General features: G+C 41.3%; 1 protein-coding gene across 5 annotated transcripts; it reads right to left on the bottom strand.

Annotated features, from left to right (window-relative positions):
• Positions 1-80,439: 80,439 nt before the first annotated feature.
• On the bottom strand, positions 80,440-140,940 carry MPPED1 (metallophosphoesterase domain containing 1). Of its 5 annotated transcripts, none has more exons than XM_032688522.1 (7): positions 140,920-140,940; positions 127,311-127,573; positions 122,066-122,247; positions 109,258-109,483; positions 92,923-93,038; positions 88,374-88,487; positions 80,440-84,953 (listed from the first exon to the last, which is right to left on the bottom strand). In XM_032688522.1, the coding sequence occupies exons 2-7, from the start codon at positions 127,460-127,462 to the stop codon at positions 84,835-84,837; spliced, it is 909 nt and encodes a 302-aa protein (XP_032544413.1). In that variant the 5' UTR covers positions 127,463-127,573; positions 140,920-140,940; the 3' UTR covers positions 80,440-84,834. The 5 variants fall into 5 exon arrangements, with proteins under 5 accessions (XP_032544413.1, XP_032544410.1, XP_032544409.1 ...); XM_032688519.1 differs by lacking the exon at positions 140,920-140,940 and adding an exon at positions 140,805-140,880; XM_032688518.1 differs by lacking the exon at positions 140,920-140,940 and adding an exon at positions 140,304-140,415.
• Between the last annotated feature and the right edge of the window lie 3,239 nt (positions 140,941-144,179).

Genomic DNA, 144,179 nt, shown 5'->3' with positions numbered 1-144,179 from the left:
AACAAGCTGTTCCTTTTTTAAGTATTAAGCTGTATTTAAACAGGAAGGAAAGTCTGTGTTCAGCAGGCCACTGAGAGGTCAGGGGAAGAGTGGAGAGCATGCCCTAAGCATAGAATAGCCACACTTTGGGATCCTTTTCCATTTGGAACAGCAATTTTTTTCCTGTGTAGCCCCACTGGAGTGACCTTTGCAAGAGAAGGAGCAGAGGTAGAAAAGACTTTTTCTACAGTCCCCACCAGGTGACTGTTCTGTGCCAGAGTTCAGCCTGGTTAACCCTGAGAGGACATTCAGAGGAGAGGTAGGGGAGTGCCATTAATACTTTGCAATACTTTGACAGGTGGCAGAGCTGAGCCAGGAAAAGAAAACTGCCAAGCTTTGAGGCCTGTTAATTATACCAACTTCTTTTATGAACCAATTCCATGCACAGGGTTTCTTGTTTGCTTTTACAGCCCCTTAGCAGAGCAGCAGTTCTGTTTTACTTTGTGTTTCAATCTTGCTTAGATTCACAGCATTAAAACATGTGTGTTAGAACTCCAGATTCCTTGGGCTAAAACAAAATGGGAGTGCGTGGAATCTTGATGGCTGAGGTGTTTCCCAACGTGAATTGCTGGATCCCTCTGTCAGCCCAAATTAAGTAATGACTTACACTGAGTAATGACTAGCTGTCATGGTCTGACAATTATTTTCTGACCTGCACAAAGTAAATTACCAGCAGAGAGGTGCTACTGCAGAAACTCATTTTTAATACGTGGTGGCAGGCTTAGAATAGAGAGTGGAGCTGGAGCAGACGTGGGAAATGATGTCTCCACAGGCCCTCAGATGTGAACTGAGCTGAAGGTGGTTGGGGAGCGGGGTGGTGGAACATACCTGTGTTCCACCTGCTTCATTGGGAAGGTGAAAACAACCAAAATGTTCCAAAATTCAATCTTTTGCCTTTATGTCGTGAAAATTCTGACTGTCTGAAAACAGAGAAGCTGATAGTCTGCATCAGGACTGGATATTGGACTAGAATGTCAGTTATACAGATCTGTAACTCTGCTTTCTCAATCTTAAACATACAAGAGAGGAGGGGAAAACAGGGCTACATGGACATTCAGCATCTTGACCCTTTTTCTTCTCCTATATCTTGGTGTTTATAGGGTGTTAATAACACCAAGGTTGTGGGTTTGATCCCCATTCACTTAAGAATTGGACTCTAATCCTTGTGGGTCCCTTCCAGCTCAGAATATTCTGTGATATCTTTGATAGGGAGGTCAGGGCCTGGACTGGAAACACAGTGTATCTCACTTTACAAGCCCGCTCAGTCCTGGATGTTTATTTTGGGCTTCCTGAAGTCTCTCTGTCCCGTGCCTTTACCCTGTGATTTCAGCAGGTTTGAGTGAACAATAATCAGCTTAGAAGCAGATGGGGTACTTGTCAAAAACTGGTGTGGGGAGAAAAGCCTCAGGGATGCTCTCAGCTTCAGAAAAACAAACCAGTATTCCTATTGTTTCATGAACCTTATCAAAATCTGCAGTAAGTCAACTTTCAGGCATTTTATGAGTCCCATAAGCAAAAACACATCCAATAGCTCCTTTGCAACAGCCCATGAATTAAAAAAGAAAAAAAAAACCACAAAAAACCCCGCAAAGAAATGAGTGATATGTTTACACAACAGCTAAATTAACTATTCCACATCTTCTGATGTTCTCCAGTATTCATTGTGCAAATGACCCAATTTAACAGGGGGAACTTTGATCCAAGGTTATGCCATGGATGGTTTTAAAGTTACACTAAGACAGGTGTTATCCAGCAGGCTGATCCACAAAGTATTTTTAGCAGTGAATTTTGAGGCAGAGTTATTATTTGAGAAACTTGCCTGGCTTGTCATGTGAGAGCGTGTGATTGGGAATAGTGTTTTGTAGTGAGCTTATTAATTAAACATCTGACCATCAGAGCACGCCAGGGTAACCTATTTGATCAGTTCACAGAGAAGAGCATGTGAAAAGGTCTCGTAAAAAATGCATTATTGTTTTAAAAGCTTCATGAACTTGGTTTTTCTGAGCAAAACACTATAAAATGCATTCATTACAGCTGTGCTCAGCCTATCAGGACATTGAAAAAGCCTTCAGAGCAATTGATGTCAGTTGGAGTGGATTTGTGTCTTTGGATTGCTTGAAGTCAGTCCTAAATGGCTTTATATTTCCTTTGCCAAATGAAACTTTTCAAGAGCTAATGAATAGGTAAGAATCACGTTATTTTCTTAGGGGACATTTTTTAGCACTGCTGTCTTATAACTTTATTATTGCTTCCTGTGACTGCCATCATTAATTCATCTTCCTCGTGCCTGTGCTGCAGTGTGGAGGCACAGGATGCAAAGGCTGATATAGCTGGGTAAAAAAAAACCCATTTTTTTTTGTGCAGGGAGGTATATAGGTTTAATGGAGTAGAAGCTTTGAGTTACTGCTTTCTTAATTCTGTCTGCTCGCTAATTTGTGTTTAATTCCCTAAGGGAAGCATTACTTTCTTGCATTCAAGTGACTGGTGATGTGGGATGGTGTGAATTTGCTGGAAGAGCTTCACAACTGTTAGCACCATATTTGCATGGTGACAGCCTCCCCATTTTAAATATGATGGTGTGGCAAGGAGAAGAAAGGAAGAATTGAAACTAAAGTCAGTGAATGAACTAATGGTGTAAATTTTCACTCTGCACTGCTCCTTGTCAGTCACTGAAAAGATACCTGAAGGGGCACGTCTGTGCTGCATCATAAAGCAATTTTGTCCCTGGAAATTTAGATTTAAACCAAAATGGGGCAAAAATCTTTTGACCTTAGGGGTTGAAGTTGTCAATACTTTTTATTGGGACTTCTGTGAAGACTGAGAAATCATGCCAACTACCGAATTCAAGTCAATGTGCTATTTTATTTTAGCCAGGCAGCTTTGTGGTATGATGACTAAAACTCAAATCATCTTGTGGACACTGTAGTGTACCGAATATAAAGGGATAGAAAACACTTCCCAGCCCAGCCTCAAGTTTCTCAACAGACAGATTTTAGACCACAGGACATGTTCCATAATGTGATTTCCTGAACAGGATCACTTCAGCATACTCTGACTAGCTTCCTATATCCATTTTTCCTTTTTAAAGCCAAAATGTCATAGGAATGAAGTTTTTCTGTGGCTTTTGGTTAAATCCAGTCCAGGATCTCTCATGATTAATCTTTTTGTATTCAGAAACCAAAATCTGTGAGGAGAAAACTGACAGAGAATATACTTGTTGGCAACAGTGCTGAGGGCATATGGCCAGTCAAGGAGAAAGAGAGAACAACTTAACTCTTACACAGCATTTTTAGTCCAAAATGTTGCTTAAGACTGCACAGCAGACAAGGCACCCAAATCATGCAGTGTGAGGGGGTCAGTAACCAGATCGTGAATTGCTGGTTAATGGTTCCATAATTCAGAGTTTATCCATTTAAAGTGTTGGGGAGAACAGAATCAGCCATTTAAATAATCAGCTGAGTTATTTTTTCTTTAGTTAGATGTGAAGAGCTCAGTGCAATATACATTTTGCAGCAGCAGGTGCTGCAGGAGGGTGTCATCTGCAGTAACCATATTGCTTTGTGAATTCAGCAGATTAATCTGATTTGCTTCTAATCATTCACAGTGTGATATAACAATGATCAACGATTGCTTTGTCAAGAAATTGCTATTATAATTTTTTTTCTATTAATGTCCCTTGTTAGTTTAAATCTTAAATCTTGCTCTCAAGGGCAGTTGCATAATGGGAAGATTCTGCATATATTTTTCCACTGGAGCTGTTTCTAACATTTGGAAAATATAGTGACATTTTAATGATGCTGTAAACAGAAATGTTCAAGCCTATGCATTCCATATCTATTAGGTGATATTTCTCAGATAATGCAATTCAAAAGCTCCACCAGGTGAATGGAACAACAGCAAAAGCTCCTGGTAGTCATCTCATTCTAATAATGAAGTAACTTCATTGTGGTCGATAATAAATATAATAGTAATTGATGGGCAAGGGACATGATTTCAAGGTTTTTCAGATTTTATTTAAATAATATGATGTGATGTTCCAGGAACCTTGTTTATAAGAAATAATACACGACAGAATTTTATGGTTTATATCATATTATTTATGATAAAAAAATGACATAAAATTCAGGGCCTGTTGAATTTGATGCAGTTTTTCCTGGAGAATTCAGCTAGAATTTTATCCTTGTCTGGTTTAGGACCAGATTACCCACACATTTATCTCTCAGTGTCTGTCCCCACTGCAGCATGATCAAGTACATCAGAGGCAGACCATCATTCAAAGAACATCAGCCATCCGAGTCCTGAATTCTGTCACTTCTACTCTTGAAATTCTTTTATTTCAACTTGTTTTCACTGAAATATCTTTCATTTAGAAATAAAACAGTCACTGGAGGTTATGTAAAGAGCTGCATAAATTGAAGAAATTAATTTCAGCATTCCCAGGTGAGAGATATTTTGGTTCTGTTTTAGAGCTTTGCTGTGGATTTTGTCCCTTCACAGGAGAAGGGTGGGAGTGAAGAGTGTCCTTGTTGATGGTTGGGAGCAAATCCTACATGATCAGTGTGAAGAATTTGCCTGTAGAGGGTCTCATTTCTAAGACTCTTTTCTGGTGGCTGCCAGGATTTGTGACTGGTGATTTTTATTTGTGATATGAGGTAAATATTTATGCTCAGTTGGTCAGGACTGCAGTGCACACAATATCAGTCAAAACCACAAGGATGGTTTTCAGGTTCAGAGTTAGTTTTAAACTTTTTGTGTTGCCCTCGTGCTTCATTTCTTTGATTTATGATTTGTATAAAAGTATCAGATGCTAAGGCACTGATTATTAAACATTTCTTAACGCATGGTATTTTGTGAAGGACCAGGGTGAGATGATGTATCACAGGGTTTTACCAGCTATCTGTGCTGTTCTGCCTCTAATCAGTCAATTCTTTTAGAAATACACTCTCCTGAACTTGGACATATCCATAAGCATATTTCCCAAAAGCCATACCACGCAGAATTACTTTTTCATTACTTTAACAATTTAGTAGATAAAATGCTGGATTATCCCTTACGAAAGATGCACATTTTCTTCTGTCCCTACAGTGGGACAACTTTTCTATTCCACGGTTACTCCACTTATGGCATCTAAATATTGTACTTACTGCCTTTCTAGCAGAGCTCGAAATCTGAGGGCCAGCTTTATAACTGTGAAAAGGGAATGTCTTGAAATTAAAAAGAAATGCTCTGAAGTCCTCTCTCAGTTTTTATTCTAACTGCTTTAGAACAGTTCCTCCTGTGTCCCCCACCCTGGCCCTGGTAAGGGCTGGATTCATCCCTTTCCATGACAAAACCTGGAGGAGAAAAGTCCTGTGTGGGCCAGACACAGGCAGAGCTGGAAGAGCTCCACAACCCACTGCTCAACCTGCAGAACAGGGGAAGCCACTGGGCTGATCAAGGGCACCACAAAGCACAGTGAGCGGTGCCAGACCTTCACACCCCCATGTCAGTGCTGCTTCCCAAGTTCCCTTCAGCTCCCAGGATCTTGGAAATCTTCGCTGCTGAAGCCTGAGAGGCAACTGTAGAGCCAGGAGGTGGAAGTGGAGAGGCCTGACTGACACAGCTCTGGCTGTGGTCGCTCATTTTCGGTGCAGGATTGCTCTCTGCTGTGTGATCTGAGTGATTTAGGAGACCGTAGACATTTGTGTGTGAAGAGATCTCAGCTGGGGGCTCAAAATAACAGTTGTCTTGGCCTTAGTTTTAAAAATAATCTGTTATTTCATACTGTTTGTTTCATTCCAAGACAATAATCAGATATGAAATATCTATCCTTCCCACAGCTTTTTTTTTTTTTTTAATACCCCGTTCCTCAGTAGTATTGTTGGCAAAGCCCTTCCCTGCAGGGAGCAAAACGACTCCCCTGGTGAGATTTGAATGCCAACACTGCCTCTGTCTTCCTTTATCTTGAGTCTTTGGTGCTTCTCAGCCCCTCTCCTGGGCTCAGGTGCAGTTGTGCTGTTTGGGCAGTGGGGGATGCTCAGCCTTGATGTGTGTGAGCTGCTCACAGGCAGGATCACTGCAGAAAATCAAGTTCCCTCCCCACCCCATGACATCAGATTGCAGTTGAGCAAAGCCTGAATGCTCTGATTCTTGCAACTTATGCTGTTCAGCTTTATTGGCTGAGCTTAAGTGACTGGGTAGTCCAAAAACTGTAAAAGATCCTGGAAGCTTTGCATCCCTCTGACTGCATTTGGTAATTTTTTAGCTTTGTCCTCTTCATCCTGCATTAGCAAATGCTCTAAACACCATCTGCCACCGTTTTAAGGAGCATTAGGAGTTTTAAAGGCTTTTCTGAGGTGTCTGTTGCAGCAACTCAGCAGATTCCTGATAATACAAGAGGGATGTAGTTGCCTGCGAAGCACCATGTGAAGTAGGAGTGCATTTAACCACTGGAGCTTTCTGTAGTACCATTGAAACTACACAGGTTTATCAGTGGTTTGGGGAGGCCATGGGGTCAGCTCCTTACTGATTTTAAAGTAATTAGTCATGGAATACAATACTAGCTAACTTCCCAGAATTTTTAACGTAGTTTAACATTTCCAGCACTTTTGAAGTTTTCAAATTTGGATACAATGAACATCATAACATTAAAAAAATAGCACAATATACTATTCCCCTTCGTTAGCTTCTGTACTGTTATGTGTAAATAATGAGAAGGGATGCATTAAATACTATCTCATTGTAGACATCTGTAATGTGAGTGTCTGTGCCTGAACTGCTCCTCTTGGACTCAGTTTTATAGTCACTGGAGAGAAACAACGGGCAGGATTCATCTAATCCTTTATAGATGTCTACTTTAGGATGAGATGAATCCTGTCCTGGAAGTGGCTGTTTCTCCCCAATGACTCTAAAGGGAACTCACAGTGACTCACTCAGGTGCAGGCATGTGCATTTTGGTGACATGAATTCCACAGCCAGACATTTGGAATGCAGAAAAGAAGTTGGCTCAGTTTATGTGCTTAGCAACAAAGAAAAGCTATGCAAGCTTCCTCTAATTATGAGAGTTGCACACATTGGCATTATAATGATGATGTGAGGTTCTAATTCAAATTTTTTCTTGGAATGTGGCGTGCTTTTATAAGGAAGTCTTTAAAAAAGACTTTTCTAAAAACCAGGTTTGGACTGGAAGCCACAGGTAAAATTGCTTGGTGACAATTTTGAGAAAAATTTGAGGATCCTGTGAGCACCTTTGAAAACAATCAGACAACTCCTATGAGAAAAAAACCCAAAAACATAAGTAGTAAGTTCTCTTTTTTTTTTTTTATTTAATGTATGTGACCTGTGGTTACATGTTTATTGAAAAAAAAGGGTATCCAGTCAATGGTCACCCTTGTTTAAATTCACTTAAAAAAACTCTCTTGGCAATGCTTTCTCCAAGTGCACTCTTATTTTGAATCCTATCAAACCCTAAGCCTTAATGAGGTGATTTATTCTTCCTGCTCCCCAAAGAACATAGTGAGCAGAAAAGGGTGAGACATGAAAGCACTGCAGACTGTCTTTTTTCCTCTTGCAGAGTAAATCCAGCTAAAGGAGATGAAGCTTTCTCCAGTGACACTTTTCTTCGGAAGCTGCACAGATGCACCCAAGATGTTTATCCCTCTTTAAAGCATCTTTATGCTTGATGAAGTAGGAGTAATTATTTTTGGGTGCTGCCTCAGTTAATTACTATTAAAATTAAGCATTTGTCTCATATCTTCTTCAAAGTAATCTGGTGGTTGCCAGTCTTTGGTTTTTGTTACAGCAGCACACAGAAGGTGTTTGTCAAGTTTCTTTAACATAGATATATGCAACTGGGGACTAAATAATCTGTAACAAACCTCCCTGATAACCAAAAATTATTGACCTCCTAGAATTTCACTTCAAGTCATGTTGGCCAGTTCTTTAATCAGCCCTGTGGCTGCCTTTGAACTCCTGGTAGTTTTTCGTTGTATTTCATGAAATGTTATGACAGAAATGAGAATTGGTGCTTCCGGGGTAGTTGCACTGGTACCAGAAAAATAAATAATATAACTTCTCAGATACTGCTAAGTGTTCCCCTGTCTCTACAGCCGAGGACTGCCTGAGTCCCTTGTGCCTCCCATCATACAGGCAATTTATTTACGCTTTGATTATATATTATGAGCTGCAAATCTTTCAGAGTAACTGCTCCTTATAATTAAGCTTCCTCTTCTACTCTAGATTATTTTCTCCATTTCTCATTGTAGGACTTCATTAGAAAGCTTATTCTTTCCTTGTGCTTGTTCTTCCCACTCGGGCTGTGCCAGTGGTTTGTTCTCACCATCATTTTGCAATTCCATTCATTTTTCAGTCATCTGATGTTTTGAAGTTTTGGAGAGGGTTTTCTCCAGGCTATTTGTAGATGTGTATGTATATATTTACATAGACACAGAGAAGGAGATGTGTTTACTCTGTTTCTACACACTCACACACACACACAGACACATATATATGTGTGCATAAGAAGTATGTATAGCACGGGGACAAAAATCAGCCCCTGCAAGACCTCAATAGAAACAAACCTACTTGAGAATGGGTTATTATCTACAGTTCTTTTTAAGGGTTTGTTGTCTGGTTCTGTTACCTGTCACACTTGTTTCATATCTGCCACGTGCATATATTGTAGTGTTGTCATTTCTTAGCCAAAATCACAGAATATAAGCGGGTTGTCAGGCAGCAGATTGTCCCAGGACAGCACAGGCAAGGTCCCTGTGCTGGTTTTGGCTGGGCTAAAGTTCATTTTCTTCCCAGTAGCTGGTAGGGGCTGTGTTTTGAGTTGTGCTGAAATCATCATTGATAATTCAGGGATGTTTTAGTTCTTGCTGAGCCAAGGCCTTTTCTGCTCCCCACCCACCCCACCAGTGAGGGGCTGGGGGGCACAAGACTTGGGAGGGGACAGGACAGGACAGCTGATCCCAGCTGGCAACAGGGACATCCTAGACCATGTGGGGTCATGCTCAGCACATAGAGCTGAGGGAGAAGGAGGAAAAGGGCATGTTTGGAGAGGTGGTGTCTTTCCAAGCTGCTCTTACACACGATGTGGCCCAGCTTTCTTGGGGATGGCTGAGCCCTTGGGAAGTGGGCGATGAATCCCTTGTTCTGCTTTCCATGTGTGCATGGCTTTTCCTTCACCTATTATCTTAACCACGAGTTTTCTCACTTTCACCCTCCTGATTCTCTCCTCCATCCCATCAGGGGAAGGAGTAAGTGAGGGGCTGTGTGGAGCTGAGTTGCTGGTTAAACTGGGACCATCCCAAATCCTGTTTTGCATCTGCCACAGTCCTGGACGTGTCCAACAGAGGGATCCAGCTGTGTTAATTTGCAGCTGTTGGCATCCCTATGATGACTGGCACCACTGATTTTCTCAGTGTAACTTGGTTATACAGGGTTCACCTCCGAGCCTGTCTCTGTGTTCCCTCTCCCCACTCTTTTGCTTCTCAGAAAAGATTCTGGGACCAAGTGGATCAGCTCCTCTCATTGTCTACCTCAGTCCACCACAAAGTGTGGCAGCTCCCAGAAAAGCTGATTATTTTGTTGGTAAAAGGACATGTGATACCTAGTGCTTTGACACTTAATGAAGAGGGAATGCTATGAAAAGCATTCAGACCCATGTGAGCAACACAAGGAAAGTCTTCTTGGATCTCGTGTTCTCACGCTGAGATCTGCACAGTAACATTTAGCAAACATTAAGATACACTGATTTCTTAGCAAATACTGTTCTCCTGCTCAGCTGCTGGATGTGATCGTTCAACAGAGCCCCAGTGAACACATTATTGATGTCTAAACATGTGTGAATTTGTAACATTATTAAATATTTATGTAGCTCTGAGTGGGTTTTCAGCTATTGTGGAAAACCCATGTAAACCAAGACATTTTAAGTTCCTTGCTCTTTTTTTTTTTTTTCAGGAGATAGAAGTAGAATTGAACATGAATATCTTCTGTTCCAGGACTTAAATCCACTCATGTTCTTATCTAGAAGTTTTTAATAGGTTCATGCAGCATCATTCTTATTTTTCATCACATCACTGCCCAACCCACAAGGAATGGTTTTCTCCCTTTTTCTTCCAACTGATGTTTTTTTTTCTAAATGGTTCTCGGTGTGTTGGAGTCCAAAATGCTCCTGGTCCCTACCTTTCTAATCCATATTCCGAAAGCAAAATTCCAACCTTTCTAACGTGCAAGCTAGAAATATAATGTTCCTTTCAACCATACTGCAAATTTGACTTTAAAATGTTGAATTAGATTGATGTTTTATAAAAGGATGAGTGAAGCACCCTTTGATATTCTGTTGTGAGTCTTGTGAGATTGTGATTTACTTTAAAGCTCAGATCCTAGTAAAAAAATTGTTATGCAAGTGTTTCAACACCAAAGAAATAGCAATAAACAACCTCTCTAATCTCCTGTAATATTCTCAGGAAGTTTCTCCTTATATAGACATGAACAAAAATTAAAATTTTAAAATAAAATTAAAAAATTAGGATAACTTGAGTGGGCAGTATTTGGTATAAATGAGTTGTGTTTTTTAAAATTAAAAATATTATTGCTCTATCTGTTATTTTTATACATTCCATTATATGAAGTTAATTTTTGATAGTTCTTGTGTTGATAATATATGGTGTCCTGGTCATTGGTGTTTGTGTCATTTGAAGATGAGACATCATTATTTTATGATTTTCAGAGCCATATTGTTGCATCTCCTGCAAATTTAGAAACTTAGAATTGCAGTATCAAGTTTGTAACCTTTCAGCTGCATTATTAGGGTTTTTTTTAAATTATCTTTTAGGAGGAGATACTTCACCTAAGGACAAGGAATTTAAGTGGTGTTGGAAAGTCTCCTACCTCTAGTTCTTAAATGGATCAGGTTCATAAGAAGAACAAAACTGGTTTATCTCCTGTGCTCAAATATAGCACCAGGTAGACTTAAGAGTGTTCAGAGAGTTCTAAAATGTTTCAAGGAACACGGTGGGTTTAATATTATATCTTAATGCCACAGAGCATGAATTCCTATTTAATGTTACACACTGAAAGAGCCCAATTGGTTGTGATTGACATTTAAATGAAAGATAGGCATTAACATGTGCAGGATAAAGCTACACCTTGATAGGAGACATTCTGGAAAAGAAGGGGAGGTGTCACAAGTGTGTGCATCCCAGCCCAAGTGCTTAGTGAAGAATGCACATCCCCGTGGTCCCTGGGCACACAGGAGAAATTACAGACATGGTGAGTCTCTTTTGATGGAGAGATAAAATCAGTGTGAGAAATGAAGTTAATGGGAGTCAGAACTGCATGGTAATTATGGTAAGATGATATTATATGATATAAACACAGTCCTGTTGTGTATTTGTAAAAGGTTTATGTTTGCAATTTGCCACCTGATTTCAAAGTACCTTCATCTGACTCTTTTTCAAGACTTTGGATTCCTTTTTGTGTTTAGCTCTTTGGATAATCATAGAATCATAGAAGCACTTGGGTTGGAAGGACCTCTGAGATCATCAAGTCCAACCCTTGATCCACTACTGCTGTGGTTCCCAGCCCATGGCACTGATGCCACATCCAGTCTCATCTTAAAAACCTCCAGGGACAGAGAATCCACCACTTCTCTGGGCAGCCCATTCCAATGGCTGAGCACCCTCTCTGGAAAGAATTTCTTCCTAATATCCAACCTAAACCTCCTCTGGCACAGCTTAAGACCATGTCCTCTTGTCTTGCTGATGGTTGCCTGGGAAAAGAGACCAAACCCCCTGGCTCCCCCCTCCTGTCAGGGAGTTGCAGAGAGTGAGGAGGTCTCCCCTGAGCCTCCTCTTCTCCAGGCTGAACAGCCCCAGCTCCCTCAGCCTCTCCTCCCAGCACTTGTGCTCCAGTCCCTTCCCCAGCCTCGTTGCTCTCCTCTGGACCTGCTCCAGCCCCTCAATGTCCTTCCTGAGCTGAGGGCCCAGAGCTGGACACAGCACTCCAGGGGTGGCCTCACCAGCGCTGAGTCCAGGGCAAGAATCACTTCCTTGGACCTGTTGCCACACTGTTCCTGACACAGGCCAGGATCCATTGGCCTTCTTGTCCCCTTGGGCACACTCTGGCTCCTGTTCAGCTCCCTGTCCATCCCCACTCCCAGGTCCCTTCCTGCCTGGCTGCTCTCCAGCCCCTCTGTCCCAGCCTGGAGCTGCAGGGGGTTGTTGTGGCCAAAGTGCAGGACCCGGCCCTTGGCCTGGTTGAACCTCATCCCCTTGGAATCAGCCCAACTCTCCAGCCTGTGCAGGTCCCTCTGCAGAGCCCTCCTGCCTTCCAGCTGGTCAACTCCCCCCCAGCTTGGTGTCATCTGCAGATTTGCTGATGGTGGACTCAATCCCCTCATCTTAATCATTAATCTTTGGATAAGAACTGTCCTTCCCAGTTCCACGGCCCTCACCATGCACAGGGCTGTACCAAGATACCTTCCTGTCAGCTTTGATGGAATGCCATGATATGTATGTCCCACACACTGGACTGTGGGATCATCCTTTCAGTGGACAAGCTGGATTTTTTTTTGTTTTTTATTACTTTGATTTGCTACATATTGCTCTCCTTAACTTGGAGGCTCTGTGTTTCTAAATTGAGCGAGCAAATAATAGACTGAAAAAAAATTAAAGCTCTCAGTCTGGTTGACACAAGCAAAAGAAGCACTGGGTATATCTTCAGAAGTACTATCGGCATTTTTTATTGGATCATTTTATATAGATGATATATCACAATTCCTTTCTAATATAATTGCATTAAAACTGGTCTTTTTAGCTGTGCAGTATTTCATCTGTATACACATATATATGACCACAGAAAGAAAGAATTCACTTAGCAATTTATAGGAAAAGAAATCAGTTTCCTACATTGCAGTAGATAATAATAATGCTTGCAACATTCAGGCCATGATTCAGTAAGGCACTTTACTACATGATTTTAATTCATTTACTGATCTGCAGCATTACTGAATGCAATTGTTAACAAAGGCAAAGATATTGGAGATGGTGGAAAGACAGGCTGAAGAAAGAGCTATTTAATCCCCAGCATCTGGAGTCTCCCACTGCGAAAGAAATATATGTAAAATGGTTTATATTTATACATAACATTATGATTTTTTTTTGTTGGAATAGATCAGTACATCCCTAGTCACAGCACTGATGCTGGATTGGGTTAGATAATGATCTGGGCAATAGAATTAAATCCTTTTGACTAAATAAAGTTGAACTTGCAAGGCAGCCAAATACCAAATGTTTAATAAAACCTGAAGTAGTAGGCCTTAATGTTCCCATGTTATATAAGGTTTGAACAAAATGTGATTTACTTTTATCATAAGAGATATTTCATCTTCATGGGTAAGACCCAGTCATTGTGTACAATTGTTTCTTGGGAAGTACAAGCTGGTTTTGTAGCTTCAGCACCAGATTCCCTCAGTTATTTACTGGGGGAGGTAGGTATATTATCAGGTTCTGCTTCCATATGATTTAATGCAGTGACAACAGTCTCTAAAGAAAATTCAAATACCAGATAGTAGTTTCACAAGACCATTATCTTTTGATTGCCAAACTTTAAAGTATTTCCCAGACCAACTGATGAAGTAAATAATTGCTCATCCTCTATATTATTACTGCCACCCTGGATCTCTGTGGAGGACTAAAGGGAAACAGAATTTTCTTGGGGTGAATTTTATGAACAGAAAGATATTTGTCTAGTGCTTAGCAAGGAAAACTGAATCATTGAAGGAACTATTTACTCCTAATTTTTCTGTTATTGTTCCAAAGCCTTTCTTCTTCTTTTTTCTTCTTTCCGCCCATTATCTTTTCTCAGGTTTCTTTAGAGAAAATAAAGAAACAATTAAAAAAAAAAAAGGGAAAGTTCAGGAACAAATTAAAAACTATAAAACGCAATAGGCAGTCATAGAAAAGAGTTGTAACAAACCCATATGTAAAACTCACCTACATAAATTATGGATATTGCTTGCCATGGGAATTGAGATAAACACTATTCCTTAAGTGTAGCACAATAACAATATCTTGGTTCTTCTGCATGAAGTTATCCATTGCCTATTACCTTGCAGTCCAAATGAATATCCACTGGCATGAGAATGCAACTGGGCATCACACTCTGGGTAAACATCCTCCCTGAGAGCTGGTTCACCCTCAGCAGCCGGGTCAGCAGTGCATTTAGACCCAGCCTGGCAGCACAGCTGGCTTAAAGGATGCATAAAAACATGCAAAGGAAGAGTGAGAAAAGAAAGAGGGGGTTCAACAACAGCAGGTCTCAGGTGTTTCAGATCAACACACCACTGTCAACAGCCAAAATTCCTCAAGGCTTACCATGTTACATCTTTAACTGAATTCTCTATTTGCATTTGCTCTGGTCTTTTGGACTGTCATGGGCAACATCTGAAAACTGCAGCCTTAGACAAAGATGTGTTCAAACATGGAACGTTTAGTTGAGTTTTTGGTTCCTGTTCTGAAGTTGCTCATGAAGCAAATCCCACCAGAGATGAATTGAGCACTGATAAATTTAGGCTCGTGTGCTACCTGTGAACGTGCTGAGAGTTCTATTAGGAACTAATGACAGATGGATTTTTGTGTGAACTTAAGGCAACAGCTGATAGCAATTTAAACTCAGCTTGGCTCAACTGAGTCAAGTTCACTCAGATCCAGCAACATTCAGTCAGACACAATTTTGTGTGAATGCCAAACTTTAAAGTATTTCCCAGACCAACTGATGAAGTAAATAATTGCTCATCCTCTATATTATTATTGCCACCCTGGATCTCTGTGGAGGACTAAAGGGAAACAGAATTTTCTTAGGGTGAATTTTATGAACAGAAAGATATTTGTCTAGTGCTTAGCCAGGAAAACCTGTTTCCTGATTCCAGACCAGGTGAGGAGTGAAATGCTGTTGACAAACTACTCCAAATGTGAGCTGGTTTGTGCAAAGCAAGTTCGCCTGTCCGTCAATCTGTGGCACAGCAAACTAAATAATCTACCCCAAGGTAATGGAAAGGGCATTGTAGCTTCATTCCCATAGTTTTAGTCTTCCATCCAGTGAATATTCCAACTGTGTGTTCACTGGTGACTGGAGTATATGCAGGCTATTGAAACATCTGCAGTTATTGTAGGTCAGGATGATCTGGCAGTGTAAAACGACATGTTGAAATCAGCATCACTTTAGTAAATGTTTGTTCTTTTTTTATGCTTGTGATGCAAAGATCACAAGAAATTGCTTTTGTCAGGTTTTGCATAACCTAGTATTTCAAATGAAAGATAAAGACTTCCAGGAATTAACTGAGATAACTTAACCAAAACAGAGTGGATACCTTGACTACCATGAGTTTTATGACTTTTTGAAGAAAAAGATTCAGTAGTGTTTATTTTTAATTCTGTAATTATCTCCCCTTTTATAATGACTGTGGCAAAATGCTGGATTGTGTTTTGGTAAAATGTTACGTTCTGCACATATTTTGTAGCTAAGTTAATATGTTCCCGTTCATTCCAGCAATGGAATAATCACAAGCAACACGTCTGGATTCTATTTTGGAGACATCAATTTGCAGATGTCTTACAATGTTTTCCTTTAGCACCATTCACTGAAGGTACAGAGAGGTTCTATGCTGAAACAATCAATATTTAGTGTCTTATGCCTGTTTCCATTGTCAGAAACAAGTCAATAATTTTCCTTACTGAATTATTTGAAGAAATAACCTAAACCTCAGTTTTCAAATCTACTTCTTAATATTAGGAAGCTGCTCATAATTTTCAATATCAACCCTCTTTTAGGTTTGCATTAATATGTCCACTGACTAATTCTATATTTATCACTTAAAATAAGCATCCCAAGTGAAGTAAATGCTACTGTGAGAAAAGGCAGGTAAAGGAAATGTTGAACATCACAGACCATTGCCACCTTGGGATGAAACACCACCAGGGATGGCACAGTAGCCACTCATTACCCTGGCAGCTGTGGTTTCACAGTTAGAAAGTGGTTGTGCCTGGAGGAGAAGGTTGTTCTGGACTATGTTTGTACCCAGCTCTTGGTGAGAAGCAGCTGCCAGGAAGCCTCAGTGTCTGGGAATCCTTTTGGTTTGTGCCTTGAGTGGTGATGCCAACTCCACCAGTATGGCTCACCCCGTACCGAAGGCAGGTTACAGGTGGTACCAATAAAAAAGGACAACTTCCTCAAGAAAGTTCTTCAGTTTTACCATTCTAATGGGAAATAATCCAGTCAGAGGAATCTTAAAAGCAGTAGTGGGCAGAACCAGAACCTGGAACCAAACTAGGCCCCAAGCCAGCTGAGACAATCCAAAGGACATCTCGACCTCCTCCCTTTCACCTGAAACTTTGCATAGCACAGGTTTTGGTCAGATCTGCCATTATGCTCAGACTTTTTTTCAGTCAAAATGTGATCCTGGTTTTGTTTCTTCTCAGAACCTTCTGTTTTTAATACACTCAATTCACGAAAGAAAAGCGCTTTTAAGTGTTGGTGCTACAGACAGATCCTGAAGCAGGTTCAGTGAGCCAGATTGTCATTATTTTCCCTTGTGCAAACCCATTGTCTTCAAATTATGCCTTTTGTTGTTCTAGCTTGTAACACTGTAAGTGATAACACAGTTTCAGTAAGTGTTAGGGTTGTCATTTTAGTACATTTTTCCATGTGGTAACACTATCATAATTTAACCACAGTAATGCCTTCTTTTTTTTTTCTTTCCAGCACTGCTAATTAATTCAATTGTTAAGTGGAGGAGATCCATTCAGATAAAATCATGGAAAATTGGAAAGATTTTCATAAGGCTTTGCATTCCTAAGGTTCTGAGTGTACTGGCACTGTCAACAGAAATCCTACAGCTGTCTTGCCCCTCTTTGTCAGATCAATAATTCATGATGATGGTGAGTTGTAACACATTTGATGCAATTTTTTTTCTTATTGTAACTTTATTCTTGTCTTTTAATGTGACATCTGTGGCTGGAGGCATTAAATATTTTGGTTTGCCTTAAGCATATAGAAAAATCAGTGGAAGAGAGATGCCCCATTCCTCATGTGATCAGCTTTTAAATGCCTTATTTAGTTTCAGAATGTTGGAAACTCTTGTGAGTTTGACATTATTTTAGTATTTCAAAGGTGAGACAAGCCTTTTCAACAAAGGAGATTGTGCTGCAGATCCAAGACATTATTGAGCATTGTTTAGTATTTCCAAACACAATAAAATCAAAACTAATTAATGTCTTTCTTCAGTAGACAGTTGTTGTAAAGAACAAGGAATTGAAATTTAATGCTGTCAACATGAAATCTATTTTTCAATATGAGCAGGCTCCCCAAAGTGAGGAGTCAAAAGAGCTACAAGCATGGAGAGCAAGGGGTCAAAATATCTATGCCCCAAGAACAGGGAATTGTGTTAAACATTTTATTGCAATAACATTTCAGTCAGTTTATAATCAGGTATAATCTACTCTCTCAGGAGTTCCTGTTTTCTCTGCTTACAGCCAGTGACTTTCAGAAAGACGTGGAATTCTTTGCTGCCTTTGAAAACATAATAGGAAAATCAAAGAAATCATTTCCAACCTACCCCCCACACCCCAGTGTCCTGCAGATCATTGTGTGTGAGGGGCAAACACAACAGCATCAATGGGAAATGGCTTTTGGAAAATAATCTTTGATCCTGAAATACGAATGAGCACGAGTGTGATCAGTGAAACCAATTCTACCGTGTGCATTTTTCCTCTCTATGAATGTCTTAAGAGCAAACTTTGGGTGTTATGCACTGGGTTCATGAAAGTCATGTTCCCAGCACAGTGTGCTATAACTGTATGCTTTCACCATTTGTCAGTTTTATGGCTCTGTGTTGTGTGGTATATAATTAGTCATTGATCATGAACAAGTAATTATCCTTTGAATTACCTGGGACTCGACAGTTATACAATTTTCTAAATAATGTTTCTACCATTATTTGTGTCAATGAGAGATCTGTACTATAAGAGAAGTCAGGAATTACAGCCACTTTGAATTGAAAAGTGGCCTTTACTTGAAATTCTAAACACTGCCTATAAGAAAATAACATAGAGTAAGGTATAGAGAGGCAAAGTGTTATGGTTCAATTCATTCATCACTGTGGCTGTTTAGCTTTTGTTTTAAAAGGAAGCAAGATCAAAACACTGAACACGGAGGTTGTGTTCTAGCAAAGCACAGGAAGATGTGGGTACAATAATTGTAGGATTCTTTTAGAGAATGGAGTCTTTTAGAGAATGGAATCTTGGAGAGATTCTTTCAGAACATGGAGCCCACCTGCATTAGTGAACTGTAGCATTGGTGAAAAGTTCAGGTGCCTGTGTTTAGCAAATCAAGATGTGCAACACCACTGCTGGGATGAGTTTGTCACCTTTTGTAGGAAGAACATCATCTGAAATATACATCTGAAAGACAAGGTTGGCATTCTATTGTCAAAGACATTCAGGGATATGTTTAGAAAACAGGGTCTCATTTACACCATGTTAATTCTTCTGTAACAAATATTTCTTAAGGCACCTGTTCTTAGCAATATCACTCATCAGGGTCATGGTCTGGGTAGTTGATGACCCCACTGGAGAAGAAATGTAATTCATACAATAATTTAAAGAAAGAATCTATACTCAACAGTGCAGTAGATGGCCTATTTGATTGGAGAAATATTTGGCACAGGTAATTAGGTTAGAATGGCTTAACCATGGGAGACATTCCCTAAAATCTCCTTTGCTGTAATCTACTTCTAGAGTTGTCACTCTGTGGTTTAGCCTGACTGTGATTGTGCCTTTTATCAATCTATATTTCTTTGTTACAAATGTGGCATTAATTTTTATATTAAATCCTATTTAAGACCATCCCAGGAAAACGTTGTGGATGATGTAGAGAAACAGTGGATGGCACTGTTCATTCGCTGCTCTAAAGTGGTAAGAAATGCCAGGTTTAAAGAGGCTGTATTTTAAAATAATAAGAAGAAAAAAAAAAAGGAAAGAAAAAGGTAATTGACTCCTCTAAATGCACACACACTGGCTTAGGACTCTCACATCTGTGCTGGGAGTGTCATAACCAGATTGGGGATTTAGCACAGGGGCTTTAAGGGATGCAGGGCTTTTGAGCAAAAGGTGATGAAGAGACTGAATTACACTCTGAATTCCAGTGGTTCAGCTACATCAGTCTTATTTATTTGAAATGATACTTCTGCTTTGGGGGGCTTCTACTGTAATTGGACTTTTGCATTGATGTGACTCATCCGGAGGCACTCGAGGACAATACTGCTGTCGCTGCAGCAGAATAGCTGGCATGCCTGTCCCAGATGGCTTCCTGGGAGATGACATTCAGGCTGGGGAAAAGAGGGAACAATTTTTAAGGGCATTTGGAAGCCTTTTATGGATTAGGCTCGCAAAGCAGATGTTGCTCTGTAGCATTCACAGCCATTTTCTCTGCGAAGGCTACACTTGTTTTAGCAAAGCAGAGCTTCACAATCACTAGAAAATGGAGACTCTTTCCCCTCCCTCTCACCCCCCTGACACTTTCTCCCCTGCAGTATATATGGTGTGGGTTGGATTTCTCAAAAGAAGTGAAAGCTTTGATTTCTTTTCTCCTCTCATAGGCATGGGAGGCACTGGATACGTTCAGTTACAAGTGGTTTTTTACCACAGGTATTTTTTTTTGTGTCTTCTAAATAGAAGTGGAGTATTCCACTTGGAATCAGTGGAGTGCAGAGAATGCCATGTGTCCCCAGCATGGAGGGACAGGAGCCTTCTGCTTTCAACCAGGAACGCTCCAAAGCTTTATGAGCATGAAGGAAATCCTGGAAGGTTAAACAGCTCAGGAAAGCAGTGACAGTGATGGCAACAGCTCTGATTCCAGAGTGCTCCTAATTTACACAGGAATGATTTAAGAGGGTAATTTAAGAGGCCCAGGGAACTACCAGCTGGAAGTTACCCTCAGAATAACACAAGGGGATGAAGAAACAGTGTGACTGCTCCTGGGCTGCTGAGGTTAGGCAGCCAGTGATTTCAATTTATATTCATATGCCAGGCATCAAGCTAAGGTAAACAAGGGCTTTCATTCATGATTTCTGACAGATTTAGTTGTACAGTGGCTGTGATTTTAGCTCCTTCTTCCACCAATGCAGCTGAATTTGACAGGTCACTGTGGGGTGAGCCAAGTTTCTTCCAAGTGTCCACCGTATAATTCAAGTGTTAATTATGCAGGGTATTCCAAAGGGTAACTGTGGGTAGGGGAGGCTCTTGTATTCTAGGATCCTTCTAGAGTCAGTGGAGCTCTTCAAGGTAATGATACAGTGCTTAAATTAGACTCCTGTTTTCTCTTTAGGCAGCAGAAGGAGCCTGCAAAGGCTAATTTCCAGTGCATAAGGAAAGCCTTTTTAATAATGCCCTTAACTGTGTACAGAAAAGAAATGTATTACTTTGATCGTCTTTGCCTCAAGACATTTGTATTATGTGTTGTTCTCACCCTCCCAAATTATTTTAAATTCTTATTTTATCCAGGTTATGCAATAAATACACGGGTAACTCTTCTGATGGAATCTTTTACAAGATGCTTTTGGATAACTTAAAAGATGCTGTTCTTTCTTTCTGGTGACTTTAAATGGTATCAGCTCACATATATCAAAGGAAAAACAACAAAGAGAAAAGAAAAAAGGCAAACAGACCTTTCAAAAAGGTACTGTTATTAGAGACAATTTTCTGTTTAATATAAAGAAAAAATATGTATAGAAAGGAGACTTTTTCAAATAGACTGTGGATACATGCTGTTTTTCTAATGGTGAGTGCTGTCCTCGGCTGATCTCTCATTTTGCAGAGATATATTCAAAATTTTACAACGCTCAAAGCCCTGCATCAGGAGAGCAAACACACATGGATCATTCATCAAAGGCTCCAGGCTTCAGGTAAAAATGGTTGAGCTCACTTTACAAGGACTATGTATCTCACTGCATCGTTCATAAATTGGGGTTTTGCCCTCTAGATGACACCTGAGGAGTAAGCTTGTGATCCTCTGTAGAATCAGTGCAGCTCATTATTCAGGGACTGGATTTGAACGTTCTTAGAGGATCAGGAACTGATGGCTGTGACCACTGCAGGCCATAGCTCCAGCCTCCACGGAACCTGAGTCATTGGTATTGGCACCCAGGTTACAAAGGGCAGGGAACAGTGACACAACAGACACCAACAAACTTTCCCTTGTAATGGGATGAGCTTCTCTTAATAATATTTTTCTTGTATTTGCAGGATAATGTGCACATGGAGTTAGACCCAGGACACAGGTATTTCCTTCCACTTGAACCAGACAATGCTTTACTCTGATGTCTGTGGAAATATATTCACTGCCTGTCTTCCCTCATTTTCTGGCTGGTATTCCATAGTACAGAATGCCCCATGCAAAGCTCACATTTCTGTCAACAGCTCTCAAGGCAGGAGTATGCCCTGCCTTGCCCCAGATTCTCCTCACACTTCCTTGTTTCCTCTTAAATGATGTGACCTTTTTGTGTTTCTTTGTGCACCCACACATCAGGACTGGCAGCTCATTCCTATGGCTCAAAAGGCCCACGTGCCTGTTCTGTTGTCCCCCAGCCTTGCCACAGGTTCCCTCTTCCTGCTCCATCTCTTTCCATGCTCAAAACTGCTCAGTGATAACCACGCTTCTGATTCAGGCAAAGAAACTGCAGCATTCCAGGCAAGGGAGGAAAACCCACCTCCAGCTCCAGTACTAATGAAAATTGTCTTAAAACAGAAGATTTGAACTTTTCCAACCCATTTGTATTGCGCATTTGCAGATGAATTAGTCACTAACATCCTATTTCTTGGCACGGTTTTCATCTTTTATCCATCTTCTGAGGGCCTCTCAGGCACTGGGAATCCTCCTGTCTCTCCCAGTGAGGTCTTGGGATGACACAAGCCTTCTGGGATATTTTTACAAGGATTACAATCTCCTCTATCGTGAGGAACACATTCAGCGCAGGTAACTCGGGGTGCAGCTGCAGGTTGAGCTCTGGGGGTCAGGAGCTCCAAACCCAAGGAAAGAGGCCCCAAACAAAGATTTAGGCTTTCTGACAAGTTTAAAACAGAATCTTTGAGTGTTCAGTTCCTAACTGGTCAGTGTCTGGGAGGTATGTCAGATGAACTACTCCTTCTCTAAGTATAATCAGTCATTTACACCTTCTATTCAGCTCCTCTTGTCCCAGTGGTGATCTGTGGCCAAGTTGATTCTGGCACCAACACGTTCCAAACCTACAAGGCTTCTGGCCCTCCTCCTGGAACTGCTGAAATTCAACTCCAGTATCCTTATGAATCTTAGTGTTACCTCTTTCCTTATTATATAGTGGGTGCTGTGTAGCTCTCATTTGCCAAATTATGTCTGCTTCTCTCTTTAGGGAGAATTTGTGACCAGTAATGGAAAAGTAATATTACATGAAGCCTCTAGAAGAGCAAACCTGGCATCTACTACTGCTTGAAGTGGTGATTTCAGACCAATGGTCTGGAAAGGGTGGAATCTTGGTATTCCCACATCTTTGCACCTCTAAGGTCTTTAATAGGTTGGAGTTATTAAGGTGTCCCTACCTGTGAAAGATCCTGTTCCACAATGGCCTTCATCTTAATCCTCAGAACGTGCAGCAGGCTGATCTGTCTCTGAAATTCTTTCTAAATTTGCTTTTGCAAGACACCAGGAAATGTCCGAGACCTTATGGTTGGCTCTTTCTCTGTGGTATTTTTTTGGGTACTGAGTGTTCCTGCAGATGCATTCCAAGACTGGCTGCAGAGCAGAATATGAGCTGTACTTCAGTCAAGAAATCAGCCTGCTTGTTTTCTGCAGACTGAGTTTGTCCTTCCTGTTCTTGAGGTCAAAAGATCTTTCAGAAATTCCACAAAGTTATTTTTACTGAGGCCTAATGCCGCTTCTACTGAAAGACTGTCAAAGCAGAGAGCTGGCAAGACACAACAAATGCAGATGACTCAGCAGTGAGGCATAGAGCTCTGTCCATAGGACACAGTACGTTAAATTCAGGATTAATCAGCAACCTCACTAATAAATATCTCTGTCCCTAATTTCTGCTGAGCCACCATCTGGAGCTTTATCCACACCTTCAGCCAGCATCCTGGCACCCAGGACTGGTGTGTCAGAGCAGATGGGTGGGTTAGGTTTGTCAGGCCTGCATGAAGAACTCTGCAACCCAGCCCCAGTTGTGCAGGGAGTAGAGTTTGGTGTCTCACTCAGCTGGGAAATGTGCCTGTGGAGGTAGAAGGAAAACATCTCTCTGTGTGCACTTCAAGGCAGCAGCTGGGCAGGAGACAGTACATGGCCAGCCCAGAGAATCACATATGCTGACTGCTTGGCTGGCTGCTAACAAATGGAAAAAATAATGTCTCTGCCTTCCCAACCAGAAGAGTGAAGAGTCTCTCTCCGTTTCGTGACTGTCATGTTCACAAAACTTGTGATAACTGTATCTGAAGAGCCCCACCCCTCTCCAGTTTGACTGAAATTGGTAGATGGACACCAAATTTAGGGGAAAGACTGACACATGTGGATGAAAAAGCTGGTGGCATTATTCTTATTTCCCTAGGAAAGCAAGGTGAAAGTGGTGTGGGTTGGAGTGCAATATAATTTAAAATATAAGCTTGCCCGAAATCAGGGTAGATCTCAAGGATCCCTGGTGACTCTTGTGTCTCTTAACAGGCTTTGAACTCTTTGTGACTCTGTAATTACTGCCTGAAAGCAGGAATAGATTTCTTAGAAATATGTATGTAACTCTCCAGTTCTTCTTCCCTCTTTTTGAAGCAAGGTAGTGTCTTTGCATTTCTGCATAAATTTAGGAGACAGTTTTAGCTAGTTCCTTAAGAACTGATATGAACACACAGCAATATTCAGTAATTTGTTCTTTCCTTATTTATTATTGGTATTCACTGTTCAAGCAGCCTGCTGATATTTGACTCTTTATCAAAGACAGATACAAAAAGAGACTTTAAGTGTTTCATTCCCTTAATGCAATCTGTTGGTAGTGTCTTTTCTTTGTTAAATAGAAAGCCAAATTTTTTTCTTGATCCCTCTCATTAAGTAATATGAATTCTCATTACTCTGGGTGGTTTTTTTTAATATTGAATTCCCCATTGTGTTTTGGCCTTTCCTGTTTTGATCGTATATGCTGTGATGATATGTTACACTGATGCATCTCCAGCTCTCATTTTCCCTTTTGACTCATGTCCCATGAGACCATAGTTCCCTGAGAAGGCAGAAATCTACTTTTCCCCCCTGTTCTGCCTTCCTTTTGTAAGTGTCACAAACTCTGTCATTCCGTCATCATTCCTGCCTCAGCTGTGTTTCTCCGTTTCAAGCAGTTGCTCTGTGTTAATCAGGATAAAATTTAGAAAGACTTTCCCTTCACTAGATTTTTTGGCATCAACAGAATGTCACTGACACAATCTGATAACCTCCTGAACAACCTGTGTTCTGCTGCAATCATTACTCAACCAGTTACAACCAGCTCTTTTACCCTCAGGAAAAGAAGATCTCAAAATCTCCAAGAGCTTCACATCTCAATCCTATTATCCCTGTTGTTGATGTCTAGTAGTCATCCTACCACTGCAGCACTGATGTTCTCATAGGTTTTTATCAGTAGAACTCTAAATAAGGAGTAATTTATTGAAGTGTCATATTCCTGGATGTTCCAAGAACCGTAAGAACCTCCAGGTCCCCTTCTTTAGACCACATTTCTTATGCTCATGTACTGACAGCCCACATGCTTGGTCCATTCTGCCTGGTTTTCTCTCTTCTATGGTCCTGTGATGTATAGCTCTATTCCAAGTAATTTTAGGTCCTCAACTAAGTGGTTAATACCTTCCTGTGAGCTTTTATGGCAGCTCCTTTCTTCAGTCTAATCTGAGGCTTCTAGGTTATAAAGCCAGTAGATAAAGAGAGTTTTTGTGTGAATTCCTGACAGGGAAGATGGTATTTTAGATAACACTCTGCATGTAATCCTCCATTTAATTCCAGGGCACATCCAGCCTTTGCCTCAGTCAGTATATAAAGAACACTTGGGTTTTCCTGCATCACTTCTCCTGTAATTCCTTGTTCCTTTTCTCAGGGACGTCCCTGGCAAGGCCTGTGTTGATAGGCAGGAGCAGCTGGTAATGTTTTGGCAACCCCTTGCATTCAACAGTGGTAGCAGATATCTGGGAAGAGCAGGTGCCTTCAGCAGATGAGTCCATCCGAGACCCTGGGGAGGGAGCCACCAGTCACTGTCATCTCCTGATCCCTTCTGGGATGCTCAGAGTTAATCTGCTGTGTGCTGCTCTGATCAAAGCAAAACCCTTCTCCTTAGCATATTTTTAGAGTAAGAGTTAAAATGTTAAGATTATCTTCAAGTTTAGGGAATAGTATAAAACACACTTCATAAATCTATAAAACGAGGCTGGCGGAATATTTCTGCATTTTGCTTATCTGGAAACGCATGCTCTAAAATTTAACAAGAATAATTGTTCTAACTTTCCTTTTCATGTGCTACAGTAAATCCATAATGGATGTAAAATAGATACAAGTGGGACACATTACACATGTTTTCATTTAATTTCTTTCTGTGTTTAAAATTATTAAATATTTAATTGTTATTTATTTTAATGACTTACTGATGAAGCTTGTGGTATTTCAGTCAGAAGGGTATGTGGTCCATATCTGTGGACTTTATAGAGTTTGAGAAAGAAAGGTGTTATGGCCATTCCTCCAAAAGAAAAAAGCATGGAAGTTGATTTACTCAGGATCCAGGAAGAGAGAAAATGTCACAAGATAGATTTTTTTTTTTTCCTTATAAATTCAATGGTAATACTTTCATTAACTTCTTTCATGTTAGCTTAGCCATCTCATGTTAACTGAGGAGGTATTAAAGGATCAAGGTGGCTCCATAGCTGATGTAGAAACTGGGGCTCATTAGAAACTAAGCCTGTGATTTGCAGGTCTGGGATCTCCATTTGCAAAAGAAATAATTCAGAACAGTATCAGTCAATTTTTATTTATTTATTTATATTCTCTAAAGGAAATGTTTGCACAACGTAGGCCTTGGAAATCAATACGTGCTCTAACTTGACCAACCTATCATTTTGGTTTGCATCTAAGAAGTTTCTTCCATATCTTGCATGTCATTAAAGCAGTCCTGCTCATTATTGCTGAATCAAATGTTTGAAACTACGAAATAAGTGACTTGTCTTCAAGCACAATCTTTCAATTTTAGAATCAAACAGATTGAAGATCAAGCTAACAAATATGCCCAGAATAGAACTGTTGATGAGGTAATTAAAAGGCTGAAGGACAGAGTGATACAGCAGGCAGCAATTATTAAAGACAGCTTTTTTTCCCCCCTACAACAAGCAGTCACATGGGAAAATCAATGAAGGGGGTAGGAAAAATTTTAGTTATTTTTCCCCTCTCATATGCTTTTCCCAGAAAGATTCATGTTGTCTTAGTGGTGTGCCTGCTTACAGAACTGGAGTTAAACCCTCCAGAACTGTTCCAGTTACTGAGGAGTTAAACAGATCTCATGCAGGTTATTGTAGGAGAGAGAATCTCAACTTGTCTTTAAAGACATAATGAAACCTCCAACTCTTCCCAGTTGTCTAAAGACCCTCAGGTGAATATCTCTCTACAGTTTTATGCAGGAAGGGAAATTGCTTTGAAATGAGGGAGAGGAAAAGAGAGGGCACAAAACACATATTTTTCTTAATATTTCTTGTTAACAGTACACTCACTAAGAGCACGTGGGCTGCAAGCCCTCCTCCCATCCAGATCTGACACCTGTGGCACACACCTTTGGGACCTCAGCTTTGGTTGCTGCTGTTTACACTGCAGTGTGATAATCTAGAAGGCTGAAATGTTGCTGGGAGCTAATGCAGCAACGTGTGTTTTGTCACTGTTAGGCTGAACAAACTCATTCTACCGGCTGCTTTTTCTCCTGCGTTGGCTGCCTGTGTACAACTCACATCTGAGGCATTTGTACAGCACCAGGAGCTATTGAACAGTTAGTCCTTGTGATTTCATTGTTCTTTTATTACTCTGCAGATGATGCATTCCTCGGGTTTTGGCAATGCACTGAGGATAAAAAACCCCACGATGTACGTGCAGCCAGGTTTGTGCACCACTGGGCTGGGATGTTCTTGGACCCTGCGAGCTCAGCAGAGTCTGGTGGAAGATTTGTGAGGTTTAATAAGTACTGCACCAGGGTTGGGGCAACCTCTGGTGTCAAGCCAGGATGGGGATGAACTGATGGAGAGCAGCCCTGGGAGAAGGACTTGGGGGTGCTGAACACAGTCTCGTGCCATGTGCTCTGGGATGGCCCTGCTCGAGCAGAGAGGTTGGAACAGATGAGCTGCTGTGGTCCCTCCCAGCCTCACCCAGGCTGTGATTCTGTGTGATTTTTCTTTACAGCTGACAGCACGAGGACACCTTTTAGCTGCTTGCCTGTGGAGCACCAAAGGTGTGAGGCATGTCAGTGAAGGAGGATGCCAAACTCCACCTCCTTTACCAAAGAGCACAGTAGGAACTCTGGCTTCACTGTCCTGGCTCTTCAAGGAACTGGGCAGGTAACACAGACCTTTGCACCTTGGGACTCCTCTGATGTTTGATCTGGTTCAAGGTCAGGAGGATGGTAACTGCAGCTGTGTCAGGGATCACAGTTTGTGTGTGTGACTCACTTTGGTGCAGGATTACAATACCCCCTCCCTGCAAGGTTCTCAACAATCCTCTGCCTTTAAATGAGACAGACACTTTGCCTTTTGTGAGCCACTCAGCACAGGACAACAACCTAGTCATACAATTTAATATGACTTAATCTGCTATGCAGTTTTGGCAGAGTTTTATCACTTTTTTTTTTTCTCTAGATAAAAGTGCTAATAGTTGAGACTGTAGTCACCAACATTACTATTGTGACTGATTCTTTCCAGCTTTGACTGGATTTGTGCAGCCAGATTTCCTTATCTCTACTATTAAGCATTTGATCTGATGGTAAATACTTGTTCAACAGAACATAAAATGTGCCTGCTTATCCAGAAGCTTTACATTCATAGAAAGGAATGATAATTTGCTAATTATTCTCAAATTTTTAGCACTCCTTATGCTGTTCAGTTATTTAATGAATTTTTTCTTTTAATCTGTACAATTAACTCAAACATAATGGCAAGAGCAATCGCTGTAGGAACACTTGGAAAGTCCAGGACAAAGCTGTGCAGGATAGTTGTAAAGAAATACATCCAAATCAGGCCTTCCAAACCTGTTGAAGGAAATGAAAAGCTTTGGAGAAAACCCTCAGCAGCAGCAAGGGCTGCAACTACAACTTTTCAGGGAAGCAGGAGGTGGAAAAGTACAAGAAAAGCAGGGACCTCTCCACAGTCAACTCAGGTAACACTAAGAGAGACACAATAGGAAAGGTAGAGGGGCTGCAAATAAAAAAAAAAAAAAAGAGAAGGGGACATGGGAGGAGGATCAAAATGCTCCTTGCCAAAATAGATTCCCTAAAATGGATGCCCAAACTTGCTCTGAAGAGCAGCAATGCAGAAGGAATGGTGCCTTCCACCTCCCTGCAGCTATGTGGGGTTCAGGGCTCAGAATCCATCCTGAATCCATCCTCTCTTGTCCAGGAGGCTTGTGGGGAAGGGTGGAAGCAGCAAATTCTACAAATGGCACTTTACCTCCAGTTTGCTGAATGAGCTGCTGTCATTTCTTCTGGCACGTTTTACTTTCCAGGTGAAGTTTAATCTTAGCCTGTCACTCGGTGCTTTTGCTTAAATAGTCTCAGAAAATACAGTCAAATTTTGCTCTCTGACTCTTTCTGTACAGAACTGAAGATGTACAGAATAGAACTATATTTAAATGGCTTACTGTCAATGTAAGGAAGAGAGATAATTTTCAGTGTAATTTCAAATTCAGCCATAGGATAAAATGCCCAGATATTTAGTATTCAAAATGGCATGTTAAACAAACAAACAAACAAAGGCCATTATATAACTTATTTTATTATCTAACATGTGTTGGAAGGTCATGGCATGTCAATGGATGACACTCAATTTGATCTACTGTGAGTAGATTGAAGTTAGGGTTACCAGGTAGAGGGTTGAATTACCTGGGTTTTGTGGCAATACTGGAAGGTAAAAAAAAAAATAAAATTTACAGCAATAAAGCATAAAAAAAATCTTTCCTGGGAGACCCAGAACTTTTCTATTTCAAGTAAAGGCTACTGGTGAAATGAGGAGGAGATCAGTGATATGATTTTTAGCACATGGGTGACCTTCCTATCTGTAGCTCTTTGGCTCCAGACCCAGCTAAGCCAAGAGGGAAAATGAAACGTGGGATGTGAACTAAAAAAGGATCCAAAGGTAGCTGCTGTGGATTGCAAAAAGCAGCTGACTGATTGCTCTGCCTTGAGTTTACCCTTGTCCTCAGCACGTCCAAATCCTTACAGTCTTGGAATTATATTGTATCCTAAATTATAGTTGATGATTTTACAGTAGTGATGTCCAGCAGCTTCTTCTATTCTGTGTAGAAAGCCAGCAGACAGCAACCAGTCCTTTCAGGGAAAAAAGGACATTAGTGACAAGTTTTTGTGGAATGTTGCTACTAGGGAATGCTGAAATGCTGTTGTCTATAATGTAATTGCTGGTTTTATTAGAGTATCAAGAGTCCCAGTGAGACAGCAAGGTTTACTGTTGGTGTAGATATAGATGTATTGTCCACCCATATAATGAGGATCTGGTCCTCACTGGTTTACTGTTGCTCAGGAATGAATACCAGTGGTATATATTCATAATTTGGGAGCACATTTTTTCCCCTCAGCTACTTGCCTTGCCCCCTAAGTCATTTTCCCTGATTTCAAGGCACTGCAAGTAAAGGTTTTAATTTTCAACTCTTAAAAAATTAAGCTCGTGGAATCTGAGCCAATTGCTCAGGGTGGAAGCCTGAGTGCAGACTAAAGCTAGTAAGTAATTATTCATTTCTCATTCCTTTTATATTTATGATTTAAATTTAGATTTTTTGGGGGTAAAATTCTGATGCCTCTGAAGTCAACAGCAGTTTTACCACTGGTTTCAAGGTCTGTTTTAACTTCTGTGTTGTGCCTCCAATTTTTCTCAGAGGTACTTTATTCATTATGTTACTATTATTTTCTGCTGTCTTTATTTCTTTCAGAAGTAAGACAAGGAGAAGAGATGATTTGTGGCTGGCTGTCATAATATTCAGGTTTTTCTTCACTCAGGTCTAGAAGTTTAGAAGTTTGTGAGTACAGCCAGCTAATCATGTATCCACCAAAATAAGTGCACCTTTACATCCAGTAGCTTCACAAAAGATGTTTGAAACAGGTTAATCTCAGGGAAAATGAGTGTGTCAGCTCTTTCATTTAAATCAAGAATCAAAACAGTGTTTTGTCTGTATTTAAAGCTTTTGCCAATTTTGAGAATCACAGCTTTTCTTTCCATATGTTACTATATCTCAGAGTTGTAAAAGGAAGTGTGACCCACATTTAACATAAAGTAAGTCTCAGAAACCAAAAGGCAAAGAAAAAAACCCTCCTAACTTTTATTTCTCAGTGATTTGTCATTCACTGGGTTAGAGTCTGTAGTTACAGAAAAAGAGACCTGATTTTCTTCCTATAACCTTTAGTGGGAAGATAATATGAGTACAGATGTTCTTGACTATACTTCAATAGAAACTGGAATTGAAAAAAGGGGAGGATATTGGATGTCTGTAATGGGGAATAGGATTTAAAGGGTAAAATTAGAAGTTAAAATGATGCAGAGAGAACTTTTTTGTGATGCTTTGCAGCAGTTGTACAGGCTCGTGTATGCAAATCTTGTAGAAATAAAAGAAATATTCCTTTACAGGAATGTTTCTGGAAAGAAACAGACCATTACCTTGGTGTTTTTCTTATCAGTCAGGAGGAGGGTGTAGTGGATTGTCAGTGTGTACATTTCTCCTTGCAAGTTTTTCCCATTTTAAAATCTGTCATGAATTACTTCACTCCTCCACATGACTCATGTGTTGTAGGAGAGTTCTAAAACACTCCAGGGGCTACACAAGGTGCTTTTTCTCTTTTTCCCCGGAAGGAAGGCAAAATAGATTCTTAAAGTATCACTGCACAATGAGCAGGAGGAATCAGATCTCTAACAGAGACCAAAATAGCTTTTCTATGGCCTAAAAAGTACCTCAGCCCTTCAGGACTGGAAGTACACGGGTGCCCTGCTGGGAAGCTGCTGATCCTGCTGGGCTGTGGGATGATAAACTTGTGGCAGTAGGAAGCTGCTGTTTGTGTGAGAATGAGTCTTTCCAAAACACAACATCAGGCAAAAGAGTTTTGGGGATGATTCTCTGTTAATCAGGGATCTTTTGATCCCTGATTCCAGATCTCCTGGAATAGCTCAGGCTTAGCCAGGAGAGGATTGCTGTTGTAATGAGTACAGGGTTTCTTGGTTTGTTTGGGTCATATGACTGTGCTATCTATTAGATATATTTAATATATTTTTGACATTTGCTACACTCTGATGTCATTCTTGCAGGTGGGAGGTTGAATGGGGCAGGAGCTACGTTGTGGAACAGCCCAAACCCTGGAGTCAATGATGCTGAACATCACTCCATGACTGCTGGGGAATATCCCAGTCAATGATGAGCTGATGGGGGTCTGTGGGATAAAGACATGGAGCCATGGTTTGCTTTTGGCTCTGCAGTTAGGAGTTATTTTGCTACAAATGTTTGTTTTAAACGTTGATCTGGAGGAGCTGGTGGGGAAGTGACTCTAAAAATCATGCTGGATTTCAAGTCTTCTGTGTTCTCAGAAACACAATCAGTTCTCAAGGCAAAAATGTGGGGTTTTTGTCTTAATTGCCTCCTCTGCAGCCTCTGCCAGGAAAATAAGCTCTGAGTTATTTTTTCCCCTCCTTTTGTGAGCGTAGCTATTAAAGATTCTGCAATGAGAAAAGAATATCTCTGTTCTGCTCATTCATGGAACAGTCCACCTATTCATGAGAATGATCTTTCAGAAGATGTTCTTAGTCCCTAAAGTTTGCACCACAGTGATCTTAGTCAAGGTTTTTCCAGCTTTTCTACATTTGTTTATTATTTTCTGTAATTACTGTTAGAATGTGCTCCTTGAGTTCTCACTGTGGATATGCGCAGAGAAAAAAAAATCACATTTTACAGAGGAGGGAAGGTGCAGTTGTTACACTTTTGCTCACTTCATCCCATCCCTGTTCCCTGGGAGTATTCAGGAAGGAAGTCCTCTTTTAAAGCAACTTGGACACCCCTATTAAAGCTGATCAGTGCTGAAGTTTTCTGAAGAATTGCATAATTTTAAATTGTTTAAATATTTTGTGTCTGTTTGAATGTAAGTTCTCTCCTCATTACAGGGTTTCTAATGATTCATGGGTAGAAATGAGGTACCTCTTAGTACTGTTGGGAAGTGGAAGTTAATCTGTGAATTTATATGGGGGTGGCTTTTTTATGCTCCCTACTTTTGCTCAGTTCTATACAAGCTTGGGGTGAAAGCAATAAGGCTGCACTTTACTCTCCCAAGTGCTGTAAATGCCTTATATCCTTAAACTGCATTAAAATATTTGCCTGTTGCCAAAACAAGCCTAGAGCAAACCTTTGTTGTTTATCTTTAGAAAATATGCAGCTGTCATGTTAAATATATAAAGTTAAATAATTAAGTTAAAATTAATTTAAATGTTCTTATTTAAATTTAGATTCCTATAAAATTAAGTTAAATATTCCTTGTTAGGACACCTATTCTGCCTTCTGTGAAGGCATCAACGTGCTTGAATTTGGCAGTTCTTGGAGAGCTTTCTGCTCCATCTGAGGAATTCCTGCACACACTTGGTTTGTTGGGAAGGAACCTGACCTCCATGTAAAGTTAGCAGGAATTCTGTCTGATGTTCCACACCCAAGAAATTAAGGAGGTTCTTCCTTGGCTTATGCCATCTCACAGGTAAGAAAGAAAAGGTTGTGCAGCACCTACAGTAACCTGAATGAATATACTCTGTGAATATTTGTATTGGGGATAAATTAAAAAATACAGTATTAACATAAATCTCTATCAAGCTGAATCTGGATGGCTTTACCAAGTTCCCAGTGGTTTATGACTCCATTAAATTAGACCTTGAATCCACTGAATCTAGGTTAAAATGCCAGAACTACCAGAATCTCTGAGGTCAAACACAGGGCAGACAAGGGCAGGTGAGATGTGCAGAAGAGCTGAGGCACAGTGGAGGACAGAGAGAAAAACTCTGCAGTTTCCCATCTTGGGAGAAGTGATGCAGCTCAAAATGCCTGGAATTTTAAACTCTGAGCTTAAATTTAACGATAAACGACATCTAAGCAATAAAAAATTCATCCTAAACGCTCAATGTGGAACTCTGTTTAACTATGCAAGCAGAGACAAATTCATAAAAATAATGACAAGATACACCAGGACTGAAAAAGCTCCTGATCAGCAGCTCCTCTCTGCTGTGGCAGGGCCGATGTGATATGTACACATAGGCTTATTTCCCAGTTTTTATTTGTCTCTGACAGCATTGCTGGTAGTAATATTTGTCTGCCTGGTTTGTTTTCCTTTTTTCCCTGAGTGAATCGAGGACAACAGTCTAAAGCAAGAAGGGAAAGTGGTGATCACAGAATCACTGAGGCTGGAAAAGGCTTCCACGGTCACTGAGCCCAGCCTTTGACCAAACACCACCAAACCGTATCACAGAGAGCCACATCTACTCATTGTTTGAACATTCCCAGGGATGGTGACTCCACCACTTCCCTGGATAGCCTGTCCCAATGCTTAACCACTTTTTCAGTTAAGAAGTCTTTCCCATATCCAACCTCAACCTCCCAAATGATGATTGAGTCTTGCTACCAGTTGGAATCTGAGACCAACTGTGCTCTCGCCTCTGTTTCAGGTTGGACTGAGCTAGAAATTGAAACATTTTGAATTTTGCTCCAGAATTTCCTCATTTCAAGTATTTCTTGCTGTCCAACAAAGAAAATACAGTGATTGAATGCCTTAAGAGCACTTGCATTTTCACATTTAAGGTTTTAGACTATTTTGTGGGCCAATTGCTTGTTTATGGAATCTTCTCTCAAGAAGTGGGAGTGGGGAAAATTCGGAATGTTCTCAAGCACCTAAAGTAGAGGAATGTGCTAAAATTTAGGCAACAAAATTTAGCCACAAAATGGTGGCTGAATTTTCAAATGTAAGTCTTACTCCCCATTTCTAGCCATGCCTTGGTGACTCACAAAGTTAGTTTTGCTCTTTGCTGTTGATGTAAATCAAGGATAATCTTCCTGGAGTCACTCCAGGATATAATTGTTTCTAAGATAATTAACATTTCCTTCTATGTGTGTAAATGATCCTTGCTGGCTCTTGAGTTTGAGGGAGAATTGAACAGCATTGATTTGAAAATAAATAGGGAATTACAGAATTTAAAGCATCATTGCTAACCTGCAGCTAGGGAAATAAGGCAATGTTTAAGGAATTAAGTTTACACAGATGCAAAGTAACAATCTTTAATGGGTATCTTAGAAACTAGAAAACAAAACCACCACTCCCATGAAGAACAACAAAAGGGAAGGAAACTTGTGGAGATTAAAGCTCCCACTAAGGTAAAACATAGTTAGTTATTTTATTTTTTTTTCCTTTTCTGTGAAAAACCCCAGACGATAAGGGATGCAGAGCTAGCTTGTGATCACGCTCATTACTATCTTGTTATCAAAGCAAGAACCAGATGGCACGACCTAGGAAGGGTAAGAAGAATGTTTTCTTTAAATAAATAAGCAGCACTAATAGATTTCAGAACATCGTGCAATGTTGATCTTCAGATCCATAAATATTCAAAGAGACCCTTGCAAAATAGCTCATTAATGATAAAAATTTACTGCGTGATTAAAAAAAATTCCACCCTTTGAATAATATACAATTTTTGTGGTGTTGATTACATGTTGGTTATTTCTAAAACTTTCTTCTTATTTTAATATTGTTAGTTTTATTGAATGTTTTTGTTGTAAATGGGCTCCATCTGAGGCCTGTTTGACCATGTGCTGTACACAAAGACCTTCTCCTATGCTGGCACTCAGTGTTGCCCAGCACAGGGAAACACTGACATGCAAAAAGATCCTCACAAAACTGTCCTATAAGAACATTCCCACCTTTTTAAACTTCTCCGATAGTTGCAATATTTGGGCAGCAAATTAGCACAGGGAAAAAAATGAATGTAATTTTTTCATTAACTGTGCACATCAGGCAGCAGTGCTGGTCATCTCAGTTTACCAGACGAGTGGTAAAAACACCAGCAAACCCAAGAACCAAAACCCAACCCAAAATCTAATTCCTGTTAGATACAGAATGAATTGGAGAGAAAATCTGCAGGTCCTGATGTAGTAGAGATGTCCCTGCTCACTGCAGGGGACTGGACTACATGACTTTTAAAGGCCCCTTCCAACCCAACCCATTCTGTGATTCTATCATTTCCAGTTTCTTTCTCAATTCCCATTATTTATTAAGCTTATAGAGAGATCAAACACTTTGTCAGACTTGTTGGTTCTTGTTAGTTATGATTTCTTCTACATTCCAGAGTTTCCAAGGATTTGACAGTGAGGGAAATGGCACTATACAGCCAAGGGACTTGAAGAAATTCTAGTTCACATTTGGCATTCCAATCACCCTGGAAGAATCTGAGCAGCTTTGGGCAAGGTATGACAACTCTAAATGATTAGTTCTTGCAGTAATGCATCTTTTATGGGATTACAGAGCCTTTGGTGGTGCAGTGAATGGCAATAGATTGCACTGCTCAAGAAATCTTTTATTTTGTTATGATTGTGACCTCAGATCATGACACTGTGTTACAGGAAGATGTGTCTTATCGTGCTAAGCTCATTTAGATCCACCAGGCTCCAGTGAATTAGAAGACAGGACTTTCTCCTGGCTTCAGTATTACTGATCCCTTTAATTTAACATGCATTTTTGTCTTGGGCAGCACTTCAGGTCACTGGTTAAATTATCTTCTTTTTCATCTTTTTTTTTTGTTTTATACACACAAATGCCCCACCTCAATTTGTCATTTCCAGATGTCTCAGGTGAGGTGGGAACTGCAGACAGATCTCCCATGGAGGAGATCTGTGGACAGTCCACACTGCACAGCTGGTTGAAGGCAGAGCTGCCAGCCTCTCCTTCTCTGAGAACTGAATTAACTTACAGTATTTGCAGCCCAAATAAATGGGATTCAGTCAAAAGAAAAATGCTGCATCCCAAATACATAACAAAAGAAAGCAAGGCAATTTCATGCTGTGTAAAGATTTCAAGTAATACCATGAAGCGTTTTTATAGACGAGTAATTTGTTGTGAAGTGGGGAAAACTTGTCTGCCTTCAACAAAGAGGAGCTGTGCTATCATCTGTGTTTGCAGTGGCATAGATGTCAGCTGTGTGTGACATTATATAAAAAAACTGCCTTCGTTACAGGTCTATTTAAAAAAACCCCACACTAATACATAGAATCTGATTGTATTGCATTTTGGTTTCAAACTGCATTGACTGTATAGATTTTTCTTAGCACCGATTCATCTCTGAATTATTTTCTAGTCCATTAGATTTTACTTTCTATTCTTATTCCTTATGGATGCCATGGTACACAGGAGAGTGTCCTTTTCATGTAGCTATGTGCTGCATAACTTCACTCCCATCAGCCACTCCTTTCACAGAATAGCTAAAATCTCTTACGTGCCTGATATGTCTGTAACTTGAATAAAGGAATTAGAGTGAAGCTGAGGCTAAATTAGGCATTACCATGCATCAGAGCACTAGCAGGGGAAGAAACTGCAGAGGAAAAAGCCCATGGAAGGATTTATACCTAAGAAAACATGAAAACTATGAAGCTAAGCCTGTGTTTCTGAAGGGTGATTACGACTCTGAGCATCTCAGACTTGTGTGACCAGTCTGAGACACTCGAGACTGGATTTTTAGGAGGCCAGTGCTCTGCACCTCCATCCAGACACTGAAAGGCTGCAGTACTGAGAGCTGGGGAACACTCCTCAGGGTAATATTTTTAGAAGTGACTCTGTGATTACAATGTGTAAGCCCTATCTTTTGAGCCTCATATAAAGCCACTCATTCATTTTCACTGTGCTGTGGCACCTCTGTAAGGAAGGGAAGTCAGTGAGATTTAAGCTGTTAAGTCACTTAAGGACATCTGTACTGCCTTTCTTTGGGGAACACATGAATATTTAAAGAGAGCATTTCTGTTTCAAGGTATGATGCAGATGAAAAAGGATATCTTACTCACCAAGAATTGTTAAGGAACTGGGGATGGAGTTTGCATCCACTGCCACAGGCTCAGCCAATTCATGGCAGAAGGCAGCTCTACACATTTACAAGCATATTACAATAATCAACAAAAGAAGCATTCAAAGCTGGAAGAGCAGCAGAAACAGCAAACTAGAGCTTTGCATGTGGAAGAAATGAAAAATCAGATCGAGTAAGTTATTTATGAGCTTAGCATATAACTTTCAGTGTTTGTGCTTAGGTTATGACAACGCTGTGTGCAATACAAATATAATTTTACCAAAAATAGATGCTGAAAAGGAGTCTTGGAAGGTATCAGACCAAACTTATCCATAGTGTTAAGGTTGGACTCAAGCTCAGAGGTCTTTTCCAGCCTAGCTGATTCCATGATTCTGTTATTCCCTTGATTTCCTGGAGGTAAGTCTGGCTCAGTGTGCACAGTGAGACTTCTCTTACAGATATTCTCCATAGCTTACATTTCTTACTTTACAGGCCTTGTGGCAGCACCTATGCTGACAAACCAGAATGTCCAGAGCCATTCCCAGAATGTCACCTCTGCTGCTGAGCTGCCAAAACTGTCATTGCCTTGCTTCAGCCTGTGTCAGCTAATGTTTTCCCTGATCACTCCCAGCACTGTTTGGGAGCAAGAATCCTTGCAGGGCAGTTCCTCACAGGCAGTTTGCAGGCAGCTGCTCCCCTCTGGGGGCTAAGAAGGTTCACTGGCACAGATGTGCCAGCTGGGCCCTGTGCCTGGAGCACTCCCTACCCTGGTTATTGGTATCAGCTCATACTGAGGGAGAAGAGCAAGTGCAGTTTCATCACCCCGCAGGTCTGTTCCCCTCTGCTTCAGGCAACTTTGAATCTGATCCATCCTGGTCCTTGAACACGAGTCAGCAGTGCCCTGGCAGCCAGGAGGGCCAACTGTGTCCTGGGGGGCATCAGGGAAAGCACCCCAGGGTGAGAGAGGGGATTGTCCCGCTCTGCTCTGACCTGGTGTGACCTCACCTGCAATACTGGGGCAGTTTGGGGCACCACAATGTAAGGAAGAAAGATGTGAAGCCATTAGAGAGCATCGAAAGGAGGCAAAAAAGGTGGGGAAGGGCCTTGATGGGAAGCCGTGTGAGGACACTGAGGGCACTTGGTGTGTTCAGCTGGAGCAGAGGAGACTGAGGGGAGACCTCAGTGCAGTTCCAACTGCCTGGGCAGGGGCAGAGGAGGGGCAGGGACTGAGCTCTGCTGTGGGGGGACCAGGGACAGCACCCAGGGAATGGCTGGAGCTGTGTCAGGGCAGGCTCAGGTTGGATCTCAGCAAAAGGTTCTTCCCCCAGAGGCTGGTTGGGCACTGACCAGGCTCCTCAGGGCAGTGGGCACAGCACCAAGGCTGCCAGAGCTCCAGGAGTGTTTGGCTGATCCTCTGGGGCACAAGGTGTGACTCTGGGGATGGTCCTGTGCAGGGCCAGGAGTTGGACTGGATGATCCTTGTGGGTCCCTTCCAACTCGGCATATTCTGGGATTATGCTGGACAGGGGCTTTTCCTGCAGCTGGACTGGGTGTGCATGTAGGACACTGTGGTCCTGTATCATATCCTGTCCCCTGGCAGCAATCCCAGTCAGCTTCACACCCCTCCAGCAGCAAGTTAAACTGCTGGTCAAGGGCTCTGTAGATGCAGCAAAACCAGCCCTGACAAGGATGGACCCTGGCTCCACACGACAGGAACAAGCATCCTGTCTCCAAAACCTGTCTGAAACCAAATCCACACACAGAGTTAACAGGTCATTGCTTCTGAGAAGAGTGTTTGACAAACAAATGACAAAATGATGTCCTGCTTAGAGTGGAGTCTAATGATCCGGGCCTGCTCTAGTGAGTCAGCAGTGATTAGCCTGCTGCTCTTGCTGTTGTTACAAGATTCCTGCACCTGCCAGCAGATTGAGGCAGCAGGAGTATCCTCTGCCCCAGTACAGCTCTGTTAAGATCTCCAGGCTGTGGATACACACCACCTGGATGCTTATTATGTCTTGTGCTTTCACTCTTCTCCTGCAGTGTTTCATATTTTTTTATATTTATTTAGGAGTGTAAACCCTCAGGAGCAAAACCCGTGTAAAAATACACCCCCAAGAGCACAGATTTGCTTTCTTTTGTGCCTGGAAAGTGTCTGGAAGTTGTAGAAACTGATAAATTATTATTGATAAGAATCATAACTCCCCATGACATTGCTGGTAAAGTTGATACACTCATAAACAGAGAGGAGCAGCCTTGTCTTGCAGCTGAAGGGGCAGCTTGGGAAATCAGCAGACAAAACCCCTCCACAAAACAGAGAGAGAAGCCTGTAAGCTCAGGCTTTTGCCTTTTTACCCTGCTTTTTTAAATTCTGGGTTTTTTTTTTTCAGTATCCCAAACAGGCTGAAGGAATAAGAGCAAAACTGCCCTTTCTTTTCAGCATCACGTCTCTCCCACCTGCATCGCAGCTCTCTGGCATAAATTGCACTTATGACACCCACAGGTATCACCGAGTGTTCCACCTGTAAAAAATTGTATAATATAAAGCAAAGATGGTGAGGCAGCCACTGTATTGTAGGCATTGCTTATTACTGGATTTGTAACTGCCTGATGTGAAACTTGGGCCCTGACTGCCTCAGACTGGGCTTTTCCACTCTGATTTTTGTACCAACCTGTTGTCTTACTAGGATGAAGAACTCTTTTGGTCAGGAACCTTCTATTTCTTTTCCTGTTAGTACAATGCTAAGTGCAAGGCAGCCCTGCCTCCAATGCTATAAATAAGAAGCAGCTCTGCAAGTCAGGAGGATGCTGTGCTGCAAGCAGAAATTATGCAGTGTGTCTCAAAGATGCAAATACTCGTCCTGAAGCAGCTGGAGAGTAATTAAATCAATGGAGAAGACGGATAAAAATAAAATAGTCATGATGTGACATGCTGGCAGGTCCACATCCTTCAGAATTATTTACTTTCGAGAGCCTACTGTAACAACAACTATGTATAGAACGATGCATATGGCAATGGTACACACAAATACATATATATGAGTGCATAGTGATTGCTTAACTGTAATTTGGAGGAAAAAAAGTGGACACTGGGTCACACACAACTGAATGCAGTTACCTGCTACAAACTGGAGCCAGATTCTTCTGGTTGAGGTAGAGCAGCCTTCTGATAGGTGGATAAGGAATATTCTGCCCTCCTGCACTGGGGCTCTCTCATCCTGAGCAACGACAGAGTTTGGTTTAAACCTGCAGAAGAAACTTTCACAATTCTTATTCCCAAAATTACGTTCTAATTGTTTGTTAGATTCTGGTTTTCTTGATTTATATGTATAGGACAGCCAGTTCTGATTTTAATCTTTTGACATTTCTGGCATCTGCAGCTTCATCTGGGAATGAGTTCACAGCTTAATCGCTCGTGGTCTGCAAAAGCACTTCTTGTTATTGATTATTGCCACCTTTCTGTTCCACTGAGTGTTCTCCTTTTGCCTCCCACACTTCCTCACCCACCTCCTGCATAGTGGGAGCAGTCCTGTGCTAGCAGTTCCTGGCTGGTTTTCTCTCTCAGAAAGCTGGATGTGCAAGAGGAGTTGAACCCAGACCTCTGAACTTCTCAGGTTCCTCGGAAGGCCCTGGAAAGCTGTAAATGACTCCTCAGCCGGAGCCGTTGTCCGAGGGATGGAATCCATCGGCGTGGTGGCTGTGAAGGCACAGATCCAGCTGGGTGTCATCCTTCTGCTCCAGGGCCACCTCAGGCAGCTGAGACACAAGGAGCACAGGTGGACCATGCCCTCCTGTTGTACAGGAGATCAGCTCCTGGTCAGGAACACGGATGCCAAACCTACCCATGGTGTTCCACGTGGGCCTCAGCCCACACTTCCTTCTCAAAGAGCTGGAAAACTGATTCCTTTCACCTGTCACATTGGGACTGGGAGGAGGTGTGAATTTGCTGTTTATAGGGCCCACTTCAGCAGCACTGGGAGCAACACTCACTCCCCCTCCTGTGATCTTGTATGAGCCCTCCCCTTTTTCCTTGCCCAGAGGTTGCATCCAGCCATGTCCTTACATCTGCAAGGGCTGTGAACCTCACCCTACCAGCTTTGGAGCATTTTCATTGCCCTGTGATTACACTCTGGGAGGCAGACAAAAGCTTCTGGACATCTTACAATTCAAAACATACTGCTGTGCACATTTTTTTTTCCCCCTCTTGCTTTTGTTATAACTCACAGGAACAAATCGCCCAAATTAGAAACAGGCATTGAACAGTGGCTCTGCAGCTCTTCAAGAAAAATACAAAAAATTTGCAAGAAAAAAATACATTTTTTTTTTGGCATTTCAGCTTTATCTATGGTTTTAATCCTCATTTTCTCCATGCACATATTTACTGCTGTGAGTGGAATAATTACCACCTGGGAATCTTTTATTAGACCGAAAAATGTCGAATACTCCAATTTTTCCAAAAATATGGCTCTCAAAATCTCTTACTTTTACTGGGAAGATTTAAGTGGGAGATGACAGAAGTGATGAAGAGTGGCACTGAAAGTTGAAAAGGGCTCCAGAATTTTTCTGCAATGAGGGTACAACACTGACCACATCATCCCACCTTTGCAAGATGGAAGGAGCAGTGCTAAATAGATTTGCAGGGCTGGCAGAGACCAACCTCTCACTGAAATCACAAACTGCCCTTAGGGCTGTCAGCTGGTTTTGGCTTTTAGGTTGCTGTGTTCTGTTCTTAGGAGTGACTCTCTTGGTCTCTTGCTGGGCCTCATCCCCATCTTCCTGCCCCGCTGCCCCTTTGCTGTAAAGCTGTGGGGTTTGAGCTGTGGTACCTTAACTCAAAAAAAAAAAAAAGAAAAAAATCCCAAACCCTCTGACAGGAGATTTTAGATTTGTGTCTCTGCTGGAAAGTCTGTGGACCTCTGAACATAATAAAAGTTAAAACTCAGAGATGTAATTAGCAGATGTTGGATCTCTAGGGCCTCATATCTAAGAGGAGGCTGAAGGAGTCTAAGCTGGTCAGTCAGTAATTAGATACATGGAGATTGAAGAGAGTAAAGCCAGATTGAGTGCAGTGCAAGTGCTCTCTGGCTGCTCACACCCTCTGCACCACAATTCCAACACAAGTCTTGCTGTGAGTGTAAACCAAGTGCCACATGGTAACAGGAGTAGAATATGAAAGAGGGGAAGGAATTAAGTGGGGAAAAAAAGAGATTTGAAAGTGAGAGGAAAAAGTGATAGCCCTTCAGGGGCTTTTAGAGACTCTAAAACACACTGGCAATATTGCAGTTCCCTTGAAAGGACTCACACCGTGCTTTGAAACACATATACAGTGCCTGGATTAATCATAAGGAAGCTCACAAGTATTTTCTGGAATATTGCAGGAGTAGGAGCTATCAAAGTTTTTAATGGTATGAAACCAAGCCAGGGTGAGAGGGCAATCCATGCAGCTACAGAAAGTGAGTTTGAAGGAATATTGCACTCCCAAGGAACCTTGAACTTTTGAAAGACATGGGTTTCATATAAGAATGCTGAAGGAGGAATCCTTTGAAGAATTTTTAGCTGATCTTAAAATACCAGAGCAGTCAAGTAACTCTGACATTTCAGAGATTCCATTTTAAGGGATCAGATCAAAGATCCAAAGATACAGAAAAGATCCCAGGAAGATAAGATAGAAAAATCTGTTTAGTCAAGCTAGGACAGTCATAAGGGACAATATGGAATTACCAGAAGGGGGGAAGGATGTGCTGTCAGGAAAGGAAACTAGGAAAGAAGAAAGTTTTAAAGAGACTCTTCAGAGCTCTCTGCAAGTAGCCAATGTGAAGTATGTGAAGATTTGTAGGTTCACATTATGTTCAGGAGTTTGGAAATGCTGCAGCAGCTGTAGGAAATACAGTTGTTTTGCAAGACCTTGCAACTGGAAAAGCAGAAGAAAGAGAGAATACCTTCCACACGCCCAGATCTGTGTGATGGTGCCCAAAAATGCAACACAAGACATCACAGAGAGATGCTGTGCAAAAGCTGCACAAGTGGGCTGAAGGCTAAGTATGAAAATCTCTAAATTAAAAGCTGATGCTCAGTCAGTGTTACCCCCAAACCCACTGTAAAATATCTGGCTCAGGAATCTCTCCCCGTGAAGACAGACTATTGAAACTGAGGGTGTCTGCTGAGAATCTGATTTGTACTAAAGGACTGTATGAAATTAAAATGAAAATCGAAGCTAAACAGGGTAGTTTAAATTTATAGGCAGAAAGAGCTTATGTTTTGTTTAAAATACACTTGGTTGAAGCACTGAGTCTGATGAAGGATCCATAAACACAGGAGGTCACTACCCAGAAATGTTTAGTGTCAGAAATGAAGTAGACACAGAATATAGAGCTGTGTTTCCAGAGCAATGTGTGCTGCCAGGAGCATTCCTCTGGTTGGGAGAGAGAAGCTGGAAAAGGAACTGGATTATGTAGGAGTAATGGTGGGAAGTTTAAAAAAGAGCCAATTAGCAACAGCAAGATCAAAAGACAAGTCACTGAGACTGTTCTTGCATCCTGTGGGACCAAGTTTATGTTTCAGGACAGCCACTGTCCTCCTGTAAATGATAATTTCAGGTAAAAGGGCTGCCTACATTTTTACAAATCTCACTAATTTTTTACAAAAATTACAAATTCCGATTGTTCTACTGGATCTCAGCAAACTTCCTTGTGTGACAGGGGTTTAACACTGTCCATTTTTAGACCACTGCACAAGAGATTCTGCTTTCAGAGGCTTCCTTGAGTCCTTGAGTATCCACTAAAGGAAAAGCCATTCACTTGAAGCACCTCTGGCTACTTAAGCTGAAGATGTCAAGGGGAGAGAAAACCAGTGGGGAATCTAAAAAAGGAATCTGAGGGCCTGAGAAGTAGGATTAGACAGAAATGCAGATGGAAGGGCAGAGAAATATCATAAAAGATGAACTGTCAGCAAGATAAAACTGAGTCATTACAAATATTTCATCCACAAAGGTAACGAGGGTGTCCATGTGAATGTTACATGAGAGTTCATTTCACACGAGGAAATTAGTGCAAGTAGCTTTTGAGTTACTACACAAAAAGGACACACCCAGCTGGAAATCTGGGAGAAGAATTCCCAGATTGAGGGCATTAATAAAGACAACTCCTGGCTCACATATATTGGCACTAGGAGAGAGATGAAGTCTTGAAAAGATGGGTTACAGGCAGTATTATTAAAAAGAAATAGTCAGGGGAAATGTGTGGCCTGTGTTTTCAGAACACTTGCCAAAACCACGGCAGGGGCACAGAGCAAGAGGGCAAAGCTCTGGCTCTCACAAATATGCCATGTTTATGTCCCAAATATGTGACGTTTCTGTAATCAGCTGATGGTAACAAATGTCACATATTTGTTTATGGATCTGTAAGGTCAGGCCTGAGACAAACCATTTTGTGGCAAAAAAAAGAGACTAGTTTCCAGAATATAAAAATAGTGACTTTGTGTTTTGGTTTTTTGTTTCTTTGTTTTTGGTTTGGTTTTTTTTTTAGGTAAAATCATTAAGTTTGATAATTAAGTTGGAGAAATAATTACTGATCAAAGAAAGATATACTTTCAAGAGCATTCCAGGAGTCTGCTCTTGAAAGATAATGGCATAATAACACCTGGAAATACAATTTTAAAAAAGTATAATCCTCTTTCAGAAGAAAGTGGGCTAGGCTTGGTGAAGATGGCACAATGCCTTAAGACCTGAAGCTGAGAAGTGATCTCACACTTGAGAAAAATATCCAAAAATGGTTTCTTGCCAGCTGAAACTTGGTTAAGCAGAGTTAGTCCACATAACAGCAGAAGGTACAATGCATCTGAAGCACGTGATAAATTGTTAACACATAAGTCCTATCATAACTCAGATTTTTTTTTTAAGGTGGGTGATGCTGTTGACCTCAGGGTGTTTCCTGGACCCTGAGGGCTGTGGGGAAATTGCTCTTTGTTCATATAAATTGCAAATTCCAAAAGGATGGGTTCTTGGGAGAAGGGATTGGCAAGGAAAATGTGTTGTCCTTGCAAAAGCTGTTCTGAACTTACAGTGAGTTTGTGCCTGCCTTGTCCTCTTGAACCAAATTGTGGGGAGGCTTTTGACTGATGCAGAGAATCACATTGCTTGGGGTTTCCACAGTTTGATCAAAGTCCTTGATGGGAGTGAAACATAAGTGACAAAACCAAGTAGGAGGAAAAGTCAAGGCTTTGAGGCCTGAGTTTGATCCTATGTAAGAAAAGAAATCTCACAGGGGTTTTAAGGTGCTGCTCTGACTCAGGAGAAGCTCTGCACATCTTCTCCTGGGCGTAGATCAGGCCTTGCACTACTCCAGGTCTTGGTCAGGTCTAACTGTTATTGTTCAGTAATTGTCTTACCATGTCAAAGCTTCAGGAGCCTCAAACTGCAGAGAGTTCCACTGCCAAACCTTTATCATTTCAATGGCTGCATTAAACCTCTTGTAACTCTGCTCAGGACAGACTTTAAAAGAGAGAACTACATTTTGCATCAGTTCTGAGTGGAGAGAGAAATCAGTGAATCTCCCAAGTGACATTTCTTTACAACAGGGGGCTTGAGCCATGCAATTCCATGAACAAATTAAATGTGTGAAGCCTGTTGGGTTTGAGGTGTATTTGTGAACAATTTGGCTGTATTTGCATAAATTTTATGAATGTACCAGCCACATATAAGCTCAAAATCTTTCCCTGTCCCTCCACCCCTGTTTTATATATTTGTTTGTATTCTTTTAGCTGCTTTAACAGAGGAGCTAAAAAAACATCTACTGTCTTTTGGGGATCAGTTTAGGGATTACTCCCAAGATTTCAATAATGCCTTTCATAAAGTGGATAAGAATAGAGATGGCTATGTAAAAATATGTGGCCTGCACAGGACACTACAGGAATTCAACCATTACTTGGATGACCATCAGTTCAACAGTCTTCTAAACAGGTTTGTATGATTATTCCCCAAGGACCTTTTCGGTCCCACCCACCACAGCCTATAAGCTTCTACTGAGTGTTAAGTATATAAGAAACTCTTAAATTATTAGTTGAAATTAATGGAGATGCCCACATGCTTAAAATTCCATATGAGTGAAAAATATTTTTACATAATGGATTGATTTTGCAGGCGACAAGAGTGCAATGACTCTTACATTAAAGAAAATGTGCTTTATGTGTATTTGTTTGCTAGGCGGGGTTATTTATTTAATTTCAGTTTAATAGAGCAAGTGCGTGAAACAGATCTTGTTCAAAAGAGAAACACAATTAAATCAGGTTATAAAATAGCATTAGCTTTCAAATTATCCAGAGCTGCTGCCATGACAAGCTCTGCTTTTAATTCATTGTCTTAATCTGAGTAAGAAGAAAAATCTCTATTGCAGAGGCTGAAGAACACAAAGGACTTGCTCCAGCATTAGGTACTGCAGTTCTCTGCACCAAACAGTCCCCCAAAGGTCATGTGCCTGGCAGCACTGGGTTTTGTTCTCCAGAGCCTGCCAGACCAGACTCCTTTTTGAAATAAAATTAACAAACTCTTTTCACAGTTCACCTTTAATTGGGTGATCAACTTTCTATGAAATGAAACCTTAATAAGGAATCTGCTGCTTGTTTCTTTCTCAAAGACCTCTTGATGATAAACACCTCCATTCATTGTAATTTTGTGCAGATTATTCCTTTCTTGATCCAAACCAGTCTTTTCTAAATAATACAGAGTAGATTAGCATATGCATTTAGTTTTATTACTAAAATTTTAATGCCCACTTGGCAATTTATTTCTCCACTGAAATGGTGTTGATTATTTCCTTTTCCACACACTGTCTCCAATATTGGAGCCAGCTTGACACGGGTAGGATGTGGGAGTGCTGTGCAGCTGCAAGATGCAAAATCAGGGCTCTTGAATGGTTTTTTTTTTTCTTACTAGCAGATATGGGGTCTATAGTTAATTTCTTTTCCAGCCTGTTTTATAAAGCTTCCTCTTTGTTTTACTGGCTCTCCCCATTAATTAGACATTCTTGTAACTGGATATTCTGGTGATTGGTAGCTGAGGCATTGGCCCCCAGTGATTTACTGTGGAAACAGATGATAAAAGTGTGTTACAGTAATTCAGTTTTAAACAAGAAAATCAGGGTTGTGTGGTGGGGCCATCTCTGTCAAGTCTTGGCTCTCCAGGACTTGCCAGGACCATGGTTCTAATAAAAAACCTTATGCAAGACTGGAAAAAAAAAGTCCCCTTCAACATAGGAATTGTCTACTTAATACCTGTGTGTAAAGAATCTATAGTCTGGTAATTAGCTATGAAATTATTAAAGCCTATTAATAAATGGTAACTCTAAGGTCAATCTGGAATAGTTCCATGGGAGCCAATGGATCTGTGCCAAAAACACCTGGTGTATAGTGTAATCTGGAGACTCTGGTGGTCTTTCAGCAGTGGGAAATCCCACAGACTCACTGCACTGGCTCAGTGCTGGGTAAGTGAGGGCAGAGCCAGCCCCTGCTGCTGTGTCCTTTGTGGGGATGAACTTAGACTTGTTTGGAGTCCTTGCTCAAAACACATCAGGTGTCTTTTCACTATGTGGTCACAAGTCACAGGGTGTTGGAGGAAAGCAGCTTTTCGTGTAAAGTGCTATTCATCTTAATTTTTCGTGCTAAAGAACTTTAATAGTCACATGTTTTCCGTATGCTTGCCTTAATCCCACTCTTTCTACAGTAAAACATCTTTGAATAAAAATTAATTTAGTTTGGTAACAAAGTCCTCTGCAAAAAAAAAAAAAAGAAAAAACAACAAAACCCCAGCAAAACAAAACATTCCCCAATCAAGAGCTCGCGATTCCCCACACTGATATTTGATGCAAAAGTATATTCACTGTTGTTACCTGGAGCTATCTGTAGTCAGCTCTGTAACTCACTCCATTTCTAGTGTGACAGAACACAAAATTCTCCAGGGTCTGTGATGCAGCAGATGTTTCAGCTGGCAGAAATTTAGGAAGTTGTGAGTGCAGCCTGCAGAGCCCGTGGGCTCCCAGGTGCGGTCTAGGATGACAGGTATGGACTGGGGTCCCAAGTACAGGCTGGCCAAAAATGAACAGAATAAAAACCCTTACTGGACACCACACCAGGAGGATTAAAGCAGCACTTTGACTCTGTGAGTCAAAGGTGTTTTTGTAAAGCTGAAAGTCAAGGGAAAGCACCAGCACTTAGGACAATGAACATCTCTTCCTCAACAGAGTCCAGAAGGTTGTGTTTACACTGCGGTGTGAAAAAGAGCTTCAAGGAAAAGGTTGGGAGCCTACTTGTCCTCTGGCCATTTTGATGGTGATCAAAACACTGGACTGTGTTTAAAAAGCACAGAGTTAATGCTGATGGGCTCAAAGGTTGTGCACTTGGGCCCAGGCTAAAGCAGGTCTCCTCCTGAGATTGGCCTGGATCTGCATTTGAGAGTGTGATTGCATTTAAATGACAGGATGAGTAGCTTAGACCTGACAAAGATCTTGTTAGTTCCAGCCTAAGCCCTGTAGACTGACACCACAAGCTTATCCTGAAGTGCTGCTGCAGTACAAATAATACATCATAATAATTAATCAGCTCAGACAACAGTGAGATAATGATTTAAAATCATTGATATCTCATTCTGTGTTTTTCCCTTAGCTTGGGAATCAGCATTCATGAGAGCAAGCTCTCTTATTCTGATTTCCTGAGAGCAATTGAGGATGGCAGAGCATCTGAATACCAGCAGAAACAAAAGCAGTCTGCACCACCTGCAAGCTTTGCAGTGCTCAGCTTAGAGCAAACCCTAGCAAAGATAAAGGAAATGGTTACATCACCTTGTGATCTGTTGTACAAGGCAAGTTTCATGTGGTCACCACATCTTAATATCTATTTTTTTTTCTGCCTGGCTGGGGACTACCCCAAAGCCTTCAAAACTTTTCTGCTATCAACAACCTTGGCCTATGCAGAAATAGCATCTTCTGCCAATTGCTTGTATTCTAGGAATTCCACAAAACAGGCATATCAGCTCAAGCCTAGAGGTTTTGTGAAGGTAAGGTTTGGAAAGCAAAAAGCAAATAGCAAATTATCAGGACCTTCCTCTCTCCCCCAGACCCCTTCTCCTCCTCCAGTTGTCTGTAAATTGCATCCCAAGCATGTAAATATCTTGTCTTTCCAATAGCTCTGAGTTTCCTAAGCTGAGACTTGTTATAACTGGATATAGTGCACTACTGCAGGCAGACATTATGGTTTTATCAGATGAAAGGAGCATGTAGCATCTGAGGGGAAAGACATCTGATCTGATGTGAGCAGGTTGTAGTGGCTGCAGAAGTTAACACCTGTCACCTGGGGCTCTGCAAGTATCTGCATTTATGCTCTTGGCAGCTTCTGATTCTGACACAGGCAGATAAGGTGCATTAGCTGTCAAGCAGCAAGTGTCCTGGTTTTCCCAGCTGTAAAATGGGAACAATAAATAAATAAAATAAAATTAAAAAAAAAAACCACGCTTCTCTCTAGAATTTTAAAGCTCTGAATGAAAAAAAAAAAAAGCTGTATGTTAAGTAGTCTCAGGCTGTTGTGTCGGAGTCTGCTGAAATGCAGCAGCCTCTGGAGTAAATAATCCTGCCTGCCACAGTAAGATGGTTTTCAATCAAAAACAATCAAAAAGACCTGGAAGGAAACACTGCTGTTGCAAAGAACTCTAGAGCCACGTCATCTGCACCTGCAGTTTCAGGCCCAGTTGAAGCTCGTGGCTTTGGAGGCAGGATTGTCCCTGCAGGAGTGGTCTCACTATCCCTGGATCCCCAGCAGTGTAGTCCCTCCCTCCTGCCCTGTGTTTAACCAGTACTTGTCTTCCAGCCCAGCGACCTGGCCAAGAACATCAACCTCATAAAAGCCTCCTCAGTCTGGAGACAGTCTTTGGAGACTCCTGGGATGTTTTAAACTTATTGGCATCACGTTGGCACAACTTTGATCCTCAACAAATCGCCCCACAGCTTCTCTAGGCTTTGGGATTTCTGCCACTGGTTTGAACTGCTCTCTCACAGGTCTGCTGCTGCAACTGTCTCCTGATCCCTTTCCCCTGGGAAACCTGTGGAAAACTCCCATAAGGCTTAGGCTGGGAATTTTGTGCAAGGGAGGAGGAGAAGAGAGCAAGTAGACTTTCAGGATGAGCTGAAAGTAATGAGGGTGAAGGACTATAGAGTCCTTTACAGAGTAGAAAATGAACTTGCTCCACCAAGGATGAGTGGGGGGGGGTGTGGAACAAAAGGCAAATTAAATATGTGCAGGTGAGTTTGGTTAAAAATATTTTAATGTAAATCATTTAAGGCAGCCCTCTAATATTTTTATTTGTTTTCTTTCTTGTCTTAACCACTACTTTTTCTGGAGTGTTTGGATACTTGTTAAAATGTCTTTTGTTTTTACTGCAGGTTGTTGTTTATTTCCACACTTATATTTACATGTTGAACACAACTACAGGCTATTTTTGGCTCATTTTAACAACTGCATCTCATTTTTAAAAGAAAGGAAAGATTTCAGCTAAGTATGGCTCTGAGAAATGAGTTTTGTTTCTTCATGTATAAAATACCTACAATTAAAAGGCACGTGGCTCTCAGGTATTTCCATGTGCACTGCTAAATGGCTGCTAAAAAAGACTTCTCCTTTGGAATGTCTAGGTTTGCTTAAACAATTCCAATTCCTGCTTCTCAGGCAGTTTCTCTCTTTGATACAGAAGACACTGAAGTAAATAAAGCACTGGAATTTTGACCATTTCTCCTGGAAATTACCAGACGAGGAGTTCAGGCGCCTCCTCAAGAACCTTAACCTTTGTGAGTACTTCCCAGTACACTGGAAAGTTTTCCTGGGAAATATAAACCACCTCATAGATATCAGAAGAGCTACCAAGCTATAACATATTTCTTTAAAAGATCTGACGTGCTAGCAATGACTGACTGACCAAGCATGCAAAATTCACATGTATTTCTGTTGACTTGTTTAACTCCATGAAGGCCTTATCTTCTCACAAAGGGGTGGGAAGACTTACCAGGTTTGCAAATGACAGGAACATTATCAAAAGGTGTAAATAAAAGAAGTCTCTGTCCTATTTATTTTCACAGTCCTTTTCTCTGGCTTCTCCCCTCTTAGCCTGCCTTGCCCAGCAGGAATCAGGAGATCTGAGTGTTCAGGAGTCCAAAGGACATTACCTTACAGCTCATTTCTGAACTTGGGTAAGGATGTGAAAGTTGGTTAAAAAGAAGATCTAGGGGAAAAAAAAAAAAAAGTAGGTATTAACTTGCAGCTTATGTTCCTTGCAGCTTATGTTCCTTGAAGCTTACGTTCTAAGAAGGAACCATGTCTCATTTTCAAAAGTGTGTTCTTGAAGCACAAATAAAATGAGACAACTAATAATCATCATCCAGTGGCAAACTGTATAAAAAGCCTTCTGCTCTATTGCCATGGCAATGACAGGATGTTGTGCTAAACAAACCTGTATAAAGCTGTACAGTGATTAAGTCTTCTGTCATAAAGTAGGAGCTGGAAAACCAGTGAGATCTGTCTCAGGCTCTTCAAGTCCCGAGTCAAAGTCTGTTAGGCATCAAATAATTGCAGGGCTGGAGGAGGAGGAGGAGGAGGGACCACAGGTTTTGAAGGAAGGAGGACCCATAAACAGCTCCAACCGTTTGTAATGTGTTTCCAAACGTTTATAATGTGTTACAGGCTTTTGTAGCTGGTTAAAGGCTTTGTCTGTGCGTGTCAGGCAGCAGCAGGAAAGTTTTACCAAAGTGCTCATTGTAAATGTAGCTTTCTTAAAAATTTTATGAGGTTGCTTCAACGCATTTTATTCTCTGTAAATTTAGCATTAATATTTATAGTAGTGCAACTGTTACTTTGTCCTTAGTGGCAAGACTACATTTAATAATAGCTATTTAAAAAATAGTTGGGGACTTTAAAAAGTTCATATTTTCAGCTTATTGAAATTAAAATTCAATCTTAACAGCTATAATAGATCACATGTTTCTCATGTGTGAAACAGTGGAATACTTTGTGTAGGTTAGAAATTGCCACATTTCTCTCTTTCTTGCTTTTATGCTGCTATAAATTCAGTCATATCAACACAAAGACCAATTGTCTGAGCTATAAAATAGCTGTATAATTATTTGAAGAATGTATTTGTGTGCTGTAATATTGACCCACCAGCAACCTTTAGAATAGGTGGCTGCTTTTGTTAGGGAAGGGTTTACTGTAACATCTTCTCCCCCTCCAAGTGGGTGCTAAGCATCCTTAAGAACCTGTCAAGCTGCACAATTGCCGGGGTCAAGCTCTACAACAGTGTCTGTTTTAGCATGAGGTCTCTTTAACCCCGAATACTTTCTACCTCACCTTAGAAAAAAATAAGATGCCTCCGCATCTTTCAAAGTCCACGACAGGACTGGAGCTGTGCTGGTTGTTAAAATACTGAGCGTTCACCTTGAACAGTTTGTTGCGGTGTGTTAGGGGTAGAAAGGATAAATCCATCGTTAAAATCAAAATTAACCCTCCAGGGAACATTTTTGAGAAGACAAAGCAAATACAAACCAGGCTTGCAGTGCTGGTTCAGCTTTCCAGATGCTCTCAAACCTTTTGTTTTCGTTTGGGGTTCAGCCCGAGATTTCCCACACCTTTACAATTCCATCCCACCCTGGTTCACACATATTCCTGGACTCCCCTCCTTGGGAGGAGGGGCTGGTTGTTAAATTATTCACTTCATCCAAACACACTAGAGTTTTGGCCTGTGAAGTGTGTATCTAAATTAATGAGGTATGCAACTCATTCAGGCACGTTAGGAAAACTGATCATTACACTATACAATTTGATCACTGAAGTATATTAAAAAGTAACAAGTAAAGTATGCAGCTTGATCATTAAAGTATGGAAAATTTACTGAACTAGTAAAGTATGAGCCTGGGATGACTGTTGTCTCAAATGGCACCTCATAAATAAAACCCACAACCACAAAGGCAAACATTCACAAGCCCAAAAGCCATACTGGTTTAAGTTGTGGGGTTTTTCCTAGAAAACAGCTGAACAAGGAGAGATGGAAAAAAACCCACGTGGAAATGATTTCTAGATGTTTCATGTGTCACGTGGATCTTTTGATGGCTTTGACATATGTTGATGAGCTTTACATTCTGATTAACTCTCTAGAATAGACACTGTGGCATCTGTATCTGAGCACTGAAGAGCTGTAGGGCTGTACTGTGCAAAAATAGAATTAAAGAGATGTAAAGTTGCTTAAGAAGTATGGGTGCAGCTAAATATTCTAATAGGAAAGAACCATGGTTATAACTTACCTGGGATGTCAAGTCCAGCAGTGAGGATGGAAGAGGGCAGGTCAGGCTGGGGAGATGACAGAGAGAAGTGACAGATTACCTGCCTGTTTAAGGGCAGGGACCGAGCTAACCAGGGGTCTGTGGGCACGTGTGTCTTTCAGCTGACAAAGGGAATTACTAAAATAAGTACAAACACATTAAGCAATGTTTGTTTGTTTTCAATGTGATTTCATCTAAAATGATGATGTTTGGAAATCAGATTGAAGTCCAGGACTTCTTTGCAGAAAAATTTGCAGAGCATTTCAGTATCAAAGCAGGCATTTGGTTCAGCTTTGTCCCGAACTTTCTGTTTCCACACTAAAGTCTCCATTGTTCAGCTCCCTGTTGTGCAGACTGCAGTCCCTCTGCAGTCTGTCTCACGCTGCCAAGTGCCTTCTTCACCAGCTGAGTGCCTTTTGTTTCCAGCCAGTGCCATCCAACCAACCTGCCTGCACAACTGAAGGCTTGTTTGTTCATCTGGGATGCTCTTCCTGCCAGAGAGAACATCCTGTTTCTCCTTGGACAGGACCTGTGAGAGGATTCCCCCCACACAGTGAGTTTGCCTCTCTTTTTGAAGTCTGGCACTGTGCCTCCAGGTCCAAGGACTGAAGTCCTTGGTGCTCTGACACCACGTTGCTCTCAGCAGTGGCTGCTACAACCCTTGCCTGTAAAATGCAAACCGAGCAGCTTCCTTGTGGTCTTGGAAACTATTCCTGAACCACCAGAGGGGACAGCACTGACATAAGTTACCAGCTCCACAGATGGAGGGTGGCTGTGTTGTGACTCCCCAACCACCGATCTGCCTGTACAGAATTCAACTCTTCAACATCTTCAGGCTGAGACATGTTAAAGCTTTCCTAAGGCAATGATCTAACTCCATGTTTCTATTCTCAAAACTAGTTTGAGAATTCCCCTTCCTTGTCCCTGCTCTCCTGTGCATTGCCCTCCCCATCACTGCCATGTGCTGTCCTGTCCCTCATTGTGTCAGGAGATCTGTTTTGGAATCTTTCCCCATTTATGAGTCTGCCAAAGCTGCACTTTCCTTTCCTTCTCTGTTCTGAGTGATGGAGAAAAGGGTCTAATGGAATTTCAGCATGTTAAGTTGTTCTGTGAGATGGGAGCATTTCACTCTCTATTTACTGAGAGTAGAGGAAAAGGTGAAAATAAGGAACACAGTAAAAGACCATCAGGTGTGCTGTTGATGGGTTAGACACTGCTGGGGAAACAGGGGCAGTGGCTTCTGCTTCTTTGCCCAGTTCTACCTAGGCTTAATATTTCAGAGTTATTTAATACAATAAAAATTAAACACAATTTTATTGCATTTAGAAGAATGTGGTGGGGTTTTTTACCAGACAAGACAGAGGCATGTGGGCCACCTTTGACTCATTGTGTCAAATCATTTTGTCAAACCATCATATACCATTAAATGCTCCAAACACTCCCAGGAGTATTTTATCCTCCAAATGTGACCTCGAAACGTGAATGTCTGTTGCAAGCAGTTGGTCAAAAGGAAAGTGGTACAATACAAAATGACCCTCGCTGGAGTTTTCATCTTTTATTTATAATTGGGTTTATTATTGCAGGCTCCTGTTGTACACCAGCTATCAAATCCTCGAGAGGTGTAAGTCAGCACTCAGGTTAATGGAGCAAGACTGATCACTGCCAGATGAGGACACAGCTCTGCTTATAACCCAGGGATAAAACACAACCTTCTCTGCAGTGCTGAGACCCTGAGAGCCAGAACAGGCTGGCTGGTGAATTCCTAGTTATCTGAACATGAGAAGAAAATGCATTTCCACCCCAATCCATGCTCAGGCAACTAAGCTTGCTGCTTCCACATCTTTAGGGAAGAGCATTTATGGAAAACAGCTTGTAGTTATGTGTTGTTAGGGTACAGGAGGGTCCCTGGGCTGAGTACAGAAGCCTCTAAAACTGTGTCAAAAGGCTGATTGTTTCTGGCCAAGATAATTCTCATGTACAAAGAAGAAAATGCCTCCTATTTCAGGGGAGGCCACAAGGGTCTCCCTGTGTAGGCTGTTCCCTTTGCTTTCTGAGCTTCCCCAGAGAGGGAAGGTCAGACTTGTGACAGGGCAGTGAACAGGCCCAGAGAAACTGTGATTTATCTTGATGTACTGATTTACTTTCTAATTAAGAATTCCTCTTCCAGAAACAGGAAGGAGCTGCAGGAATGGAGCAGGTGTGGGTGGTGGAGCCTTCTTTTATTACTAATCAGCACAGTTATGCCATTTATAGAAAAGGACATGAGGCTGTGCAAGGAGCTTTCTCAAGAAGAAAAATACAGCCCTGTTTTGAACAGCAAGAGAGATACATAAGGTGGCCATGAGAAAAGCCTCATAATAATCCCTCCCCTCTCAGTGAAAGCAGGAGGTGAAAGTGGATTTATACCTCCAGCCAAGGTGCTCTCAGATTCTACCAGGAAAGATGAGAGAGACTGTGAATTGCTGAGCAGGGCAGTCAGGTAATCTGGATTTCACCCCCTCCCTGTAAGTTTGTGTTTAAGATTGGTTTCAAATGCAGAAATGCCTCTTAAATGTCCAGGCGCCCAGTCCAGACTCTGAGATTTTCAGCTCCAGCTCCACTATTTCAGCTAAATGTGATTATTTTAGCTGCTGCTGACAGAGTCGGGGATACACTCTGAATGTATGAACATGTGGTAAAGGAATATTCAATCTGCGGTTTGCAAGAACAAGTGATTTATTTCTTTATTGGCTCTCCAACCATTTTAAGATCAAAGTGCATTAGGTCTCCTGAAATAAACTAAAAGCTCTTGAAATTAAAGAAATTAGGGAGGTTTACACCTACAAAATACTGTTTCTTTAAAAGGTGGAGGGGAGTAACACTTTCCCTAAGCCTTTGGCTTCATTAGAATAATTAAGAACAGCAGTACAGTGCTTTTTAGCTGCAGTAATGTCAGTCAGGCAGAAGGTGCACAGCAATTTCCACTTCCTGACTATGGCACAGCCCAGCTTGTGTGTGTGCATGGACAATTCCACCTCTTCTGTTCCCTCTCTCCACGATAACTCAGCTGTAATGCCCACCCTGCACACATGTTTCACGTAAAGCACAGTTAATCCTGAACAGTGCTATCTGCATCTCAAGATAGTGGAGTTTTTCTGATTAGGAGGCAGGTTTCTTGCAGTTCTGTAAGAAACATATTTTCTTTTCCATCCAGTTATAATGATCATGTGAGATGTGACAAGGAAACAGGAACACAGGACCAAGAGCCATCTGTTTCTTTTTTTGGTATTTTTCATATTGCATGGAGCAAGAAGGTGGCAAAGCTTACATGCTTCAACATGGGGGTATAAAATATGATAATATCATTTCACACACCATAAAGAAATGTCTTTGAACCAAAAAGAGATTTTTTTGTTGTTGTTGTTGCTGCTGTTTTTACCAGGACCTCTTACCACAGCTAAAGTAAAACTGGATGCCAGTTGTGTTTGTGAAAACTTTCCCTTCAAGATATTTTACATATTTAATTTAGACAGTTGTGGTGGGTGTAAAGTCAGCTTCCATCCCTGAAAATAAGTAGTTTCTTCTTCAAAATTCTGATACAACCTTCTAAAATTATTATTATTATTCAATGTTGTGCCATTCCTGAGACTAATTTTAGAAGTAAAACTTGGTTGAATTTTTTAAAAACTGAAGTTTACTGCTAATTCTGGAGGTCAAATGTGAATGTTGAATAGATTTCATTGATAATTAACTTTATAAAATGTAGATAGGTTTTTGGCATTGCCAGGTAAGTCCATAACAGAGCCTGGTAGTGTTTTACTCTGCATTTTATTACAATCTACTGTATTTTGTCCTTTTTTATTTCTGCTTGCCACATGACCTTCTACTGTATTTACCCAAAGTGTGATTTCCACCCTGCAGAATATAAAATGGGTGTTTAGTCAGTAATAAACTCCAGTAGTAGATTTTAAAAGCCACACGCCAGTGTTGGAATTGAAGAAAGGAGGTTGTGCACATCTTGTGCCAGCATTAACATACTTGGTTTCCCCCCCCCCCCCTTCTTGCTTTCCCCTCACAAATTCGGTACCTTTGCAGCCCTCCACTGCATCACTGAGCTGCAGTAACCCCACTGTGGATGACCAGATCAAAAAGTACCGCCCTAAATACACCTGAACTTAGAAAGGGACATAATTGCCCTCTCTTTCATCTCAGGGCTGAAGTGCCTTTGCAATCAAAGACATTTCCACTGCTTGCTAAAGACTATTCAGATGGGAAGAATGGTTTGGGATATTTGGGCTAGTTAGCTCTCACTTCCCTTTTCTCCTGCATTAATAGAATAGCCCTCTTTGTAAGATCACCTCATTTTTTACACCGATTTTTTTTTTTAGTTCAGGTCAGTCTTGGAATCCTGTGCTTTTGTTGGCCTGTCACCAGCTGGATCACGTTTATAGTCTATTTTTTCCCCTTAACTACACGCGTAGCCCCTTTTCTCTTTTGTGGTGCAAGCCAGAATTCCTGGAAGCAGGTTTTTAATGCCTGAGGGATCTCAAAGGCCGCCTTCTCCGTGGATGTTTCCCCCTTCAACTGGCTAAATGCCATACCACAATTTATAATTTATTCAGTGGATCCCAATAATGATTCTCTGTGTATGTTTCTTGTCTAGGCTGAGGAAGGGCAAAAAGTCATTTTGCCTAAATCTACCTGGGAGCTGTCAGGGAGAGGCATCCTCTCAGAGATACCCAGAGTAGTGACTGTTGGCTGTAACACAAGAGTTTAAAGATATTTACTCTGCAAAAGATAATACAGTATCAAAAAAGGAGTTCTGGCATACAGGTGACTCACACTTCCAGTGGCTGACTGAAGAATGAGGAAGAAAACTATATTATTTTATTTAAGTGTAAAACTGGGTAAATTGGCTATAGCTGGAGGCATGTGTTTGCACACTTCTGTGTATAGGCAAGCAGTTTAAAAATTTGGATGAAATGAAAATGTTTTCAGACTATCATTCCATGAACATTTGTTGCTACATTTGTGTGAGATTATTTTTTTTTCCTTATCTCTGGGTATGGTTATGAACTATAATAATCACAGGCTTTTGAAAGCAAAGTCATGGAGATGCTCTTGCAAATAGTGAAGGTGTGAATTTAAAGCATTTAAAGTGTAGTTCTCTTTCACTAGCTCTTTATCTGTATATTTTCTATTTTAAAAGTTTCCTTTTTTTCAATTTTAAATGAATCCACTTCCAGTTGATGGAGGAAAAAAAGCCTCCACAGCACAGCATAAAAGGTATTTCCGTGGGAAGCTCATGCAAATTCCTTTATCCCAGCAGCTATTTTGTCCTGCCCTCCTTGGACAAAGAAAGGGGTGAGCATTTGACACCTCCTGGCCACCTCTCAGTTGCTTTCCTTGGTTAAAGATTCCTCTAGAATAGTATTAGTTTATGTACCTTTGAATTTAGCAGGAGTGACTGAAGTCATGGCATGGCTCTGGCAGGACAAACAGCCCAGTACCGATCTCAGGGGACCCATAAAAATCTGCTTCTGCTGAACTTAAAATTAGAAAAGCCACTTTTTAAATCTTTCCTCCTGTTGGCTCGGTGTGATTTTTCCGGCTCCAAAGACGAGGTGAAACAGGGGGAACCTTGACTAAAAGATTTCAGGTTTTATTCAAAAGCACTCCCACTTTCCTGCTCGTGATTGCATTGATGACATTTGACAGCAAACTGAAAGACAAGACACAGAGCCTCCAAATCTGTACACAGAAAACTGTATCGTTGCAGTTGCACCCTCTGAGTTCTTGTCCCTGCAGTTTTACTACAAATTTGTGACAGTGGTGGGGCCTGCTTTGTGATTACAGCAAAGAGATGGCACACTCTGCCATGTTTTCGTGCTATGGATGTGTCAAATTGCAGATGAAAGCACTCAAAATTGAAATATTTTCCACTTTCTCCCTTAAAATAACACCACCACCACCCTCAAAACAGGCTGTGTGCTCTCTCCCTCGTAGCCACACTTTTGGTGAGCTCCCAAGTGCAGGTGCTGAACTGAAGCCTCAACACCAGGTGAAAACAAAAGTGAAAATGTGTTTATACTCTTTCCTCCTCCCTGTAAACCCCTGAGCAGACAAGCCAGGCTGGGCTCAAGGCTGAGCTTGGCTGAGTTAGGAGAACTCAAATCTTCCTGAGTTATGAAAAATCTCAGGTTGTTTTTTTTTTTTTTTCCATTTTTTTGGAAGCAGTAAGACAGCATCTCCAGCTGAAGAGTCCTCCAGGCTAGATCCTGTCTACTTTACACTCAAAAAGAAGTTATTTTATACTTAAAAGAACCGCAGACAAGTGAGGAAAAAAAAAAATCTTGGTAGAAACTGTCATCCATAATAGCAACGAGAGGCAGGCCTGAGGAGCCTCATTTAAATTAAGCACCAGCCTCTGTGTGAGTGAGATTCAAGTATTTCCAGAGATATCTTGATTTTGACAGGCCTCTCAAAGACATGCCTACGTACATCTATATGAAGATGTCCCGGGAGAGCCTCCCAGTCTGGGTTCAGGTTTTGCCACTGCTGATCCCCACCCCTGTAGTTGCTGCTCAGAGCTGGGACAGGAGCCTTGCTGACAGTCACAGTCTGGGTGACTTCACACAAAAGGTCCTGTGTCCTTTCCTGGCTGATGGCCACTTGCTGCCTGCTGTTAGCAAGGCTCAGCTGGAGTCTGTCTCAAGCACTGCATGAAGAATTTCTCACTGCAGTTTGGCTTCTTGGTCTTCTGAGTTTCTGGTACTGTGAATTTTTCCACGAAAACCTAAGGATGGTAAACGCGCTGCAAGTGAGGTGTTGATTAACATCTCGCCTCATGACATCCCCCTTTTTGTCACAGGCACTTTTCTCCTCTCTGCTTGAACTCCCTTGACTTGTCTGAACTATCTGCAACCCCCATCAAAAGGCTAAACTTCCCTGGGTGTTGAAACAGTTTCCAACTATAGCTAACCCAGTCCATCGGGGTATTGTTCTATTTAATTGAAGTTTGTAACATACTTTGAGATCCTCGTGTGAAGTGTGAAGCATAATCACAAGCACCAAATAGAATTGTTTATAATTCATAATATGGTAGCAGCCAGGCCAATGGGGGAAAGTTGAAAGGAAATTCAAAATGTATCCTTTGCCCTTTGAAGTTTGACTGCAACTTGGCACATGCATCAAAGAGGTGACTAGTTTCCTTTAGGGTTTAAGTCTCTGCCGAAAAAAGATCAAATCAAAAGCAATCTGAGGTTCCCAATTAGATTTGTACTGAAAATCAATAATGAAGACCCTAGAAAGGCGTACTGATGGCTCTTGAAACCCTCACAGAGTGAGTGCAGCTCGTTTTAGGGGCAGGCTGTGATAATCCTTGCTTTGATTAGTAGCTTGTATCAGGAGTTGTCCCATTTTATTCAGTGCAGCTACTTATGGAATAAAGCCCAACCTCAGCCTTATGATTCCAGAGGGTGGGATACCTGCCCTCTGTCAGGCCAAGCAGCCACACAGACCTTCACAGGCAACCAGTATCTCCTCTGTAGGTTGGCTGTGCTGCAGAAATAGGGTTTCTGCAGTAACTGTGTGATTCTAAAGGCTGCAAAGGTTTCCTGTGTTCTTTTTTTTGTTGATTTATTTTTGCCCTCAGGGTGAAATAATTTGTTGGTGCAAATACAATAACTGAGGAACCTTAGTGGCCTCCTGAGGGGGTGGTATCTCTTAGGTGCACCTGATAGCATGAGGAATTCACCACAGTGGTACTTAGGCAGGATACAAGTGCAGCACGTGTTTGATTTACATCTCATGTTAAAGCGTTATTCTTCTACGCTGCAGCTCAATCACTGTGTCTAATCACAGGGTTTAGTAGTTTCAACAGCACACTAAGGGCCCAATTCAATTAAAAAATATCCTGCATTTCCCTTTTTTCATTGTTCTCTCTGTCTCGTGCAGGCTTCTGCAGAGAAGCTGTGATTTTATTTTTTTTTTTTAATAAGATGGGCCCTAGGATTCCTTCTGTTCCAAAGCATCCTCTCCCTTTCTGTTTGATGTGTTTTGTCATATCCTTAGTACATAAAGGGGGTTCTGTTGCTGTCAAATTAGCATTTACAAAAGTCTTTTGCTTCTTCCTTAGTTTGGAAATCTCTGAACGCAGGGGAAGGTTGAAGGATCAGGACTTTGTGAGGAAGTTCAGCTTGGAATTTGTCATGTTGCCATCGAGCATTCCCGGTGCACCTCATTCTGGAACTTCTACCCAGCCATGCAGGACTCACCTGTGTCTTCTCATCCCAAGACGCCATCTCCTCCAGCAGGGTGTAAATGTGGTTGCTTTAGGAATTTTCTGGGTTTTCCTTTCTGTGCACAGGCTGAAAATAACACCTGTGGAGCTCAGTGAAGGTGTTCCTACTGACTGCCCCCCAAAACCAGGCACAACCCCCCCTCAATAAGTCAATGAGAGATTTCCGAAAACTGTGTTACAGTGACAAAAATTGGGCCAGAAAAACTCCTCTAAAGTCAAAGCATATATGTGATATATACCAATGGCATTCCCTGCTGCTCCCATACACAGATCCATCAGAGCTGTACAGCAAATAAAATTCCTGCATTTAAGCACAATCAGCTTTCTGAGAACAAAAAAAACCAAACCCAAATTATTAAGGCTTAATAGATAAAAAAATCAACATTAAAAAAAAAATACAGACAGCTTAGCTGTGGTCACCTGGCAAAGCTGGGCAGGGCTGGTAGTTGTGATTTTCCAGTTGTGATTTTCCAGTCTTTAGGAATAAGTTTTGCTTCATTTTGGCATCCATACCCATACCTTACATCAAAAATGCACTTTGGTCCTCTCCACTGCCACACTGGCCTCTTAGCCTAGTGCTAGGATTCACAGAAAAGTGGAAAATCACTCCAGGGATTAAAAATAAATATCCCCCTTGTGGAGTTCTACCTATCTGTTCCACATTTTTTTTAGCTATAACCAAACCTACAACAGAAAAATAAAATATTTAGAATTTTTCAGTGCCTGGAACATGCTTGGATTTTCTGACTACTTCTGCATGGAAATGTTTAACTACTGAAAAAGAAATAACAGATTGAGCAAATTAAAGATGCAAACAACTTGTCAGGGCTGGTAAATCTAAACATTGGCCCATTGCTCTCTCAATTATTGCATTAACTATAGGTTCTTTCTTGAAGAACATGCAGCCTTTGTGCTTTGAGGATTTTTTTGAACATGGTGTCTGTTATTTAATAAGAAAGAATTTAGAGAAGCCATAATGATTTGCAGATTAAGCCAAAATAAGAAAAAATGGTCACAGCCCATTGAATGATGTCATTTTGAATACACTGAGAGTGTTCTCACAGTTTTTACCTAGAGTTTTGCAGGCCAAATTCAAATCAGGCTTAGAAGTGACTCAAGTAGTAGATTAATCTCAACTCAGAAACTGGATTTTTCATCTGGTGTTTTGTCTACACAACCATTAAAACCCCAAAGAAAAACAAACAAACAAAGAAACCCAAACCAAAATCATTACCTCCTTGTGTGCAGCACATTCTCAGTGCTACCCAGAATTAGCCAACCCTTGGAAAAGGAGAACATGGCTTTGCTTGTGGGTACAAATTTCTCATTACCTTCCCAATTCACTGCCTTTTCTGTGCCTGGGGATGTTTCAGTAAATAGATTCACCAGTGCTTTCCTTGAGAGCTTGTGTGTGCTTTTTGGTTTCCATGGTTGATTTGAAAGGACCCTGAATTTGACTCTCAGAAAAGCTGGGCTGTGTTGTATTCTCTTCTTGAGAGAGAATTGTCTTTGTTAGGACACTTGGTTTATCAAATGTCAAGTCCTGGCTACAAGAACATGTTAATTTATTAGATCTTTTACCTCAGATAATGCCAAGGACTACTTTTTTTTTGTGCATTAAAAATCAAAATGACAGTTTATCAGTCTCCTGAAACCATGTGAACTGCCATCCCATGAGTACAGAAATATGCATTTACCTGCATGTAGCAAGATCTGCATAAAACCACTGCAACTGAGGACCTGTCACCATATCCCTGATAAAACCTGTGAACAGAGGACAATGTTGTCTATTTTTAAGAGTGACAGCATGGATATTGTTTGTTTGCATTTCAGAGAAGTACAGTTTATATTTAAGCCAAGAAGAAATGAACAAAACAACAACAAAATATGATTTCAAGAAAATTGGAAGGTTTGCACGCTATGACTTCCTTCAGAAGACACAAAAGCTGGAAAGGTACAAAGCTTATAAAAACCTAAACAACAAATTTTTTTAAACATTTTTGCTGTGCTGACAGGATTATTTCATGGCCTGTTTCTATAGTCACTTTATGCAGGGACTTTCCTTCCTCTTATTTAATCCATGATACTAATTGCTTTATATTCATTGGTAAATCCTTCAGATGGAGGATTTAACTGCTTAGGATCATGCTCTGTGTGCCGAGGTTATGTGGTAAATTGGCCAAATTTGCTAAAATTTGGGAAAAAATGGGACCTGATGGTTTAAGAGCTTTTGTTGAACTAAATAAAAATCAAGCTAGAAACAAAGAGTGGGAATGTATCTTAGGATTGCCCTGACTTGTCAGCAAGCTGTGCCTCTGCTCCACACCCAGCACTGGAAGGAGAGCCCAGAGGAGGCTGTTATTGGTCACTAAAAAACAGTAACCAGGACTGGCCAGGGCGTATTTGCTCCCCAAATTGGGATGAAGAGGTAAAAAAGGGCAAAAGAGGCAAAAGAGTCCCAGGAAAACAGCTACACACAAGCTGTTCCCCTCTGCTCCATCACTCCAGGGCAGAAAAGATCAGGAGAGACACAGAAATCTGGCTCTTGTGGCCCAGAAAGGAAGGTGCTGGTAAAAGCATCCCAATCAAGTCATGTAGTAGGAGCAGTGCCAGATTCCAAATCTGCTCATTCAGCGAGCCTGCTACATTTTTAGGCTGTTTCTGACTGTGCCTAATTAGTTTAGATATGGTTAGTAGCAGCATTTTATAGAGAAATTACATTACTGAACTGTTTTTAGATGTGGAACGAACATATTGCTACCAAGGTATGGAGAGAGCATCATTAGGAATTATCAAGTATTCACTACCAGTAGGAAGAGCAAGGTAAAACCATTAAGTTTTGCATCAAAGTGCCTCATTATCTTACATAAAGTTTCCTTTTTACACAAACTCGATGCTGTAAAATTCCTTCCCAGTATTCTGGGGTGGATAAAGCAATGATATTTAAGTCCCTATGCAGTTGTTTCAAGGATTATTGTTTTGTTTTCTTTAATTTATTCTATTCAGAAAAAAATAACGAAGGGCTTAATCCATGCCTGAGCACTTTTGTGTGAGGTAATATTCTGAGTTAAATTTCTTCATAGCTTTCTTGGTCCATTCCACCTAGTAAGTATAGAGAGGCACATCAAAAGGAATCATAAAAAGCCCAAATAAACCCCTTTTCTTTTGGTGGAAGGCACAATTCCTTCTCTTTCTCGAAAGCCTGAGAGAATAAACAGCTTGTGGAGACTCCAGTGACATGTGCAACTGGCACTCAATTACAGTAATAAAGACCAGGATAGTGTAGGGAGAAGCTGAGATAGAGATCTACTTTTCTTAAGAAAAAGGTAGCAGATCAGACCCATAGCCTACCAGAGGACTGGAGCGTGCTGATTTTGGGAAAAATCCCTTGCTCATCCCTCCAGTGTTGAAGTTTTGCACCACTGGAATTAATGTTGCAGTTAACTTGTGTTCAGACCAAGAGTCAGGTTAAAACAAGGGGGCACAGGGAAAATTAAGCCCATGGTCCAGCAGTGGAACCACAGAAAGGTTCAAAAACTGGTTACACAGGAAAAAGTGCACAGAAGGGTTTTGGTTTTTCTTTTGTTTTTACTTAGATACCACTCCCACCATTGGCTTCTGCATTCAGCCACTTTTAAGCAAAAAACTTCACTCCGAAAAATGAACACTGAGGAGAATTAAAAATGACTGAAAAGAGAGTGGAAACAAGGCATGTGAAAACACTGAGCAGAAGTAACACTGACTTGAGAATCAGTTTCAAATAATAAAAAGTTCGGGCTTTGACAGTGATTAAGTAAATATACCATCTGCACTTCCCAAGAATACCAAAATGTTAGAGGTTAAAACAATCTTGTGTAAACAGAATCTTGCAGTAATTTGTAAACAAGCATTCAGCAGCCAGTCACACAGTAAGGCAGGATTACAGTCCAGCATCTTTTCATTCCACGTTACAGTTCTGCCCAGTTGTGTTCAGGAAGCTGTCAGTGAATGCCAGTCATTCTCATCCAACTTTGTTGGCTCAGTCCTGGACCACAACCCACATGATTCTTTAGTGAAATGCTGAGAATCCAGCCCCAGAGCTGCATTGCTGGACACCAAAGAAGAGAACTTTGAAATCCTATTATAAGGTATGGACTGTTAAATATTGCAGAAGTTGAATTCAGCAAATGGTCAGAAAATTAGAGCTGCCTAATTTAAGATTCCTGATTGAAAATATTCTGAAAAAATGGTGCATAAACTCGTCCTGGCTCCTCTCTGAGACTTTAGTTCTGACTGTTGCTCACCCATTCTCCATGTGTGGTTACACTTCCTGAGGTCTGAGGTGGAGTCCTGAATAGAAAACAAAAACCAGGGAAAAGCCCTAATCCCTATTACAGAGTTTAAATGCATATCTTTCACAAACACAAGGGAATTGAAGCTTATCTTCTGATAGGTCTCCTACAGCTGTGGGATCCTGTGACCCTCCAAGTGGAGTGGTCCCCTCAAAATATGGAAGAACTCAGGTAATCCTCATTTGAGAGCCTCTGTTTCTAGTTTCTCTATTTGCTCCTCTGTGTGCAGCACAATTGTCTACCAGGCAAGGGATCTGTGTCCTCTGCAAATATTCAGGTACCTTCTATCTCTTCCTCTAGGACACTTGATGATTACCATTTGTAGTTAAAGCAAAGCCAGCAGCTTTCAAATCAAGCTTTCTAACATAAGCTAGGCAAAGAAATCCACCCAAAAAACCAACAAACCCACAACCAGAAAACTAACTTTTCAAGGATCTAGATCAAGAAGAAATCTCTGATTCCAAAATCCTACCAGACAGGTATTAATCTGCTGTTTGAAGAGATATCAAGCGATTTGTGGACCCCTTTATCTCCTAGGTAACTTCAGTTACTGAAACAGGAAAATTAGCTTTTGCACCAACACTGCTATTTATGGCTGTACTATCTGCAAGGGGTCATTAGCAATTTCTAATGCTGAGATGGGAAGAGGGAAAGGGGGCAGATTTATCTGAGTTTGCCAGAAAACTCAAGACAACTGGCATAGTACACAAGGACACGCTGTGTCAGTTTTAGGGTTTAAATCCGTATCTAAAACCAGAAGGAACCCTCAAAAATTAATGCAATATTTTCTTTTGTGTCAGGGCACTGGGAATATTTGTAATGATTTATAATATTTCTAAAATGTACTAGGTGAAATATTTGAAAGGTGTTTTGGCATGAGGTGAACCAGATGACCCCTGTTCAAGCTGAGTTCTCACTTAGGAAGACTCAGGCAAGAGCCAGTTGGGAAAGTGGGCAAAACCCCTATACATGCAGGTTTTCACCAGGAGACACTATTAGCATGGAAAAAAGTAAGAGGTAATAAAGGAAGGTTTGTTTTTTCTAATATTGTGGGAAACCTAAGAGTGAAGCTGAATTATCAAGTTATTTTGTAAAGAAATTTTAGCAAGATACACTAATGGTTTTACTTCTTGCTCACTCAAAGCACTGAAATAAATGTTTAAGTTGTCTAAGTCTTTTGTGGGTTCTTCCTGAGCACAGAATTCATATTAACTGAGGGGAAGTTACTCAATATTTTAGAATCCTATGATAAAACTTTGCCTTCAAAAATATCTTCCCTGGGCATTTGCGCAGTAGGAGTTGGTCAAATGCAGGAAACTGTAGATAAAGACAGTGACTGATTTATAATTTCAAACTAATAAATTAATTGAGTATGGCTTTTTTTGTATCTATTCATTAGAAAACTCAAAATACTTTTAAATTCTGACAGTGGTCCTGTGTTGTGGATTAAATCTACATAGTGAGGGAATTAATTTTGCATAATCCATTTATCAAAAAAGAAAAAGACAACAATTAACATTGTCAAAATAATGCCTCCTAAGACGATTGCAAAAGGAACTCATTTAAGGAAATTCTGTTTTAAATTTTATGCATTTTATTAGTGACACACTCTTAACTGCAGTAAAAAGGTTTGCAAAGCATACTATTGAATTTCCTCAATTGTCATTTTCCAATTGTATTAATTCTAATGCGTTGGCCTTCATTATTCAAAAAAATAATCCTATTTCTCAGGGTATCTTTTCCCCCTTCTTGCAGTGCTGTATGTGTATTTTTAAGGACATTTTCACATGAACCAAGCCATTGAAATCTGAGCAATGCCAGCTGTGTGTGGGTACCACATTTTCCTCTGTGCTGTGAGTGGTTTGACTGCTTTAAGAAACCACCAAAGGTATTGGCAAAAGCAAGAGTTTAATATGAATTTGTGAAAATGCAGCTTTACACAGTTAGATGGCAAGGGTCACTCTATTACTTATTGCACAGATTAAAGCACACACAGGGAGACCAAATTAGAAGCAATTTGGAATGATTTACACAGAAGCTGGTAATGCAAAGGATATGGATGCAAAGATAAGGGTGCAAAAGGGTTTAGCAGCCCTTGATCATTAACACTTTAACATCTACAAAGCAATTCTATGGGGTTTACTATGATTATAACAATGCCTTAACTAGATATTTGAGATAGCAGCATTCATAATCAGTTCACACACACACAGGCAAAATGATGTGTGCACCTATTTCTGTGTGTGCAAAGGTACCTATCAAAAGTTCAGTGAATACTTCAAACCCTTTTGACTTTTCCTAATATATAAATATATATATATAGGGAAGTCTTTGGAATGGGAAAGGGTAGAGGAACGTAATCTTGTTTTCCTTTTTATTTCTAATGAATATATGAACCCTTGCAACGAATCTGAAAGATTCTCAGTGCAGAACAATTTAACACGTTGGGTTTTTCTTCTTCTGAGTAAGTGTTTCTCTGCATTTGGGATTTTCAGGAAATACTTTGAAGATTTTGAGAAAAACCTCCATTATTTAAGGATGTTCTCCCATACTAAATGCAAAATTTCCTAGTTCCATTAGTAGAAAACAGTGGATTTAAGAATATCCATGCATATGTATCAACAAGTGACTAGAAAGAGCTGGTCCTGGTCTACTTGTTTGAACACAGACACGGGTTCATTACTCCCACCCTGGCAGGTCTGGTGTCTCCAGTGATGGAGGGGGGTCAGTGCAGCCCCACTTAAGATCTAATTAGCCTATTTTTTATTTCATTTTATCCTTGTAACCGGTGTGGAGCTTCAAACTGCTCTGTTCTTCAATGGCAGCTTCTTTCCTCCTCCCCAGTCAGGTGCAACGTGTCCCATTTAATTTCTGTTTTTATTTCATACAGTTTATGTAGCGAGTTAATAATTCATATTAATTACAGAATTAATTGCTGTTTGGAATACCTAATATTAACACAAATGCTACATGAATTATTTTTACAATAGTGGATCTAACCAAGAAGAAAAAAACTAAACTACTTAAGATCATTGGGTCATGTTGCTTGGGTGGGTGTCTTGTTTGTGTTTTTTTCCCAAAATGTCCTATACTTTCTGTTTGGTAGCTGGGTTTAATTTTATATCAAATACAGTAAGATTTCCATCCCTGTACTGGTTTCTGGCATGGATGGCCCTGTGCAGGGCTAAGAGTTGGACTTGATGTTCCTTGTGGGTCCCTTCCAACTCAGCACATTCTGTGATACCACGTTTCTCAAAGGGATGCAGGAGTTTTTTTCCCTTGATGTGCCATTTCCAAGCTGCCCCCCCTTCAGGAGAGGCAATGTAGGGAGGGGATGGATGTCTCTGAATTTCCCAACACATCCTGCCAGAGGATTTTTCATTAGTTCGACTGGCAGGAGTATCAGATCCAACAACTCCAAAGGGACTAAAAAACAATCTTTTCGCTGTAGAAACAAATCAAATCACGCTGGGTTTTTTTAGTGAGTTCTTAAAGGCAGGGATGGCACTTACCAACTGTTTATGCAACCTCAAAAAAAACCAACAAACAAACCCAAAAACAAAACCCCGGAAAGAAACCGACAAACTGAATTTATTTTGAAATAACCAAGGCAATTTTTCATATTAAAGTTGCAAACTGCTGGGTGGGTAAGCTTTGTAACAGAAGAGGAGTTGGGGTTTTTTGGGCAGCTGCTCTCCCCATCCAAGGGTCAGCCAGGAGGGGCTGGCAGGGAACCACTGTGAGGGGGATAATGTGAGTGGAATGGAGCGTTATCCCTGGGAATGGCCTCCTGCTGCTGTGGGTTAGCACTACAAGGTGGTTATGGAAATAACACCAGTGCAAAGCTTGGGAATCTCGTCACCAAGCAGAGGCAGCAATCCTGTGTCTGCTCCGGCAGGATCGCCTCTCTCAGTCTCTCCCTGTCTGGGTGGGAGGTGAGGAGCACCAAATCTCAGAGGGGTTTTGGTAGCACAGGCCCCCTCCAGTGCTCCCTGCAGGGTGGCATCTGCTGGCACCAAACTGCAGTGACAGGTGACAGCCTCTTCCCTACCCCAGGCCGGCCCTCAGGCCACAGGGAGCCATCGCTTGCTGTTCCCTCCTGATGTGCTTCTTCTGGGATCAGTAGAGAGAGCCCTTAAGGAAAGTCTCTTCTTCCCTTCCTCCCCAGGGTTCTGGGGTGGGAGGACTTGACCCCAAGCACTGGAGATGGGGCACACTCCTGGCTGTGCCCTGGGTGGCCATCGAGCATCTGGCTGTGCTAATTGTGACTAATCACAGAATTGTTTGGGTTGGAAACAACCTCTGGAGATCATCCAGTCCAACCCCCCTGCCAAGGCAGGGTCATGGGTTGGAAACAACCTCTGGAGATATCCAGTCCAACCCCCCTGCCAAAGCAGGGTCACCTGGAGCAGGTGACACGGGAACATGCCCAGGTGGGTTTGGGACGTCTCCAGAGAGGGAGACTCTCCATGGGCAGCTGTTCCAGTGCTCTGCCACCCTCCGTGCTGTCAGTCGTCCCTCAGGGTGTGCTCGGCCAGCAAAGCCCGGAAAACAAGAGACAACAACCTGCTCCTTTCCCCTCCACCCACCCTCAGCACTTCCAAACCAGCAGCCCCTGTGACTGCCTGTGATTCTTCTGAGCCGGGAACATAAGGCAAAAGCAAAACAGGTCCTTCAACTGGGCTTTAACAGTATTGTAAGTTTAATTTCCTTCCCCCCAGAGCAGAGGCTGAAGTCTCTAGCAAACCTGTGGCTGCACAGGAATCTCGTGTCCCTGCCGGGTCACAGCCATGGTTTGCTCATTCCTGTGTCCCTCAGCAGAGCAGCCACTCACCCTTGGCCACACAATGCCTCTCACAGGGCCTGAAGACCCGGTGCCTCCAGCTCACCACTGCTAAATTACACGCTCTGACTGTTCAAAAAACCCTTTTATAGAAATAAAACGCCACCAAGAAATGCTCGGTGGTGGAGGACACTCAGCACTGGCATGGGGAGGAGCCCCCCAGAGCCACAGCCTGTCCAGAGGGACCAGGTCACCACCAGCTCCGGCCACTACGACCCTGCACTGCAAGACAACTCACACCAGCCAAGCACCACGGGCCTTTCAGGTGATTAAAATACAATATAAATGTCACACAGAAAGTGATTTTCACAGAGAAACAGACCATAAAAGAAAAGCCAGTGTCTGTCCCTAGATTTTCTTCCTTCCCCCATCTTTCCTCTCAGGTTCTCTCCCTTTGAAGCCCCTGCAAACAGGACTCTCCCCAGGAACACGTGTGGATCCAAATCCTCTGCCCCAAGACAGTCCCCCTTGCCAGTGCTTTGGGAGAGGGGGCAGCTCTGGCAGAGCCCTTTTGGAGCAGAGAAGAAAGGGATGGTATGAAAGGTCTTCGCTAGAAGTGTGAGGAAGCCAGACAAGGGAAAGCAGGGAATCAGTCAGAGGAGGGAAGGAAGAAGAAGTCTTGCAGACTCTGTTCCAGCCACTCCTATCCCAGGGCTTGGCACAGAGCCTGTAAGAGCAGAAATAGAGTCTCTGCGTGCTCAAAGGATGGAGAAGAGGAGGGAAGGGCAGAGAGGGCTGAGGCAAGGCAAAGGGACAGGAGAGAAAGGAGAGAAGGGATTCATATGGGCCATCTTCCACACTGGCAACTGGCACAGAGCCTGCAAGGCTGGAAATAGTGTGCTTCAGGGAAAAAAAAATAAATCAAACTTCTTCAGAATGCAGTCATTTGTTTGATTAAGACATTGCAGTGAGAAGTGCCTGTATCTCTGTGCAATTACTGTTTTTATGGGAATGATATGCAGCAGGTCATGAGCAGTAAGGGATGCTCCAAACACGGGAAAAAGAAAATCGGATTTAAAAAAAAAAGATCCATTTTCTGAAAAATAATTTTCTTCTGTTTTTGAATTTTTCTATGCTAAAGGCTGTCATGCAGTGGAAAGAGCATTATTATGCTGTGAAAGGAGTCATAAAGAGAATTTTGTATTATATCAATACTTAAAATATGCAAATATGATATCTTCACAACGCCCCAAAATTATGCTTGGCATGAATTCTTAGCAACAATACAAATATCATCATCTTCAAATAAGCAGGTATAACATGCTGCTCAAATAGCTGTAAAAACAACCTCATCACAGCTCTGGGAGCATCCAGATTTCATCTTTGATGTGGGTAGATTTTAAGCAGAAAAGGGAAGAAAGTTGTCAGGGTGTATTGGGATGAGCCTTAATGGAGCAACTACATATTTAACATGGAAAGGAGACCTGCTGGTGTGCATTTACAGAGCTCTTGGCGTTGTAAAAACCTGGTTTTTCTGCTGAATTGAAACAAAGTTATCCCCAGGCTGCTGTCCAGTGTTAACCAGAGCCTTAGGTTAGCTGCTGTCTGTCTTTGTAAGTACATTTAAATTGGCTGTGATTTAAAAAATAAAAAATGGAGAGGGGGAAAAATAGTAAAACTAGTGTAACACAGGTGTTTCATTATGAGGCCTTTCACACCTTCTTTCAGTGTCAGGAATTTCACAGGGCTTGATTCTGACCTCTGGCTTTGGTGGATTTAAGCCAGCATTTGAGGTCAGGATCAGACCTCAGCACTCTATTTTCTTCTTTCTTTTTCTTTTCTTTCCTCTTCCTCCAGGTTTTCAAAAAAGTAGCAGCTATTTCTGCTCACTCCGGAGCAGGAGTGGTGGCTCAGGAAGGTTTTGCCTGAGGAACAATGCATCCTTCTCCGTGTGCACTCTGCAGAATTCCCATCTTGTGCATTAGAATAGATGTTGAAACAGTTCTAATTAACATTTTTAATTTGCATTTTAATTGCCTGCCAGGGTGTGAAATTTCCTGCCAAGGTAAAGGAGCGTTTTTCTTGGTTCTGGGGGTTTGCACAGTCCCAGTGAGGTTGTGGGGGCTGAAGAACCCTGGCCACTGGTCATTTTGCAGCATTCCCCATGACTAAGGCATGGCCTGATCCAAAGCTCCATAAGCTGGGCTGAAAGGATTCACATGGCTGTTTGTTTGATCACTTATTTTTAGTGAATGGGATTCCTGTAATTAATTTTTGTCTGAAGATACACATCAGATCTTGATTTTAAAACTGCCACTTGCAAAGAATCAGCACAATCGTTCCAAGGTTGTTTTGGTGGCTGTTACTCTCTCATTCATTCATATGAATACATATATTTTTAAGATGATGCTGTTTCAGATATGAATTTGCCTCTGTGCAGCTTCCAGCTGGTTCACTCTGCAGTTACATAAAGACCACAGTGAAATCAAACTGAACCTCTTTTTTTTTTTTTTTTTTTTTCCCAGCAAGACAGAGTGAACTTCCCAGATTTTCACCTCTCAGGGCAAATTTTGCAGCCCTTTTCCCATTTCCACAGGTCCTCCTGGTGTCAATGCCAACTTCTCAAAACCATGCTCAAGTCAGGGATGTCTGAGCTGGGACATTTTCAAATCTCAGCCGTAGGAATGCCAAAGGTGGAGGACGTGTAAGCTCCTCCTGCCAGCTTTGCCCGGTCAACTGCATTTGCTCTTCTGGGCACACCAGGCACTTTATGGCAGCCAGACACATATCCAAGTCCCCTTTCTTCAGAGCTCTTCTCCCTGAGGCAAAGTCACTCTGGTCCATGTCCTTGTGTTCAGGGATACAACTTTGTACATGGCCACACTGAAACGTAGATCAGTTTGCTGTACCTCGTTTTCTACCTGTGAAAACCTATTCAGTATTCCCTGCAGTTCAACACTTGGTTCATCTTTAAAGTTTCAGTGACACCACTTTTTGGAGGGAAAGCAGGTTTCCTGGTCAAGATTTAGCATGCAATTCATGTCAGGACAGGAACCATGTCAGGACAGGCAGAACCCTGCAAAACAGCCTCTTAAAGATGATTCCTTACTTAATGACATTGCTTAGTGGGTTTTAATTCATGTATTGTATGCCATGTTGAAATTATGTCATTCCTGTTTCCTCCTCAAAATACTGGACAGTGGTGCCAAGTCATGTGCCTTACAGAAGTCTATTACCAAAGTCTATTACCTTAACACTCTGTCATTTGTCATCCAAACTTGTAATCTCATAAAAAGACATCAAATTAGTTTGAGAAGATCCATTTACCTTAAACCCACCTTGATTAGCATTTAATTTTATTAGCCCCTTTTCATTCTTTATTACTAAAGCCTTGCACAATCAATCCCATCACTGCTTTTTTTTTTTTCCCCAGGGATCAAAGTCAGGCTAATGCTCTCTCCCTTTGGCCATCCTCTTCCCCTTTTTAAGATATTGGCACCATTTCAGCTTTCTCTGGATTTTCAGACTTCTCTCATGTCTGAAAATTCATTTATTATTAGCAGTTTAAAAGACTCCTTAGCTAACTTCCCAGATGCAAACTTCTAAACTGAGACATTTGGTAACTGCCATTTAACACCCTCTTTCAGGACTGCAGGTCTTAAAAGTAGCAGTGGGTAATGTCCCACTGCCACTACAGGCCATTTTGTCTGCAACACCAAAGATATTTATTTTAAAATTCCACCATTCTCATAACACTGCTGATGAACCTCCCCTTTCTACTTGCTTTTCTATTCTTATCATTACCATTTCAAGCCACCGATAGCCCCTGTATGTGTTTGCTTTACTAATCCCTTTTTAACACAAATTTCTCCCTTCATATAATTTTTTCCCTCAGTCTGCTTTTATTTACCCTCACAATCAGGATGGGGTGGTTTTTTTGAAACTGGTTTGAGTCTTTCTTTATTCTGGGACTGTTCTTTGGCAAACTTGATTAAACAGTTTGCAAACACTGTCTATATTTTCTTGCTTAAATTTCTTTTTTTTTTTTTTTTTCTCCTTACTGATGTGTTAGTATTTGTGTTAGTATAGTGAAAGTTCCCTCTTGAAAGACAAAGAGTTTATCTGAGGGGGTTTATCTCCTTCTTTTGTGCTCACACAGTGGATGTGACCAAAGCCATGGCTGCTGATACCTCAAGCTGCTTCAGCGTCCTCGTTCCGTGAACGAGTCCTCCTTGTTGGCCAAGACGAGACATAGTGTGGATGTTCCTGCTGGAAGAAGCCTTTCTGTCAGAAAACTGCCATCTGGGGACTTCAGAAATCCTGGCTGGCTGAAATTTCCACTTTATACCATTCACAGCCAGCTGCCTCACAAGGACAAGTGTGGGGGATGTGGAAAACAATATTAACGTGTGTTTAAGTAGTGGGACGACTCATAAGGATCAATTTAATTTCCTTTTGTGACAAAGTAGCCCACCCAACTCATTTTATGATTCTATGACTCAATTGAATGTCATGAAGTGCATATCACCTGCAGGGACACCACAAGCTTTACTTCTTAGGTCATTGGATGAATATATATTCCAGCTGACTGACTTCCTAGTTGCCAGCATCTCCCTTTTATAGTGGGAGACAGTTTTATTTCCCTTTTGCAGAGCTGATCTTTCCTAAAGAGATTACAAACAACTTAATCAACATTCCTGTCATGTGTCATCCTATTAGGTTTCATTAATATCAGCTAGTTCTAATGCATGGTTCTAAATAAGCAATTTCTATTCCTTGCATTTATTACCTGGGCTTTTAATCTTAATACATAGTCAATTTAGGAATTTCTGCACAGCATAGTCTGTCTCTGTTATATGTCACCAACAGTCTGAGGGGTTTGGTGGTCCCTTCTTTTCAGACACTTCTGTTAACTGAAACCTCTCCTTGCAGCTTCAGACAGCCCTGTGTTCTGCAGAAGTGTAGCCCTTCCACACCTAAAAGCCCAAATTCTTAACTTACACCTCCTAGCTAAACAGCATTTTCACTGCCAGGTCCTTGTATCTCCTGATTTCCTTCATTTTCCTCCAGGAGGATAACTCAGACATCCCTCTACCCCAGTTCCTTTTGGAGTATAAATTTTACCAAGTTGGATCATGAATCAGTGCAGCAACATCTTCTGTTTCCATGAAGTGGTGTCCTGTGTGCTGTGGTTCCTCAGGTCAGTTCATCACTCTGGTGCCAGCCTGTCCCTTGTGGAATACTTTTTCCTCCTCTGTGCAACAAGACTTGATCTGACTCCCTGGTTTTCCTTTTCCTGCTTCTTCCAGGAACCCAGTGAGGCAAATGCTCTCTGTACACAAAATTTTACTGTACACAAAATTTCTTAGACTTCTCTTGTGGAAATAGTAAAGTTTGTGCATCATATTTACTTATCAATCACTGATTGAACAACTTCTAAAGCAAAATCCTTCCCTAGAGAATGAACCTTTCTGCTTGCTAAGCTCGAGTTCCTGGATTTGAAGTCTCATATCCCAGCTAAACCTTTTCCCTGGGAAGGTCCTGCACAGTGGGTGTCTCTCTTGACTTCTTCAGCTCAGCTAGAAAAGGGCACAGTGCAAAGATGAACACCTTGAAAAGTTGCATAAGCCTTTGGATGAGGGAACATATGATGCTCTTGACTCATACTTATTTAGATGCTCACCAGCACAGATACCCAGAGGGGTGAAGAACTTTAAATCTTTGGAGATGCTCAAAACAGGTTTAAGCACCCCCTCCTCGTGGGAACAGCTTTGCAGTCCCCTGTAGCCACGTACACAGGAAAGGAAAAGCCTCTGTGAAGCCACCAAGGAGTCAAGAGCAGTAACTGCCTATTACAACTGCAAGGGACTTTTAAAGAATGCAAACAGTCTTTATTTTTTATTAAAAAATAACCCACACCCCCCCACACATACCACCTTCCTATTTCAACCCAACATGTGGGCTGGGAGCTCCTGGTGGTTTTCAGACCAACACCACAATTGCTGAACACAACTGCTGTTAATAATGCCAAATGCAGAGACTACTGAGACAACGCTGCTCTTTAAAGGACGCTCTCCTTTTTCACTCAGACACAGAAAAGAAGCCAATAGGGAGCACGAAACATCACCATCACTTCTGAGAGCCCCATTCAAGTCGTTTGCTTTCATACATTTTGTTGCTTCCCATCTCCCAGCTTTGAGTTCCTTTTGTTGTTTCTAATAGATAACAACAGCTTCAAAGTTTGGAGGAATCATTCCTCTCCTGTTGTCCTTTTTCCTTTTATTCCTTTAGCAAATGTTGATTTTTATTTTTTTTTTCAAGTTAAAAGGAGCTGCTTTAACAAAGCACATCCAGGATTCCAGGAAGAGCCAGGTGTCTTGCTCTCTGGCATCCTGAGCTCGTGGAGAGATGGAAGGACCCTTTCCTAATCAGAAAATGCAGTTGCACCCTTTTCCCCTCCATTTACCCAGCCTTGTGGGCTTGGCAGAGGAAGTCCTACTCTCTCTGTGCACTAGAACTCCTGTTCCTTTATTTTAATGGAGGGCATATGCTTGGTAGCAGCTGGATTAAAAGCAATTAAGAAATCCCCTACTTGTAACTTAGAAGAAGGCATTTCTGGGTTTATTTTGCAGCGTCTGTGAGTGCTTGGTGGTTACACCTGTCACGCAGCCAGTTCACACGGCGTCGACTCCAGCGCAGCGCTGACACAGAGCTACAGGCAGCTGATGAAGTGTCTTCATCATAGTTTGCTGAGTGCCTTGTCTATATTTTCATGATTTATTACTTCCCTGACTTCCTTAGGTGTTGGGAGGAACAATGAATCAATCCAAGTGTTTTCAGAGCAGGCACTGCTAATTGCATGAGCTCTGTTTACAGCTCGAGAGCTCCAGTTTTGACAAGTCTCTTGACCGCATGTTAATACGTGTGATTAATTGTTGTTAAGGGCATCTGCAGCAACGAACCTGGTAGGTAACACTTCAAAGCTATGATTGCTTTCTGAACAAGCAATAAACATAATTATTGTACACACTGTGTTACAACCAGAACAGGTGGGGAAAGAAAGTGCTCTCGAAGGTGTGGGGGTAAAGCTCCGCTCCCCAGAGGGAGGGGCCAGAGGGCACAGGGGGAGATGATGGGGAGGCAGATTTGAAGAAGTTCCTTCTCTGGGCTCCTTGGTGACTTCAGGGGCTTTTCCTTTCCTGTGTGTGCCACTACAGAGGACTGCAAGCAAGGGCAGAGGTGCTGCATCACCTGGCGTGGGAATGAGGGGTGGAAACCCCAGTCAAAGCACTCCAGAGTGCCAAATGTTTTCACCATTTCCCAAACTGATGGAACAGACTCCAGTGCTGGGGGATCCTGCTGGGCACTTTTCTCTGGAGGCTTGCTCTGCTCTGCCAGGCTTCACCTTGCTGCCCTGCTCTGCCTTTGCTCTGTCTGGTGCTGGCATTTGTTCCCCCTGGAATAGGGCTCTTCCTGCCCCGTGGAGGCAACCTACCCCATATGCAGGTGCTTCCTCACCCAGAGAGGCTCAGGGTGATGCCATGAGTTGTCCCCAGGCTCACCCCAAGCAGAAGGACCTGCCTCCTTGTTCTACACTGCTCTTGTCTTGCTGCGGGTCTTTGGAGCTGGTGCTGCTGGGGAAGGTGTTGGGGTTTATCTGTGGGCTCAAAAGCAAGACCAGGATGGGTTAAGTCTCCCTGGGGAGACCACAGAGGTATCCAGAGTAGGGATGTCCAGAGGGCCCCACCACGAGTCCCATGAAGTGTCAGGGACCAGCAGGACTGACCGTGGGAAGCAGAGGAGCTGGTGACAAAGGGAAGGAGATCAGTAGCTGACACATGTGAAGCAGCTCTATGTTCATTTTAAAACATCAGGAAACAGATACAATTAGAACGGCTGCACCATGCAACTGCCTTACAAAACAGGAGAGGAAACATAAACACAGGTTTAATTGCCCACTGCACTGGAACTGCTTTATCCTGCATAACCTCATTATTTCTAGAAAATTTGGCCCGGGCCATATGGTGGGAGGTGAGGTGGGAAATTTCCCACTGCAGCAGCAGCCTGCCAGGTGGGGCTATTACACCCCACAGGTGAGAGTACCTCTGCACAAAGCCCTCCCCAGCACCTTGGAGGTGAGGTGCAGCCGCAAGCCTGTCCCCCATAGGGCTCTCACAGCCAGGCTCTAAGTGCAGTGGGGAAGGGGCTGCACTGCTGGGAGGGTTCTTCAGTGTCACCTTCGACTCTCCCCAGCCTTTCCTGGGTGCTGGGCAGCTCAGCTGCTTGGGCAGAGCAGTTTCCTTCCCCGATTTTGAAGTTTAAAGCCACCATAAGCCGTTGCAGCGTGTTTATAGCATCCAGCATTTTCCCATCTGGCCCTCCTCAAGCTGCTCATCCCATTCAGAACACAGAAAGAATGACAAGGAAAATGTAGTGGGAGTAGACAAAATGGCAAACCTGCCTGGAGCCCTGAATGGGAGCAAACAGCACGAGGGCACGTTGTGCACAGGCCCAGGGACATGTAGTGAGGTTAATTGCTCTGCCCAGTTTTAGTCCATCCTGCTCTAGAGAGGGAATTCACTTCCCTGGGCGTGGGGAAACAAAGCAGGCCGGTTTGTGGGAAAGAAAAGCCTGTTCCTTTAATCTGTCTGAAAGCTTTTGGTACATTCAAAGTCCTGGCAAGAAGAGATGTCGCTGATATAATTGGTGTGGGCAATTGCAAAGGTTTTGATAAAGACCTCTGTGAAAGAGTTATTCATGGAAGGCAAAGAAGGGTCATGGGTTGGGCAGGAGCTAAGAAACCAAAACCCCCCCAGCAGGAGGAGGGCTGAGGAAATGTCACACAGCTCTGTATCCCACCCAGTGCCCTCCAACAGCAAAGCCTGTCTGGTGCTGATGAGGAATTGCCAGGGGCACCATGAGAGCCAGGGGAACAGGCCAGAGTGGGGGAGGATCATCCCCCCTCATGGACACAGCCTGGGTAAGGCTCCTTGGGAGGAAGGGGATGATGGTTGTGAAAACCAGGTAAGCCCAGATCAGCTGCCACCTCTCAAAGACCCAGCTCAGACCATGGGCAGCTCACCACAGTGCTCCACTGCAGGCTGCAAATATATAATATTATCCCAAAAACTCCTAAAGAAATGAAGATACTGGATAAAGATCAGGGGAGAAAGTAGCAGGGAACTGTCCAAATGCTCGGACAGGAAGGAAGAGGAGGTCGGTCCTCTTCTGGCATTGCTGCCTCTCACCAGCTCCCAAATGACACATCAAAAAGAGACAAGGGGAGAGTTTCTGAGATGGGAAAGTAAGAGAGTTAGAAATAGAGTCTAGCTAGAATTGAAATGATTTTAATTTCTAGGTGAAGTGAGTAAAAAGTAACATAATGGCAGAATACAAAGTAACAAACAGCACAAAGAAGGTACATATAAGTACTCCTATTTTCACTTTTCACATAAATAGAGAACAAAGGGACAGTCAATAAAGCTGAGCAGCAGCACATGTACGAGGATAAGCAAAATGCTGTTGTTCTAATGCACTGCGCATAATCATCCAGGGAGCTCCCTGTTCCAGCACAGCACTAAAATCACAGATGCAGAGAGACTTGCAAGAAAGGGACAGGAATGTACCTGAAAGGAAAGACCATTTGCAGTTAAACTCCCTGTATGTGAGTTACATGAGCAGTAAGCAATAATATGGGTTTTAAGAGAGAAATTCTCATACAAACAGCAATAAATGGGAGGGGGGGCAGACATCCCCAATGGCAGATTACTCCAAAAATTTCCTTCCGAGGGATGTCTTGTTCCTCCTTCCTTTGAAGCTTTTATGTTGACTATTGGCAGCAACTGGTGTTTGGAGAAGACAAACTACTTCTCATCTCCTGTGTCTTCCTCCTGCAGCAAGACCAGAGCACCCTCTCATCTGCCCTGTGTCCATGTGTCACTCTGAGGGGGGTCTTTTCACCCTTCCTCCCTGCAGCCACCTCCCCAGTGAAGGAGCTGGGCCAGCGTGCTGCTCCCACCAGCCCCATTCTCTGCAGTGACCTCACTGAAGGTTCTGCCTTCAGGGGCTACCAGAGAGCACCATGTGAAAGCCTAAAGCTGGTTCCCCAGGCTGGGGTGCAGCTGCCCTGGGTGGGGGCTGCCTGAGGACAGGCAGCTGCCTGGGTGGGTGCTGACTCCCAGCCTGCTCCTTCCTTCTAGCCAAGGAACATTTCACATCCTCGGCCATATGTGACTGAGGGAGGTATAAATAATCCTGTCTTCTCTTTTTTTTCCCCACTGACGTGCAGTGATATCTCCCCTATTCATCGCTGAAAGGATCCAAAATTAAATCTCAGGAACAATTCTGCCTGGTGATGGGAATGCACTCATTGCTGACACACATCAGCACCTTCCTTTGGGAGCTCCATGATCCTTGAGAGTCCCTTCCCACCCGGCATGTTCTGTGATTCTGGACGGATCCCAGTGAAGGTCAGCAACAGGGAGGTGGGACAGGAAATTACTTGGGAGAGCACCCCAGAATTCAGATAGAGCTCACAACTGCAAAACCGAATTTGTGGAAATCTTCCTCTTCGTGGTCTCCCTCACCTGAGGTAGACCAGAAGCCCAGGTCTTTCTGTGCCCACAAAGTTAAAATAAAACCAGACACTTTGCCCCGATCTCCTTCTCTGTGGGGTTTTGTCCTTACACTCAGAGTATGAACCATCCTTCCTCCCCCAGCTGCCATGCATGCCCAAAGGATGGCATCCCATTTCCCAACAGCTCCTCTGCAGCACTCCCTCATGGCATCTTTTCCCTGCCTCCCAGGCACATCTGCCATGCTCTCCCACCAAAACACAGCAGTTACAGGCAGTGGTTGCTGCTTTCCCCTCCCTGTGTAACCCCAAACTTGCTCCCCTCTGCAGGAGGTGTGGTAGCAGGGAACTGGCACACAGAGCAGGGCACCCTCTGCCCATCATCCCAAGCCCCTCTGCCAGCTGATCCCCCTCTGCCAAAACCATCAATACCTCAATACCACCAGTGTCCTTTAATATCCCACAGCCTTTAGTATCCCCACCCCTGGAGAACATGGCAGTCTTTCCAACACGGAGCTGGATATTAAGAGACCTTGTTTTTTGTTGTGTGGTCTTGTTTTGTTTGTTTGTTTGTTTGTTTGTTTTTTAAGACTTTATTTGTCTAACATGCTTGACCAAAAATTACAACAACATTCAAGTTATGCCAAAATGATTAAATAATCTTTAAGCTTTCATACCTCAAGTACTTTAAATGATATTCTGAAGTAACAGCTGCTTTCATATCCTTTCCACATAAAAATACACAGTATTTGGAAGATACCTTAGGAAAAAAATTATTTTTAAGAGAATAGTTTATGGTCCACATAGAAATGTTGCTGAGGCCAATAAAAGGACCTCTTCCCCCCACTTTAACATTTTAGTCTCTTAAGTGCCATGAGCGAATGTAAACATTTCAGACTTTAACATACAGCCAATTTCCTGCCACATTTGTTGCAAACTGCTTGAATTGTGACTAGCTAAGACACTTTTATTCTAACTACAGTGCTATTGTTCATCTTCCCAGTGACGGCAGGAGTTCATATTCGACTATGAATTTCAGTTCTTGCTGATTTAGGAGTTGATCTGCAATTTCTACACCAGTAGCTCTGACAAAAGTGGCCCCCTCTGAATTCACGGCAGGCTGCTCACGGGAACCACTCACCCAAAAACCACTTGCAGGCGTCAAAGACTGTTTTGGGTTTCGTTTTCAGGAAAAAGCAGCACATCAGTTTAGACACAAGGTCACCCAACAGGTTACAAAGAATGACAGACCTGTGACTTGTCATGTTTTCTGGGGGTCTGGTGGCTTCTTGTGGGTCCAAGGTAGTGACTGGGCTGGAATATCTCGGCTCCCAGCAGCTGATGGAAGAGCTGCTGCCCTTGGGGAACCAGCAAAAAGCAGTGTTTCTGCCCACCTGGCTCAGAGTTGCAGCTGACACAGCCTGGTTTCGCCACACAGGTATTTTAAATTGTGCATGTGTGTCATGTACATGCAGCTGCCACGTGAAGCTCACATTTACATCCACATATTGGGCAAAAAGTAACACACACAATTATCCAGTGCATGAGTGCAGAGGTGGGCCAGGCACAGACCTGCAGACAGCTCTGAACTGGCACTGCTGAGCTCTGCCCAACAAGATTAACATCTAGATGCCATCAGCCCCAAACTGAGGATGTCCACGTTCAGAATACAGCAGCTGAACAACCTCCATCAAGGTAAGAGGAGATGTTGGTTAGTCCAAGGCAGAAATCCATGTCTTTCTTTTGGTGGGTTTCCAATCAATTCTTAAGCTTCTGCCTAGGACAGGACTGAAATCCCAGCAGCTTCAACACCCCCGCTGGCCTGCAGGAGAGCTGCACGGGCAGTGCCACTGTGGGCCACCGTGACCAGCTCATGGCACGTCCCCTGCTCTGCCTGGTGGCACCTACAGCACCACGGGTGGATTTCAGGTTGTCCTGGGCCTCTCTCAGCAGTGCCCATGAGTGGGCAAACAGCAACCCCCGGGGAGGTGCCCTCTGCTCTGTGCCCATGGGTGTGTACTCGTTACAGCTCCCCAGAAGTGAATCCCCAAACCCCACCTTGGGATGGTGCCTTCCCTGTAACATCCCCGAGGACAAAATGATCACAATGACATTTAACCCCTCCTGATCAGGGCCAGACTCAAACCAGTCATCTCAGCATTGGCTGCACGTCCCATCAGCAGGTTTTAAACCCATGGTCCCAGTGGGTTTTATTTAAAACACCATTACTGATCGCTGGGTGGGATTTTTGTGGTTTTTCTCTTTTTTTGTTTTCTTTTTTTTTTTAAATACAGTCACATATCTCTTTACCATATGAAAACACAGTTATATTATTTTTTCTTTGTTTTTTTTTCCTTTTTTTTTCTTTTTTAGGGAAATGTCATCCTTTTTTTTTACAGGTTACAAATTCCTGAGTTTATACTGCACTTAACACAGTCTCCCTTCTTGAATGTTGAGCTGTTTACAGCATGCTGGCAATATGCACCATTTCCCTTACCATCTGTAATGCCAGATGTAGTAAAACTTCATTTCAGTACAGTGAATTAGGGCCTCTATTGCATTGGTTTTGAATAGATGCAAAGACTTAGACCTGGAGGACTTGGAGAAATAGCTTTCCTCCAGTGACTGGTCATTTGTGCAGCATCTTTTATATTTGCCATGTTAATTAAGGGAAAACATCTTTACCATAATTTTTCTTTTACCAAGAGCTCACTGGGAAACATCTGAAATGAGGGAATCCTAGTCTAAACACTGAAGTTTAAACTGCAAACTTTCTTAAAGAAACACTCCTTTGAAAGACATTGTTCTTTTAATAAGTCCAATACACGGTATATACAAAAGCCCCTACTAGATATATATATATGTGTATGTATATATATATATATATTTATATGTGGAATGCATTCACTTTTCTGTGTTCACAAATATTTTAATGGTGAAATGTTAAGTCTTTAATCTGTTTCTGGCACCAAAATGTCTTTGTTCCTCATCCACTTTTGTTACTTGAAATTTATCTGTGAAGAGCTAGCAGGGAAAAAAAAAGGATTTTGCTTTTTTTTTGTTTGTTTTTGTTGAATGGTTCCCTATTGGGATTCTCAGCCAGCAATATAAAGTTGCTAATGTGTTGGGTACAACTTTAAATCCTCGTTATAATCATGTGTTCCTTGGAGTAGGTAAGTCAATAACTATAGGTGGGTTAAGTGGCTGGTAATTCACAGTGCACACAGATGCATTCACATAGGTAGTGGTTCCATCAGCCATGACACCATAACCTACAAAGTAAGAAAAACTCTGGTTACTCTCATTATTCATTATTATCTTCTTCATTTTTCAACTATTCACCTTTATCACACAATGCTAAGTGCCACATTTATCACTCAGAAGGAATTTAAAAATTCTCTTGGTCCCCTGAAAAAACTCATCTTTGGCCTACAGAACTTTTTGCCATCTTTTAAATTGTAAGAAAAACCAAAACCTCACTAGCTAGTGGCAATAATCTTTGACAACCAGCTCACCAAACCTCCTTAGAAAGAGAGATACTTTTCTCTGCAAAGCTTTCTTTCTTAAAACCATTTTAGTTTTGGGAAGGATAAGAAGATAGATCTTAGGCATTGAAAAAAAAGTCCTTCTGTTCATTTAGGTTTCCAGTCGTCAGTGCAACAACCTTTGGGCAATTTTAATCTTTCCACCTTTCTTTCCTGCCCAGGGTTGAACATAATTCAAGCAAACAATGAAGAAAAAGCATTGCTTGACTCAAGGGAAGTATGTGCAGCTGGGCAATATTTGTCTATAGCAGCAACCCCTTCTTCCTGTGTGTTTGAAGTTGTTAACCAATTTCCATTAAATTTGATGGAAAGAGTACCTTTTTTCCCATCAAATTTGATGGAAAGACACTAAAATTCCTGCCCAGGGAGAGAAAAAAATGGCTTTATTAATGCATTTTCTAACAAAGTGAATTCGTAAGCCAAGACACCATAACATTCCCACACAACTGTGTGTCTCACCAGTGGTGGAAAAGCTTCAACCACATCTCATGTCTGGCCAGACACCCAAGTCAAGCAATTCCAGAGCTAAATCTGCAGAAACTCAAACTTCCAGCCCTAATGCCTGCAGAAATACTGTGAAATGGTGTTTCAGAAAGTGAAGAAGAAGCCCTTCAACAGCACCGGTGTTTTGAGGAAGCAAAAGTTCTCCATTGTGAAAAGTCTTTTAATGAATGACCAGGAAGAAATGTAAGCTTGATCACACTAAAATTAAAAGCTGGATGTTGGAAACTTTCATTGAAATATTTTGATCAATGTGAAGAATTCACAATCAGAAATACAGGATTTGGGAGGAATCGCTCGGTAGAAAGTGTTTGCATTAAAATTCAAACTCACCATTAGTGAAGTTAATAGGGAAATGTATTTGTTGTTACATACACTGAGACCCAGCTATCCAAATCCCAGGTACCTGGGACCCTGTGGTTTTTTCTGAGTGCAATTTTGTGTCTTACAGAACCACTGGCAGTTGCATCATTTGCAAACAAAGAAACAGTAGCAAAAAACCTTTCTTTTTTTTTTTTTTTTTGTGTTCCTTAAAATACCCTGAATAATGCAGGGCCTCCTAGACTCCCCATGGAAAAAACATACTATAATTAGGGACTAGGGAGGGAAGAAAACTCTGTCAGGTTCCTGTCACAGACATTTCTTTAAGCCAGTTTCTGTTTGCCACAGAAGAATTGGTCTGTGCAAAACACAGATTGAGCGTTGCTGCTGGGACTTCGTGTCTTCTTGGCTACACATTTGAAGATTTGCTGGAAGATTCCTAATGCTATGGCTTTCACTCCTGTCCTACTGCCAGCAGAGTTTCCCTGGCCATGACCTCAGCCAAGGATTGGCTGTGATGGGAAAACCAGGATTTTAGTCCCTGTCACTTCCATGGGTCCATCAGCAGGAAAACCATGTGCAGAGGTATTTTTTTGGCAGACACGGCAGTGCAGAGGGGGGAATAGGGAAGAAACATCTCTTCTAAGCATCCTTCCCCCCAGATGTTCAGTAAATGACTGCTGCAGATGTAGCTTTGCTCACTCAGAGGAAGAACTCATCTGTTCAAATCATGAATTCTCTCTACAAACTGCAGCTTCGTTTGCACAGGCTGCCTGCAAAGGGAATTCTCCTCTGCAGAGACTCAGCATCCCACAGCAAAACAGGCTATGCAGTTCTTGTTTTCTCTAAATTGTGATGGTTAACAAGAAGAATACCTTGTTTCTGTGCTTCAATACCTACTGTGCCAACTCCATTATTTCAGGAGTTTTCCCATTCTAGGGAGGTGCCATTCTCTTCCCTTGAGAGCAAAGTTGGGCTTGGTTTTAGCAGATGTGATTTTGTTTACCTGCCTGAAGCTTCATGGCTTGCTGTTTGCTTGGATCCCCTGCAACCCACTTGGCTCACAATTTCTGAAATAGTGATGAGTTTGAACTGTATTCACCAGCTCTTCTGGTTGGAACATCAAAGATGCTCTAACAGCATCATTTGTTTACTCTGATTTAACAGCACTTAGGACATTAACCAGGCATTAACAGAACACCACAGAGCAGAATGGACCTAATCCCTGAGCTACAAAACAATGATCTGAACATCTTCTCCATCAGTTTTACACCAGCACACCCTCTCAGCAATGTCCCCTCATACGTGGGGTGAAAGCCCCCAGCAGCAAGCCAGGATGGGATTTCTTGGGAAGGGTGGCATTTCTTGGGAAGGGCAACGTTTCTTCTCAAAACCAGGATGCCAGCTACTCCAGTTTCTCCATTTCTGCCCTGGTGAGACCTACAGAGATCCTACATCCAAGGCTGGAGCAGGCCCAGAAGCAGCAATCTGGCAGTAGGGCAGCACCTTCTCCTGCCAGTAAGTTCATATTGCCAAGGACTGAGCAGCTGATAATAAACACTTACATGCCAACGGGTTACCTTTTGCACAGCCCAGTGGTTTCTTCTTCTGGGGGCACTGCTTGAAATCCTTGATATGTGAACAGGGCAGACAGCATCTACCTCTCCCTTTGCCTGGAGATGCACTCCTGCTGTCACCAACTTTAGCAGAGCATTTTTGGCACCATTTACCTACTTATGTGAAGAGAACTCATCTTTTTCCCAGCTAAATATCAAATAGTCAAGAGAACTGCTTTGTTTCATTTGGGCACCAAATGTTTCCCCTGCCAAAGTAGCTAAATGCATCAATAAATATCTTGGAACTCCTACACAAGGCAGTGGTGACATCCCTCTTGATTCCAACTTCATACATGCACTTTATTGTACAATCTTGAAGCTTAAGCCTTACAAGCACCTCTCAAAGCATTCCTACCCATTTTAGAAACACAGAAACTGCTACACAGAGAGCTTACATGAATTATCCTAAATCACAGATTCAGCTGAGGAAAATACAATCCATCAGTCCTAATATTTAGTAACTACTGGGCTTGTGTTCTTATTTTAAAATTCACAGTAATCCTCCCTGTGAAGGAAGCATCACCCTGCTTCATAGATGTACAAACTGAAAGAGAAGCTGAAGTACAAATATTGAAATGTGGGTATCAGCCAATATGCAGCTAAATATGTATCTGAATTCTAGAAGTTCAGATATTCGAGTCTGAAAATGCTACTTAAACCTTCTGTGTTGGTGGTTTCTAAACACACATGGAAAGAAATGTGTTCTGACCTTCATGGATATGTCCAAAAACATGAAGCCTTGGCTGTATTCGTCTCTGGACTGTGTTCAGCAGCTCGACACATCCTACTCGTTGCATTTTCTTAGGAACCCAGTCTAGAAAACCTTTGGAAAAGAAAGGAAGGCTTTAAAAGGAGACAGGTAATCTGCAGTTGTGCTGGTCCACAGCATTTCTGAGATTTCATGGCTTTTCACAAGCAGCCCCAGAAGAACTGACATGGAAAAAACTGTGTTGGTAAACAGAAGAGGAAGGAAGGAAAAATACTCAAGGAAAACCATAAAAGTTCATCTGGATAAAATGAACTATGATAATCCTTACCAGTTGTTTTTCAAGGAATTAAAAAAAAAAAAAATCACTGCAATTCAAGCATTTTTTGCAATGCTGCAAACGGGAAAACTCAATGTTTTACTCATTTTTCTTCCTCGAAGAGGATGAGGTCTAAAGAGCAGTGAGTCCAAAGTGAGTCTCCAGACAACCTAAATGAACATTTAGCTGTTTAAACCTAGTCCTGGGATCCACTTTTTTAAATGGAACACCTTGACTGATGTAATGGAATCTGTGTTAATTAAAAATGGAATCTGCATTAATAAAACTGTATCACACTGAATCCCAGAGTAGTGGAACTCAGATGAGGAACCTTCTGTGTGCCCAAAAAATAACACCCTCAGGCAAAACTGGTTTAACCAATTCATGGCACAGCAAGCCCCACTTGCCTAAACTTATGGACAGGAAGAGAAACTCAGGCCTTTTGCAGCAGATGTATTTAAATGCTATATTTACTTGCACAAAGATTGGGTGAAAAATGTGTATTTCGTATGAATACATATAGAAATGTTACACCAACTTGCCTCTTTGTCTAAAAATACTGCAGGGGGATGTTTACTGCCAACTGAAGTCTCATGTTTTCCCTCAAAGTAGTACTATAAGAGGGATGTTGTTGTATTAGAGGGTTTGCAATAACCAGTCTGATTTCTTTCTATTGTTCTGCCACTGTCACCGGGCTCAAATTTGGAAACCTAAAAAGATAAAATCTTCCTGGTTTTACTCTGTTGTTCTGGCATTTTCCCTGTGTGCCTGTCATAGCTTTGTGTCTCCTGGATTGCTGCTGTCCTGTGAATATATTGTGCCTTTAGCCCAGAGTTACAGAGCCCGGACCTGGTTTTCACAGGTTTCCTTTTGATGTCCACCCAAGCATGGCTAAGCAGCAACCAACTGGCTTAAAAGCCCAGAACTGTGGTATTCAAGCTCCTGGAAAAGCTCTCAGATTTGCTAGAGCTTCAGGGTAGGTTCACACGTTGAGAAATATCTCTTTGGCTGCCAGTGCTTGAAAACCGGGCTCAAAGTGCACTGTGGGGTTTCATGAACATGGCCAGAGTTTGCCCTTGTGTCATAGTTAGAGAGCTAAGTCCAGTTTTCAGAAAGAAGCTGGGAATGCAGAGTCCTAAGTGCCAAAAAGAGGAAGTTCTGCTTGTGGTCAAAGACTCTTTAATTCATTCAGATTTGTCCCTTCCCCTGCTTGGCACCTGTGAGGGGCTGGTCAAAGAGGAAGCCCCCCTGAATTACAGGCAGAGCAGAGCAACGTTCTGCTGAGTTCACCAGTCACTCACAGCAGGTCAAAATTCACTGCAGGAAACAAGAAGTATTTAAGGTGTTAAAGTGCAGCCAGCAACTCCTCTGGAATCCAGTCATTCTTTTTTTCTTTTTTTTTTTTTTTTCCAGAATAAACAACTTATAACCACAGGTTTTGTTCCTTCAGTGATTTGAAACAGTTAATTGTCAAAACGTCTGTGGAGAACACAAAGCCAAAAGTGTTTCCACTTCAAAAACTTCCCAAACAAAAATCCATAAAATTAACTTCTCCATTAAATTAAGCATTATTTATGTTGAACATGTTTTTGTTTACATGCATTATCACCCTTCTGAAGCCTTCCCATATGTTTGCAGCTTATTATGTACACCTGACTACACAAACTAAGAATAATTGATTACACCTAGCTAACAATTAGAGTTCATCTTAGGGTTTTTTTAATGTTTGGTTACTTGAAACAGGTTTCTGCAGCTGTCAGGAAAGTATAAATCTTTGTCACAGACAATCAAGCAGACAGCTGCAAATGAAGACTTAAAGGTGAAATTAAATTAAAAACAAAGAAAAGAAAAGTGAACTTTTGGAAGAGAAAGAAAAGAAACACAAATGCAGATCTTCAGGAATCGGGGAAAATACTTTAAAAGTTATACTATACATAAAAGTGACAAAAATATGCTGATATGGAAACAAGCATTAGCACTGATACCATAATCATAAACACTGTATTTCGTAAGTTGTGAAATATATGGCATCTCTTTATTAATAATTAACAGGTTACCAATGAAATGGTCAATAATAGCTGGTTTAACCTTTGTTTTCTTATCCTGGGGGTTTCATCCCAAAACAGAAGAAAAAAAATTACTCCGTTTTTTGTTACTAACTGAGAAACAAAGTCCATTAACTGGTGCTTCTGCATCTAAATCACACAATTTCAAATCTATGGAATAATGTATTAATTAGTTTAGGAGGATTCACACTCTTGAAGTGAGGGAATGAGAAAGCAGCACAGAAAATGGATGATGGACAGAATTTAGGCAGCCCTGCTGGAGGAAAAACCAGAATTTGCAAGAGGACTGATTGCTATTTATGATCATTAGGAACAGCTCTAATGATGCTGCCCAAGATCAGAACAACAATAATCAGCCTTCTGGTTAAAATAATTGCCTGGGAGGGTCAAGGAGGATCTTGTTTCCCAAAATGTCTGTGGGCAGAGCTGGACAGAGCTACACAGTGAGGAGGTTCCCTACGTTAGGCAGACTTCTGATTTCTTTTAAGTGTCATATATTTGTTGCCCTGGATGTCAGGGAGAGCAACAGCTGATGGGTTCTGTGCCTGAGCCATCTATTAATGCATCAGTAAGAGACAGACAAAGAAACAGGAACTTTTAAAAAAAAAGAAAATTCTTGGAGGATGGTAGAAGATTACAAATTAAAAAAAAAAAAAAAAAAGAACAAATACTGAGACATGGAGATGGGGGGAAATTCACATTATTCCATTGCAATCAGTGGAGATGGGCGGCTCTTCCTCAGAATTACTATAATTATTAAATTACTTTTCAATTATTAAATATATCATTAAAGTACATCTGATGAGTGAGGGAAGAGAATCTCTGTAGAGGTTCTCCTCCCTCTGCTGGTCCCAGAGGCTACTGGAGAGGCCTGGTGGTTAAATTATCAAGGTGGTTGAAGCTGGGTGGTGTGAACCCCTCTCTCCACTTTCCAACACTGGACTTCAAGTGAATCTTTGGATCAGCTGAAGGTTGGAGGTTTTTTTTACAGCTGGTTTTAAAAACAATTCTGGAAGTGCTGAAGAAGCTTCTGCCAAACTTTGGAGCTGACACCTCTGGGTCTAAACAGTTAATTTCTGACATCCATGATACAGGTCAATATTAAAATCAGTCTATGGCATGAGACTCCACTTTGGTGAAGTATCAAAATACAACCCCTACTGTGAGAAACTACACTCACAAAGAGGTACTTTCCCCAGGATTAGTGAGCAGGAGAATGCAAACATGTCTCTCTATAGAAAACAAAACACAAACCCTTAAGATACTTTCTCCTCCAAGCTCTGAAAGGGAAGAAAGGGTGGAAGACAAGAGGGTTTTAGGGTCAGGAAACTGGGGAGACTAAAGGTTTAAAGAAACCAACTGCCTTCATTTCACACAAAGCACTCAGCAGAACACTTAAGTACATGCTCCGTGTTCATGTCCATTTATTAAATTAGTGAGAGTTAAACACACAGTCACACTAAATATAGATTGCTAGATGTTAAATTCATCAAAAAACAGCCTTAAGCCTTTACTGGACAAGTTCATGTGATTATATTATCTCTGTTACAAAGGTAATTTCACAATATTCTAGGAATACAAGAAATCTCTTGTGGCTTTTATATCACCTCTATTGATATCTGGAAAACACACATGCAAAACTATTTCTTTTTGATCTGCTCCTGTTGCCAGACTGTACTACAGATAAAGCAACTCACCCATGCTGTCCAAAGAACAGGCAAACTATGGCAGCATTTGGGTTTGTGAGGCAGAAGGTTCACCAAGTCAGCATGGGGAGGAAAAATAGAGATTCTGGGTACTTGTTAAAGTGATAAAAAATAAGATCCTAATCCTGCATGTCTCTTCAAGCAGGCTCCATGCTTTCAATATAGTAATTTCACCACTGGCAGATTAGACAGATGCACAGGTAAATGAGCTCCTGCTTATTTATAAAGTTCATTAAGGCTTTCTGTGTTAAGGTTTTAGTTTTCAAGCCATTATTTAATTCCCTACCATTGAGCACAGGTATCATAGACAATGATGAGCTGAAGTCCTGGTGCTGCTGAAATCAGTATGGATGTTACTTTTGACTTTTTCCAGTCAGGATTGCACTCTGTTTCTAAGGAGAGCCAACAGTTACTGCACAATCATCCCAAACACACAGCTAAGAGCACTCGTATTTTCTTACCGAGAGGTGGTCCATGTGTTATAAGAATATCTATTCCATCTGGAATAAGGTTCCATTTCTCTAATAGTGCTTGGCCTCGTGGAAGATTAAAGCCCCAGCCATAAAACCAAGGTTGCCTGCCAAGAGAGGAGGAGAATGTCTTCAGTGCTACTTCCATGTACTGGTTATCTAATTAAAACACTGAGATTGCCTCTCCACTAGCGTGGAATTTGAAGATACAAACAGCATTCATTTTCTTCTTTGTGTGCACAGTAAACCCCTCTTTCCATACCACCAGCATTATTTAGCTTGGATGGCAAATCAGTGCAGTCCTTACCACTTTCAGCAGACAGTAAAATATTCACAGTATTCCTCTGACTACTTACAAGACCTGAACACCAAGATCTCCATGTGTGGATCATCCTGCTGACTCCCACAACATTTAGAACACCTGCCTCGAGACACCTACATGTGAATATGTCTCACATTGGCTCCCATAGCATTTGGCCCTTATCCTGTGACCAGCTGGGCAAGGACAGCCCCTGGCACAGTGACAGATCCCTCTCCAAAGTCAGAGACATCCTCTGTGCTGCTTTGTTTCCCTAATTGGATGCATCCCATCAGAACAAGAATGCTGCTGCTTCTCTCACACATAAATTTCTTCTGTCCTCTGGTGTGTTGACTTGCTTTTAAGTAAGACTTTCCATATTCAGGATTTCTTATCAGACAGGCATTTACATTTTTTAAACCATATTTATGGAGCAGCTCATCGTGGAGCAGCGGGACTGTAACACTGCCAGTCAGAACACAATTTATCCACATCTTGCTATCCCATTGATTAAAAAAACCTGTATTTCACACCAATTATATCACAATGTCAAATTATGTCTTGCTGACTAGGCTCCCATTCTAGGTCATAAAATCGAGGGGTTAGTTTTAGGTTGGAGATTTTATAATCTTTTGACAGATATCTTCTGGCCATGCCAATATTTGAAGAACAATGAACAGACTGCTTTTCTTCCACAGACAAAAAGAGCCTCAACTATTGATGACTGAAAGGCTTTCTGTGTCCACAGCTCATCTAGCTCTTCATCACATGCCCTGGATAACCAAGGTCTGGAGAAAGAGCTGTCCAAGGAAAAAAAAAAAAAAAAAAAGTGAAACCTTGTACATCTGCCACTGGGACCAGAAATATATCCCAGCCTCCAGAAGCTGTGAGGAGGGAGGGAGGTGAAGAAGGTGTGTGAAGAAGAGATGTTAACAGCACTAGCAGTGAAAGCAGAAATCTTGTTCTGAGTCATGTTGCTCAGACCAAGGCACCTGCCTAAGAAAAAGACACATCAGGGCTACAAAATCCCACTTTTCTGGTTACCTGTTCGACTCCCGGCAGCCTTTCCTCAGAGGAGGAACAGCACCTGGCTCACAGGCACGTGACTTCTCACCTTTCTGCTGCTGGGTGGTCTGGACAGGAGGCTCAGGGGAGACCTTATCCCTCTAAAATTTCCTGAGAGGTTGTAACCAGGTGGGTATCAGCCTCTTCTCCCAGATAACAATCGATAGGACAAGAGGAAACGGCCTCAAGTTGTGCCAGGGGAGGTTTACATTGGATATTAGGGAAAAATTCTTCACTGATGGGTCAAGCCCTGGAACAGGCAGTGGCTGAGGCACCATCCCTGGAGTTATTTAAAAGCTGAGTAGATGTGGCACTTGAGGACATGGTTTAGCATTGTTAGGTTTATGGCTCAGTTCTCTTAAAGGTCTTTTCCAACCTAAACAATCCTGGGATTCCAGTACCTGGCTCACTCTGCAGTGACACTGTCACACAGAGCCAAACCCCGGCCTGTGGAGCTTGAACAGCCCCTCTGTACACTCAGCTCACCACTGACAGGACAGGAGTATTTCTGTCACACAGGAATGCCCTGGGAATAAATAAACTGAAGTTTGTGGGGTGCTTGGGTATCACACAAGTGGGAGGCTTTATAAAAATACACAGTAGTCAGGCTTTTCCTAAACTCTCCACCCTCTCCTGCCTCGGGATTGCATTCCACACCTTACACGCCAAGGATCTTTCTTCACCTAGATGAAAACACTCCACTGTTTGGCAAATGGTCTGTAGGCCCAGAGCACGTTTTCCAGGAGCAAAATCTCAAGGACAGAAAAATATTTGCAAGGGCAAACAGGAGGCAAAAGGAGTGTCAGCACAGTAAATCATGTTTTTAAAGCCACTGACAGTGGATACACGTCCCTGCTCCCACCCATCGCTCGCCCTGGTGCTGCTGGGCATGGGGAGGCTTATTAGATTAGGAGAGATTAGATAGGTTAGATTAGGTAGATTAGATAAATTGGTAAGAGAAGGGTGCTAATAATGCCAAGGTAGTGGGTTCAACCCCTGTGTGGGCCAGTCACTTAAGAGCTGGACCCCCCCTGTGGGTCCTTTCCAACTCAGAATATTCTGTGACTCTGTGACAGGATCGTCCCCCAGCAGAACCAGCCCCGAGAAACAAACCGAGGGGAAAGATCGACTTTTCCCAAGAAGAAAAGGTCAACCCCCCCCAGAATAATTATTTGAAGAACACAAGGAAGCATTTCTAAAGAGGAATCACCACAACTGTCACACAGGTCTCACCACGAGCCAGCTCAACCCCGCTGAAACCCGAATGATCACGAATGGCAGCCGCAGCTGGGGGAGGTTCTGCTTCCTCCAGCAGGGCCACACTACGGGGCCACTCTGCGAAAAGCCCATTTCCCCTTATGAATAGGCATGATCTGCTTATTAAGACAAGCAGCACTTTCCCCCGTGCCTCCCTCCCTCGCTCCCTTTGTGGTGCCTGCAGCCGAGCGCGGGGCTGGTAAGTTATTCATGCTGGAGCTGTTCTTTTGTGAGGGGGAGATGTTACAACTTGTGTGATTTGCCATTATGCTGTCTTTTTGTGACAATCACGAGATGGGAAAGAAATGTCTGGAATATTTCTGGCAAAAAAATACACCCAAAGTCCAAGAAAGGATTGAGCGGAGGATGCTGGCATGTTTCACAGCTGAGAGAAGAAAGACAAATCACACACTTCAGTGCCCCCAAAGCAAAACCATCTTTATAAGCACGCAGGGATTTTATAAATCCCCAAGCCCCTTCTTCTGAAAATTTATTGCGAAACAGCCATCAAAGTTTCTGAGTAGGGAAAAAAAAAAACCCCAATCTTCTCTAATACCCACTAACAAGTCTGTGACCTGGATATCACACGAAGACAACTTGGTCTAGAATTTCCATTTCTGATGGAACCTGAGAGCAAAGTTAAATTCTTCATGTCAAGCACTGAATTTCTGCATTCCCGCTTAGTGCTTACTCAGGAAAAGTAAAATATTTTCATAATTTATGTTTCAATAATATTTTACATTTAATAAAGAAAATATTGTGGTGTATGTTCTATAAGAGAAAAATCCACTGTTTTCAAAAAGACACCACCAAAAAACAAGCCACCAAGAAAAATTTATTTGGCAATTTAAGACATACATCATTAATGTCTCTCACCTCTGAAGTGAAGCACTCCTGTAGAAATGTACTTTGATTTAGGTCTTACATTCTTAAAGCAAACAGCTTGAGTGTCTCCACACACTACTGAAATTCAATAGTTATTATTATTTTTATAAGAATAATGCTTGTCTACATATAAGACTCTGGGGGGAAATACATCAGAAGTGAATTTGTTTACAGCACAATTAGCCTTATGTTAAAAACATATGAACAAGTTTTTTCAGGTAAAATAATCTACCACACAAAAAGGGCTGAATTATCCGAGTTTGTGGGAGCAATCGGATGTTGCTTTATGTACTGAATTTCTATCTTTCTGTTCTAAAGTAACCATTGGAATAATTTTCTTACAGAATGATAGTTGCTATGACAACCATAGCAAATTTTCCTTTTCTGAAACAGATGTCTCATTTAGTTGAAAATTAGAATGTGAAAAACCCATGGGAAAAATTAATTCAAACTTTAACAGAACACTGACTACAATGTAATCTCTTATAGGTTAACCCCTTAACATCTCTCTGCACTCTTCTAGTAACCTTCTCATAAATTCTAATTAAACCAGTTTAACCTCCTAGAAATGACCTTCTTAGCCATCATTAGCACTTCAGTTGTCTTTGAAAGGATCACTTCTGTTACAATAGTAACAGAAAAAAGTCACACTAAAAAAATAATGGTCAAACATATTACCACTTTAATTACTTATTAAGTTCTTTTTTTTCTTTTATTCAGCTACTGCTGGAAAGAGCCAACACGCAGTCCAAGAATTCTTTTGTCATTTAAATGGGACATAACTTGGTTTTACATGTGATCTGTCATAAAGGGTGATGCACCACACAGATTTCACCTGTCATTTACCTGAAAACCAAAGGTTTTCCATTTTCAAAGCACCTCAATCTGCTCAGCAGACACACAAAAAAGAAAAAGGGTACTTGATGGGGGGAACTATCAACATACATGGATTTTTCTATTACAAGCAATGAGAGACTGAAATTTGATTCTCCATTACCTTGATTAGTAGCAAAAAATGCAGGATTAAGCCACAATGTGCAGATCATTGTACATCCTAATTTCTACAGTTTCCTACATTCTTCTTACAACTATAACTAGCTATACTCCAGTGAACATGGGTATACAGCACTATATACAATATATACCTTCCTTATCTGCCTGCTGTTCACAATCTTCAGGTGTTCATATTTTACATTCCCTATCATGTGAATTTAGCTGAATTTACTCAATTTTGCCTTTTTAGCCTTTCCTCAGTAGGTAACTAACTAGTTTACTGAGTTGCTTTTTTACTCTACTTTCTCTCCAAGTAAGGATTCACAAAACCTTTTTTTCTTCCTTTTTCTCAGTGGGTTATTGGTCATTTCAACACCTAAAGTAGTTGTGAAATAACACTCATCTTTCTGTCTTTTCTTCCTCACACAAGAGGACCATCCAAAGCAGGCAGGGACAAAAGCAGCTCTCAGGTCACAGGTGCTAAGAATAATTAGGAGGGCATTGTTTGCTTATGGGCTTTGAAATATTATTCAACATCTTGGCATCTGAGCCAACAGCACAACTGAGGCCTAAAGGAAAACAGGTTTCAGAGGTTTTGAGGAGCATGAGGAGATTTATATTATGATTAAGTTCCATGTCAGAGAGACAAGGGTGGTGTGATTTTAGACACCAAGTATGAAAGCAGTGTCCAAAAAGAATACAAAGAAATTTAAATTCACTCATTCATAACATTGGAACCAGGTCTTTTTTAATGAAGTCTAAGGCCTTATACTTATAATTAATAAATGCAAACTCATCTCATTCCATTGAACTCAGACCCTCTATCACTCTCCTGGCCATCACAGGCAACATTCCTTCCATGGGGAGGGAAGTCTGCTGAGTTTGTGCCTTACTTGCTTTGCATCCAGGGTTGTCACTCTTGAAACTCTGAATCAAATTAAATTATTGTTTTCACAAACGGAAGGGAGGATAAAAATCAAGAGTATGGTCCTTTTGTCATTAATTATTTCTTTTGCAATTTGAGTTGATGAAATCATTCCTCTTTTGTTTAGGAAAGGATTTCATACATCTCTGACTGGAAAGAAGAAAGAATGAGCTGTGACTAATAGGAACCAATATTTCTAAACATTAATCTGTTATAAAACAATGAAAAATGAAATGAAATCTCCTTTATCTTCGTAACAAGAAAACAAGAAGGTACCAGGTAAGGAGAAAATTTAATGAAAGACTGAATTTAAAACACACCAACACCAAATGTAAATAGTTTATCTCATTCTGCTGGAAGGCACATCATAATATCCCATCTGATATTTTTTTTAAAAATAATAAAATAACCAAAACAAAGAAAGGTAAAAGCTAATTTGGAATAATCAGTGAAAAGATTCAGTGCTGAGGATACAGATGTAGAACTGTACAGACTTTCAGTCTCATTTTAAATGTAAAACTTGCCTTGAATGGGCCAACCCGTAAGGAAAAATAATCTGAGGCCCATCTATGCAGGACATCTTTGTGGTTATTTACTGTCAGATGACCAGGCAGCTAAAGAAAAAAGAATGTTCTCCCACACTTCCCACTCCAGTGATTCCTGGAGTCCCCTAAGAACAAGAGGTTTGCTGCCTGAGGAGATGGAATATCCCTTGGAATGGAGACGCTACACTTGTGGGGTCTTTTTTTTTTCACAAGGAGGGACTCTCCTAAATGAAACATGACTAAAATATAGGATATGTAATAGGTGCACTGAGAATCAATAAAAAAGGCCCTCACAGTAGCCACTTCTCAGTTTAGTAACTTACCAGGTTTACATTCTTTTCTCCAAATACCAGGAGTAATTAGGCCATATGGACTAACTGGCTGCCAGTTCTTTTCCTATTTTCCTTCCTTTTTATTATTTTACCTTTTTTTTTTTTTTTTTTACTTAGAAAATTCCTAGCCATTTTGAGTTAAACAAGCATGAAAATGCTTCCAAGAGTAATAAATTAATACGACATGTGCGCATATATGCATGAAGTGTATTATTTTTAATGTTTTCAATTTAGCAATAGACGAACTTACTTCTTGTTTGAAAAAGCACACACAGACACTTCTACCTGAAGTGAACAAAATCCAAGCAAAGTTCCAAATTCATGCTTTCCTGCAGTCCTAAATTCAGTCCACAGTGGTGGAAACCAGCTGCTGCCATACAGGTTTCTATATCAAAAAGGTACAGGTTTAACCCTGGATGCTCCCTCAGCTAGTCAGGAATCTGAGATACCTTAAAAAAAAACGTACTCATCTGATGTAAATTACATCATTAGAAACATTTGACACATACTACTGCAATTTTTGGAAAGCTTTGTCTGGACTCAGGAAAAAAAGGGGAGTTTACAGCCTCTGGAAGAAGCCCCTCAGGACTACGAGGATGTTGTGATGTTGTGCAGGGAAAAAATTAGAAGGGCCAAAGCCCAGGTAGAACTTAATCTAAGTAGTGCTTTAAAAGACAATAAAAAATGTTTCTATAAACACATCAGCAACAAAAGGATGGCCAAGGAGGATCTCCATCCTTTATTGGATGAGAACAAGGAATGGGGAAAAGGTTGAGGTACTCAATGACTTCTTTGCCTCAGTGTTAAACAGACCAGTTGTCCTCAGCCCCCTGAGCTGACAGACAAGCACAGGGATCTTAGAAGCCTTTTCCAACCTAAAAAACTCAATGATTGGCTCCAGTTTACTTTCCTAGCAGTGAAGAAAATCCTCATTTTAATTCCTTTTAAACAATGCTAATTTATCAAATAAAATAATTTATGAGCAGCAGTTCCAAAGGAAGTGTTCTGATGTTAAACAGTTTCCCAACAAGTGGTAAATTACTTTTGCCTCTTAAGATCTGGTCAGGGAAAAGAGAAGGAGCTCAGGCAGCTGTGTTGCAATGAGTTCCTGTGATGGTGGCTCTATTTACAGTTTTTCAAGTGGAGCACAATGCGAAGTCACCATCCCCTTCTTGATGTAGTAGCTGTGTAAAAACCCGGGGTAAAATGCAGATATTCAAGCTGCTGTGAAGCAGAGAGGCTGATTCTCACCAGGTGTAAATGGCTCAAAAGCTGGTGGAGCCCTGCCAAGTTACTCCAGCTGAGAATCAGCTCGGTGTAGATCCGCTCCAAACCAGCCAGCTATTTGTGTTTCTCTTGGAATGTGGCCAAAGGGCTCATGGAAGTACCCAACTGTGTTTACATCTTTGAAACATCCCGAAATTGCCGCTGTCTGAGACTACACACCAGACTACAGATAGAGCTGGGAGTCCTTTTGTTCAAGGGGGAAAGGAGAAAAAAAAGGAGGGAGGGAAAAAGCACCAAAACAACAACAACAAAAGCACTTGAAACTTTAAAATCAGCTCTGTCTCATAAAATTAAACTTTCAAGCAAACGCGAAAAATAAAGAGAAAACTGCTGTGGGGGATTGCAATTTCACTCTTGTGGTTTATGAACTGCAGGAAAGTGAAGCCAATTCCCTGTAGTGAGATTACAGGTCTCCTCTTCTATAGGTCTTAAATTAAAAACCAGCTGAATCCAAAGTGAGCTAGTTTACTGGATCAGAGGATTCAATTATTTCTGCTAAGTAACTGAATGTGAACTACTTCCTTTTAATAATACACAACTAATAATTACTGCCCAGGAAAGGAACTTTTTTTCCTAGCAAGCTAATTAAACTAAAGCAATGCATTTTTCAACTGCTCTCGAATTTATCTAAAGTGAGAAACACTGCAAAGCAAACAAATGCAAATCCCCACTCACATACAGAAATGTAAAGCCACAGAATGTTGCAAGAAATTGGACTGGCCCAAATATGTTGCTTTGAAATCAATATAATTTGTGGTCTATACATGTACTTGTAGGACACAGTGGAGGAACAGAACTGCAAAGTGGATGCAAAGCACTTTTGGATTCATTTACTGCTTCAGCTCCCCCTGCAAGAGGTCACTGTGAAATGTGTTAGAGAACTGATCCAGATCCCTCACACACAAAAGTAACCAGGAGGTGTCTAATTTACTGATTTTCCTCTATTGTGACTCCTCTAGGACTGAGCTGTTCCAGACTCTTCAGCCCCAGGCAATGCTTGGAAGAAATTTTATCTGAGAGAAAACATTTTCTGGAACGTTTGTTAACAGAAAAAGAAAAAAAAAAAAAGGATATTCTAAACTGCTGTGACTTTAAAAAAAATCCCCTGGGAAATGGTAAAATCAAATTTCTCAGGAGTGGCTAATAAGTAGGATTTATTGCCTTGATTTGACTGGGATGATATTTATGGACTACAAGAGGTGTAGTTCAATCTACATTCTCCATTCACATGGAGAATTATTTAGTTTATAATAGTTAATAACAGTTTAGTTTATTTAGTTAATAACAACTATATTCTTTCAACATGGTACAGAAAATTCACCTGGAGTTGAGATATTTTTATGTTGTTCCATACACACTTTTTAAGCAATGTTAATGATTTTTCCCAATTCATTGCAGTCACTTAATTTGTATGAAAACATTCATTAAAGAGGCCTCTCCTGGATTCAGTATGATTGCTCACAAAAGCAACAGCACCTGCATACCCAATATCTGCTGAATGAGATTCACACTTTCTATATTCCCAAGTCATACAAAAAAAACCCAAAAAAACACTTTCCAAGACAAATTTATTACATCAAATGCACCAATTTTAGAAAAAACAAAAACAAAAACCAAAAAGGAGAAAAATGATCCAGTGATCTGTTCCTGATGTTAAAAGAACCAGAATGATGCACCCTTAAATCTCACTTTCTGCCACTGGAAAACCTTTCACACTTCAGCATCATTCAGCTCTCCCCACCACTTTCCCTGAACAGCTGAACTTAATAGATCAAAATCATTTCGCAGGAAAACCCATGGTTATGATCTTCCATATGCTGCAAACTAAACTACAGTGCATTGTGGTTTTTAAGTGTTTTTAGAAGCAGCACTTCCAAAATGGAAAATGGTTTCCTGTAAGTATGAAAGAGGAAATAAAAACACCACTCCAGCACTCTGTTAAAATACAATTAAACCAGCATCTATGTGCCTCAGGCTGATAATTAATATATTTTTACTGGACGATGAACTCTGCTTTCTCTCTTCTGAACATGCTGCCATTTCTCACACATCTGTCACAACTTACCTACCTTTGAATGCCTGAAATAAAACACCCTCAGCTTTCTAACCCTAGTAATGCAGCCACATCAGGCAGGTTCAGATGCCAAATTTCCCTCAAAAATGTCTGAAACTCGAGATGCCTCAATTCTAAATAATGAGGGGAGTCTATTATTCCCACTCATGACTTTCATTTTCTTCAAGGAACACCTCAGTCTACCTAATTTAAGGTGGTCATTTACTCACTTCTATTGCCTGCCTTAAAGCCACTAATTAAAAAAGCTCCAAATAGTTCCCAACTTTAACAATCAGGCAACACTCACCATTTTTAAAACACATTTATGAGCAACCAAACCCAAGCACATCCAGGATTTCTGCATCTATCCATAAAAAAACTGTAGCACTGACAGAGTCAGATATCAAAACAAGTCACCTGCTCTAAAATCTGCTGTATCTGAAGTTTGCAAGAATTTTAGAGGGGTATTTAATTGCCTCAGAAGACTGTACAGAAGCAAGTGCACCTTGGTTATTTGTGGTTTTATCTTCTCACAGAGTGAGGGTGCAGAAAGAACGTAAGAGGATCAGGTATTTTACTTAGAAAAACTTCTAGTATGGTTTTGGCCAGTAACACAAACTTTGAGTCTCTATGTATTTTAGTCATGTGCAAGATACTGAATAGGGTTTTTTTGCAGATTTGAAAGGGGGCATAAAAAAAAGGATCAGAGCGGTCACTTTGAGGCAGAAGTTCTTATTTTGTGTGAATTTTACAGGGAGTGAAACCCACAGTAGAACAAGTATAACATCTTGCACTGCTGCTCCCAACTTGGGAGGTATATTATATTAAATTAAATCAATATTTTGTTTTAATACAGTTTCATTTTAACTGATGTTCACCTCAATGACTGTAAAGATTTCTACCAGGTCTGGGAAAACAAACATGAAGTGATTCATCACTGGCAAAACCAAAGCGTGTCCCTCTCGTGGAATGAATCTATAAATCTTTGCTACATTATTTTACTGATGGAAACGGAGTTCAGTGAGGAATGAAAGAGGCTATTACAGCTGTTCTTGAGAAGATGGAGGAGGAAGGGGCTGAAATGGAGACCTTGGGAATGGGTGGCCTGGAGTCTGTGTGGGACAAAAATAAGGAGAGAAGCTCCAAAAACCCCAGAGCCCAGCCCAGGCACCTGTCACTGCAGGGAAAATGGTCACAAATGTCACTCTGGGCTGATATTAATATTTGCTCTGCCATCTTCCCTGACTGGGAAATGAAACTTTCTGGAGCTCCAGAAGGCCTTTAACAAAAGAATGAAGGAGGAAATGAGAACACATAGACACTAGGAAACAAACTCTAATTCTGTGAAAAGAAAAATGAGGGGTTCTGTTTCACAGGGATAGAGCCCTCCAGATAATCAAAGCCAAGTAAAAATCCACCGTCTGGATAATGAGTCTGGAGACAATTTCATCCTAAAAGGCTTCTTTAAGCTAGCCAGGCCAATATGTCATTTAGAATAATGAAATTGTCACATGTTTGCAAGAGTGCTTTGACTGTCCTTTCCTTTCCCACACGATGGAAAATGAAAAAAAGTGCTGGATAAGATAAAATGCTGTCCTGCCCCCTTGTATGGCTGGAAGCAGGAGGACCAAAGTTTCTCCTGCAGTTGTGTACAGTTCTTAGAAGGATTGTGGAAATTCAGTGGCTACTGCCACTCGCATTTCTCTTGCTCTATCAAGTAAAATGTGTCTTATCCTGTCACTAATGCACAACAATCCACCTCCTAATAGAAAAAGCCCCTGGAATTCTTGCCATTTTTCCCAAGATCAGAGCAGATGTACATCTTTTCCATAAATCTGAGGCAGGAGTGCAACGTCAGACATTGGAGCTTCTGATTATTGATCGGGGGCAGTTCATTAGTGTTTAGGTCTTATCATTAGTTACTGCACAAAACAGGTGAACAGAGGGGCAAATTACTCACTGAGCTGTAAAAAACCCGATGGGAAAAAACCACATGGCAAGGCAGAGTGAATTACTGGAGCCTTTTACAGCAGAGGTGGCAACACTCAGGGTCCCACACCCGAGTGTGAACCTCAGAGATGTGTTCTCAAGTTGATACATAAATGCACATGCACCTTTCTAGGCGTTTATTTTTACATGGCAATTCTGAATATTGGCTGTAAAAGGAATAATATACACTTATTCAGCAAGCACAGCAAATCTTGTGCACTGACTGCATCGGGGGTTTTTTGTGCAAAAACAGTGTGTAATTGTGCAATTAAAATCTCTAACAGTGCAGAAACAAAAGTGGATGGTTAGTCTGCCTCCAATCCAGCTGCAGCTAACACTAAAACTCTTACCTGCAAGATAAAAACACGTTATGGGGTTATGAACTACAACACAAGGCTGAAAATCTGTAACTGAAATACTCACTAATCATGCACTAATATGGTTTTGTGAATGATGACATCACAGAGATAACAGAGAAACCTGTCTGATGATGCAGAAATGACCTGCTGCTGCAAACCCAAGTTCACAATTCCACTACTACCTCAGCTTCCTGGCTTCTGAACCACCTGTGAGGATCATCTACTGCTTGCAGTGACTTTGATACCAACAGCAAAGCTCCCTAAATTGTAAGGCCTTTGCTGAGACCTGTCATTTCAGGGGTCAACACCTCGTTCTACTCCACAGTGGGACTGACAGAATCATGGAAACATTTCCCAAAGGGGACTTTTGGAGACCTTCAGTCCAACCTACCACTCACCACCACCAGATCTGGTGAGCCATGACTGTCCAGCCAAGTCTTGTAAGCACCTAAAGGATGGATCCTCTGCCACCTCTCTGGTGTTCCTGCTTGCTTTATTTGTACTTCTCTGTTACCATTTTTTTCTCTTACTGAAAAATAAATGAAACCCCTCTGGAAAATGGCTTCGTCTTTGGGAAGGCTTAGCAGCCAAATAACATTATATTGAATTAATATACATAATTATATTGGCTATTCTATCTGCTTGACTTTTCTCACAGCAGTTCAGAACAAACAAGGGTGTTTAAAAGTACTTCCCAACCAGCTGCTTTTCCATTTTACAATAAGTGCTCCCGAGGAACTAAAGTCTTCTGTTTCACATTCACAGCTAATTTCTACACAAGATTTGTTCTAGGTCTGTGAATATGGGCTGGGTTTTGCTGGGATGAAACCAGAGTGTATATTCCTGCTACAAAAAAACACAAAAATCAGGGTGTCCTGATTGGAAAAGACCCAACAGGGCTACACTAAAAGGAAATGCATTAGGAAGAGCATTCCTAGCAGGTCTGGAAGGTGATCCTGAAGGGAGCTTGGACCAGATGACCCACTGTGGTCCCTTCCAACCTTCTAAGTTATTAGACTTCTTTCCCTTATCATCTAGACTGATAATTTGTGGTCCAAGATACCAGAGTAGCAAATACTAATTCCTAAGTAGCTGCTTTAGTGCATTGCAAACTTGCATTTCAAAATGACTGCTCAATGACAAGACTTGCATAATTAACATTTAAGACTGTTAAATTTTTTTGAGTGAGTAGAGGCTCAATCTGCCACTTGAAATCTTGCCTTTGAAGCCCAGGAGAGTCAGAGAACTGGTTTCTGAGACAAAACAGTGTCCCATGTCTTCTGCGCAATTAAAAACAACAACTGAGTTTTAGATAATAACAGAAGACAAAATACCCAAGTGCTATTAAAAATATTTAACCACACACAAACGGTATATATTTAAAAGACCTTAGAGACTGACATGTTATGCAAACCAGTAGAGCTCTCGTGGTTTAATTTGCAACTAAAACATGAACATTTTAGTACATTAGTACAATCTAATGTGTATATAGGTTATAAATATATGTGTGTGTTTGTGTTATAGGTTATATGTAAAAATGCAGATGGCTACAGGCAAAAGACAGTAACTTAGTGCTGGTTGGCCTTCACTCAGACCCTACTCCAGTGTTCTCAAAGTCCTTTGCAACTATTGATTAACCTGTTTTATGCATCTCAAGCTTCTAATTATTTATAAAAAGGATGAAGTAACACTAATTATTTATAAAAAGGATGAAGGTCAGCACTGTAACCAGAAATGGAAAGGCAGGATTTGGGGCCCCACTCTTTTAGGTTCCAGATGGCTCACCCTCTAAATGTCATGCGTGGACAGCACTCCTAAACTGTAATCTGGAGTTCTTCAATTAAACAAATCCACTCAAAAAGCTAGATGTGTATTTTTTCAAAGGCAGGAAAAGAAAATTACTGTAGGATACTAGACAGGCAACTGCTTGAAATTCAGCTTTGAGTTCTGAGATCTTAAAGAACTCTAAATTTTTAAGTCTTCACTAGGCCCATAAGCACTTTCTAAAAGACTGGCTTCATAATGCAAGGGCAAAAAAAGAATCACCACGGAAAGTTCAGCAAATTTCTGTGGTTTTTTAGAGCTTACATTGCCACAGTGTAGAAAGAAACTGATTTCCCAGAGAGGCTGTGACAAAGCTCTCTTTTTAGGGTGAATGAAGCACAGAAAGAGCTGCTGAAGAACAGTAGTGAGCAGCAGGCACAGACGTGTACTACAGCCTGAAATGTAGCAGACAGCTAGTTTAACCCACACAAAAGAGCTGCTTCTCTTCCCAAGTTTTCTGGCTGGTGGGTTGGCTGATGGGACTTTGCTACTTCTGCATCTGCTGCTCTGATGGATTAATGACAAGCCACTTATTACTGCTATTATTGTCAGTGTTGATGTTTCCACTGGACATGTCACCAGCTGGCGTGGCAACTTCATTCAGCATTGCAAGCAAAAAAATCTCCCAGTTTGGCTGGAAGACTTTCATCAAGACTTTTTCTCCCATATGGAGTAAGCAAATATCTTCAAAAGACCTTGCAACACTCATCTTCCAGGACCATAAGGGGGTGGGAGATGAGTTAGCAATGCTGTGAAACATGTAGTGTGGAAGTTGAGATATAACCTGAAGTTGCATAAAAGATGGAAAGGAAAGCAATCTTTTTTTTTTCCTTGAAGAACAGGTCATGCCAGATAGCTCAGACAACTTGTGCAGCGTGAGAGAATTTGTGCACAAAGGGAATGTGGCAGACCTGATTTTGCAGAAACATTATTTATGGGTTAGTGGGTGGACAAAAGTTTCCTCAACAGATTTTTGCAGATCTAATCATACACAGAAAGTTCAAATGGCTCCCTTTAGCCTCTACTTAGTGCTGCTTTATAGATAGTGTTTTGCTTTAATTTAATTTCTCTAGACTTTTAATAAGACTTTTGGTACTTTAGTGCCTGGAAAATTATTCCTGACACTGGAAATATGGTGCCTTGGTTATGAACACTGCAATGAAGACATGAAGTTGCCAGACATATTGTAAACAGAGCATAATTACAGTATTTAGAGTTGAACATCAAAATGGGAAGAGATGCCAAGTGGCATTTCTCAGAAGTTAATATTGGGACTGATACCATCTAATATCTTCCCAAATAATTTGGAAAATGAAGTAAAGTGCACGCTGACTGCATACATGGGAGATACAAGAGGAAGATGAACTACAGCACAGCAGGTGGGGGAGGTTGAAAAGAAAAACCAGAAGGATCTGGAGACCTGAGAGGGAGAGAGAGAAGGGTGCACTTAAGAGGGAAACTATTTCATGTAGAATAATAAGCTTAGAGAAAATTAACACCCATCTCGAGCAACCAAATGGGAAAACGCCAATTTTCATTAAAAAAAAAAAAAAATATATCCAAGAGATTTCACAGTTTATTCACACTGAAACTTCACATTGGGGTACATGCATCAGGTTTGACAACTTGTTTGCTACATTTCAGCCTGATGTGATTTTAAAAGGAAGAATAACAGATTCCCTTCAAAACCTGCCTTTTAAAATGCAGTTTGACTTATTTTAAACGTATACCAAATGCTCAGAAAAGACCCAATTTACAGTCCTGTTAGCAGAAATAACACAGAGTAATGTATCATCAAGAAGAGACACAGAACTAGCACATACAAGGTCCAAGGTGGAAGTCAGGAAGCCAAAATCCATGTGCCCCTGATACTGTCAAGGAGTTCTAAGTATCCACGGTGCAGTAGAGCAAAACCCATGAAATACGCTGATTTTTTGACTTCAGAAGCTCAACTATACCTTGGAGAAAGCTACTACTCCATAAAGGAAAGATTCTGAGGGATTTTTTTAAAACAAAGGCCTTCACAAATGCTGAAATGAGTTAAATGACTACTGTATGCACTAATGAAGCTTAAATATTGTCTGTAAATTAACGACATTTGTTACCTGTAAATTATCACCTGCAAATTATCTATTCAACATTATCTGTAGGATGGAAATTGCCAAAAGGATGTACCCTTGCAATAAAAATTAACCTGTAATTAGATAAACTCACCAAGGATAGAAAACATACTTGATGACACAAAAGCCCCCTACATGGACTATGCTCCTGGCTGAGAGTTTGAAGAGCACACTTGTCTTTACCCCATCATTATTTGGTAAACCATACCCCCAGTAAAGTACATTATTTTGTCACAGGAATGATTCATTAGGAGAAAATGACACAAACTTTATCAAACTGAGTGTTACTTTTCCTCCTAACACAGCAATCCAAACACAGCTGATGCACACAAAATGGCCTGATGTGACAGCAATCAACAACAGTATTTTTAGGTATGCTTAAAAACCTGCTTACCAAGGGGAGCCATATATTCTGAATCCCCTCACCGTCACTTCAGAGTCTTGAAGATAGATGCAGTTTGTTAGGAGAGACTGTACATTTTCATAGCTCTCTGGCTTCAGCTTAGAAACAGAGGGGAAATAGTAAAAGTCCTGCTTGATTAAGTCAGCCATGAATTCCTGGTCAAAGGTCAATTCATGATTTCCTGCTATCACAATCTTGTATTCATAGGGCAGGCTACCTAAAACAGCGAAAAACAAACAAGTTACTTGTTTTATGGAAGATCTGATGGAAGAAAACAGACAGACAAACTGTTATTGATTCCTGTAATATGGTCACATACTTGAAACGATAGAGCACGTCCCTCCTCCACGTTATTGTAATTCCTGATGATCCCAGGTAAATGACATTACTGCCTCTTCCATGGCACACTGTGATTTAGCACGCTTAGCATTAATGTGTTGAAATTACTTTCAACTCATCAACCTTAAAAACCAGCCTGCAGACTTCTGCTCTACTATTTACTTCTAGTTAATTGCCATTTGTGCTGCAAGTATCATTTACTGTGACAGTGATGATAACTCTTTGACAGAAATTAGGGTTCAAAGAAGATCAGCTTCGGAAAATCATGTCAGCTCCCTTCTCCCAGAGCTCAGGTCTTTGTCAGCTCGCGCTGAAGAGCTCTAACACCCTCACAGCTCGGGTCAGCCAGAGGGGTCTGCTGCCCTCTTTGCCCTGACATTAATATCAAGCCTTCAAGGAAGGCAGGGATTTGGTTCAGCTGTCAAAAACCCACATCCCACAGAGAAATCTCGCAGCCTGCCTCTATCCCGTGTTTTTCCCCTGCTCCATTTTCTCAGTGACTTCCTCGGATCCGCGGCCTGTAATTTAAAGTGACTCATGTTCGAGAATATTTTACAACCCGTATTTAGTGAAAAACCTTAGCACAACCTCCTGAGGAAGGCAGGGATACATATGCCCACACACGTGGGTTCTTCCTGAGAGCAGCACCGAAACAGAAACTTTCCACCTGACTCTGCCTTTGGTTATTCCCTGGATTCTGCCCCTGGGAGTCGGCATCACCTGCCTCAAAAAGCTCAACAGAAACCTTTGAGTACATCTGAGAGGAAACAAAGACAGAAACTGTGCAAAGCTGCATTCACCAGCTTTGTTTGTGCCCTGTGAACTTGAGGACAGTCAGAAGAGGAGACTGGGAACAGAAACGAAGTATTTTATTGAAAATCAAACCCACCTTGCACAGCAGCAATCTCGTCGGGTTTTTTAATTCTAAAAGGGCCTTGTTGATAACACAGAAATCTTTAGCAGTGGCAAAAGTTGGCATGATAGGACTTCAGAATAAAAAGCAACAGTGTGATTCAGAGTCAGGGGAACAGAAGACACAGTGCTGAACTTTGCCAGATGAAAAGATGGGGGTAATTCTTAAGTACAAGTTTCAGACACTTGTAACACCTGTATTAGGAAAACTGAGTGTACAGACTCCAGTCTTTCCTATGGACCCAAGACATATGTGCCTTTAGAATATTTAACAGAAACTCTTTTCATGTATTTATTTAAATGCTGAAGATTCAATCATTTACCTGAAAGACTTTTCCTTTTTGCTTCCCAAACAGCCTTTTGCAGATGTGTCCTCCACCCCCACAAGCTTCCTAGGTGTGTGCACACATACGCACACCAGAGAAAAATGCTGTTTACATGCTGCCATATGCATGGGCATCTACAGGCCTAAAAGAATTCTTGGGAAACAGGAAAAGAAAGAAACCCTTGTATGCCACAATATTGCTAACAATTCCATTTCTGTTCTGTTTTGTAAGTCTTTTCCAGCTCATCTGATCCATCCATCTAGCAGCCAAGAACCTGTGTGAGCTGGTTATAGTTGTTGCTTCCACTAATGTATTTATGTCATGTTGCTGTCTGTGGGTGTTACTTAGGCAAATTAGCAAATTACTCTAAATGTACAGTTACATTTATTATAGTGGCGGCCAGAAGTGCTGCTGTAGTTACAGGTCTGTCAGCTTTTCAATTAACAACTGCGTTTTTTGATGAGTTTGCAGCTCAGTTAGCTGATTTTTTTTTCTTTCATTCCACGCCAGGCCATGGTAAAACTATTTCCCTCTCTTTGTCTCCTCAGCTATTCCTCTTCGCCCTTTAAATCTTATTTTTTTCACTAACAGGGTATTATTTTTGCTGCTTGTTCATAGATTTAACAATATTTTGTTCAAATCTTTTTCCTAAGAAGACTTTAGAACATGCTTTGCTTTTCACTCCAAGTGCTGCTGAAGCACAAAGTCGGCCTTAGTATAAATCTCTGAAACCTTGTTCTTGGCTGGGCACTGCTCTCATGAACTGTTATGTGTAAAAGCAGCTGCAGATGAAGACCCTGAGTTATCACACTTCCCACCTTCCCTGCTTCCTGTCTGTGATCCACACTCCCCAATGTTCACTCCAGAGTGCTGAACATCTCTTTGCAGTAAAGCACAGTCCCCAGGGGGACCAACACCACAATCTAACCTGGTGGGTCAGCACAATCCTGAGAAATGAATGTTCCAACTGCATTTTACAGGAGCAAGATCCACTAAACATCAGCACTCTCTGATCAACACCTACCTTAAAACTACCTTAAAGCAGCAACTCCTTCCTGCTTCTGACCTGCAACTTCATGCTTTTCCTTTTCATGCATTACTAATTTATCTGTATTTTCTCATTCCATTTTGTCCTTCCAACACAAACCTCTACTTTTCCATGCCAAGGCACAGACTACTGCACAATTTGTAGCCTTGGCTTGGTCCTTGGTTACAACCAAGACACATGGCCTAATAGCTGCTGCATGGCAGTGTTTGTACACGAGTCCATACCTTCAGAACAACCACTTCTCCATTTTTTTTAGGCCAATCTTGATCTCAGATTATTCAGACACTTCCAGGTTGATCAGTTTATTCCCACACCTGTGCTTAGGATGGAGTAGCTTCATCCAAGAAGACTCTGCAGCGTGTTTTTGTGGGTTTTGACCCCCTCTGGAGTGTGGGAGTCTTTCAGTGACAAAAAAACCTGCTGCAAACAGAGGCAAGTCCAGCAGAGAAGTGTCAGGATGGCTGGAGAATGTGGGATATGGGGAGAGACTGAGGTCTGAGTCTGCTCAGCCTGGAGAAGGTGGAGGGCAGACCCTGCTCTGTCTGCAACTGCCCGAGCTCAGGAGAAAGAGACGGCCAAGCTCTTCTCAGAGGTGCAAAAATGGTGACAAACACAAGTGGGAACATGGTACAAGGAAAGAATGAGGATGGTGAAAGAGCAGAAGAAGTGCCCAGAGCAGCTGGGAGGTGTCCACCCTTGAAGACACTCAAAATTGAACTGGACAAGGTTCTGAGCAGCCTCCTCTCTAACCGGCCCTGCTTTGAAGAGGAGGCTGGACTCAACTCCCCTCCAGAGGTCCCCTCCATCCTGAGTGGTTCTAGATTATTTTTAATCTACACTGGAAAACAAACAAGAATTTTAAAGAGCCTGCAATGGTAAAAAAAATTAAAAATTCATTTTGTGTTGTGATTCTGATGGAACAAATCCGTGGCAGTTTCCCAGGACTGGAGAGCACATTCCATTAAGTTTGGTGCAGGTTCCTCACACTCATTTAGCAGATGAGTAGGACTAAACACCCAACTGATAGCCAATTAACATCTGATGCCAGCATATGGCTTTGCTGGTGGGCAAGTAGCAAAACTTGCTAATACAGAAGCTCTGTGTAGACAATGATATTAAAGAAAATTTATGGCTGTCGCAGGGATTCTGCACACACATCCAGGACAAAACTAATTCCCCAGAAAAATTAAGGCAGCGAGCACGTAAGGAACAGATCTGCCCTTCAGGAGTGCCAAGAAACACATGCAAGAACATATGCTATGGGAGTCAAAGATGTGATTTCAAACAAAAAAAAAAAAAAAGGAAAAATTATGAATTTGGGGGGAAGTTGTATTTTTTTTCCTGATCTCTTCTTTTGACCAGCCAAAACAAGATTAAGTGTTTTTGCCCAAAGACCAGGGATCCTCCTGTTCTTGGCGCCTGAGAAGATTCTGCTAAAATATGCCTGTAGTCTGGACACAAACTACAACTAGAATTGGTTGGAAAAGTTTTACCTATACATTTTTCCGTATTAAAATTATTAAAATACCACTTGGATGGAATGGGATATATATGGAAATTCATGTAGTGATTCTGACATTACCAAGGAAACAGAATGAAGCAAAATGTCAGTTTCAAATATTTTTGGGTGAATAAGAATTTCATTGCTAAGCAAAATTTCACTTTTTATTCTAGAGTAAAGGTTTGGTTGTTTGTTTTTTTTTTTCCTCTCATAATGTTTAACTAAACTTATTTTCCTCCATAATCAACCTCCAGCCACTTCATCCCATTTGGAATTTGGAATCAAAAGAAATGTTTATAAATTAAAATTCTGTCAGGAACACACTGGCTCAAATTCAGTGCTGGGTTTCAGAGGTTCCTTTTTCAGGCCACATCCAACTTTTGCCTTCTGCCAATTTGGGATGGGGCTCCAAGACACCATCCATTCATTCAGCCTCTATCTTAGCATGGGATCAGGGATTTTCCCCATACCTTTCCTTCTCTGCTACATGGTCCTTTATCTTTCCTGCTTCATTTTCCCCTCTCCTTCCCATTTTGTATGCAGTAAGACACTGGATACACATCTTCCCCCTAATTTAGCAGTTTTAGCAAAAGATACCTTTTTCTTATGGAAAAAAAACCAACTTGTAAAAGTACAATGCTTTAGAAGACAATTCATCACACAAAAAATTCTGCCCTGAATTTCCTACATCGATAGAATTCCTTATTATTTGAGGTTATTTTACTATCAAAAAGCCTGGGATATCATATTTAGCTCATAATTACCTTATATATAGCCAGATGGTATCATCATCTTACAAGCTTAACTACAAGCCCTCCTCAGAAAGTTTCTTCATTTGCCCAGTCTAAGAATCTGATAGGAGTTCTGGTAATGTAACATGTATAAGAATATATATCTATATATATATTGTTTAGCTAGTAACATCTTTGTTTATTCCTTTCATTACCGTAGATTGCTAATTAAGAAAATCAACTGAACATCTAATTTTTGCGTGTTTATGCACCAATTACAAAATGATTGCGGCCATTTTTAACTCCTAAACTACAGTAGGTCCTTTTTATGGCGAACATAATTTTTTTTTTCCAAAATAACTTGAAGCGCTGGGGAACCATAACTTGAACAACAAGCTGCACAACGCAAAGGGCTCAACAACGTGCCTTTGTTTGCTGTTTCTCTGCATCTGGGTTTGTTCAAAGCAGAATTTTGTGTGCTTGAAGGTTCATCCTGCTCTATCAGTAAAGGAGAGATCAACGCTGCAAATAACTCAAGAGCAAATTCGTGGTGTCTGCGCTCCTCTTGTACTGAGAGGTTCAGCATCTTTATCAACCAGCAAACCTCCTCTGCAGCTTGCAATTGTTATCAGCTTCCAACTCTGCCAAGATAAATGCAAACTTGTACAGGCAGATGTGTGCTTTGCTTCTCTCCTGGTACTGAGCAGAATTTTTAGTATTCATTAAAAGCACTGACAATCATGTAAGTGCCCACTTAATGCTTCTTCCCTCTCATTCCAACCTCTTAGAATGCAGCAGTGAGTGATATAGTGGAAAGGCTGCATTAACTGTCTCGGATTGCTTTTTAGCATCTTTTTGACAGTTCTGTGTTTAAACACTGGGGCTGATGTCTGGGAAATTCACATTAACATACTTTTTGTACGGTGTGTAATCTGGAATAATACTGTAAATGAACACTCCCCCCCAGGTCATCTGTAACCTGCTACCTCCAGCCAGTCATGCACTGAAGAAGCCAGTAATTACACCAAACAGTAAACCAGCAAACACACACAGTGCTGCTCTCATTTGGAAAACAGGATTTCTTAAAACAGACAAAGGCAAATCAAACTCAAAATGCCTGATAATACTCGTACCTAGGCTCGTTGATACACTGGGTTTTATACACACCTACACACCTGTAATGATTGGCCAAAATCACTTCTAGGGGAAAAGTGGCTTCCTTTTAACCTGGCTTATTAAATTACCCCGTAATTGTTCAGAACCAACCCAGTGCAAACAGCAAACTAGGCCATTGGAGCAGTTACAGTGAGTCAAGACAAAAGGTTGTGTAGCTCTGTACCTTCTGTCCCACATCAGTCAGTAACAAACACCTCCAAAACTGCACAGTTGCAACTGAACCTTCCTTTGCTGTGTCCCCTTAGGTTGTGGCACTTAATACCTTGAAAACCACCAAGTCACAGGGTCCATTTCCGAAAGTTTTTGGTTTTTTTTCCTTTTTACTTTCTGGGATAGCTACAGTCTTAAATAACATATTTTTCTGAGGAGATAAATTTCCACCACAGCCTTTAAAATATTCTAGTTCTGATTACAACATCTATCTGGGGACCAGGAAAGCAGAGGAGACAGAGAACTGAGTTAAAAAGTAGCAATTAAAAAATGTTTTACACTTCCTACATGGATCCTTGTGCACACTGATAGAGATTCCTGCGCAAATTTTCAGATCCCACGAAGGTGCTCTCAGCATCTCCCAAGTTGTCACCTTGTGGAAGGGAAGACTACAAAGAGCTGTGTGTCATGTCACAGCACTAATAACAAGGTTTAATGTTTGTGTACAGTGCTCCACGAGAGGTGTTCGAAGTGCTGCACTGAGAATAATTAATCCTCCAACAAATCCACGTGGTAGGTGGATCAAGCATCATCTCCACAATTTTACAAGGGGAAGAACAATAAAGAGGCTGTCAAACCTGAAGATGACTAACTAGAATTTGGTTGCCTGTCTTCCTCAGGCTCTTTCAAACCTCTCTGCCAGAGGCAGTGGCAGTTCACAGAATCACATTCCAGATCTTTCAGTTCCATGGTTGTTCTCTGCACTCCTGGGCCACGCTGCCTTCCTAAAGCCAGACTTATCTGCTAGTCTGGACTAACACTGGGGGGTTTTACTCACTAGAGGGGTCAGACAGCTCAGTGTTTATGAAACCAGAGACTCAGAATCCTGAAGTTTGGCTACTTTCCACTCCGTTCATGGAAAGAAGCCACCTCAGGATTGGTACAAAGGGCAAGAAATCCCCCAAAAGCAAACCTGTGTTTGGAAGGAGGAAATGAAGGACAAACAGCACCTACCACTTCTACAGCTTCTCACCACCAGGATGTGGAAAACAGTTGGTCTGGATCATCTTCCCGATACAGGGATGTAACTTAAACATTCCTGAGACTCACAGCAGCCAATTTAATATTCTGAAGTTTTCAGGACAGAGTAACTCCCCAAAACTGGAGTTTTGGAAGGAGGGTGTGTTGCAGAGCACTTTTCTGTGCCCTGCTCTATTGTCTGAGCCTTAGGTGGACAAATGGATCTAAGCCATCTTACATTTAAGAAATCCAATAAAACCCAACTTTTTCTTTTTTTTTAGTATGCCCAGTCTTTTAAAAATGACATCTGTTCTAAATCCCTATACAGCTCAATGTTTTTCACTGCATTTCCAAAGCCATTCTTTTGTAAATAGATAATTAGTGCTTAAATACTTCTTTCAAGGGGTTTCTACATTAACATAAAAATAGTGTAATTACTGATGGTCAAAATGGCATGACTACAATTTGTAAATTTTAATTCCTTTTGCTGCTCTGAAGCTGATTTTTTTTCATCTTCAACATGATTTTAATCTGTTTTAAATGTGACTATTATTGAACCTAAAAATATAAAATACCTGTTAAGGCAGGAAGTAAAATAACTACCTCATTTTGCAAAGCTGAGCAATAAAGCAGAAGTAAAGCTAAGCCTACTGACCACAGGCTTTTCTGAAGATCTTTTATCAAGAACTTAAAAGCAGGGATAATGTTTATTGACCAAAATTAGCTGATTCTGTCTGCAGAATTTAATGCTAGAGGATTAGATCTATTACAATCTAATACTAGAAATAGGTAATTTTAGTAGTGCTAGTTCCTCTCTTTACTCTAAAATATTTTTTGTCTGAAATAAAAATATTATCCTTTGAGCTGAATCTGCCCAGGTCAATTCCTAAAGGGCATGTCAAATAATGTAATCTTTTTTTTTTTGTGTTTGTGTGTGTGTGTGTGTGTGTGTGTGTGTGTACAATAAGCACATAAGAACAACATTTTCAGGAAAATACTCTGAAGAGCTAATTATTGTTTTCCAGTACAACTCAAAGCCACCTTCTGTTTTTGTTTTTGTTTTTTTTTTTTTAATCCCAATTTAGCTTGAACTTGAATTTCAAACAGGAAATCTGTCTTTGACACTGGAAAATCTCAAGCAAACACACTGAAATAATATATACTGTAAAATGTGTTAGTTTAAGTAATCTTTCCAATCCATGCACAGAAGAGACTTCTCAGAGAAAGTATGGAATTATGTGTTGCAACTTATACCACAGATCAGCTATTTAGTTAAATTTCCAGGAAAGTAACCTGGAGCATGCATGACTTGGAAGTGATATTCCAGGCTGGAGTAAAGGGAATTACACGAACAACTCAGCCAAGCAGGCAATTTCCAGTGCCACCAATACTGGAGATTAAAAAGCAGAGGTAGTTTTGGAGTCGTTATTTGATGAGTGCACTAAGGCAGGACACGTGTTTTTGTGTTTGTCCTGCAACACATCTGATTTATGTGCAGGTAGGGAATAAATAACAAAAACTAAAATCATGAAAAAGCTGAGGAGAAAGAGAAGCTGCTGTGCATAGTGAGCCTGATATATCTTATGATGTCATCTAGGAGAGATGCTCCAGCTCTCTGATCATTTTCTTGACCCTCCTCTGGACCAGTTTTAACAGGTCAATGCATTTAGAAACAATTCCCCCAAACCCTTTTTGGCTGATCAAAGTGTTATCTGTTAAAATCTCCTGGGCATGCTGGAAAATTAGCATATGTTCAAAGTCATCCTTGTAATGTCATTAGAAAGTTTCCCTGGCTTCGTGGCCTTCTGTTCAGTCCTACCATAATAGATATTTTGTACTTCATTTTTTCCTGCTTCTCCAAAACTGGATTTTCAAATTCAAAAATACAGTAAGAGAACAAACTAGATTAAAAAAAAAAAAAGGAAAATATGAAGTATGTAAAGAGGAGAAAGGTCAATTAAAAAAAAAAAAGGGAGGGAAATGATCGGGTTGGCAACATTCACAGGCTTTGTAAACTGACTATTCGGCCCCTCTTCCCTTAATTTTCTAAGTTACCCTGAAAAAGTTCAGTAAAATAGAAATCTCACTTCATGATATTGCATGACTGGGCAATAAGAGGACAGATGAGACTGAACATAAATTTATGCAGAGTAATTCAAGTGCTGGAAAAAACACACCAACTGTAGATACAGTGATGGGTTCTGAGCAAGGTATTACCATACAGGAAAGAGCTGACAGAATTATATTAGGAAATTTTATGACAATGCCATCTCATTGTTCAGTCACAGTTAGAAATGAAAACAGAATAATCCACAACACCAGAAAGGAAAAGAGAAGTAGGAAATCTCATTCTGCCGGGGAATAAATCTGTGGTGTTCTCAGATCGTGTGCAGGTCTGGTCTCATCATTTTTAAAAGGATACAAAGAGGTACAAAGAGTGACATAGGTGATCAAAGGCATTTAAGGACTTCTGAACAGTCTTCAGCCTTAAAAATATCTTAAGGGCAGATATGGGACGAGCCTATAAATTCTTAAGCAGAACGAAGATGAAAATCACTTCCTTTTTCCAGTATTAGGAAATAGCAAATGAAATGAGCAGGTGACAGGTTCAAAATAAGCACAGTCCACCCCACCATCCCTGTCACATTGTGAAACTCTGTGTCTGCACTCAAAATTTGCACAGATCCAAAAGGCAATTTAAGAACTAAGAGAAAAAAAAATCTATGTATTTAATACAAAGTAATGCTGTGGCTGCAGAAGTCCTTGGAGTGCCTACCACAGAAAGCTGAGAACATAAGTATATCCAGTTATCATCAGCATTTATCTCTTCCACAGAGTTAAACCTGGCCCTGGTAAAACCTCAAGTACCTCCCTGAGAAGGGGAGGGGGGGTTTAGCAGAAAGGAAACATGAGAGGAAACAACTAATTACTAAAAAGAACGAATGGAAACGAAATCAAGCAGAGGGATTTAAGGGTCAGAAGAGCAAAAAATATGAAACTGGGTGAGTGAAGGGCAGACAAAGCACCAGGCAAAGACAATACCAGGACCATGAGCTGTGTCATCTGAGAAGGTCCAGGCCTTCCTGTGTGCCCACATAGAGTCAGAAAAAAAGAGAGAACATATTTCAGGGGATGACTCAGCAAGCCAACGTGCCTCTATTAGCACAACACTTGAGCATGTGCTTGGTGTAACCATAAGGTCCATGGAAGTTAATGATGTTAATGTAAGATAAATTTTCCATCAGACAGGCACAGGAAATTTTATGTAAAGCAGAAAGATAAAATCTGAACTCGCTGAAGGGCAAGTTGATCTGAAAAGATGAAACAGAGATAGACCAGAGTGGCACAGACCTAATAGGGCATGACAGAACAGAAAATTAAGAGGTAAGAATCAATGCTACACATAAAAACATGGAGCAAAAGCAGGAGCAGGGAATGTATCTCAGGCTTGAGAGGGAGATGAGATGAAGGGAAGCTGGATCATACAAATATTCTGGTGTTTATCCCAAGTTGTAATCTAATGACAGCAGACGACACAGATTTGACTAAGAATAACATAAGTGGAAAGGGAGCCCTGTGCCATGGACATGAAAGAATGGACAGGGAAATCTGGCAGCAGCAGCAAGAACGACAGTGGAGGTCAAAGTCAATGCCAGATCTGTCTCTTAATTCTCTCTAGAAACTAGTAAAATATTAAGACAAGGAGGAAGGAGAAGGCTGGGTAGGCTGAGGGAGCTGCAAAATAGTGGAAAGTACTGGAAGTAGCCCTCTAGAAAAACCTAAACCGTTGGGGACCAATCCCTTTCACAGCAAAATGGACAACCAGCAAAAACTTTTAAAATTCCTTCTCAAAAGGAACACTTTTAACCATTTTGCTGTTTACTATAGATTATTTGTAAACACTCAAGATATTCAAGAATTTATAAATTGCTCATTTAAAAGGAACAAAAATTTATTAAAAATTAAATTAGATCTTCCCTTTTTTCTTTTTTTTTTTAAATTGCCAAGAAGCTAAAAAAATCTTTAACTTGCTACATTTCTATATGTCAAAGATGCTCTTGCAAAAATTTAGCTCAAACCACCAAGATCACCTTTTCCCAAACTGCACACTACCAGGAAATTGGAAGCGTGACTGAAAAGTCGGAAAATTAAGCCCTTTTTTTGGGAATGAAAATGATGAAGAGGCCATGCACAGAAACTGTGTGTAGCCCCCATCCTTGCCAGCAATATCCCCAAGCACTTCTCTTCCCACACCAGCAGATGAATAAAATGAGTATTATTTAGAAGGATAACCATATGGTTTGTATAACTTGTACATGCTATTTTCAGGACATTATTATAAGACATGGTACAGACCTACACAACAGGGTCAAAACTTGCTTTCTGTTTTATAACCACCCTCCTCCTTTTGGGTGCAGAGACAAGAGGTGATGGTACTATATCAATATATTACTTCCACACACTGTTCCTACCTTAATACCCTCAGAATAATGCAATTATTCCGTGTGGGACATATTATTGGGTTGCTGAGCTCAAATAAATATTTATCAGCCCTGCTGATAATTATTTGCTAGTAAATATTTGTTTAAATTGTGAAGTCCTGACTTTTTTTTTTTTATATATATATATTCCATTTCAGCCTACATGCATCTGTCTGCTTTGTGCCTTCCCAGGGCGGAATGCTGTAATATGTACCAAAAAAAAAAAAAAAAAAACCACCACAGAAAGAGATCAGGAAAAAATGCAAATACATCCACAGAAAACTTGAAATCTGTTCCCCTTAAACTGTGTCCTTTCTCTCTCCAACTCCTTCATTCCCTCTCACCCTTTTTATTTTTTTGTTAATGAAGTATCAGAAGCCACTTTTATTCTAAATTAAGGTACCCGCAGTGCTGCAGGAACAGCACCGAGCAGGGTTTTTATCTGGATACAGTGCCTGCTTTCCAGTTTTCACTGTCATTTTTTTTTTTAAAGCATACACAAAACATTGCAGAAGCACATGTAAATCACCACTCTCTTGCCCAATGGAACAGAATTTCAGCTCCCAATGCCAAGGCTTGCCTACAGAAGGCATCTACATCTGGTCTGCTACATCCAAGGCAGCAACCACGGGCACACGGTTTGCTTTGTTTGGAATTCATCACTGTGGTGCAGCTGAGCCTCAGATTAAAAAAAAAAACAGCACAACTATGAGCCTCCAGGGTTAAACAGACAAATGTTTTCAGTCACAACAACTTTTTTTTTTTTTTGGGGGGGGGGAGAAGAAAAGCCATAACAATGTATGGAAGAGGTTTTATGTAAATCATTAAAGGCCTACTGTCTTAAATTGTTGCTAACACCCAGAAGTTGCTTAATGTACACTTGGGAGTGTGAAGGCAGAACAGATGAATAGTCTCACAAATCCTATTTGCTCCGTTGGAAAAATGCAAAAATATTTGTGAAAAACAACGATTCCTGCTCATTGCCATTCCAATTTAAAAGTCAAATTAATATTCATGATTTCTGAGAGCATGGTGGTTTTTACTGGGAGGCAGAAGGGGCAGATACAATCAGTAAACAAATGTGCTTTCAGATGCACACAGAATGCAGTACCTACCTAGCCACTCGTTGAATTTTTTTACTTCACTAGGAAGTCCCAGCTCAGTAAAATCACCAGCATGTATTAACACATCTCCATATGGCATTTGGATGGGATCAGTTCTTGAGTGAGTATCAGAAATACAGACAAATCGTGTATATCCTGGAGGTTTGGGAGCGTCGTGGGGCACCGGATCAACCCTGCAGGAAATGCACCATAACAAGGTTAGGAAGTATTTACGTACTTTGTAGTGTCTGCTTCGCAATTCCAACACTGTTTTTTCTACCTTTACAAAAGATTACACAGACCTCTGAATCTGCCTGATGGAAGGATTTATTAAAACAAACCTAACACTAACGGGGAGGTGTAAAAATTCTTGATGTTCGCAGCACAGCATTTTCGGTGTTTTTTGGTAGATAGATTAACTACAAGAGATTAAGGAGAAGAGATTGGACTATGGCAGTAACTCTGACACAAATACTTACAAATAAATCAAAGGCATTGCCAGTTTCAAAGGAATAGCACTATCCCATTTCATTGTTTAAATATGATTACACGGTACACAGGGAAGAGATTTATTTTAGATACATAAATACATTTAAATGTGTTTTTTCTAATTAGAACTGTTTTTTCCCCCCCCCTGCAAGTTACGTAATTCCAGCAAATTTAATTAACACATTTTGGAGATACGTTTGAGTGTGTCAATGCAAAACAACATGAGAACTCTCCCAACAGCTGTAAATGTACATTAAAGCCTCACTATTGTCAGGACAAATGTGGTGACTTTCTGGGCTTAATTATACTAAATGAAATCAAATGCTGTGAGGGGTGAGGCCGCATTGTTCAGAGCCCAAAATCAAGATTCAAAACTGAGGGAACGAAAAGATCTGACCCAGTTTGATGAGACTTACTCATGATTTAGGAGGGGAAAGCAGAGAACACCTTATTTTCAAATCAATCTTTTTAACCTAAATCCATATTTTGTTGGAATACATAGAAGCAAATGTATCCATATACAGCTATACTGTATCTGCTATTCCAGTTAGGGAACTCTGGTGGAATAAAATCCGAAAGCCAGAGGTGCAAGAGTTATATTTGTGCCACTAGAAACCAGAGAGATATACAGAGTTGTTGTGAACTATTTTACTTTTGCAACATTTATTTTGAAAGGACAAATAAAATTAGTTTTGTTCACTGTTGCAGTATATAACACACATTTCTATCCCTTGCTGGTTGTGCTTCAATTCAGGAGCTTACTTTTACATCAACAAACTCAGAAAAAAAAAAAAAAAGATATTTTTGCTATTAATAGTACTACATCTGTTCCTAAGTAAATTTTTAAAAAGTATTTTATTTCTTAAAAGTCATAAGATAATAATCTTTAATCACTCCATCTTTACCCTATGTCAAAGAATTCGGTGAAATTTAGAGGTGTTTTTGACAACCACACAGGATTGGTGAGAGAGTGAGGAATAAATCTAAACATTCAAATCTTGTTAAATCAAAAAAAAAAGCTCTTAGCATTTTCTACACAGTAACTACAAAACTAGAGCATGAACAAATTATTTTGCACCCATACCTTTACAGGAAGAAGGAATGTTGGGGGTTTTTTACAGCAATACTGGAGAAACAGCCTTTTTGTGCCAGTACCTTGTAGTTGTCTTTCTGAAGTTCCAGTTTTTGAGCAGAAAAGTAATTAAACGTGAGGTGAGGAGCAAAACCAGCTGGGATCAAATCCTACCTAATGAATACCCAGATATGTAAGCAAGGACCTTCTGGGAACTGCAAAACTTGGCTGACAGAGAGTGCTTGGAATGTCTGGACCCTGAAAACACTTGTTGTAGGGCTGGGGGAGTGTGTGTGCTGCAAGAGGACCACAAAGGGCAGGTGAAGAAAAAGAGTTTGATGTGAAAAATGCCTCTGTTTTAGAGAAGAACAGAAGAACAGAGCTGCCACAGGGGGTGGAGGGTGGAGGTAACAGGGGTGCAAAGGAATATGGGTGGTGAATGGTGGAGTTTAGACTGGGGAGGCTTTGCCATAAGGTGTGAGCTGTGTGAAGGGTAATACATTCACTTCACACAATTCTGCCACCAAATGAACTGGGTAAAACCCACAGAATCACAGGATATGCTGAACTGGAAAGGACCCACAAGGATCATCAACTCCATGCACAGGATCATCCCCAAGAGTCAAAGGATGAGGAGCTGACCCTGCCTATCTTTGCAGCTGTTCAAGCTGAAGGGATTAAACACCAGTTCAGCAAACACAAATTATTGCTCTCCCTGCCCAACAGCTCCCAGAGTGAGCTGCAGGTTGTATTAGTAAGCCAGCTCTAAATTATGCATATTACCCTGGTACAACATAAGGGTTGGTCCAGTCTAACACATGGACTGGTCTAAAATATTACTTTTTGACCTTTCATGGCAGAGTAGTCTTTAAAGCAGGTACTGCTTCTCCTTCAGAATCCTTTCAGAGCTCAGCACAGCAGTAAGTTGGGTGTTAGGGCGTATCAGGCACCTCGCCTGTGAAGCTGAATGTTAAAAACAACAGACATCCCCTGGAAATCCCATGCAGCACATAATGCACATGCTGTTTTTCCTATAGTTTGGATGGGCACGGGGAAGATGTGGACAGGAGAGGTTACATGCAACTTTTAAATTCTGTGCAATAGGCCAGAGAATTTTCATAGGAAAACGACATCAATGCAAAAAAAAAAAAAAACAGGCAAATAAATGAGATGCAGGTTTTTCATCTTGAAGTGATATGCACACACTGAGACCGTATATAGGTAAAAACATATGTCAAGTTTCACAAACACATCTAAGTTGTATTACTGGAAATAATTTCTGAAGGCTCAATCCCCATATTCTCATGTAACATGTTCCCACAGCAGCTGTCACACCAACACCCAATGCTCAGCTTGCAGCGTGAGCAGAGGAATACAGATCTGCTGATTATTTTTTGTGCAAATGCTTTTGTTTTTCTTTAAATCAGCACGAAAACTTGCAAGAGAAATTGAAAGGCTGAGCTGAAAAATCTCAGAGCAAAAAAAAACACTTCCAGAGGTTGGTTTGTACACTGGATTTCAGTGGTTTCACAAAGGGGCAAGACAAGGACTTTCCAGAAATGATTGATGGGCTTGAAAACACTGGCAGAATTTACCACCCTTCTCGTCAGTGGCAACCCAGCCATCTCAGAAGCACAGGTATGCCAGACTGTGACAGGTCTAGAAAAGTCCTGAAGGAGCAAAAACGTGAAAGGAGAAATGTCAAACTTCACAGAAGACCAAGGAAGATCTGCAGGCCTGAATGCAGAAGAAAAGGAGCACCCCCGTGGTTAAAACAGTTTACTGTGGGCTCAGATGTTAACAGGTCTGTGTGAAATCTCTTTGTGGTTGCCTACAACATCACTAATGTAGGTGTTGTGAACTGTGCACAAAGTCTTCACCTCCCTGAAGTTAAGGACAAAACCCTAGTGGATGGAAACAGGGCTTTCACCCACGACAATCATGCGAATAAAAGGTGCTTTTGTTACCCTTTTTATGTCTCCTTCTCCCTTCTTTGTTACTATTCTATTCATTGGTAGGAGGCAAAAGCAATCCTGCTGGTATTCGAGAAACATTATTTACAATTTCTGTATGAGAAGGAAGAGTAGGTCAGATTGTGGTACATGTTCCAATTGATTTGGCCTGTTTTCCTATTTGCACAAGCTTCTCCCATGGTATTAATCATTCATGAGAGATTGCTAAACTCTTCTGAGGAACCATTTTCTAAGGACAGCTTATTTTCAACTATTTGCTCAGGTGCTGAATTTCTATCATGTAGTTGATTGTCCAAGCCCTCCAGTACCATAATTTCCTAGCGGTTAGAAGTTTAAACAGCATATTGTTGAGTACCAAGTGGATACAAATAAATAACTTGCTTTCAGCCCAGTAAAAAACATTTGGCTTTTAAGACCAGGAAACAAATTTCTGAGTGCCCAGGAGCTGTCTGATTATTCACAGAAAACAGCTAAACCTCATCAAATCAACCTGCATCTGGCATTTTCATTTGTAAAAGTATTTCTGAACCTACTTCTGTTTGTTTGTACTTTTGCTACCATTTGTCAGCTCTGTAAACTAAAGATGTTTGTATGTAGCTGCAATATAACTAACCACTGCTAACATTCAACTCACTTTACTGTTTGCATTTCAATGGGATCTAAAAAACCCCAACATACACTGCCCCTAAAAAACTGAGTGTTTGCTCACCATCCTGATACACACGTTAGTCTTCAGATTCTTTTTATATAACCTAATTTATGCCAAATAATGTTCATAAGCATTCACTAAAGTGACACATAGCATTCAGTGCTTAGTTTTTTAGCTGCAGAAATCATAACCTATTTTGTAAATTATTAAATCATATTAAACACCAAAAATGTGAACAAGATGATTATTTGTTCCGTCTTCCTAAAGGAAAGGAGTTCCCTTTAAAAAACGAAAAAACAGCCTTCTGATCTAAAGATAAGGCTGCTTCTCTCTTTAATAAACACAATAAAATGGTGCAGACATTTTTATTCCCTATAAAAATATTTTACAGTAGAATTTTATACTTAATTTATTTGTAATAGCTTTTACTGGTTTGCTCTTCCTTCTGGCTCTAAACTTTATGGCAGGTTTCATTTTGTAATTATAATTCTCCACTTTACGTTACAAGTAAATCATCTAGAGCAGTTAATTTCACTGATGTTGTCATTATATAAGAAGTCAGAAACAAACACAGTATTTTAATCACTCTTTAAGCACTTGGCATTTTCGGCACATCGGAATGAGAGTAAGTTGTCGGATGGGTGCCCACACTATTTTATTTATTGAGATGATTTTTCCCTTGTATGTAGCTGTAATATAACCAACCAAACAGTATGTGTTGGACAGACAGGGGCTGGGGTATTTCCAACAGCTCTGTGCATCAATATGCAACTGCACAGAGCAAACAAACATTATTAAGATTGCAGAAAGTATCACCCTTGTAGCACCTCGTGTTTTATTGCCACTGCTCGCCATTCATTTCTCTTTTTAATACCTAAGCATTATGTATTACACTAGTGGAGCAATCTTTCTCCCCTCCTTTAACAAAGTGCCCTGCAAACGGGCCGGTTTTGTATCGTTACAGTAATTATTGTTAGAAAGGCAGCAGTTCCTCGAATTCCTCCTGACTGGTCCAACACGGCACCAACGCCCCGGGAGGCCGGGCTGGAGCAGTGACAGAACTGTAATACTCACATCTGCACGTGTGGGGGCTGGAAACGTCCCTGGTTGATGTTGTAGAAGGTGAAAGCCTGCGTGGGGTTGGAGCTGTACTCGTCCACCTCGATGATGAGCCTGCTGTGCTGGTGCCTGCGGGCTGCCATGATGTGCGACTGGGCGAAGGCCATGCTTGCGGCGCGGGGCTCGGCCTCCTCAGGGGATCATGGCTGCTATCTCCCTACGTCCATGGGAGAGCACCAGGACATCTCACCTCAACAGCACACCCCCCTCGGAAACACCTGAAAGTAGATGGGAGAGATGGAGAGTAACTGTTGGGCCGCCTGGGATTCGCTTTGTTTAACATCACGAAGGTGAAGGGGAGACACGGAAGGACAAAGACTCCTCCAAGGACTCACCACAGACCTTTCCAACCCAGCAACTGGAGGAACATGCTTTAGTTGGGGAGCATGGACTGAAAGAAAACTTACTAAAGAACTTGCTCAAATACTTCAGACATTTAATACAAACCTAAAAGATGAGACAGGCATTCAGAAAGGCGCATTCTCCAACACAATCATTGACTTCCTTATTTATTGCACTGATGAATGTTTGTTCCCCATCCTCCCTCAAAAAAAACCCACAGAACCTGAAAGTGACTGTGCACAATGAAAGTGTAAGTTAATTAAACAAGTTCAACCCCGAGATTAGCTCAGTGCTGATGCTGCCAAGGTGTGGGTTCAATCCCTGAGGGGGACATTCACTGAAGAGCTGGACTTTAAATCCCTTCCAACTCAGAATATTCTGTGATGTTGTGATTCTGTGAACCAAATCTTCCCAAAGTCTGCGACATTTATTGCAGGGAATCACTGCAAGAGGCTGTTCTTTACACCAAAAAAACAGAATAAATGGCCTTCTCTGCACTTGTTCCTGGTTTTACAGTGTCACTGAGGGAACTCCTGGCACAAGTATGAAAGCCTCCCCCCTTCAAACACTTTTCAGTCAGCACTAGTCCAGCGTTCTGGGTGCACTGGAAAACAAAGTGATTCCAAGGCTAACACACAGTTAAATGTTACTAAATATTAAAAATGTAAAATCCATACAGGTTTTATGTTTGGGAATAAATTTTTCCCTGAGGGTTATGCGAGTCTAGAACAGCAGCACTGAAAATGGGTAGAGAAAGAGCCAAGTGAAACCAACTGGAATGCAAAGAGTATCCCCTAGAAACAGCAGAAAGTAATTTGAATGTGAATTTTACTTTTATTTCCCAGCTTTAATAAAAAATGGATTATAAGCTATAAAGGTGGGTATTTTTATAGTATAATTTTACATCCTTTTTAAAAGTTGTCTCACTTAAATATTTGCTTTCATGCAAGTAAGGGCTCTTTTCTTCTAGGGAATACAAGCAATCTGCTTCAGAAGATGTATTTCATAAAAAGCCACGCTAGAATGCAGCAATTCACTTAATCTGTGCAGTTTCTGGAAAGCAGGACTGGAAGTATTTTCTGTGACCTTGCTGATGTGCCTCACTTCCATTCTGAGGGGACCACTGCCAAGAGTGATGGATGAGGGAGGCCTTCATAGTCACTCGAAGTTTTAAAGCTATTTACAGGTACTTAGGTCCGATTCAGTTTTAGTGGCAGTCAAGCACCTAAACATCTTTATAAATCTGGGCTTCGGTCCTCTGCTTAGCTACTACAGAGGTTGAGTGCTCCAAGAAGTGGTGGCGTTTTTGTTTGGGGAAATCTTGTTCCCGGGGAGCTGAAATGAGAGATTTCGCTTGGTTTTGTTACCAGCTGAATGGCTGTAAAATGATGACAACTTGCTGTCACTAACAAGCCACAGGAAAACAGCCTGAGAATAAAGGAGCAGATTCCTTCATGCCCTTCCCTAGAATTGAGGGGTAAGGAAACGCTGGAATAACAACAACGGGGAAGATTTGGGATTTCAAACACAAGAAGCACCACAAAGGAATGTGCCAGAGAAGGGGGAGGGAAGGGAGGCACAATCCTGGTAAGAATACTCAAGTACAAATTGCTGCATTTAGGAAATAAGAAATTATGACAGCAGATGTGAAGAACCCTCCCCAAGGAGCTTCCTGTATTAAATGATGCATTCGCAAAGAAGTTTGAATAGGCAAGGTCAGAGATTTTATGGGGAGCAAACTGTTCTAAGTGAACCTACTTCTGGTTTGAAAGAAACTATCAGAAACTGGTGACCTCTAGAAATATTCTCCAGTAAGATAAATAATTTATGATTCCACAGCTCTCCATAAGGGGTTTGAACTACCTGCAAAACACAGCCTTTCTTTTATAGTTCAGGGATTGTGCCCACTTTACATAGGACTGAACTGTGGTTACAAAGGTCCTGAGGGACCTGGGATTTCCCTTTGGCCTTAGGAGGTTCTCAGGAGCTCACAGCAGCTGAGAAAGGAGCTGAACAGAAGTTCACCCTATATACATGAAAGGAATGGGAAGACAACATATCCCACTTGAGGTAAGAAAAAAAGAGGGGAAAGGCAGAAAAAAAGGGTATGTGATAGCACTGGTAAGCCTTCTACTCAATGACAGTCACCCAAGCCTGGATATATAAAAAGCTTAAAGACTGGGGGAAGGGAAGGGAAGGGAAGGGAAGGGAAGGGAAGGGAAGGGAAGGGAAGGGAAGGGAAGGGAAGGGAAGGGAAGGGAAGGGAAGGGAAGGGAAGGGAAGGGAAGGGAAGGGAAGGGAAGGGAAGGGAAGGGAAGGGAAGGGAAGGGAAGGGCACAAAACTTGCAGTAAAAATAAGTAGCAATCACACAAATAGCCTGTGCTAAGCAGAAATCAGATATGTGACAGACTCAGTAAGCAGAACTCAATAGCTTAATTCAAGCTCATTTCAGAAACACATACAGATGTCTTTGAACCTTACCTTCCAGTCTATGGTTTTCCTCCTGCATAAGTGCTTGGCTGACTACTGACACTCTTGGTGTGACAGAACAAGCTGTCTCTTTGCAGCTTGACTGATAACCAGACTGACACCCATTACTCCCCTCTTTCTGCTTCCATTTCCAGTAGTCCCCCAAACCGGAACTTTTCCTTTCCTTTAATATTCTGAAATGTATTCCTTTCCCAAACCAGGGTATAAAATGCAGCAGGGAAATAATTATCTGCTTCTACAGCGTGCAAGTTTTAAAATTATATGCCCAGCATTACCAACACAGAGAGCTAAGACTCAAATCCCCACAGCAACAACATGCTAACCATCCTCTTCCCCCAGACTTATGGAGCTGCGGGATGTCTGCCAGGGAAAAACAGAGGAATGTAAAAAGGACTGCAAGAACATGAATACTAAAATAAATATCACAAACCTGGCTGTTAGAATCACAGACTGAGAAAAAGCTATTAAATCAGCTAAGCCATCTTCTTACTGATGGCAGGAATGTTCTCCATACATTATTTTTCTGCTGCTTTCTCCAGCACGTGCTCAGAGGGGCCCCAAAGCCCACTGTGTACCATGGACACTGCTCCACAGTCTTCAGAGGGCTTCACATCAGGCCAGAAAAATATGTGCATTGAAACACCTCTCCTGAAGAATTACTGGACTAGGCAGGTGTCTGAACCCACACATATTTAATTCCTTCGATGAAGTCCTCCAATAAATCTTTGTAGTAAGATTTTTTTTTCCTACTTTTTCAGCCTGAAATTTCTGGTATTGTGTTTCACACTGTTCTTGTATAGCTACCATAAATATTTCCCCCTTTTACATGAATTTTCCAGCCTTTTTATGCATCCTATTTATCTTTTTTTGCTTTGTGCATTTCAAGACAATGTTTTATTTTAATCTCACTCCTCCACTCACAGATTTTGCTTTATTTTAGGTTCATCTCTCAGTTCACTCTCATGTCCACTGACTCGCACTGTATCTCATTCCATTGTCCCCACTGTTCTTTTCATCATCTACCCTTTGTCTCAAGCCTAAAAACACCACTGAGGCTTCTTGAAAACAATTCCAGCAACAACACACAGGATGAATCTAGACTTGAAAACAACATTGCTCAGGCAGATGTCGCTGAAATAATAATTAGAAACCAAGATAAAATATTGATGATGATCATTATAATAATAAAAAAAAAAAGTCACAAATTAAGAGAGAAAACTATAAAGGCACTTTGGTACATTACAAAACATCTGGAGGTCAAGAAGAACAGTATGACTGTAGCACATCCCAGCAAGAATTGAAGAGGGGCACTTGCCAGATTTTGCACTAACAGTGAGACAGCACAAAAAAGAAGACAACTCTGGGACTCTCAGCAGTACCAAGATCAGTGGCAAAGTGGTAACTCCAGAAACAGTGTTGGTTTTGCTCACACAGTCTGACAAGCTGGGATTTGGGGAGGCAATGAAAAAACAAAATGTAGTATCAAAAAAAAGTAGGAAAAAAAAGGTGTTTTCGTGCAGCTGTAAAACATCAAAGCCATGGGTGGGGTTTTTTTCAGGGAAAGCAACTAAGACAAGAGCAGTAAAATACCTTAAAGAGGAGCTTGAGAGTTTCTGATGGACCACATGCTTCTTGTGCAAATCACTGTTAACCAGAAACCCTTCCAAGAGCTTTAACAATGGTTCAGATATTCCCTATACTACAGTGCTCTTCATAAACTGTCAGATCATCCTTTACACCAGGAAATAGAGCCTTTATTTAAACCCAAAAAATGCACTACAGAGTATTCTGCAGCAATGGTCCTAACTGTCATAGTAACATTTCTATAACCACCAATGACTGGCTTCAGTATCACAAATTACTATTTTTGTTTTAACCCCCAGAAGACTGACCATGAGTTAAGTGAACATGCTGAAAATAGTAAAGCAATCACTAGTAAAGCAATCACTCACTATGAGAAATAGGCTGAAAATACTAAAGGTTTTTGCTGTCTAAAATACCCATTTTAGATACCTCAGATAGAGGCCAATCAATGGAATTAGTCTGCTATCTTCAGTTCTGCCATTGGGAAATGAATGCTGAAATAATCCTAAAAAGGCATTATTCTCTGGGAAAGGATGAGCCAGGCAAATCACTCTGCAGATGAAAGCCTTTCCAAAGGGATAGATACACTCTCCTCTCTCTCCTCTTCATTTTCTGAAACAGAAAACAGGTCCTGGGAAACCAAAACCACTGAGTCTCCCCTTGGCAGACTGGTCTGCTCACTTGACAAGGGAGGACTTTAAAGTGAGCGCAGCACAATCAAATGTCATCGAGACTTGTGGATTTTAAGTTTGATCACGCACACTTCTCCTGATGGAATCATTAGGCTTTCTAAATAAACATGGTATCTTGTATATAGAAACATTCCCCTTTGCATTTAAAAAAATAAACAAATAAAACTAACATGTGTTGACGTGAAATGTGCACTTTTAAGCCCTTTTCCCAAAGCAAACACTTTAGGCACCTGTAATTTGTGCCGATGAGAACTAAACAACAGCATTAAAAAATGAACAGGTTCCTCCTGGATATCTGAACTACAACCTCACAACCTCTGGTGCCTTTTAAGGTCTGAAGTTGTGTCAGGGGAGCTTTAGGTTGGATATTAGGAAAAGGTTCTTCCCCCAGAGGGTGGCTGGGCACTGACCAGGCTCCCCAGGGCAGTGGGCACAGCACCAAGGCTGCCAGAGCTCCAGGAGGGTTTGGATGGTCCTCTGGGGCACAGGGGGTAACTCTTGGGGATGAGCCTTTGCAGGGCTAAGGGTTGGACTCCATGATCCTTGGGGGTCCCTTCCAACTCAGGATATTCTGTGGTTCTGTGATTCTGTGTTTGCCACCCTTACAAACCTCACAGAGTCCTTCACGATGAACCTGCAAATCCTGCTGGAACTCTGACCTTCCTTCAGCTACAGAAGCAACGTGGCATTTGGGGGCCCTGGTTTTTCTAAATGCCAGTGAAAGGGGCATGAAGTGTGCCAGGGTGAGAGCCTTGGGGCCTTCTCTCCATCCTAGCCCCGGGCAGAGGGGCTGGGACCCCTCACCGGCCCTCCTGGGTGCCTCCAAACTCTGCTGCCCTGACTCTGCATCCACACAGGCTGAGACATCCCTGGGTTTAGGCAGCAAATAAATGTACAGATGAGGGTGAGTTTCATTTGCTGGTTGCCAAAAAATTGAATCCATTCTGTGAGAACCATGAGAGGGCAACATGCACTGTGTCCCCCTTCTCCTCAGGGCACAGTGTGTCAGAACACTGCTGTGTAAGTCTGGAAAGTTGTCTTAAGGTCAAAAACTGGAATAAAACCTTTACAAATGCCCCTTTACCATGGCTCTCATCTTGAGCACATATGGCCCACTATGGTATTTTCACAAACCTTTGCCTATGGTGTTCCTTTAATTGGAAGACATCTGAAGCATCCTGGTTTTCTGTCTCTGCTCTGTTCAATGGCTTCTGCTGAACCAAGTTAAACCAAAGCCATTGTTTATTAAGAGAACTCTTTGGATTGCCTCTATAAAAAAAAGTCTGAGATGGTTTTCTGAGCCAGCAAATCTAAATTTGATATCTGTTATCAGTCAAATAATACTCGGTTTTGCAACTGTATCTTTTCCCTGGAAGTCAGAGCTATTCCCACCCACAGAGCCAAAATCAGGGGACATAATTCTGAGTTACTTGTAAGCCTCAGAATCCTACTCATTTTGTCCTCTTCTGTTTAGAAACTCCTATTTCACATACCAATACACACACACATACATATATATATGTGTGTCACATATATCACATATTTGTTAACTGCAGATCTACAGGGCGCTGAGCAATCTGGTTTGTAACACGCAAAAAAAAATCAGTGACTTAAATAAAACCTCTTATTTCTCTATAATTACAGTTATCTTAACTTTCATTAGGAAAAAAAAAAAGGCAAGAAAACGCCCCAAGATATTTCTCACCAAGCTAAAACACACATCATTGTTTCTACTTTTTTGGATCCTAATGACCTGTCAAACACAGTATGAGAAAATTCTTCACTGAAATTATTTTTTTGCTTCAAATTAGTTTTCTTCCATTGATCTCAAACACAAATATTATACGTTGCCCTCATCGCTTTATTTATAAAGAACACCAACTTCAGAACAGCTTCAACTGTCATAGAAAGATTATACAGACACAGCAAGTAGGAAATGAGAGGAACTATTTGCCTTTTGGAATGGTGCCCTAACATCCACTTCTGTGAAGTTTCCTGCAAAAATATCCTGTGCCTATTGTACAACAAAGTTCTGACCAGGTGTCCAGAAAGGGATAGACATTGAGTTCAGAAAATACAAAAGCTGCACATTTACCTAAGAAATCTAATTCTGTATTTATTTAAAGCAGTTACCACTTAGAAACCTGCTTAGTTAGTCTTATTTTGAATAATTTCAAATTACCTTTTCTCATTTCCCTACCTGGTTCCCAAAACTGCAGTAACTGAATATTCTATTTATGAAGATTTAATTTTATTTTGGCTCATTAGCAGTAGCATTTTCTGAATCAAATTCTCATCCATACAAATAAACTGTTGATTTATTCAATTTAAAAAAAGAAACACAACCCAACAGTACTGCTTTGTTTTCACCTTAAACTTCTGCTTTACCATATATCCAATATATTTTAAACACTGCAGTGCTCTTAAGATTTACAAATAGACCTAATGTTTGTCAAGGCTAAATGCATTACTGTAATCCTACTTAGGATATTGCCTGAATGTGCAAAACATTGTCATATTTCCATGAAATATTTAAATGGATACATTTTTCTTGAGTAAAACCCAATCTTTTCCCTGAAAAATATACTATTTTGGTCCCATACTACCTGTATTTATCCAAAAATACCTGCAGAAGTAGCTAATCCATTTAAGTAATTACCTCTAGAGAAGGAAATTATAAATAAATATCCAAGAGCCACAAAATTCCTTCCTCACTCTAAAAAATGTGCCTTCGTGTCTGGCAACAAAACAAAACGTATTACCTGAATTCCTGAAAACCATGTGTATATATACATTCAAAAAGGACAAATCAAAAGCTCCAAAGTGATGCTACTCATTCTAAAGGCAAATAGCTAAAAATACAAGTTATGTGGGGAAATTATAAAAAACAGAGATTCCAACAGGAATAAATTAGGGATGTGGGGATTTGATTCTACATTTCAGTCTGCAATTTGGGCATGTCAGCTGATTCAACTCTTGAATCTCTCCAAATATTATTTACTGAGATGAAGACTATGTAAGTACTGAAACATGACTTATTTAAGAAAGAGCTTGGCTTATTTTTTAACTGAAGAAAGTGCTTTTTCTTCACTCTTTTGGCCTCATCCACAAAATAAAAGTGGCCAGTCTATTCCCACAGTTCAAGATTAATGGAATGCAACAATACATGCACACAAATATATGTCAGAGGTGGAAAGTAGAACACAGTTTACATATAAATATATTTAGAGTGATACTACTTCCAAGATCAGTGTAACTTTTTCTATTAATGCCTGGAGTTAAATTATAAACTTTATCAAGCAAATCCTTACCAGCTTCATTTTTGTCTCTTAGAGACAAAACTTTGGAAATGAAGTATACTGTCATATTAATTTTACTGTCTCCACTTTTCCCTCATTTAGCTGCAGCCACCCCATTGAGATCTCTCATGTCATCTGATTAATATTCAGGGAAGGAGTCACTGGGTTTGTTACCTTTATTTTTCCAGGTATTCCTTGGTGTACAGAAAAAGCAGTCAACAGTTGTTTGAACCACTCAGTTGTCCCACCTGTAAAGTCATGCCCACAAAGAACCCCTCTTTGTGGCATAAAGCCTATACAGTTTAGGGGTGAAAAGGAAATGGAAATCAAAATGAAAAACTATTTAGGAGGGAAAGAGCCAAGTACTGGAACAAACTGACTACACATTTTTGGATTTTCTTTTCCCTTTTGTCTTATTTGATCAACATGGTGAAATCTGAACATTTTTTCAGTGTGGACAAATCTGAAGTTTCCACTAAAACATGTTGAAGTTAACATTGTATTGTCATTCTTGACCAAGTTACAAGACTGTTAACCTCTGGCAGTAGCTAAGTTTTAATCCACCCCATCCCCACTACATTAGGCAATGTATCTTGAACTTTTACCAGAAGCTACTCATTTTAGGGACAAAGGGTTGAGGGACAAAACTGAGATCTACCTCAGAACAGCAACACAGTGTAGAAAAGCTCTGAGCAAGAAATGTTTTTGCTTTTCTACCAAAGAACCAGAAGAAAGGCCATCCCACCAAGTCAAAATAATTCTAGTATTGCTATTTATTAAGAAATCCAACAGCAAAGGATGCTGGATGCTGGACAGCCCAGGAACAGAGAGTCTCTGCCTCAAACAGTTTAGAGTCTCCAGAAACTCAACAAAGGACATGGGAGAAAAACAACCCAGCAACGCAGAGGAACGATCGGTGCAGCGGCAGCACAGGGTGTTCCTTCCATTTTCTTTTAGGGAGAAGGAAAAAAAAGAAAAATAAGCAAGATTAGCATCACAAAAGGCAAAAGCAGCAAGAAGATGGGATATGATAGAGCCAGTGAGAGCAGGAGGAAGGTGGTAAGAAATAAAGTGGCGTGCAGGGTGTGTGCGTGTGACACGGCACGGCGAGCGGAGCGACGCGATCGCGGGAGCCAGCAGGAGAAGGGAGCTCGTGCAAAACACCCAGTTAGGAAAAACAGGGGGGAAAAAAACCCAATCAAAAATATCAGTCATCATCAACCTCCTTCATATGCTACTTGTACAGCTGCTCTGCTGGCTTCAGCCTTTGGGCGAGTGACAAGCCCCTCACCTGCCATCAGGGAAGACGGACTGACTGCCTGGCAGAGGAGCTGAATGGAAAAGGTTAAGAGGACATGCCACACGAAAAAATAGCCCTCAAAAAAGTGATGTACACTAAACAGAGTGATCTTGTTTTCAGCAGAAAAGTCTAAATTACAAATACGTAACAAGTAAGGGCTAATGCTTGCAATTGAAATGTATTATACATCAGCATTACACCTCTCAATCTGAATGAAGATGAGTCCCTACTACAGTAATATTAGTATGGCTCTCCATAGCCACACAGAACACAGCATATTTAAATGGTATTACGAACTCAATCTTACTCCCCTGGTAAATAAAAGCATTTTAAATTGTGACCGAAAAGAAAACACCAAGCATTTTGTATTTGGGTTGGTGTTATGAATCCCAAATCAGTTATGACTGCAAGTTCCTACCCATATACCACACTGGTTAATTGTTAATCCTCATACAATTTCCACTGTCATATCAAATCCCACCAGAAGTGTCACACTTGTTGACATGTCAACAATGAGGTCAAGCAGCCCCAAAGAACGAGCTGCTTCACCCTCCAGGGGTGGTCACTGCAGAAGCAGGGGAATAACCAGTCCCATACCAGCTCTGCCCCTTTTTGCAATAGATCTTGGACTGTCATCTGCAGCCTTGCCCAAGCATCACACTCTCAATGCTATTTTATTTGGAATAACATTGACTAAAACAATGCTTTTCCAAGAAGAAGTCAAAGGGTACCAATCCAGTGACCTTAAAGGACTCTCTTACATTACTAATTTTGCTTGTATTTCAAAACATAACCTACAATACCCAGGATTTTAAATGAAGCATTTATTTTAAGTTAGAAATAACAATTAGAGACCACTTTGTTCTCAGGCACTCTCACACAGACCGAATTTACCTATGGACAATGACCACAGAACCCCGTGTGGTACATGATCCAGAACACCCAAATCAAAGTTTCCAGCACTACACTGAGTCTTATTTTGAAAGCTCAGACTGTACCTTGCAATATTCTAATATATCTTAAGGTAACAGAACATGTGAAAAGGCTCTTCCTTCAGTTTACCTTGCACATCCCCTCTGAATTCTTCGAAGCAAGGTTCAGCAAGAACCAAAGGGACTGCATATTTTCACTATGTCTATTAACCACAATGAAAACTGTTTTCATGGACAAAAAATATTATAATTCTCAATTGCAAATGCACTTTCTAATTACTATTTGATATTGTTTTCATATGTCTGAAAAAAAGAAACTGGCTGGGTAATTGATTAAGCAGTTACCTGGTTTCAGGGGATTTGAGTCTCCTTCCTTATAATTTAGTGGCAGAACTCCAGCTGATTTAAAAAATAGTGACCTTTCTCTACACTTCTGCACATTCTCCTAAACTGAAGAGCCCACTCCTGTGTAACCCTGCAGGTCAGGAGGACTGCACCTGAGGCAGCAGATCTGATCATACTTGATTCCTGGAAGGGCATAATCTGGAGATCTCTTCCTAATTTCACATAATACATTCAACCAAATAAATATGATCACAAACAACACTACATTCTACGAGCCATTAACTCAAGAAGCAGGAACATCAGTGTCAGAATCATCCCTGCCTGCCAAACCAGAACTCCAGCCCGCTTCACATTCCTGCTGACAGTTCCCATAATGAGCATGCAGCATTAAATAAAAAACATGACCTGTTTAAACAAAGATCAGAGCACCAGCTTTATCTCTGCATTCTCCAATGTTTGTTGTTTGGCATCACAAACTGACACTAAAACAAGTGTCTTATTAATACCAGCCCAGCAGGTTTTCGTACAGGGCAGGAGGTGATGGCTCTTGTCCACCAAGAAGATTTGTATCTTTAAAATGGGAATTTTACTTCATGTGAACATATACAGTCACTGTTTTGATTTAGACCAAAGGAGATAGGAGAAGAGATAGATGGGATAACAAGCAAGAAATTTGAACATTCTTCTGTCTCAGATAGCTCGAGACAATGAAACAAACCACAAGTGCCAGGCTAAAAACACACCATTAAAATTTCATGGACAATAACTAATATTAATCAGTTCATGTGTGTATCATACGTGGGATATTTATTACATTTAATAATTTCAAAGAAATCCATGCACAAAATAGAAATTAGTCACCCCTGTTTTTTAGTACTCTACCAGAAAATTTACAGTGCCTGGCATCATGAAACTTTATTACGAATGAGTGCAACACAATTAGCATTTACAATGTCTCCTTAACTGGTCTTCTCAAAAGATACACGCTTTTTTGGTAGTCAGATTTCAGATGTGCACTTCAAAAATGTAGTCTTATATTTTAAATCTCTACTTTAGAAAGACTGAGAGCTCACTTCCTCACGAGCCAATCACAAAGTTCAATAATCTTGTCTAGTTATCAATTTATCCAGAATATCCAAAGATCCTTTCTACTAGCCTAAATTAACTACAAAATTAAACAAACTGAGGTTGAAAAGGCTACCAATGCCATACATTATCAGTAGATCTCTTAATTATGATACTGTCAAGGTATAGACTGTGTAAGCAGAAACCTTCAGCTACCGATCTTCTGCCAAAGAGAATGGAATGTTTAAAATCTGCCTAGCTCCTGCACGTTTCCCATCCTTATCCTCTGTGTTACCCACGGACAAGTATTCATTTATAAATGTATTCCACACTCCCCATCTGCAAGTGCAAAACACAGGACGCTGGTCCTAAGGAAGTAATGCATTAAAAGCCATGAAATCCCTACCTAAACATCCCCGATCTTTTTTGGCTGCTCCGCTGCTCTGAGCGTGCTGGACACCAGATAACAGCGCGATAAATGACACGAAAACCGGCGTGAATCCTACCAAACTTATCCAGCGGTTTCCTCCCGCAACAAAACTTTGGAGGTCACTCAATCCTCTCCTACGACAAAGGGAAGTTCTTCCTCTTCCATCACCCCTTCCCCCGGCTACGCGAGGAGAAGCTACCGGAGAAGGCGCACCCGGATTTTCCACGGGGGGCTTCCTTTCCTTGCCGGGAAGGCTCCGGTGACACCTGAGCGGGGCGGGGAGGGATGCGGGGGGCACCGGGAGCCCGGGGGTCCCAGCGCAGCCTCCGAGGGAACTCTGCGAACAAAGTAACTTCCCGGCGGGGCACGGCGGGGCAGGGGCTGCTCTGCCCCTCGCCAGCGAGCCGGAGGGAGCACGGCCGGAGAGAGGGGGCGGCAGGGTCCCCGGGGCGCGGTGACAGCCCTTACCTTGCTCCGCACCCCGGCGGCGGCAGCGCCGCGGAGCCGGGGCACGGGATGATGCTGCGAGGCTCCCGCCGCCTCTCCCTCCCTCCGCCTCTCCCCCGAGCCTCAGAAAAGCCCTTCCCCTCCGCCACCCCCGCCCGCCTCACTCTCTCCAGCTTTGGGGCATATATATTACATATATTTTTTTTTTTTTTAAGAAGCCAAGGGGAAGCTTGGTTGGGAGAGGCAAAGCCCTGACGTGCTCGGGGGTGGGTAGGTGTGTGTGGGGGGGGGTGCGGCTGGAAGGGGGGTTCAGACCCTCGCACGGTAACACAGAGGCAGACCCATCCCCCCCGTCTCCGCGGTCCCCAGCCGGGGGAGGCAGCGCCGAGGCTCCAAGCTCGCTGCCATCCCCCGATCCCGCACCGGGAGCGGGCCCTGCGCTGATCCTCCCGCGGCCAGACCCGCCCGGGGCAGCCGCGCCGCATCCCTGCCCCGACCCCCCCGCCAAAAAATTATACATACCCTGCCCGCCGGGGGCTTGCTCGGAGGACGCAGGATTTTGTGCGAGCGATCGTCTCCTTCTCCGGGAGCTCAGCCTTCCCCTCCCCCCCCGCCTCCCCTCCCCCGCCTCCCCCACCTCCTTTGGGGGGCCAAGAATCCCCCACCGCCGGCCCTCCCTCCTCCCCGCCCGGCCGGGTGCGGGGCGGGCGCGGTGATGTGCGGGCGCTGCGATGCTCCCCGGCCCCGGAGCTCCATGGCCCGGTCGCTCCCTGGCCCGCGGCCGGGATGCTGCGGCGGAGCGCGGGCTGTCCCCTCCCGCCGCGGGTGCGGGTCAGCGGGGGCGTTGCGGGGCCGCCCCCGGCGGGAGGGGACGCGGCTCCCCCCGGCCCGGGGCAGGGCTGAGGCGGCAGCCTTGGGGAGCGGGTGTGTGTGTGCGCTTGGGAGGCAGGAATTCCGCGCCGTTTGGGGGGGGGGGTGAGGGGTGTCCCGGTCATCCCCTTCTTCCCTCAGCAGGGAAGTTTGGCAGCGGGGCTCCAAATTCCCGGGGAGCCGCCGCGCATCCCTCCGGCGGTGGCTGGGGGGGCTCCGGAGGTCCGGGGCTGGGGGGACACCGGGGGACACGGGGGGTGTCTGGGAAAGCCCCTGCCAGCGCCTCAGAGGCTCTGAGCACGCACAGCTTCCCTCTGCCTCAAAATCAGGCCATCGTAGAATCATAAATATATAACATTACACTCTCGATGATATTATGAGTGGAGAGCAGGAGAGTTGAGTGCGTACATGGAGGAGAGGCAGATTACACGTAGAAAGGGCTTTGCTGCACCAACGCCGAGCGATTCTGAAGTGGAATGGTTTTAAAATCCTCCCAGGAACAAATGTGATTCCCGCACGCTTCTTCCCGTGTCACCTGCGGGGCAAAGGCAGCAGTGCTGGATATCCAGCAACAATTAAGGGAGTTACTTCTGCTTTTAGTACGCACGGTGACTTAGTGCTGATCAAACACTCGTTTTTAAAAAATCCCGAGCTGGAAAACACCCGCTCTGTGAAAGAAAATTGCAACTTGGGCATTTCTTCTATGAAAAATGAATGGAATAGATGACATTAGGAAATCTTTTTGGAGGAAATAAAGGTCTGCGTGTTGCCAAAGCAGAGGCCAAACTTACACACAGGGAGGGGACACCTCAGCCACCCGCTGAGTACTCCTTTGTGCTGTGGGCAGGGGCTGGGCTGGGCACCAGAAACCCCAAATTGGCCCTGAGAACCTTCCCACAAGGTTCCCTTTATTGGCAAAACACATATTTATCGTGAAAGTTTGCGTTTTGACATGTCAGCGTTTTTACAACAATATAAATGTGCTCGAAAAATTTTTGATCAGCCTAATGGTTAGGACCTGTTAAAAGCTGCAGAACATATTCACAATCAATTCACTTATTCAGATGCATGAATAGAAGCTTAGAAAAGTAATTACAGGCACCTTTTTTTTGGAAAATCTTGAGGCTGTGTGATTTCCCCGTGGGAAATATGAGTAATAAATTCCTACCAAAAAAAAAAAAAAAAGGCAAACGTGCTAAGCATTGTCCTCCTTTATTTTTATCTTTAATATTAAAATTGTGGATTAAATGTTCCAGGTAAGGTAAGGGTGGTTAGATGCAAATCCCTAATTTTAACTATTCTTTAAAAGAACAAACAGAAAGATTTGATGTTGGGAGTTTAGATTTTCTTTTCACTTTTTAAATCCCTGTTGTCTTTCTTAAGAGAAATCGAGTTTCCTGTTTTTGATGAATGCGTAAACATAAATTTGCAACTGATCAGTATTTACAAATCTGGCTATTTTGATTTTACAACAGAGAGATGACATTGTATATACACACATTGAATTAATCTGGTTTAGCTTTAAAATATCTTATTCAGAATATTAATTTCTCACCCTTTGTTGTTACAAAATAGTGAATAGTACTTTAAATTATTGGTTATTTATGATTTGCATGAAGTTCTGTTTGTATGAGAACTGACATTCAATTAAAATTTACATGAGATCATGTTAAATTGTTCACTAGGACTACCTTAAATATGCTCAATGCATTTCAAAAGTATGTTTCCATTTTAAAATATTTTATGAAACAACTGAAATCATGGCCTGTAGAATGAGAATTAAACTGGAAGCTTCTAGGAGCCACAGCTTTCACAATCTTGGAGAAAGCAGATCTTATCCTCTCATACTCAGGTTTAGCTGTAGATTGACAGAGGAAAATAGGTAATCTTCCTTTTTTTTCCTACTCTTAGGTTGATTTTTCAGCTTTAATACTTCTTAACTGAGCTACTTGAATGGATTGAAACAAAGAGGATATTCAGAAGAAACTACAGCTCTCAAAAATTGCTTCCCTGCATCGGTTCCATCCTGTTCCATCTGCTTAGCCAGGGACTTCAGTCAGTCCAGTGGCATCACCTTCAAAACTTGAGCAGCAAAGGTCTTTTTGATTGAAGGAACCCCTAAATAGTTACCCTTGGTTGTACAAAGAGATTATTACCTCGAGGTGGAAGAGCTTATATATCTTATTTTTTGAATGATTAGTTTTGAAGACAGTAAGTAATCTATGTGAATCTTCACTTAGGTAGCAACTGGCAAAAATTAATTTCAAGTGATAGGAGAGGAAATGATCCCCTTATCTAATGTGAAAGGTAAGTGGGCAAATGAAGTTCAGGAGATCAGTGAGGAAGGCAGAACTGGATAATAAATATAATCCTGTGTGTCAGTGTATCGCTTCATTTCTGCTGAATTTTTGGCTTTCTGGTGGTTGACAATTATTTATGTGTAGTTTGATTTAAATCTGTGCTTCAAAACCACCCGTTAAGTGAACAGATCTAGTCTACTTTAGGGGTTTTTTACATTTCTTGAGTTTTGAGACTTCTGTCAGCACAGTGTCACTGCAGAAGAGGAGCAGCAGACCAGTGCTGAGTGACAGCCTAGAGCTCTGAAATCTGCAGTCCGTCCTCTCTTACATTATCCATTCCCCATCCTCTGCTTCTCTGACATGTCAGACTTCCTGCACATGCACTGCAGAGCTTGTCTAGGCACTAAACTCAGGACTTCCTAAACTTGTCTGACTTGCTTATGATGCTTTCCTGAAGGATCAGATTTAGTGCAAGTAGCAGCTGAACTGATACATTCCATGTGTTTTTTGCCAGGACACCTGAATATAGAGCAAGTCCAACTAGGGGTACATGATGCACTGCTGTATGTCCATGAAACCCGGACAAACACAGAGGAACATCAGGTTGTGCCTGGGCATAATTATCACATGGAGAGAATGATGTATTGTCCAGAATGGAAAGACCTGTTACTCGGGCAAAAATAAAAGTTTCACAGGGTTTTTTGCTAAATTTTAAATCCTTTCCACG

This window comes from Chiroxiphia lanceolata, chromosome 5 (genome assembly GCF_009829145.1).
Source record: "Chiroxiphia lanceolata isolate bChiLan1 chromosome 5, bChiLan1.pri, whole genome shotgun sequence".
Taxonomy (NCBI): domain Eukaryota; kingdom Metazoa; phylum Chordata; class Aves; order Passeriformes; family Pipridae; genus Chiroxiphia; species Chiroxiphia lanceolata.
This window is presented reverse-complemented; position numbering and strand designations above follow the sequence as displayed.

Coding starts and splice junctions, on each gene's coding strand:
- MPPED1 (XM_032688522.1), bottom strand. CDS start 127,462: ATGGCCTTCGCCCAGTCGCACATCATGGCAGCCCGCAGGCACCAGCAC. Junction 109,484..122,065: donor AAAATTCAACGAGTGGCTAG/GTAGGTACTGCA, acceptor TCGCTGTTTTAG/GTAGCCTGCCCTATGAATAC. Junction 93,039..109,257: donor AGAATATATGGCTCCCCTTG/GTAAGCAGGTTT, acceptor CTCTCTTGGCAG/GCAACCTTGGTTTTATGGCT.